The following is a 143827-nucleotide window of genomic DNA, read 5'->3' on the forward strand; positions in this document are numbered from 1 at the left end:
ATCCTGGTGTCGAATAAGATCAATTATCTAACAGGTCATCATGCTGGAGTAAGTTTTACAAGATCTTTACAGTTTCCTTAGCTTGTAGATGCTTTCTGAGTATTTAGTTTACCTATGTCACAAAACAAACTGCAGAAAATGATAACCGAAGATTAAATCAGACATATGCGTACTCCACTGGCACCCTTTCTCGTTCCTCCTCTGAGTACCCTCTAGCTGTGAAACATTAGACATGAAAACCCACGTCACTTATTTAAAAGCGCTAATTATACTAATCATGGGCATGCCCTACTCTGCTAAAAGGAATTAGGCTATAGCAGCAAATCTCTGTGGCTGCTTGTTCTTTAAGCACTTGTGTGGGTGGACTCAGAGTTTGCTGCTCACATTTTCTATTACAGGTTGCAGTGCAGCTGTTTTATGAGTACCATGACTGTTATTTCTGAAGGTAATTTTATTGGCCAGATGCAGGAAGAAAGCTGCATGAAGCCAGTCTCTAAGTGTCGCATGAAAATAAATATTGTTAATGGATAAATGTTTAACTATCTGGATTGCAGGCAAAAACAAAAACAAAAAAAACAAAACAAAAAAAAAAAAAAAACCCCTTGGAAATGCTTTAAAATGGGAGGTTTTTAAAGCACTCACTTTTTTGGCAACAAACCACTAGTGCAATTATCTTTTCTCCTGAAAACACTTTTGATCTGACATTCTCTAGTTTAGTATGCTTATTTTTCAACCTGTTTCATATGGTTCAGCTGCGAAGTGTTTTCTAAACATTTTTAAAATGGTTGTAAGGGCTCTGAGGCAGTAGAGAGTAACATTTGGCGTGTGTTTTAACATACTCTGAGACTCTCCTTTGCTTCCTCTCCTCCTGAGAAATCTGTCATGTACACTTGCTGCTTTCTTTTGCAGTATTCTATATGGAGGGTGAATACACCCTTCCCCCATGCTGCAGTGACTTTATGCCAGTGCCACCACTGTAAGTGGCAGCAAAGCAATTGAGGGTCCCTGCACTGAGTTCTCCTTTTGAGCAAGGGTGGCATAGCTGAGGGATAGCCAAGGTATTTCTTCACCTGCTGCAGTGCCCAAAGGAGCTATGGCAGTGACAGACTCAAGCTGCTCTAACCTGATCCAGCAGCTGATCCGGCCTCACCCAGTCCTAGCTATATCTGTCAGCCCTATGGTGCTGCAGAGCATGACTGGACTATGAAAGGCTCTGCAGAGAGGTCGCCTGCATCCTTCATGGAGACAGCAACCCTGCATCACTGCTCGCTGCTCATGTGCTTTTCAGTTTGCTGCTAACCAGATTTTGAGAGGAGGTTCCAAGTTCCACTATAGTTACTTCCCAGACTGAATTCAAAATTATAATTCACCTCCATGATAGGAATGGTGCTTTGCCCGGAGCTGCTGCTGCTGCTCCTATCCTCCACTCTGACTGATGTTGCATCCACTTTCCTCCGCTGGCTGCTAGTTTGGGCGGAAATAGATGAACAGCATAATAACAGATGACTCCAACCAGCAGCACGTTCCTTTCACTGATGACACTGCAGGAACTAGCAGACACAGGAGCTGTGCTGTCTAGCCCTTGCTCTGCTACGAGCCATGTGAGCTCGGGCATGCCACTTTACTGATGGGGTTTCCCCAAAGGTTTAGGGGTGGTAATATAATTTATCTTGCTCACAAAGGTGTTGAGAGGCAAACCTTCATGAAGTGCTTTGAGAACCATAGATGGAAGAGGCTGGTTAAGTATAAGATGTTATTTTCAGTGAGACTGCCTTCATCCAATCATTGGCACAAATGTCACTTCATCCAGTATATTGAACTACACATGGAAACTACACTTCAGTGTGTGCAACTCTTGGTCCTGGAAAGAAGCATTCTGAACAAGTAAATAGCAATTCCCCGACCTATCAGAGCTTCTTCCCTAACCCCATCTCCTCATGATGCACATACTTCAGAAGCAGCGTATGAGTTCTGAGACATGTTGGGCAACTGCTAAGGAAAGTGCATCAGCTTGAGAAACAACACATGCCATTGTTGACAGATAATAAGAATGAAGAGAAGTGACGCAGCAAAAGCAGAGAGTGCATGTTTCAGAAATATGTGGGAGTTAATAGAATGTATAAATATCTCCACAGAGAATGTGTCACTGTTACCTCACAAAGCCCAGCTGCTTCTGACATTCCTACTGCACCATTTACATCATAGGACCCAGGAATACACTAATTTAGTGTGAATGGGAATGCTAGGTATAACAAAACTGCATATGCACTCCAGACCTGGCTGAAAGTTTTCAATATTTTGATAAAAAGGCAAAGATTCTTTGCCCAATTCTGTTAACTTATAATCGTATTTACCTCCCAATTCAGCGAAGTAAATATATTGTGAGCTATACTGAATTCCATTTTTTTACATTAATCCATACAAAAACCCTATTTTTATATTAATAGATAGATCAGTATAAATCAAACAAAATGTTGATCAGAGAAAATGTTGTGTTTGTTTTTTCCCCTTTCTGTTTACAAGGACACTGACGATATAAAGCAGATAGACTGCTGGTAATAGGAGAGGCAGGGATTATGTTAAAACACTTACAGATTAAAGATGTTTTTCAAAAACTAAACGTTCTTGTCACTATTTATACTGTTCACTTTTTATGCTTCACTCAGCTTGGACAATGAAAATAGACTGGTGTGTTTTTCATTTATTGTGCAGCCCTTTTCTAGTCAGTTTTGCTCACTGTAACGTTGTCATGCCCTAACAATATATTGTTGATTAAATCCAAAACTGCAATGGAATTTTTAAATCCTGACACTCTCCCTTTTAGCTAACAACTTTTGTAGCATCAGCCTCAATTCTGGGCAGTTCACAAAATGCAAGACCAGTAGTTATTTTATTCAGAAATTTAGGATCTCATCCAACGCCCATTGAAGTCAACAGAAAAAATCCCTTTAACTTCAACAGGCTTTGAGTAAGGCGCTTAACCTGTAACATCAACAGTTTACTGATAGAGCCCTTACAATTCAGAATGAAATAATTTGCCAATTATCAATAATATAGTATCTCAACCCAGCTGCTGTACAAATGCATGAGGAAAAAATGGCAGGCTTTGTCACGGGTTCAGAAGATGAAACTGTTAATTACTGTTTTCCGTAAAACCCATGAAGACATTTCAAATTCTATTAGGCTGTCCATTCATGAATTTGGGATCTTAAACTAGTACATACAAAAAGTAACATGTTGATATCTGTACTATACATTAGTAATGGACACAACATGATTTAACCTCATGCTCATTAAAATACCTTTCCTGATTCGCAGACAACTTGCCAAGTTACAGGATGCAATGAAAATGAGTATTGTTGGCAAGAAAAAAGCCCAGCAAACTAATTACATGCAGGAATAGCTTTAATAATTCACATAGCTGTAAAATATCAGTAGCTGCATAACAATACACAAATTTAATTTTTATTATGAAACAACAAGCATGTCTTTGGTAAGCCAGTCACAGTCTCTCCCCAAATACATACATATCTGAAAAATCATGTGTGTGTTCCTTAGCTCTAACTTTGTGAAAGATTTGCTGGGGTCAATATATTTCTGAAAACATTTTTTCTTAAGGTATATACCCACTGTAGGCAAAATAGGATTTTTGTTTCAGGCTATTACATAATCTGAGAATTTAAAAAAAAATGTATTCAGGGATAACAAAGATGATTTCTGCCTCTATTAAACACATTCTGGTATTTTGATCTCACTGGTAAACTTTTTTGTTCATAACCTGTACCACTGTGTAATGGCGAACACTGGACATTCTGTTTGCTTAAAAAGACACATCCAAAAAATCTTCGTCTTCCAGGTCAATGATTAAAATGACCCAATTGAGTTTTGAGAGAGAAACTATGGCCTTAAACCCTTCAGGACGTTTTTTCTTCTTGGATTTCTAGCGAATATTTATGAGCAGACCGTTTCCACTTTACATGAGAATATTCTGTGAGATAAAGTCCATGCTCTTATTACATCATGCAATGATGTGAGTCCAGCAAGCCAAGGTATACTCACATAACAGAACATTTGCCTTTCAGTTTATCCTTCTTTTTCTGCTGTTTAGATTTCTTTCCATCCACCTGGAGACTGACAGCTCTTCTCTTCTCCAGATTCAAGAGTTCTTGGAAGAGCTCCTGAACATTGTAGTTCATTTTAGCTGATGTCTCCATGAAGGAACACTTCCACTTGCTGGCTAAGGCTTCCCCTTCACTGGCATCCAGTTCCCTCTGGGTCTCATCTCTCTTGTTACCAACCAACATTATCGGAATCTTTTGGATATCCCCTTTGATCTGACAAATCTGCTCGTAGATTGGCTGAAGTTCTTCCATGGATTGCCGGCTGGTGACAGAGTACACCAGGATAAAAGCATGACCTTTGGATATAGACAACCTCTGCATAGCAGGGAACTGATGGCTGCCAGTGGTGTCTGTAATCTGAAGAGTGCAGATGTTCTTATCACAGCTGATCACCTGTCTGTAAGTGTCTTCGATAGTAGGGATGTAGGTTTCCCTGAAAGTTCCCCTTACAAAACGAAGGACCAAGGAGCTTTTACCAACCCCTGCAGCTCCAAACACAACCACCCTGTAATCATTGCTTTGTTCTGGCATTTTTGCTCTGATGAGACCCAAGAAGTGATGAAGGTCTGAATTGCAAATACCCCAGTTTCTTGAGCTTACATGCCCTTATGCAGAGATGGCCTGCAGAGAGGAAAAACAAAGGAACAAAAAAAGCCCCATCATTCACAGTACACAAGTGGCTTTGCTATGCCGATAAATACAACCCCTCCTCCCATCCTTCATCTCTCTCCTGTGTTACAAAGCCAAACCAAATCCCCTGGGCACAGTCCCATACACAGAATCACATTGAAAGTGAAAACTGTAATTCACCTGTAGCCACCAGCTCCAATATCCGGAGAAAGGAGATTAAAAATCACCCATCAGAGCTGAGATCAGGCAGCGTCTCTCATTAAAGTTCTTCTGTCCCCAAGCAACAGAGCCCAGCAGCACTTAGCTTCCTTGCAGCTGGTGCAGAGACTCTGCTCAGCATCCCCCTTGGGATCACCTCCTCCCAGCTGCAGGGACCTCCTGCTGCCTACACCAAGCCCAGCAACACGCTCCCTCACTCTCTACCTTTTGTCGGATGCTAATCCCGCGAGGGAGGGTTGCCTCTCTATTTTTGGTGCACTCTCCCACACTGGTTCTGGCAGAGTAACAGGCAGTGCAACCTGGCCATCACGAAAGGGGCATTCCCTCTAATGACAGATCCAAACTAATATACTGGGCTGTGATATTTCAGCTGCTGGTACAGTCCGTGAGGCACGCAGGCATGAAAGCCACGCTGCACTAGGGTCATCTACAACCAGGAGAGGCAGCACTATCAGTCCCCTTCAGAGAAAGGGATAAGGTGGATCCTGGATCCTGCTTATTATCGCACCAAAGCCCCCTCAATTGGGCCATCAGAATAAAAAAAAAAAAAAAAAAAATCTGCCCCAGAAAGCCTGCACCCCTATGCATCCTGGCACAACAGACTCCCAAAGCCCAGATCCAGTACCGGGACTCTGCTGAAGACAGCCACATTTTGGCTCCCACCTTCAAATTCTGCTGCATAAACAGAGAACGAGGGTAAATGTTCCTCTTACACAAAAAGAAAATCCAGACCCTGATACACCACAAAGCAATACCAGAACAGATACCTAAACCTGGCGCCTAGTTCCTGTTGGATCTTACCAATTTTTGCCCCCAGCCATGAAAATTCCACTGGCCAAGTATATCAGCAGAACTTCTGTATGGGTTTTATTCTGACCAAATAATTTAAGACTACAGGAGGTGAATTGTGATATTAAAAGGAAAAAAATACAGCTTCACCCAGTCAAGCCATCAAGCCTTGATATTTTCCAGTTTGGGCGCTGGTACTTTGATTTTGTTGCTGATAAGTAAAGAGTGCTGATTATTTAGGGGGCATTGAAGGATGTTTCCAGCACTATTTATTTAGAATACATATGCCTAACTGTATTGCTGTTTCAATGGAGTGTTTACAGTGTTCTACAGAGTTGTGAAATGTGCATCTCCACCTTTTTGGCACTGCTGTTGCACTAGCATAGGTAAGGCTCCAGATTATTCTGGTGATCTAGGGGAAGGTGCATATATATAAGTGTAAATCGAAAGACTGGGGAGTATGCAGATTAATTAAAAATTAGACAGATTTAGAATGTCATCAGTGCCAAATTAGAGAATTGCCGTTTTCTTGAACGAGGATATTGTGGGAGGAAGAGAGAGCAGGTGTTGCTTTTACTGTTTTGGTGGTACAATTTCTGGGTTTGTGGCTAAAAGTTGGCAGGATATGATGGCTGGATCCAGATGCTGGATCCAAGTTTTGCATCAAGGTCTGGATTTTTTACAGGTACAGAAGAAGCAGTGATAGATGTTCTCTATTTACATGAGAGGGATTGGGGTGGGGGGGATGACAAAAATTGGCAGGAACCAGGTGGGTTTTGCAGAGCAGTTGCCCCGGGATGTGTCACTGTCGGGGTGTTTTGGTGGCAATAGGAAAGTAGCTATTTTTGCAATACATTTGGGGGTGTGGCTGCAAATGTCAGCAGAACCAGCCAGCTCCATCACTTACCCACATTGGAGCCCCAAACATGTCCCACCTCCAACCCCCCAACAGTAAAGCAGACACAGCAAGTGCTCCCAGCTTCAGACAGGCTGGTCCCTCCCATGCAAGTCACTCCTGTACTGTTCAGCTATCAAGCTCCTTATGCAGGAGAAAGTGGTAGCCCCAGGCCCGCCCAAAGCCAGGAGGCAGCAAGCAACAGCACGACTGCTGGCTTTTTGATGAGTAATAAGATTATTACAGAGCAGCTGAAGACAGCACAGGGCTTTAGCAACAGCCAATGAAAGCAGCCCCCACTCCCCATCCGATCCTCAACACAGAATAAATATGTATATGAATCTTTACCTCATTCTTTTGCACTTCCCAAAAGCAGGCTAGGGTGGGGGCAGCCCACGTCCACAGGCAACCTGGCGTGGAGCTGGCACTCAATGGAAATACAAATTCCACTGTTGTATTTGTGCCTGATGGAAAGCAGAGGCTGGGAAGCACCACTGCACCGAGGGAGAGGGCAGGCTTGGCTCCCCCGGCTGCAGCAGCCCTAAAGCCAGCCTCCAAATCTGTCCTCACTGGAAGCCCTGATCTGCCCTGGCCACAGGGCTGCTCTGGCATGCTTGGCCCAGCAGCTACCTGGCTGTATTTCCAAGGCGATGGAGTGGCGAAGATTCGCCCCTGCGGGCAGTCACCCTATCTTTCATTCAGTTTTTCGAGGAGTGGAACATCCCATTCATGCTGCTGGAGTGGAATAATAGTTAAAGGAGCAGAGTCTTCCACGGGAGGGTTATCATCGTGTCTGGGGAAAACAGCCTGGGCTTGTCAGAGCACTTTCCAAAAGCCAATCAAGGTGTTTAGTGCTGGAAGGAGCAGCTCTGTATAATGCGAGTGCTAGCAGGGTTTTCCGGAGGGATGCTATTGGCTCTGACGAGGCTCAAGTCTGGTGTTTTGACACTAATGTGTTTTTCGACCAAAACCAATAATGTTATTCATGTCTTATTTGCACCCAAGTACTTATCCTAGGGGTGGTTCAATCTTTCCCAGATTCTCTTCACACTTTTTAACCACCCCTGGGAAGAGGGGGGAGGAAATCAGTATACTACCAAGTAAGTAAAAATCATGGGGGGAAAATGAAGCCTACACTGGAACTGTAGGTACAAGTGTTACATTGCTAACTGTGAGTGCTTCGGTCAGGGATCCTGCCCCATCAGTGAGCAGAAATCATCTATTAAGACTGGAGCGGCCCTTCTCTTTTAGAAGAGGGCAGTGTCCTTCTTGGAGGGCACCATAAGTAATGTTCAGCCAGAAACTTCTGCACAGATACATTATTCAGGACAAGCAGTCCAGGACTGTCTCTAGTAGATCAGCATTTGGGGCTAGATCCACAAAGGGGATGTAGGGTGAGCGCTGGAATGCCCAGCCTCCCAGTGGAATTCAAAGCCCCATGTTACTACACAATACATGAGACGAGTTAAGTGCCTAAGAATGGGATGTGCAAAAGCCAGCACACTGAGCCACCTAAGCCAGCCAGTAGGACATGCCAAAGAGAGGGATGAGGCCTAAGTCATGCTACTCTGATTTTGTGGGAGACCCAGGTTCAAATCCCCACTTTGCCTGATATAGAGCAGTGACTTAAAACCAGGTCTCTCATCAACTAGGTAAGTGCGCTAACTACTGGACTGCGGGTGTTCTGGGGTAGGCTTTTGCAGGCCTGAGTCCACACTACAGAATTAGGGCAACATACGGCAGCTCATGTCAACTTAATTATGTCAGTGTCTGCACTACAGCCTTTCTCCTGCTGATGTTAAGTGCCCTATTACACCGACATCATAACTCCACCTCCAGGGGAGTGCACTAACCACTAGGCTACAGAGTCACTCTCACACACTCTCCAGTCCAATGTCTGTTTAAGTATTTATACACAGTGGAACAGCTTCAACAGGAGAAAGAGAAAAACCCAGCCCTATAGTCCAGTGGCTTGGGCATTTGGAAGGGAGCCAGGACACCAGAGTTCAAGTTCCTGATTCAAATCAGGCAGTGGAGACTTGAACCTCAGTCTCCTACATGCTGGGTGAGTGTTCTAGCTAGGGAGAGGTACCACCATCTGTCTTTTGTGCACGTCAGGCATGCTCAGAGCACACCTATCAGAGCAGGCCCCAGAGGCAAGATAAGCACCATCAGGATTCACAAACTAGGTACCTATGCATGAGCTAGTTGCTGAGGTGCTTGGTAACATCAGGGCTTGGGTGGCTTGTACATGCACAAAGGCAGACATTTAGGGACCTGGAGATTTTACTGGCAGAAACCTAGGTGCCTACAGGCTTAGACAGCAAATGAGCTAGAGTTTTGGGGGAATCTAAATTTTGGATTTAGGCACCTAAAGTAGCAGTTAGGCACCTAAGTCCTTTTGTGCATCGAGTCCTTTGTCCGATATAACTGTGTCTGTGTAATGGTGAGACAGGTCAATCCATGCTGCCCTGTTCTCTCCCTGAAAAAAGGACCTTTCTCCAAAGGGGTTTCAGCCCAATAAGAAGTTACAGCTTATGCTAAACGAGAACCCAGAAGGGAAATGCAAGACTTGCTTCATCCATTGTGAATAAAGACACAGCTGAATTTCACTACAGTTTCGGAAAACAAAGTTACCACCAGCCTAACAAAATCTCAGTCAAGACTGTAAAGGGGTAGGTTGGTGGGTTTGGGGTTTTTTGTTTTTTTTTACTGTCACATTCTGAAAAGCAGAAAAGGTTCAAGATTTCCACAAAGCTCAGAGTCTAGGTAGTAAATAGATTCAGGGGGCTTGTAATTTGCAAACAGGAGCAAGCCCATCTAGCCTCTTGACCTTTCCCTGCTGCTGATTTACAGTTTCCACAATCAGGGATCTGCTGCCAACTGGGTATCTTCACATCCGTCCAAGGAAGCTCTGCTGTCTTATTAGGGGAGCTCAGATGCTCTTTCCCTTTAGAGTCCCAGGCTCATTGCCTGAGACAGGGTGTTTTAACCTTCTGTTACCCAGCCAGGACCAGGTTTCCCACCCATCACATGCAGCTGTGCTAATCTTCACTCTAAAAAGGCTTTCTGATCACTTCTTTATATTAACAAACAACAACAGTGGGAGAAGATTTTCCTACATTTAGTAGTGCCACGTGGCACTGCTTTTTCTTTCTTATATTCTGACCTATAGTTGTTTATTTGTGTTTAAATTAGAAATTAATTGCATGTCTTTGTCTTGGCTATTTCTAAAATCGCTGAGCATGTATTGTATAGGGCAGGTGTATGTTTGCTTTAGCTAAAAATAGGATTTTTATGTTAGCATCTATTGTATTGTCCCCAAGTGAATGGCGTTTTCCTAGAACTATTTCAATATTTAATATAGTCTTCTTCCTCGTAGGTGTAAGAGAAAGGAAATTCCTAATTTGGCTTCAGGCTAAGTTTCCACATAGAGTTTTACTTATTTAGATTAGCAGAAGGGCCTATCAAAGCACTAGGTGCCTCGTTACATGTTCTAAAAACCAAGCCTATGCTTTATCATTGTTAGTGGAGGCATTTCCTGTTGCAACAATGAAAACTGATCTGAGTGCATGTATCCACTCTGACAGTTTGGGGAATATGTCTGTGGCCAATTACGAATTCCTCTCTGTTTTAGAACAGCCATGTAACATTTGACTTCTAACAACTTTCTGCAAGCAATCACACCTGAGGCTACAGCATGGAGAATCTGCGCAGGGGAGGGCAGGAACAAAAAAGAGGTGTCACAGATTATTTTATAAAAGGTGCAGCCATTTCATCACCAGAACCAGAGGACTCAGCAGGAGGCGTGAAGGCAGGAAGGACCTGGTCTCCCTGAAGGACCTGGACCAAACCCCAAGATTCACAAAATGGAGGGTGGTCAGACTACATGGGGATCGTGTTAAGGAGTTTGTTGTTTTACCTAGGTCTGTAACTCTCTGGTGCTGTCTAACAGTAAAGCATGAATGTGTTTAAAAAGTTCCTTTGCAAAGCCTGTGTTCCTCGCTTTAACTGTCACGTGGTCTCCACTTAAGACTATAAACCAGCATGCTCGCGAGGGTGGATCGCTAAAGGGAGCAAGTATAACTACGGGGGGGCAGGGGGACTCAGAAGGGCTGAGACACTGGTTCCAGGGTGTAATTGCCCGGATGGCCGGGGCCTACTGCTAAGACACAAGGCCTAGAGATGGTGCTGAGTAACCCAGCACTACAAGCAGCAACCAGCCGCTACCCAGGGCGGGCCGGGGTGTTAGGAGCACATTGTTCCAAAGGTTAGGTCCAACACAGCAGACTGGTGACCACCCACAAGAGGAGATCCAGACTGGGCTGTTACCCAGTTTTGACTGGAGGTCTGTGGTTTCTATTCGCATGTGAGTAATGTTACTAGACTTGACTCTGCCATACCTATTGCAATGTGTATGTGCACGTCTAATCCACAGTGGACGTTCCGAGCCTGCCAGGCTGCAGTTTGTTTTTGGAGGGGGTTCCTTGTGGATTAAAGCAATCTGAAGGGAACAGGGGTGATGGCGGTGCAGTGGGCACTGCCAAAACCCATCGTTAATACTCGACTCTTATTTAGCAGCTTTTCATCCAAAGGTCTCAAAGCACGTCACAAAGGAAAGCAAGGGTCATTAGCCTTTTTTACAGGTGGGGAAATTAAAACACAAGGGGGGGGGGGAAGCGACTTGCCCCAAGTCACACAGCAGAACAGTGGCAGAGCTGGGAATGAACCTAAGCCTGCTGAGTCCCCGGCCATGGGAGTCTAGAATTTCCATCAGACGAGTCATTTCTGCTATGCATGCTGGGGTTGGGATCTGCTGCCATAGATACAGTACACATGCAGCGTATACGTTGAACTGGGAAACTACAATGTCTTCTAAAGAGCCAGTCTGACCCTTGAACTGTCAATGGAAAAGTTTTCTTAAAACAAGGTTATTTACCAGTAACCGCTGTTCTTCGAGATATGTTGCTCATGTCCAGTCCACTATAGATGTGTGCACGCCTCTGTGCACGGTTACCGGAACCTTTTCCCCCCAGCAGATCCCGTAGGGCCGGATCCAGGGCCCTCTGGAGCCCTGCACACATGCTGCGGTATATGAGGCGCTGCTGGCCCCTCAGTCCCTTCTTTCCGCCAACTCCGGCGGCAGGGGGGGGGGGACGACACGACGGGACGGGGACACGGGGGGTTGTGGAATGGACATGAGCAACACATCTCAAAGAACATCAGTTACTGGTAAGTAACCTTGTTTTCTTCTTCGAGTGCTTGCTCATGCCCATTCCACTATAGGTGACTAACAAGCAGTACCTTGGAGGTGGGCCGGAGTTCGTGGTGAGCTGCCTACAGCCCAGCTCTGCTGAAGCTGACTTCTTCCCGTGCCTTGGACAGAGGCTTGGTGGGACGTGACGGTATGTACCGCCAGTCTGGTAGCTGCTTTACAGATGTCCCGCCCTAGCATTTCCGCTAGGAAGGCTGTGGATGGAGCTTGAGCTCTGTTGGGTGAGCTGTGGCGTCCGGAAGCGGCACCTTCACCTGCTTGTGGCCGAACGCAATGCAGGAAATTATTCACAAGGAATTTGCGGTGGCAGGAGACCAGTGAAGCTTTCATCCGGTCGGAAGCTGCGAGGAAGAGCTGCGTCGCTCTCTGGAACGGCCTCATACATCTGATGTAGAAGCCAGGGCCCCAATCGCGTTTTAGCAAGCGCTGCCTTCTCCTCTCCTCCAAACTGTGTGGTTCGGGGAGACCTGGGGAGAATATATGATTGGTCCAATGAGACTGGGCGACCAGTTTGGGCCGGGAGGCCTGGTGCGGTCTCACTGAATCTTTTCTTATAGACTATAGAGGGAGGAGCTCTGGGGTCAGAGCCCTGATCCCGGAGACCTTTCTTGCTGAGGTAAATACCCCCAGGGAGGCCACCTTTCCAGAGGGTGAGGGGGGGGAGCTGTGGGCCGTGACGGACCAGGTTGAGATCCCAGGGAAGCACTGGGCTGCGGGCCTACGGATAGAGCCTCCCATCCCCTTCAGGGTCTGAACTGCCATCTGATGGGTGGACTGCAATCTCCCTTCCAGTGGCCGATGGGCGGCTGATATGGCTGCTAGGTGGGGCTTCAGGGAGGCCACAGTCGGTCCCTAGAGCTTTAGCTGCGGCAAGTATTTCCCAATCGCCTCCCCTGGTGAGAAGCTAGGCAGAGTATCTCAGGACTGCTCCCAGCAGGCAACAGCCACTTCCACTGGTACACGGCCTGCGTAGAGGGTTTCCTGCTACCCATCAGTACACACTGGGCTTGTTCTGAGCAACTCGCTCATCGCCTCTCGGCCACCGATCTATCACTCCCCAAGGTGTCGGGGATCCAGGTCTGGGCCCCACAGGTTACCGTGATTCTGGTAGCTGGAGTTGCGCTGGTTCAGAGGCTCCCGAGGTGGGCGATCAAGAAATCCAGCAGCATGCTGCACCCGTGCTGATGTGGCCAGCTAGAACAATTGGGGTGGCATCTGATTAGCCCCTCCTAGTTGAGCAGGACTGTATGCAGGAGGGGAGGGTGGGAGAGCGAATATAAAGGTCTCTGATTGCTATGGACTAATGGCGTTGGCGAGCGCCCATGCCCCTTGACCATGGAGGGAGCAGCACCGTGGACACCTTGTGCTGCAGACCGATACAGATGGATTTCCTTTGGAGAAACCCCCCTCCAGACGGTCATAGACACCCTTAGTAGGAGCAGCGACCCCTCGTGGTGAGGAAGAGCGATCCCTTGACGTGGTCCACCTTGCCATTCCTCACCCCTGGGAGGTGATCACCGCCAGGTCCCAAGGACCGATAGGTTCCCTTCATAAGGCTAATGAATGGGCTCCCGCCGCCTATCGGTGTAGTATGTGGTCGCTACACTGACTGACAGCACCTGTAGCTCCCTGCTTTTGATAAAGCAGGGGGACCTTCCTCAAGCCCTGTGAGCGTTTCGTGGGTTTTCTCATCGGTGTGCCGACACCTCTCCTTCCTTGGCCAGACGCCTTGTGAGCCGAGGTGAGCGCTGATACGGCACTGTACCCTCTGCTCGAAATGGTCGCTATCAGGGTAACTCAAGGAGCCTGTTCCTTGAACGGAACGCCCCTTCACACATCCCGAGGAGTCGTTCATCAGACTCGGGAGGCTAGGCCTTGCTGCTGTTAGGTTATTTGGGGGGGGGAAGGGGGAATGTAGCCCCTCAGTATATGAGCTGCCTGCTCGGACTGTATCCCGGGGCTGTGACTGAAGCGGCCTAAGCATCAGGCTAGCTATCTTCACCCCATAGGTGCAGGCCACCCTGTGCCCTATCTGCTGTCACCAACCTTTGGCTGTTGTCGTAGGGCATTTGTGCATGTTGCCCATCCTGAGGAAGCCTGTCTCACAGCAGGGCTGGGGCAAGAAGATCTGGTCCAGGAAGCAACCGGTCACGCCAGTGCATTCCGTAGGCTGCACCTGAGTTAACTCGAGCTTTGTGCGTTTACTAACAGGACCCCGCCAGTCGCACGAGACGCCTGACCGACTCACATTGCTCAGGCCCAGGTCCCAAGCCCAGTCTGGGCAGACCAAGCACAGTCAAGCACGCAGCTACCTCTGCCAGGCCTTCAGTAAACACCGTCAGCCAAGTAACAGACTGCAGGGTAAGCCGTAAAGCGTTATAGGGAGTCAACCCCTATGAAGTGGAGGGACCTTTGAGGATGTGCGCCCCTAATATTCAGGGCAGCATACTGGGCTCCTGTTCCCACTACTGGAGCTGGGGGGACCATGTGAGACTTGAGCCCCTTGTTCGGTATTTGTGCGATGACATAGGTCTGCCACCATCCTCAAATCTGCCTGCTGCGAGGGGGTCACTTCAGCTCAACCAAACAATGTATTTCCAGAAGTCTACAAGGACATTCTTTATGATCATGCCCTATAAACAACTGATGGTGGCCTGACTGTCCATTTCTCACCTCACCCGAACTACACAAATGGCTCTTACTTCTCTCTGACACCACACCAGCATGTCCAGATTTCTCCATTTTAAAATATATTGAGAGAGAGAGTGTCGCGCGCGCCACTTCCATCTACGCCTCCCAGCACATCTAGTCTAGGGCTCTCTGCAATTGTCAGCTCTCCAAGGAAGGGACTGTCTTAACATGTGTCTTGTGCATAGCTGAGTCTAATGACGATGCTTAACAAATAATGAAGCCTCTATCACATACAGTGTACAGGATGTCAAATAGCCTGTGGTTTAAAAAAGGCCAGTAATTACTTATTTACAGTCTAATCTTATAAGGCAGACATTATTGAGCACTGATGAAGTATGACTAATACATAGCCTGCCAGCTGGTACAAGTAGCCCTCTTGATGAGTTGGGGAGAAGAAAACATCCTTTGGTTTACCTGGTGCTCCTTGCAGGCCACAGAGGTGCTAGCTGCTGAAAGAGTTGGATACCCTCACAAATCCCTCTACCAGCTGCAGGACTCTGGTAGTTAGTTAAATTAACAGAGTGAGGGCCTCATTACTGCTCCAGCCCTTGTAAACTTGTAAAATGCTATGAAGCAGCCTGGGCTGCTCCTTTATAAGCCTGTGAAGCCAGCAACCAGCAGGCCTGGCCCAAGGAGAGGCCCAGCAGGCAGGTGTTGGGAATCAGTGGAGCCAGCTAAGCAGCAGCTAATGATTGGCTCTGATTCCAAGCTAGAAGATAGAAGTAAGGACCTAGCCCCCATAAGATAGACAGAGCTCCCTAAGCAGTAGAAGGTTATAAGAGAGTAGGTAGCCCTGTCCCACCAGTTAAGGGACAACTGAGACCTAAGGGCTACTGGAAGCTCCCTCCAGTATCATCCCAGCTCAAGACTCTCATTTTTGTTACTTTTCCCTGGGGTTTTTTGTGGGGTCTTTATGTAGGAGAAGAATAAAGACTCTGTGTTGAAGACTAAACAGCGTTGGGGGTGGCTAATTTGTATCCTCAGCTGGTGGACAGACCCACCACCCTACAGGTGCTATCTGTAAAGCCCCAGTTCTAGGTAGGAGAGGATTCCCCCAGTGCAGGCACTGCTAAGCACTCTACACTAGCACTTATGCTAGCAAAAAGTTTGTTGCTCAGGGGTGTGAAAAACACACACCCCCCAAGCGACAAATTTTGCCAGCGTAAGCGCTTGTGTGGACAGCGCTATGTTGGCAGGAGATGCTCTCTCGCTGACATAGCTACCACCACTCGTTTAGGTGGTTTTATTATGTCAATGGGAGAGCTCCCTCCCAATGTTGGTATATGTACCAATACAGCTGTGCTGCTTTAAGTGTCGATTAGCTCTTGGTGTAAAGCTGTTCTCTGCACTACCTTTCAAACTCTGATGTAAAGCGTGTGCCAGAGGAGGGGGTGCTGTAATAATTGGGCCTGTACATTTATCCTAATTGGGAGTTCAATTATGAAAAGTGAGTGAAGTCCATAAAATAATAGCCTATAATGAGATCTTTGATCAGAAAAAATGCAAAAGGGGAGATGAAAGAAGTAGGTGAGTCCAGACAAAAAGGCCTATTAATATAATGGGCCACTTGACCCTGAATGGTCCTTTGAAATGTGCTAAACAATCTTTTCCACCTTCTATTAAGCTGTGACACTCAGAGTACATTTCCCAGAGCTGAAGAAGAGCTCTGTGTAACTCAAAAGCTTGTCATCAAAGCCATGCTGATTCCAGGATGTTAGTTTCACCCCTTGTCTCTCTCTCGCTTATTGGACCAGAGAAGATATACTCACCCCTCTTGTCTCTTTCATACCCTGGGATCAACATGGCTGTGATGACACTGCATGAGGTATAAGTGGAAGCATAACCGTGAAAGTGTGAAGAGAATGACTTTTAAATAGGGATTATTGCAAAAAAGAGCAGGCTGGCTACCTACATGTCTAAGGAGCATGCAGAATGCCCAGCACCACCAGGTTCATAGATTGATAGTTGGACATGGCTGAAGAAGGCATGTGAGTGATTAAGGGTACAGATACAGATCTGGCACAGAAATCCCCTTTGAAGGGGAATTAGATCCTGTGCCATGGCGATAGACATTTGACTTCAGTAACGCTCGAGACAGGCAGACTATTGTTAATGTATTAAAGTTCTACAGAATACAGATATTTTAATGCTATGGAATAGCGAGAGGAGATGAGACCCCTTTGGTTGTTTGAATCTCGCTGATGGAATCATTCAGTTGTTCAACATGTATAGGGCAGGCTTCTATGAAAGACTCTTCTTTTGAGTGAGATTGTCAGTGTAGTAGATGAAAAATGAGGTTCAACCCTGCAGATTCTTTCCCAGAGGCCACATGGCTGGATGGAGCGAGGAGGGTGCCACATGGGTCCCAGTGGCCCCAGATATTATGAATGTTCCACTCTGGTACAAAGTCACACCAATTGACACTCATTGACTTCAGTGAGAGCCGAACGGGGCACCTATTTGTGCTTACCACAGAGGGATTCCTTGATGGGCGCAGCCTGTTTGCCTATGACACAGAGACTCCCCAGCAGCTCCTGTCCCCATGTTGTCTAGGATCTGGAAAAAGAGTTCATTTCTAGCCACTGTGGAGGAGGAGATTTTGCCACCAACTGTGCCTGACTAATTCAAACAAACACCAAGCCTCTTTTTGTGGCAAACAGGGCTGAATCAGCCAGTGACTCAGAGCTGGGAGGAGTGGATGCAGCGGATCTGCCTCCAGCCTCATTATCTGAGCTAGTTATGTAGGAGGAGGGTTGTTATTAGTGCTACAGAATGTCTGACTCTTTCTGTGCAGCTACTGTTGGGGTTCCCCTCACCATGCAGGTGCTGCTGACTAACTAGTGTAACCCTTCTGCCAGGTGGTGTAGGCAGCAACAAGGGCTGGGCTTTTTGAAGGATCAGAATTCTGTATTTAGCCTTCTACAGGAGTGACAGCACCCACCAAAAACGAGTGTTTCCCCTCATATCCAAGCTTTCATTTGATTATATCAGATAATACTGTATGTGTTGTAAACAGCGGTGTCTATTTGACTTCTACAGCTGTGATTCAGGCTGCACAATGATTTCCTATGTAACGACAGTAAGGATACTGACAATAAGGGCCAAATTGTGCCTTGATTTGCATCAGGAATTGCACCTGATACAGAAGTTAGTCCTGGAAGGTTGTTTGTATAAATAGAGACCAGCAGCTGATAGGCCCAGTCTTGCCTTCTTCCACCGGAGGCAATGTTTATCTCACTTCCGGGAGCTTTTGCATGAAAGTCCTTGCACAATCCTGAAGGTATTTTCAAAATGCTCTATAAATTTCCATTGCCAAAATGGCAGCTGGACGTAAGAAGAGACGAACAGAAACACAGCATTAAACAAACGCTGTGTTCTAAGAGCCTGATTCTGCCATTGACTAAACGGGACCCCTAGCATGAGTAACTGCTATTCAGTGTGAGTAGAGGTGAACAGCGTGGGCACCCAGCACATTCACAGACTATGGCGATGTACATTGCAAACAGCTACCAGGAGATCCATAGGTTAAATTATGACTATGGGAGCATGTAACAATCACCCATATGTATTTGAAAGATATAAAAAGAGGTAAATATTGCCAGGCGCAAGGCTCATGCACTAAGGTAGGTGAAAGGAAAGCCTCCTCTTCCCACAAACATCAGGGCAGTCCCTTCTCAGTACTCAAGGGAGAGCTGGCTCATCTGCTGGTCTATACTCCATAAGCCTGAGAGGGCACAGTCTGTGTTCTAGGGGGGATATGGCTAGCACTTATTTTATGCTCAATCACAAGCACTATCTTGCTCCCCTTCATGGAGGAACAAAATGCTGTGTTCTGGTTCGCCTTGTGGAATCCCCCCTGAATGGAATGATTCCTGGAGCAGAGGATGTACCTGGCTGCTGGGGTCAAGATGAGCTCTGAGGATTGAAAGCCATTATTTAGGGTCCTATAAGTATGTACAGCTAGGAGAAATGGGGTGACTTTAGGCATGGAACAATCCTGCACCGAAAGGGCATGAACGAGGTGACCTAGTGGGTCTTTTCTAGAACTAAGTGAAATGTGGGATTTCTGTCCCATGGGAAATTCCAACGCTTAACATTTATTTTCATCCTAAATCGGGACAAAAGTTGAAATTTTTCACTGAATGGAAATGCTGAAAAAAAAATTAATTCAGAAATTTGTTTAGGGATTTTTTCAATTGAAACTAAACATTTTGACATTCTCAACATCAAAATGTTTAGTTTTGGTTTATTGATCCGACCTGAAACACTTTGTTTTGAGTCAGTTCAACATTAATCTGCATTTTCCCATAGTGTGAATTGCCGTTTGAGAGCCTGATTCCACCATTATCCCCAATAGGCCAGGCTCTTTAGCTGTCCTATATCTCCTGTAATGCACCCAAAGTCATGTGACTCCATGATGCACCATCCCCTTAGTCAGGGAGAAAAATCTACAGTGCATTAGGGGAGATGTAGTCCTCTCCAGGGAGTCCAATCCATTTGAGAAGGGCCCAAATGATAGAGGAATACAGTTCAATGTTTTGTTGAACTGATTCAAATTAAAATCATTCAGATAGTTCAAAAAATAGCCCAATTTGGGTCGAACAAACCTGAAATGAAGTTTTTCCTGACCTAATCAATTTTCCAGACAGAAAAATATCAGCAAAATCAAAATTGTCCTGTGCAAAAAACTTTGATTTTGCAGAAATTGCATTTTCATGGAAAATTCCCGACTGGCTTTCATGTCTGTAATTCTAGGGTAGAAGATTTAAAATGAGCATATGGAGGGAATAGATTTGGAGGAAATGCTCTGCCCAATGGGAGAAAGCAACCCGGAGCGCTCGGCCCAACCTGTGATCAAGCAGTATTGGGGCAGTTTAGTAAAAGATATAGGGCTTATAGGGAAGTTGTGCTTGCAGATCAAGGGTAATATAGCACTTACAGAGGGCAAAATGGCCTGCAGCTGGTGCATAAGAAAAGGTTACGGAAGAGGGGAATTATTCACTGATAACCAGCTGAAACCATGTGTTTCAGAGCTTGGATGATAGTCGCTGCCTGCCTCTGAGGAAAAAATGGCCTGGGGGGGAGGGGATCCCACTTCTTAAACAGCCCCAAAGGAGGTAAAATATGGATATAGCCACCAACTCAGTTCCTGTAAAAATATACACAAATAAAAGGCATTCACGCTGACCGTCAACCTTCTAGAGGGGTTTGGGGACGATCAGCGAGACGGCTCTTACTCAAAACAGCCAGGAGCCACCACTGTTGGAAAATATATACTCTCCCTTGATGCATTGGGTTGCTGGGGGTGCTATTTGGCAGACATATTGTAGCCTTCTCCTACAGGCACCTCGGCACTTCCAGCTAAGCTGCCCTGGTCCTTGTAATGTCTTCTCTAATACCTTAGCCACACAACCTTCAACTACGCCCTCAAAACCCACTTCAAAAATCCCTCCAGCAATGATCCTCAGCCTCATCAAAGCTACATAAATTAAAATAAGATATCCCAAGATCAAAGGGAATCAAGAGGATGCTTAACAAGGAACCTTATTTTGTGCGGTGCTGGTTAACCTGAACTGTAAGCTCCCTGAGGGAGTGACCATAGGCCTGATTCTGGATTCTCACCAGGGAGAATTTGAGTAATTTGACTAAGGTCCATGGGAGCTGCATATTTCTGAAACACTAGCCTCTTACAGGTACCTAGATATGGAATGAGATTCCATGCTGCACCTCTAACAGACACAGCACAAGAGAAGGGGCTATGGGGACTTTGAACCACGTTCACACTTTCTGGATATTGGGCTGGAGGGACCCTTATCATAATTTAGACAGCCATGAGGGCCTAAGTTACAGCATCCACCTCCCAGGGCTGCCTTGAATCTCTGCTCCCCTAGACTGGGGCTTGTGAGGGGGGCTTCAGGGGAAAGCCTTACTCCTGTCATCTGCAGTACCTGTGCTGGGGGAATCCTCCTCCAGTTTGAACCAGGGCTTTTGAGACCTCTTTATGCAACTCTGGCCCTCTTATTCAGTGTAAAAAGGCCAGACGGGGGGTGGGAATCTTACCTGTGTGTGGAGAAGGAGGGAGTTGCATAGTTTTTGGGTTTTTCTAAATAAGCAGCATATGCCACCCCTTTATGTTACCTGTGTGATATGCTCCTGGCTGAACATATAGAGCAGGGGGTCAGCAACCTTTGGGAAGTGGCGTGCCAAGTCTTCCCCCAGCCCCTCTCACGTGCCGTGGGCCCAGCGCTCTGGCCAGGAGCTGCTTCTGGCCCCAAGCAGTGCTGCACGGCAGCCGCTCCTCCCTCCCGGCCCTCCCCTTCCCCACACCCTTCTCCCATGTGACCTGGGCCCAGCGCCACCAAAATTATACAACCCTGTTGTGTGCCACTCAAAATCATATCGCGTGCCACATTTGGCACGCGTGCCACAGGTTGCCGACCCCTGGCATAGAGTGAAATCAAAGAGGCTGTTAAAGAACCCACGCAGGAAAGGCAAAACAGTGACACAGAGGAAAGTCCTTCAGGAAACAACAGGGAAGCTGTTGATCGGGAAATGCCCCCTCCCTGCCTCCATTCAGGCTAAGAATTGTTTACTCTTCCCATGACTAAACCTAATGCCAAAGGGAATCCTAAACTGTGGAGATGCTGGCCCCAGGAAGGGGCAGGGACAATCCTGAGAGTGTCAGTGAGAGAGGCCAGGCATGCAAAGCAACACAGACAGAAATATGCTGTGAGCAGGCCAGTCTGCAGGAGAGAAAATGTACCAGAGCTTGTGTATGGGGGAAACATGTATATAGATCTCTCTTGTTTTTACCCTTTGCTAGGCTGTGCTATGTGTGGGCGGGTGAAAGAATGCTTAGTTTTGAAGATGCTGTTGCTGTTTCGTTGCAAATTTATTCTAGTCACAGGCTCCCAAAGGGAAACTCTTACAGCCGCCAAACACAGCTGAGCCTCTCAGGTTCTCTTGATTGGTAAACTGGGGACTATGGGCCAGAGATTGAGTCTGAACGTTGCTGGACCTTTTTGCACCACCCAGAGTGAGGTGCTAGCAGCCAGGCCTGTCACTTGAGGGGTGCACCCAAGAGGGACAAAGGTGTGTGTGGGGACGGGGTGGGGGGGGTCGTCTACAGCGCAGCTTGCCCAGTAATCTTGACATCATGGATTTCCAATCCTAATTTTAGTCTCCTAGTTAGTAAACTCCTGGCCTTTGTTAAGCACTTGCTATGCTGATAATAAAATGGCGGTACACTTTAAAGCCAGCTGGGTCACATTTTAAAAGCACTATGGTACAAAGTCAGTTACTAATAAAGATTGGGGCTGATTTTGAGCTCAGCTGCGCAGCATGTTCCCAGCCCACCAGATCTTTACTAGATACTTAGCCCCATTTATCTGTATTGCCAAGATAAGAATCCAGCCAAAAATCTGAGGAATCACGACAGGTATATGCAAAGGGGGCTCAGGTAGTTAGATGCCTAATTCCTCTGGTTACTTTGAAAATCCCAGCCTGCAAAATAACTAATAAATAAATAACCAGAGGGTAAAAGAATGTTTTATCAATACAACAATCAATACTAAAACCCAAGTTATTGCTCTGTATTAAATACAAAAGAATGGGCATTAGTTCTGTTAAACTCTCGACCTCTCTTACAATAATACAGTTGAAGCACTTTAATCACGCTGAATGAATCACAGCTCTCTGGAGATTGTGTGTCGGTCAGGACGTTTTCCTCCTGTTATTAGCCATTGCTGAAAAGAAATTGTTCTCAGTGCACTGGGAGTTAACATGAGCATATTACACACAGGATAACCACACAATGTGTAGGCGGGTTAGACTGGGAACAAATAAAATGCCTCACCCATTGCAAATGTCGGGGGTGGGGGCACTGCTTTTGTAATAAGGTTCCCTGCAGAGTTGCAGGATGAAATGTAAGCAGTGTTAGTAGCATTAGAGAGGCTGACGCCCTATTTATTCCATTCAGATCTGTGCTGGGACATCAGCTGAGATCATTTTTCGTGTGTCAGTGTGCAGCTCACAGCATTAACGAAGGTGTATTTCAAACCAGAAGCTCACTGAGTCTGGGATAGTCTGGTACTGGAAGATATGCTTTAGTCAAAACCAAGTTTTTGGGCTCGATACAGGAACGACTGGCCTGTGTTACGCAGGAGGTCAGGCAAGATGATCATAATGGTCCCTTCTGGCCTAAGAATCTATGGATTTCCCACCCTAAGGGGACATGGAAATCTGTAGGTAGGATGGATATTTTGCTGTCTGCAGAAGGCACCACTGCCTGTGTTAACTGCCCATGCAGGGAGTACTGCAGCATGATACCAGTGGCTTAGCTGCCTCCTGGAGGCTGCTGCTGGAAAAACCACTTTTGTCCTTGCCTGTCTCAAACTGTGCTAACACAGACGCAGGGTGCAAAGGGGTTCTCTGGTGCAGTAGTCTGAGAGAGACTACGTATTAAAACACTGGATGTCAAGGCTGTGCTCCCCAGGCTCCCACTTTGACAAACCAGTCTGGGGAGGTGCCTAGGCAAAATATTCACTGACACGGGGACTGGGCCCTTGACCTTGTTATGTCACATTCCTGCATCATAATCTGAGCAGGAATACAGCACACTGCTGTTCCCATCCTCTGCCACACTTCAGAGCTGAAGGAGTTTAGGGGCAGACAAAATGCTCTTTGTCCTATATCATGGCCTGAAAGTCAATAGATTTAGGACCTCTAGAAGCACCAGGAGAGCAGAGAATTCCCTGCTTTGAAAACTCTGCCCCCTCTCCCACTGACATTCAAATCAAGGAAATGCCACCAAGGGCACCCTACTGATCTCAGCTGACCTGGGAGTGTGCAAAGAGAGGGGAGAGGGATGCGCAAGGGAAAATATGATTAATGATTCTATGCTGTTTGCACGCTTCTACCATGCCCATCACCACCACCATGTCTGATTGACTGAGCCCCCACATATGCCCATGCTCAGCATCCAGTACAATGCAGTGTCTGTGCTCTCTACCAGTGCTTTCTGTGTACAGAGACCCCACCCTCCCGCCCCACCCCAAGGGAGGGGGGAGAAAGTGGCCCATGCAGCCTTTTCCCCTGTGCACTGGGCCAACTGGACACTCACAGCAAAACACACTAGACCTCCCGCCCCTGATGACACAATTCCACTCACAGCCAGGAGTCAGACATAGAGGCCTTTCTAATTCAAACTGCTGTAAATTGCTCCAAAAGCACTATATATCGGTTCAGTGAAATACTTCCACATCACACAAAGCTCATTTCTGCAACCAGTGCTCAGGTAAGTGTAACTGAGTCTCCATACACATGAATCTGTTTGCTCTTGCTCTTGTATGGCTTATTAATTTTTATTAAAATTGTCTAACTTTATTCTGGGCTCGATTCTGACACACACTATCTCCTCTCAGTCATTACAACATCATAGTAACTGAGCTAATTTATCAGAGGGGAAAGGGTGGGAGCAGGCAATCCCCAGCTAACTAGTGTTTACTGCTTGGAAAGAGAACAGAGGAGGAAATGAAAGCGTACATACTTTAGGCACTTTGGACTTCCGTTCCTTGGATGGGATGGGCCAATCAAGAAAGGACTTCTCATTGAGATGCTGGCTCCATCTGCAAACTGCCATTCAGACTACCTCGGAGGAAGGGTTTGCTTAACTTGTTGTTGACAATGAGTGGACTAATATGGGGAAAGTAATTTTAAATGGAAGATGCTGTTTATAAAAGGTCTTTTTTTCTAGAGAAGAGGAGCCCAAATCCACTGCTGGTCATTCTCTCTCCTCACTGGCTCAGGAAAAGAGTCAGGAGGATTTTTGAACATTATTGACAAAAAACTTGCAGGCTAACTGGATTCCATTGTGTGCAGTGACTTTGCTGATGCCTGTTGCACATAGTTTGAAATCCCCAGCCAGAGACTTGCACAGATTTCTCAGCACAGAATCACAGGCCCCCTCACAGCTCACCAAACCCAGGAAGTGCTCCTTGTTCTTTTCATTAATATTCTGGTTAGCGAATGTTGTTGGATTCCACTTTCCCATTGCTTGGCATTTTTACAGGGGGTGAATGCAGACCTTGCTGCTCCTTTCTTCACCATAGAACTCCATCAGGAAGTCTTTGGAAAGAAACAACGAGTTTAGAGATTAAAGCAAGGAATTTGAAATCCGCACTCCTGAGTTCTGTTCCTGTGTTTGCCCGTGGGCTCACTGTATGACCCTCGTCAAGTCACTTAAGCTAACGTTTTTAAGCCTAAATTCAAGCACCTAAATAAACAAAGAGGGCCTTTTTCCAGCAGTGCAGAGCCCCATAATTCCCACTGGGGCCAGTGGGAACTGTGTTTGCTCAGCACCTCTACAAAGCTGGCATATTTTGACTTGTCCTTACCTCAGATTTTCCATCTAGAACGTGAAATAAAATCTTCCTCACAAGGATTTGTGAGATTGTGGGAATGGTTGTGAAGCCCCTTAAAATTCTTGAATTAAAGCTGGATTATTTTCAGTGTACCAGGGAGCATCAGGAAGATTTTTGGGAGGGGAGTAAGGAACATCGGACTCTTCACACTCCCTCCCCTAAGAGCTAGTCAGAGGTGGGGAGGAATAGGGACATTCTGCACATACTCTCTCCATCTAGAGTTTCATGTTGGCTGTGCAGTTAATCTGCAATATTTTCTCCCTTTCTGTTCTTAGGCCCTCAACATGGAATCAGGATTTCCCAGCACAGACTCTGTTTCAGTTTCTGGTGTGGGATAAGTCCAAAAACTCAGACGTAGAATAGGGAATCCCAACTCAGTTCCAGCCCATAGTTCTGAGTGACTGAAAGCAGTTACCATCCATTGGCTCTTGGTATCCTAGGTGAAGGGAGCTAGTTGCCTCAGCACATCTCATTGTGACTGTCACTAATTAGCACTCCGGTTAGCATCTCCACAGAGAAACCAAGGATTAAGTAAAGCTGGAGAGTGAACTCCCCTCTCATTCTGCAAGATGATCCTTTCAGCTCAGGGGGAGGCACTTTGGCAGGAGACAGTGGGGGACGCTTGCACCAGTACTGCACCTGCAATAATTATTCTGCAGATAAGCAGCATCCTGCACTATGGAAAAATGGAAGGTCATGAGCACCTCAGTCCATGGTGAGAGATTAACTATTTCTTCCCCATGCTCATACCCTGTGTTGAATAGGGTTAACTCACATTAAGCAGCAGCATTTTCCTCTCTAGGTAAGAGAAAACAAACCCTAAAGCCATTGCCAGCCTTCCTAGTTCACATACTAAAGGTGAGTGCTTGGACTGTCTCCTTATGCACTAGTCTACATGTCAACTTGTACATAATGCTTGGGGCTCTATGGGGAGGTTCAGCAGGTACATTTGCATCCACTCCTGGAAGGGAACATATTTCCACTTTGTCCTCAGCCCTCTCCTATAGGAGCCAAACATTCGCCAGACAAACTCGTTCTGTGGAAGTAGAGGTTCTCTCTCATTCATGGAAGCTGAGACACCAGACTGCCACCCAGCTTGTGGTGGGTCATCTTAAAGCCTGAAGAGGTAATCCTTGTTTTACACGGATTTGATCTTGAGTTCTACCAGTGTGCCAGGTCATAATTCCACTGTATAAGACTGAATTATGCAGGAGGCAGATCTGCCTAGCGTGCCCAACTTCAGACTAGAAATAAGGCACAATTTAACAGTGATGGGAATTAACCACTGAAACAACTTACTAATGGTCAGGTGGCTTCTCCACCACTGGCAATTTTTAAATAAAGACTGGAATTTTTTTTTTAAATACATGGTCTAATTCAAACAGGAACTAACTCAGAGAAGTCCTGTAACCTGCTTTATACAGAGAGGTCAGATTGGGTAATCAATCACAGTGGTGCCTTTTGTCCTTAGAATCTATACTGTGCAGGGCCTACTGGCCATATTGACATCATGAGGAACAGGCAGGGAAAGGTACTAACTTTGTTCTTGATCTGAACACTAAAAGGGAAGAGATGTATACACACACATTCTCTCTCTCACACACCCCCACACACCCTTGTAAGTTACAGATGTACCAGATCAAGATTTAGTGGTGAAACTTACCTCTGTCTTCCAGCAGATGGCAGCAAATAGCTGCCACACAAACCAGTCAATCACTTAAGCTACATGTGTGGGAAGGGGGGAGAGACAGAGATGTGTGCAAGTAGCTCCAGCCTGTGAATTTGAAGAATCCTTTGTTTTTCGAAGTACAAACCCCCCCTGGGAGCTGGGTTTTCGGGACCACAAGTCCACGTTAAAGAACCTCAAATCAAGTTGGAAGCTAATGAACCCCATCCTACAAACAATTCCACATGCACAGAGGCCTACAGACATCAGTGGAGCTACTAACATATGCATCTGCTTAAGCTTATGTAAGTGTTTGCAGGATCAAAGCCTAATATATGAACTAACTGTCAAAGGCATGATGGTCCCTTCAGTTCCCTGCCCATCCATTCACTGTGAGGGAGACTCAGATAGGCTCAGTATACCGGACACGTACCTGACATAAGCAAGTCTTAATTTTTCCAGGTGGATTAAAGTGTGAGTATATTCTAAACAAAAAAGGATAAATCCTTTAATGATACCCAAAGGCTGTTGTGGATACCATAGTTCTTAGTTTGACACACAAAGTTGTGCTTTAAAATGTCAATGCCACATATGTAATAAATACTTAGATTCTTGGGGGAAAAAAACAACAACAGAGAAGCATTTATATGCTAAAGTGCCTAAATATTTATTGAATAAGCCACTTGTGATGTAAGCCAAAAACAGAAATGATCCTGAACTAGGCATTAGGACTGAGGAATAAATCTGAAATTTGGACTTAACGCCAAGAACACCAACAGCAGAGGAAAAAAGAGTTACAGGCTCACAGTTCATGTAATAAGATTTTCATTTGGTTAAGATATTTATAATATACAGATTCCTGCACATGTGAGGTTCACTAGCTGACCAATTCCTGGTGCAGATATTATATTATAGAATATTCAACATCTATCACAGAAAATAAATGTAGTAAAAAAGGAAGGGTTTCTTTGTACCTATGTATAATATGCTTAAAGGACACACTTCTAACACTCCTGCTCTGCCCACCCACAAAAAATTAAGCTACCACATTAAAGAAAGTTCACAAATGTTGGGCCAACTTGTCTCCTCCTGCAATAAAATCTGCAGGAGGCTTTGGGCTGGAAATCTCTGCAGCAGTCTCCTCAGAGATCTTTCCAGGGTTGAGATTTGTCCACCATTATGGAAAAGTCTGCAGGGTCCCCACCCTTAAAGCTGGCTGATTCAGCCTAGGATCCTGAGGCACCAACAATGGACACAGCTAGTGTCCAGATCTCTGAGCATGTGAGGGGACTTTAAGATGTATTATCTTTGGCAGGTATTTCCATAGAGTGAGGGAAAGAATGACGGACAAGGGATTATCCAGTTCCCCTACACAGAGGAGACCCATTGTAAACACTGATCATTTGTAAAGTGAGCTGTTTAAGATGCAGCTTCTCATGGAAATTGCTGAGTATTCCTGTAATTTGTATTTCATGTCAGGTTTGTGCTAAAGATGATGCCACAGTAGTTACTCCTAGCAGGTTACAAACTTCTGTTGGCCCAACCAACCTGGTGGTTTGAGCTGAACTGAAGTTTCTCCCCACTTTTCATCCTAAATCACAAACAAACAAACAAGTGTTGAGACATTTACTTTGATTTTAAAAAGGGAACTGAAAGACTTGGTGATTGATGAGACACTGCCAGGTCAAATTTGGCCCCAAATGTTAAGTATTGTTTAAAGATCCTTTTCCAAACCCCAAGACCAAGCTAAAGGTCACCTTCTTTTTGCAATGGATGCTTTTTAAAAAGAACAAAGATTCCCCATTGGTGTTTTAAACCTGAGCACCATTCCACCAGAGTGGAAGAGACCTGGGTCTAGTGCATGAAAAAGTGAAGGTGAAGCTGACTATATAACAAGAAAGGGTGATAAAACTTTGCGACAGATAGCTTTGTTCAGCTGACCTTTCCAAAGCAATTCACAAAGGCGGGTAAATTTACCTTCCCGTGCTTCAGTTTCTAACCCAATAAAACAGAGCTAAATGACATGCCAGCAGGCAGCAGTACAGTAAAGAAGAAAACCTAGGCTTCTCAGTTGCTCTGTCCATTAGAGACTTTGCTTTCCCAGTTAGTGAACCCAACTAGTTTATTTTCATTGTCCATGCTGGGAGAAATGCAGAAAGTCAACAAACAGAATTAGATTTTTAAAAGCCTTCCCATTTTAATAATCCAAGATGTTATTTGTAATATAGGTCGGGACATTTACTTTAAAAAACCACGAGTAACTTTACTGGGTTCCTTGAAAAGAAAAAGTATCTTTATATAGAATCAAAGAAGTTAGAGAAATAAAATACCTATTCGATGATCCAGTCAATCATTCCCTAAAGCACATTTTTAGTGGTTTATTACCAGTGGCTAAAAATGTCAGCTGCACCTCGGCTCCAAAGTCACTGATGTCCCATTGAAAGTCAAGGGGCATTTGAAATTTTTACTTTTCAGATCTGTTCTTTGTTTGCTGCCGTGGACTGAGAGCTCTAAATCCAGCCAATAACAATGAGAATTTCCCTTGGAGAAACAGATGGTCCCTAGACATTTCACCACCTCTAGGATTCTCTCACAGGGCCTCTTACTGGTACAGTTCTGCTGGATGTGCAAACAACAGTAACAACCACATTACTTTAATGTGCAACAGACTTAGAGCAGCTCCACAGCCCAGCTTACTGTTAGTTGCTGATCTTCACCAAATTTCTCATGTGAAGGCACATACAGGAACAGAAGAACGAAGATGTAAAGGTTCCACATCCCATAGACTCCTGTGAAGAAGGCACCATTCATGTATCTTGTGAAGTCCCCCCATTTCCAGTGTCCTTCAGCAACCTGTCCATGAGAAAGCAGAGATTCAATAGGGCCAGGCAGATAAAGAAGAGTCTCAAATATATTGAAGGACACCTAGATATAATCAAGGTCTCTACATAGGAGTGTAGGGTTGGGCTTAAATAAAAAGTCCACAAATTGCTTTGTGGATGGATAATAGACCAAATGCCTGGCTTACCACCAAGGATAGATAACACATGCACACGATCAAAAGAATGGGCTGGTAATAAAATATAGGACAATGGACAGAGTGAGTGGTGGAATTGCTCAAGCAAATTCCTGCAAATCTATTAGGCAAATAGAAACCCACTGCTACATTTTTAGAACTAAGATATAACCATGCAGCTCACAGTGGTGCATTATTTTCTATAAACATTTCAAAGAGCTCTACATTAAGACATCACATATCTCCACATCGTCACTGCAGCCCATGAGAAGACACTTATGCACAGAAAACCAGAGTTGTAGGACTTATAAGAACATAAAAACGTAAGAACGGTCATACTGGGTCAAACCAATGGCCCATCTAGCCCAGTATCCTGTCTTCTGACAATGGCCAATGCCAGGTGCTTCAGAGGGAATGAATAGAACAGGTAATCATCAAGTGATCCATCCTGTCTCTTCCATTTCTTCTTGAAGGTGTCCCCCCACCCTTTCTACCCAATGTGCTGCCTTGTAATTTCTAGAACAGAACCCCCTCCAAGTGCAACACTGAAAGACATGAGTTTTTCAAGGGCATTGTTCCCAGAGGAAAAGTCTGGGCTAAGACTTCAAAAAGCTGTGTAGTGTTTGAGCTGCACAATTCCTGATGAAAATCCATGGCACTGAATGGCCTTTTTGACTATGCTCCCTTCTCACTCCAGCCTGTGCTAGGATGTACCTGAGGTATCACAACACAACACAACACAGGAATGCTTTCATGCTGGATTACCTTTCAGCATACTCCCTAGCCTGGCAATGAAGAAGAGGATAGTCATGGCTGCACAGACCAAGATGATGACCATCAAGAATTTGAACCTGATATTCAGCTCCTAGGTACATAGACAGCATTTAAAAAAAAAAAAAAAACCAACCACACAACCCTACAAACAAACAAACAAAAAGACTCACACATATCCTGTAGGAGTGACAGCTAACGTTCTCCATTCTCCCACACATCTGAATTCCTCCCAGATGCACTGAGAGGTAGTTTAAATGACTGAGATTGTTACTGCTTTCCATTACATTTCCTCTTGTGAAATTATACAGGATGGAGTGAAGCTGATGTACTAAGTGACTATGAAAGAGGAAGCACTTTAGCTTAATCAAAGGGTTTCATTAAGACAGCAGCAAATTTGATAGCCTCAAGTTTCCATGCTAAACTAAGCTGGTTACACTCCCACCCTGCTTACATCTAGAATGTAAGCTGGACAGAATTCTAACTTACTTGGTCAGGGATAAAGGAGGTACTTTAGGAATAAGGAGTGAAATTTTCAAGTGTGCCTAGTGACTTAGGAACCAGATAGACACCTAAATCATTGAATTGCTTTTGAAATTTTTAGCTCAAATGATGATGTATTGCTAAATGGGGAATTAGACTAACCTAACATTTGCCCTCTTTTTTAATATAGACTTTCCACCATATCTTCCTAAAACCAAAGAATGGCAAGACACAGAATCCTCTATGACATCCTCAATGGACCTTGCTATGATAATTGACTTTACCAGTGAGATACTATTGAGAAAGGCACTATAGAAAACCTAACACTAGATTACAATTGGACAGAAGGTAGTATTTGGCTTGTTGTCCATACACTATACCCTGGCTCCATTAGTTTCCCCCTCTTTAGTTAACAAAGAGCCTGATCAGACCTTCTGTACCTATACCATTGAGGGCCAGATTTTAATATTCGGTGCAGGTGAGAGCAGTACATTGTGTTTTGAGTAGTTCCCCCGGATTGCAATGACTCCCATTGAAAAGACGCAAATAACTGAAGGTGGAAGGATCCCGTCACATAAGTAAAAGCATCCGTCTGGCCCTGTGCAATTAAATAAGATTATTCTTCAACACTGGGGAGCTATCATATTAATTTTGTTGGAATAAAGGATCCAAAGAGTCAAAGGTGTTAACATAACCCAGTTACTGTTCAAGATGAAACAGTTTTAAATATTGTCAGAAGTTTGGTAAAAAGAGACCTCAACCTTTTTAGCACCATGGCAAATATACCATTATTTTAACCTTTTATTAAGGATACAGCTAAGAAAGAAAAACTAAGCTGTTAAAGTTCGATCCCATTTCCTAAAAGACAAAATAAGACAAACAAACACAAAAGGGGCAAAGGAAAGAACAGCAAAGATAGAAAATGCAACTTCTGTGTCTCGTGTTGACTCTCACTGGCAACTTCACTGCTGGAAAACTACTGGCACAACACATGGTCTTATCAGCTACTCCAAGACTTGGCAAACTTGTACCAGCACTGGGCTGTTAGGATATTGATTTAAGCCATTTTTTTGGTCCCAAGCTTACAGCAGTGTTGCAAAATATATAGTCTTTACTGGCTAAGCCAGACTCTTATTAGACAGAAGGAAAAGGAGAGAGAGAGGAAAGAGAAGAAATAAGGTGGGGAAGATAAAAGGACACACTGGGGAAGAGGGGAGATGAAATCTCAGCTCCCAAGTGGTGTCATGGATTTAGCCAGGGCCAGTGGAAGTTATGATGTTGTCAACTGGATCCCTCTTTCTGGCCTGCTTTGGTTAGGACACCTTGCAAGGTCAGATGACAAAGGCATCCCAAAAGCCAATTTTTTCTTCCAAAGTCTCTTTCTTTAAGGACCCCAAAAGGGAGCGATGAGTAGAGTAGCCCATGCCCTCATTGTTTTGTCTGTCAATAAGGCCTAATTTTTGACACACCCATTTGTTTCACTGATTTCCAATCGTATACTCTTTTTGTTTACCTAGGCATGTTCTCAACATAGGCCTACTGATATAACTCAAGAACTTTTTGTTTGGACTCATTTCAGGTTTGTCTCACTTTTGCATCTTTTCCCATCATGTTATAGGTTATTATGACATTTTATAAACTTTCATTCACTTTTTTTTTATTAACAGTTGAGCTCACAATTAGAGGAAAGTGTAGACCCAATTATCACATGTGCTGCATATTATATATATTTTTGTTGGAGTAAAAAACATATTCCTAGTGCGACAGTCACCTAAGACCAAGATTCAACCTGTGATAATATCTACTAGGAAATGTTCAATAGAGGCTTAAATAGTTTTGGAAAAAAGCCATCACCAGTAATAGCACAACGGATCTTTTGAGCTTGCTCAGAAATCTAGAGGAGAGAGTCCCTTTCTCCTCTACAGCAGAGACCAACTGGAAGCAGACTTGCAATCATAATGGTGCTATGCTGATTTACACCAGCTTAGGATCTGGTCCAGTCTCCCTAAGAAAAGGTATTATCACAACCAAACCACACCCACCCTGCACTAGCTACAGGTAGTTGATTTTCTAACCTGATATTGAATCCTGCAGGTTTTGTTCACAGGTAGGAGACTGAACGGCTTCTCGTGGAAGTTCTGAAACACTTCAAACACCTGGAAGCACAGAAACAAGAAATAGAGGTAGACACAGATGCCTGCCACTGTAATGAATGTCATTAGCTGAGCATATCAGTTAAAGGAAATGGCTACTTGACAAAGTGGTATTTCCAGAAACCATCATCCAGGTAATTAGTCTGCTTTCAGCTATTCTAATTCAGGCTTCTGGTCTGTATTAAATGGAAGCTTCAGGCTGCAGCTTCCATCTGAGTGAGGGTGTACGCGTCACGGTCCCTTCCCCAGCTCAGTCCCAGAGCTGATGCTTTGTTGTTCCCCCCAAGCACTTGACATAGTGTTAATGAGGGATAAAATATTAAAACTCCTGCAAGCTAAAGAGGCTAAGCTGGAATTGTCACTTCTGCTCCACTGGTACAAAAAGACAGGGCTTAGCTGAGAAGTAATCGCCAACCACCGTGCAATCTTAGGCAATTCCTGCAAGAGGACTGGGATGCTGGAAGTGGAATTAATCATGTTACCTTAGCTCAGCCTAGTAATAAAAATTAAGGCAGTTGAAAACACTTCTAGCGTGACCAGGCAACTTTACAAAGCAAATCGTATAAATGCTGTAGGACCACACTTCCAAGCATCAGCAATGAAATGAACTGCCACAGAGAATAAACGGTTACAGTTCAGATCAGGAAAGGGAACAGCATAATGGGTGACATTTAGACAGGGTTCAAAGAGAACAGGCTTTGCTCTAGAATCACTATAATACCCAAATCCTAACTCCAAATGTGCCATTTTCCAGATTTCCTACAGCTTGAAGCAGGTGCTAATTTTTCTAATTACTTTTCTTATATAAAATACCAATCTCAGAATTCATCCTTGCAGCAAAATCTACATGCTGCACTAATATTTGATAAAAGCTCATCCTACAGAGCCATAAAATTGTTCATACAAAGGACACTCTGGATCCTCCACAATATTAGAGTCATTAGAAACCAACTATCAGTCCCATTTTACCAAAGATACGAAGCTTTTCACCAGTGAAATAAAAACGTGGAGAAAAATAAATCGTTACTTAAACATTTCTAGAAACTCTTGGTACTAATAGATGGAAGGATACAGCTAGTTCTGTGCCAACATCTGTGGTCCAGATACCGTAGAACGAATTTTTCAGTTGTACCCCTCTGAAAACAGGAGAGAATCCATGGTAGTCATAGATCACATCCATACAGAGTTGAAAATACAGCAAGATGCAAGTTATTTAACGCTTTTTTTTTTTTGCCCCCTGGAAAAACCTGAGTAATGTTATTTTCAACTAGGCAGGGAGAAGGATAGGAAATGGGAAGGAGGGAAATGCTTGTCCATGTTTCCAAATAATTTCCATTTTTGAAAGAGCAAAGTATTTTCCATCCAAGCACGATCCCATTAGCATGACAGAGGCCAGCTGGAAGACAGTGTCATTTACTGCTCACAAATGTCAAAGATGAAGAGGCAGAAGGAGCCAACAGCTATTGGTCCAATGCAGTTCTAGTACACAGAGAGCAGAGTTTGGTCATTTTGATTCCAAACAAGTATGGGGAAAAATAATCAAAGGAACTCTTTCCATGCTAGGTAGAGCCAAGAAGCTAATTTAGAGGCATACCTTCATTACAACAACAAAGAGAAATTGCACAGGGCAGAGAAGTCTGGTTTTTTCTTTTTCTTTTAAACTGAAACAGAAGAATGACACTGAAATGACATGTAGCAGGATGGTAGGTTCTAGGCTACTGCACAGGATGCAGGATGACACAGGCCTGATTTAGATTTTCCCAATCTGTTGTAACACATTCGCACCTCCTTCTCTTGCTTTATTAAGCTCTGTCCAAGTATGGCTAGCTGCCAGATTGCAGTAGAATCACTTTCATGTACTTCTAGATGTATCAGTTTCAAATCCTCCCCAAATGGAAGGCAAGTTTTGGAATAACTTCACCTTGGATGTTGCAAGAAACACACAAACAGAAGTTTGACTGACAGCAAAGCTGGTCTAAGTTCAAGTCTGCACAATTTCTCTCTATAAAAGGCTCACTACTCTAGTCCCACCTACCTTCACATGCCCTCCACAAAAGATTATCCAAAATGAGAGGACCATGGCATAGAAGATTCCTTATCGAATATCTTCAAAGAGCAGTCCAAATCCAAATCCAGCCAAATCCAATGGAAAACCACTCCACTGGGATGTTTATGAATGTCATGGAGATCCCAAGAGCAAAGATGACTCTGGAGAAGCAGAAACAGAGTTAACAGAATCCTTTTCCAGTTCAAAGAAAAAAAGCCCATCTACACTTGAAGAGGCTTGTGTGGACATACAGTAGCATGTCTGAGCAGCAGCTTCACATTTCTGTGCCAGCCACAAACTCCACTATCACCCAATTCTTAGATTTTTGTTGTTGTTAAGAAGTCACTTGTCTCCATAGTTATCTTTATCATAAACCAGGCTTTCCAAATCAAGTCCAAACCTATGTTTAAACATAACCCTGTATAGGTATATATCCTTTTACTAAAGCTCACACCCCTACCTATATCAAGTGAGAAGTATCAACTAGTTACTAAGAGGCTTGTCAAGACGGCCAATTACTTTAGTGACTCTGATGCAGGGCTGGGAGTAGGGTGACTAGATAGCAAGTGTGAAAAATCGGGGCAGACTGTCTCTGTGCCGTTTCCTTTGAAGGCCTGGTAAAGAATTGCCCAATGCTCTAAAGTTTAAACAAGAGCTATTTATGTTTATACATTTTAAAGCAAACAGTGCTTGTAAAATACACTGTCTATTTAATGGCAGAAAGCTACAACCCAGGCAGTAGCGCAGCGAACTTCACCACACAGCCCTAGCAATGAGCCTCAGCCCCAATCTTGAGGAAAGTTTTTAATTCCTGCCCTCTGTCAGGAGAGAATGACAACAAGGATGTCAATCAGGGCCAGCCACAGTGGTGTTTTTGTGATGTGAACCTTAGGAACTGGATGGAAACTAACTCATTTCATATGAGCATTGCAGCTGTGAACTGGGTTCAACTGGTGACATAAAAGCTTTTTTAAGGGCCCCCTATCAGTTTCCCAATCCAATGTAAATTCTTAGGAGGTAGCAGCGGTGCAGACTTGTGGCGTCTATCAGATTTTTCCTTTGTAAAACTCATTCAGAGTGAGCGCTAGCACATTTTAAACAAAATCTCTTCTGGTTCTGTGTACCACAAAGGTGGAGGCTAGATGGCTCAATGGACTAGGAATAGGAAGTAGGGTATTTTACTTCTAAATCATCAATTCAATTTTGTCCAGATTGGCAATGACCAGAAGTTGCCCTGTGAAGTACAGATGAAATAAAATTGGTTGCCTCAATCCACTTATGACAGTAGTTACGATACTTGATGTAGTTGACTGGTGACAGCTGACAATAAGCTCGCTCGCTCGCTCGCTCACACACACACACACACACACACACACACACACACACACACACACACACACACACACACACACACACACACACACACACCCCCCCCCCCCCCCCCGGAAAACGTTCCTTATTTCTCCAACGCCCACGTTCATTCCCTGACTTTCACTCACAGGGAGTCGAATGTTGACGAGGTAGAATGTGCGAGCCACAGTTCCAATGTTCATGAAAGCAGCACATTACAGTCATGTCGACCTTCATGCACTCTAGTCTGGTGGAATGGTATAGAGAGGAAAAATACAAGAGTCAGCTTTGGTCATACTTAATTGGACCTTGCCATGGTTAGGATCTTACCATGGTTTCACCAAAACAGTCAGTTACTGCTTTGAAATGTGGAGCTGCCCAGCATTGAGTCCCCATATCCTGACGAATTCCCTTTTAAGGGAAAGTAGGACTGTGGAATAAGTATTGACGTGTTTAAAAAAAAGACAGGCAATCACATGACTATATTGCCTTTCATTTGTGAGATGGGACAGTTGGTTGAGCAGATATCTGGAGCTGAAACACGTCGCTGAACGCGGTCATTTATTTTATGGTAGTTACAGGAAATGGCACTTTTATAAAAAACAAAACAAGGATAACTAAGGCAAATTGACTTTCTTTTTTCTCTTCTCATCTTATTTGTGCTCCGTGGCGGGACTGATAAGGGGAGAAGGTGGGGAAAAGGCTGCGAGTTTACGCCTGCTCCGCTGGATTCACTTCCGGGACAGCAGCAGGGCAGTTCTCATCACTGGGACCACTCTTTTGTCCGGGTAGTGAGGCCTAGCGGTCCGAGTCAGCAAAGCAACCTCCTCTAGTGGGACAGCAGGGCCTAATGGCCAGAGTCAATGAAGCGGCCCCCTCTGTCAGGACAACACAGCCTAACATCCTGTTGAGGTAGTGGGGTGTCACCTACAGGGTTGTAGCACCCAGGGTAGGGGGGCTCAGCCCAGGGCCTTGCTGGTGTCGGGGTCATTGGCCACTGAGTCAGCAGGGCTCCACCCGAAACACCCTGACAGTGACTCTGCTGCTCCCCCTTTTACACCCCTCGGGCCCCCTGGGCTACTTCCTACCCTGTTGTCGTTGGTGGCGTTCCACAATCCCCCAAGGTCCTTTGTCCAGGCAATCTCTGACAGCTCGGTCCCACTTCGGAGTTTGCCTGGCAGCGGCTCGGCAGAGGTTGCATCTGCCAGGGGCACCTGGAGAGAGCTGGCGGCATGCTTTCTCCCGAGTCAGAAGTTTGCCCCTACTGAGCTGAGTCGCTGCCTTTTATATCCCCTTCCTGGCTGAGCATGCCCAGCAAAGGTGAGGTGGCATGGCTTCTTCAGCCTGCAAGGAGTCCTTAACCCTTGCTGATACGCCCCGTCACACGCTCCAATTACATGGGAATACTTTGCATAATGCATATACCTTGCAACGCTATAATGTCTTCTCAGATATTACAAACATTAGTGGATTAACCCTCCCAACTCCACAGTGATGACAGGCATTATTTCCCCCCCGCCCCTTTTTAACAACAACAGGAGAAACTGAGCAACAAGGATTTGCCCAATATCATGCAAGAAGGTCTGTTCAAGTGGGGATGGAACCCTAGATCTCTTGCCTCCTGCCTCAGTGTCTTACCACAAGGCAATCTTTCTACTCCAAAACTGCACTCCCTCCTAGGTCTAGTCTACTTCCCTCTAGCTAAGGCTTTGATCACAGGGCAGTGTCCAAGTAGGGTCATCAAACACCCAATCAGGGCACATGGATGCTGCAGCTCACTGTGGGAATACTGAAGTAGTAGTGGAACTCTGACTAAATTTGTGGGCAAAGTCCCGTAACCTACATTTGGAGATGCAAAGGAGCATTTTAGCTTTCGAGTCTCTACTGCATGTTCCATTTCTGTCCATTCAGTGACCACATCATCACGATAAGCCAATGACATGTCAAATGTAATCTCTGTGTTGTCTTCTCCAAGAGTAACAAACAACCAAAATAATTATAATGAGAACAGTAGGCAACGTCAGCCCAGGGAAGGAAGAGAGATTATGCGATAGACATCCTTGAATTCTAACTCAGGTGGTGATTTAGCGAGGGATTTTCAAAAGCACTCGGCAATGGCCTACCTCTGCACCCAATGAAGTCAATGGGAATAAAGAGAGGCCAATACGGATTGCTTTTGAAAATCCACCCTTAGCCTATCCAGGGGGTTTAGATGTTTACAGCTTTACTCGAGAACAGGTCGAAGAGCCAGCTGCTCAATCATTATGGTACCCTTCTCTAGGCATACCAGAGTTCACTGACTTGTAGCATTACCATCAAATCCTATTCTTCAAAGATGGGATTTCCAAAGGGCCCTATGTGCACTCCCCTTCGAATTGGCTTAGGCCTCTGTAGTGGAAGGAGGGGTGCTCTGTAACAATTATTGATCTGGTTCCAAAATGCGATTTATGTGCCGCGTGAGTTGAAGCGAAGGCAGCAGTTTCAGCACCCTCACCCACAGATAGATACCATCACAAGACCAGGGATGGCAAGCCTTTGAAACTGAATGAATCTAACTACCCAAACAATGGAAGAGCCATCATGGGGACACTCTGGCTGGATAACTGGGCAGAAGGAAGACTTCATTATCTTTGCCCTACAACAAAGGCCCGGTTTTCACAGGGGAATTGACTGGTAGAAATACAGCAGTATAATTATATTGCTATAGCTGTGCCAGTATAACTCCCCTGACAGATGCTTTATTCCAGTGTAGTTTCCCCACTTAGGCAAGTTCAAAGACACCACTGGACAATATGGTAATTGGGCTGAGAGGCGCACAGGAATGGTGGGGGCTTCCAGAAAACCTCATTTTCCCTGGGAGTGGTGAGAGAGACTCAGACAAAAAGAGCCTGCGCTGTCTCTCAGGAGTTTCTTGGCTTCCCAAGAGCATGTGAGTTGGTTCACGTCTCATCCTTACTGGGTGAGTTTTTATGTCTGACCAAAGAGGTCAGACCAGATGATCATGGTCCCTTCTGGCCTGAAAATCTATGCAAAGCAAGTTCTGTGTGAAATCTACTGGCCAGCTCCAAGCTGCAGTGGCACAGAGAAGTTAGGTGACTTACCAATAGTCAAACAGGAGGTCTGTGGCAAAGCCAGGCATTGAACTCAGACACCCTAAATCCTAGTGCAGGGCCTTAATCACAAGCCTACCTTCCTATACTAATAAAGAGTTCACACTGGAATGAGAGTTATTACTTCCAGCTCTGCGGAAGCAAACTGCACAGTACATGCTGCTTGCCTCTGAACAACAGCACTTTGCATTCTTACAGAGCTCTTCAAATGAAAAGTGCAAGTCACGTTATATGCGTAGATTAACTTGGTCTCTCGGTCTCCTGATGAGGCGGATATTACATTCATTCAACAAATGTATAGATTTATACCCATTTTTACAGATTAGAATCATGGCTAGACACGAGCTTCCCTTTTTGGTGCCTGACAAGTAAAATGGAAGAGCAGGAACTGCCACCGACTGCAATTTTGAGACTCATTGTCTGCAATTGCCCCATGCCAGCATGGCACTACTGAGAGAAGATGGCATGTCACGTTTCCCCTGATCTCCCAGCTTTCTGAATACTTGTATTGGAGGCTAAGATGTCCATTGTAACATTTTACATTCATACCGCACCAGTGAGCCTGAAGGAACCCAAAACACTTTACACAGAGCACCATTGAAGCAATGCAACCGCTGGAGTGGAGAGCATGGAGACAGCTGACACACACCCCACCACAGAACACAAAGGAGTTGAGGCTGTGGTCTCTTCAGAGCGGAGACCGTTTCATGCTATAGGTTCGTGCAAGGACTAGCACCATGAGGCTGCTAGCACTACTGTAATCCAAGTAGTAATAATCAAGCACATCGAGCGGTAATCGCTCTCCCAGGCTGTCTACTTTTCTCCCCTACAATCATTCCAAAATTCTGAACTGCACCAGCTCTTGTGTTCAGGACGCTTCTAGCTTTATTGTGACTTGGAACAGGAACTTTTTTTTGCCTAGTTTAAAGAAGAGACCCATTAAAAAATGCTACAACAAGCAACCTGCCCAGGGTTGATATTTTGTTGCACAGATCATGCAGTGACAGGGAATTAGTAAGGGACTTACTAATGCCATTATCCATCTTGAATGCGATGTTCAACTGCATGACCTGGAGCCAAGGGCTCATGTCCTTGGTGGAGAGGGGAATGTGAACAGCAAACACAGCCTCACCGATACCTATCTGTCTGCTCATTTCCTCATCAAAGTGTCTGATCTTCTCTCACCGGTTGGGTACGGATGCAGCTGTGCCACTCAGGGTGTCTGGTGAAGACGCTCTATGCCGATGGGAGAGCGCTCTCCTGTTGGAAATAAAAAACCCACGTCCATGAGTGGCATAAGTTACGTCGGCAGAAGCTCTCCCGCCGACATAGCACTGTGCACACGAACGCTTATGTCAGTGTAACTTATGTTGCTCAGGGGGTAGAATAGTCACACTCCTGAGCAATACAGGCTATGCCTACGCTACAGCCTATGTCAAAAAGGCCTCATGGGGCCTGATTTTGACCTCACCTCAGTGTAGATCAGGAGTCGCTCCCATGAAGTCAAGGAAATGAAAACAGGTATAAGCTAGATCAGAATCAGGTCCAGGTGCATTTATGATGAAACACCTAAAACATGTATTTTTCATGGCTCCCAGATGTGTAGAACAATAGACAAGGCTCACTCTAGAAAACACTACAGGCAGAGGCAGTGCTAGCCCATTGGGGGCCTGTCACAGGCATATTCCCCCTCCCCCCCCCAATAAAATGAAAAAAAAAAGTGAGTAGGGGGCCCATTTGAGCTGCATGGGGCCCTAAGCAATTGCTTAGTCTGCGTATGCCTAGCACTGATTCTGATTACAGTATGCCCATTCAGCAAGCTATGTAAGCACCTGCAGTTGATCAACTTGGTCCTCCAGTTACAAGTGGAGATCGTGCATTTGCTGCTGTTCTTGTCCTTTAAGCATCCACCCAAGCAGTGAGTCCCCCCTCAAAATATTACATATAAGGACATCAGCAACCTGCAATTGGCAGGGTAGAGATGAGAGGGCTGAATGTATAATGTCCATGTCACTTCAGCCCCTTTCTTAGAGCTAAAAAGGAACTACTGCATTCCCAGCAACACATTGTTCCCAATCAAGGAGGTTGCACAAGCTGCATGTAACAGACTTAGAACCAAGGAAGCTTTGAGCAACTTATTGAGCAACATTCTAGTTGGAAAAGTGCCAGGGTTTGCAACCGTTAGTGGAACATGAGTAAAAAGATTTCATCTGAGATCCATCAAGTGTGGAACCAAACATCACAGTGATATTCCCCCCACTCTCTCCCACTACTTATAAAGACTTGAGACAGAACATTGGTGTCTGCTATATTTACTATTAAGTAACTACATCAAGAGGCTTTAGCTCAATAACCTGAAAACCTTCGTTGAGGCAGAGAGAGACAAAGCCAACAGAACAGCTTGTAACAACCAACTGCTCAGAGCTGGGGTGTGCATTGCAGTGAGGGAGCTAGAGGAAAAGGAGGGGGGAGCTCTTATTAGGATGGAAGAAGTTATGGTTTTTTAAAGGGACGTATATCCTGATTCACCCAGGTGCTTACCCAGAGCCCTCAGCATGCAGCTACTCCATACTATGAAGCAATGGCACATGAGCCATAACCACCCCCACCAGGATTTCCCCCTCGAGCGGGTGAAGCAGATCAGCTAGGAGCAGGCTGTGTATTTGGCAGCATTGTATAAACTGGCCCTGCATGGAGCTGACACTCAGCAAGCAGTTTATGAATCAAAAAACAAATGCCCCAATTTTTATGATAATCTATGAATAATGTAACAAATGGCAGTCATTTAAAGACCTAGACAGTAAGTGGAAAGTGCCATAAGTAAATGTTACCTCCACTCTTTGAGAGCACAATGTCAGCACAAAGGCTACCCCGCTGTCAATTAATCACTGTCACTCCCTGTAGTACATCTGATAGGGCCAATTTACCAGGTTATTAAAATCATGCAGGGTGATACCACTTAGTGTAGGTGTTCCCTCTCAAGGTAAAATAACACCGCTAGGCAGGAAGGATGAGCACCTCGTGAAGGAACGGGGCCAGGAGATCTAAGTGTCATTACTTCCTCTGCAATCTTGGGCAAGTCAATCAGATTGGTTTAAGGAAGTGATTTTTCTCCATGTCTCCTGCTGTGTGAAAATCTGCTTGGCAGCTTCCCTAACCTGGGAAAGAAGCACTTCAAAAATCCCTGAGGGAAAAACACCATCACAAGACATGCAGAACCCAGAGTGTCACGCTACCAAAATGCCTCCTCAATCTCTTCCATTCTCCTCCCACTCTGCCAAGAGCCCAGTTCAGGAAGCAGATCCCCACCTCTGCTGTAACTTGTACTGAGCTTCCTCTTGGCAGAGTTCCTGCTGAAATGAAATCTAAAAGAAAAAGAGACACCCCAGCACAATTACAGATAAATAAGATTCTTCGGCTGGTGCAGTTCCCGCAGGTTTTTATTATTATTATTATTATTTGTTTAATAGCAGATTAGGTTACTTCCTATAACTGCTCAAAGAAGTTATTTTTAGTTTCAAAGTTCTTCTTTGTGCAAATTTTCCCTTCCTCTCCAAGTAGATACTGAAACTAGGCAGCACTACCTTTTTCTCCTTTGCCCCTTCTTTCCTGGTAGCCAATGCAGTGAAGTGTCCACAAAGAGGACTGGGGAAGATGCACTTTCATAGATGCAATTCAGCAACACATAACTAAACAGTAAAGAGGGAAGAAGAAAGGGAGAAAGTTTGCACCTTGAACACCTACCAATCGGACCTCCCACTAGCAAGGTGATGACTCAGGAAAACAGCAAGATCCTTCCAACAATGCAGAGCTTTCTAGTGCTCATATTTTCTATAACTGCCCCAGCCATACTTGGCTCCCTTCCTCAGCAAAACTGAGGGTTCTGAAAGTGCTGTGAGGACAGGAAGGAGGCAGTTTCAGCACGGGCCGCTGAGGCAAGGACTGGATCTCCCTCCTCCTCTACTGAGAGTTGTGATTTTGGCTGGTGCTTGGCTGCTTTGAAAAGGAGCAGGAAAGCAAAAGTGAAGCTCATGATACTACCTTCCTCTCCTCCTTCCAATTCATGGAGCAGCTCTTTGTGTCAGTCGCATACAGCCTCTTCAGCTGTGGGGAGACCCAGAAGTACCCATTCAGCTGTCGCTTCTTTTTGTTCTTTAATCACAGAACCATAGACTAGCTCTGTGCTTCCAACTTCTGCTGGCATAGCTAGGTGGGCCAGGAGTGTGAGACGGTGTGATCCCTCACCAACATAGCTGTGCTGGCAAAAGCCGCAGCGTAGATGCAGCTGGGCTGGTAAATGCTGGATCCACGCTTAAAGTGCTTTGCCAGCACAGCCTCCTGGGTTAGCTATAGAGGCAATGTGCCCTTAGTGTACATTTGGCATAGAAGCTGGGGATGGAAGGGCTAGACAGAGCCATAAGCTGGGGTTAGTGTAGGATTGTCTCCTACCAGGTTGTCTTCAGGGGACAGGTGAGTGCCCTCACCCCTCAGGGAATTTTAAAGTGACATTGAACCTGGAAGAACAGGCAAGCAAACCTACAGCCAACTCTAAGGACATGAGGACAGGGGCCCTGTAGAAGGCATTTAGGACTGTACTATATTTAGCCTTTCAAGGGTCACATCTGTTATAGGACTGCTTTGTATCCATATTAGGACGTCTGCCCTACAATCTTAAGTCAACCTATGTTCGGTTGATTTACAGCCACACCAGTAATTACTGCGGTGGTTGATGTCCCTACTACTCTCTTTCTGTCAGTGGTGCGCATTCTCATCAAGAGTGCTTCCACCGACTGAAGAGGGACAATGTAAAGTCGTCGGTGTAGTAGGGCCCTTATATCAGCGGGAGCAAGGCTGCAGTGTGGACACTGACACAGCTAGATCTCGACCTACCTCTGTACTGCAGACCAAGCATTAGAGCTGTGAGATTTTGAAAACATGTCCTGTTGCACATCTGGAAGGACCCATCAGCATTCAAAAGATTTGGTGAAAACCACGAGAGCACAAGACCATGCCCAGAATAGCCAATAGCCTGGTGGTCAGGGCACGTTCCTCAGACAGTGGAAATCCAGGCTCAAGTTCCTGCTCTGCCTAATTCATAGCAGGGACTTGAACTTGGGTCTCCCCCATCCCAAGTGAGTGCTCTAAGCAGTGGGGTACAGTCAGTCCTTAGCACTCACTATTTAATTCTTTATACCACGTGGAACAGCTTTAACAGGCGAGACAGAGATCCACCCCAGAGTACCCAGCTGCCTGGAGGTCAGGGCGTTCACTTCCACTGTGGGAGAACGGCAGTGTACGGACACACACTTGGTTCTCCCACAGGACAGGTGAGTGCCTTCACCCCCAGGCTGCTGGCTATTCTGGAGTCTCTGTTTCTGGTTTCGTTCAGAAATTCCTAGGCCTGAGAAACCTTCCTGATGACAGTTTAATGCAAACTGATATGCTACCACCAACTTCCATTTTGATTAAACAGTTCTGACAAAAAAAACATTTTATTGAAAAACTGACTACCTAGGGTACCAGTAGGTGCATGCAAGAACATGCCACACAGATTCTGGGATTTGTAGATCCAATAAAAATGTCTTGTGCACTGCAAATCGCTTCCTCTACCTGCTCTTTACATCAGTTTAAAACTCTAGGCAGTTTCAAGCCCCAGACCTATCCTAGGCCCATTTGTGTGGTTCTACTGTCACCTTTTCCTATTCAAAAAAAGGGTTTCTCTGTCCTTCTGCTGTGTGTAAGAACCACACAAACAGGGGAAATAGACTATATGGGGGAGGGGGAAGAGGAAGTAAACAAGCAGACATGGCTATAATAAAATTGATACTCCCTCTCTAACCCTCTCTGCTTTTCTAGAACTTTTCATCTCGGCATTGTCAATAACCAATCTAAATGCTTGTTCCCTAATCTCCAGAGAAGGGAAGCAAATGCAAACGGCATCAGTTTCTAGTGGAACCAAGCCAGCAGTTTAAACCAGCTTCACAAACGGCTGTAAGGGACCTTTTAGTTTTGAATGTTAATTGCCGACATTTGTTAGATGAATGATGTGGCCTATGATAAGCCAAGAATCTAGAACTTTGTTCCACAGTTAACACTCCCTCTCCTCTCTCACTATCTCCAATGTGCTCAGTCTTTCTAGCTGGATAAATGTATATTCTCAACTTCTTCCACATCTGTCACTCTTATTAAATACATCTTAAATACCTACATGAAACATCAAGCCATTAAAAACAGTCTATCTAATCCATTGTCAGTGAGTTTTCCATATAACCCTAATGCATAAATCAAGTCACACAACACCTTTTATTGCACTATAAACACAACAGTAGCATTTTCCAGTCAACAAATGTCCTCCCTTGGTGGGAGTTTAAATAGCAAGCAGAGATTGTTAGGTGTGTTATGGACACCAGCTTAATATTGTTTCATCAACGAAGTACAGAAGTTACAATAAAGGGGATTCGATTAGAGGTCGCCAAGAAGCAATCCCTGTAATTTCACACTGCATCACAGGCAGTAGTGCAGAGGGAGAGCTCGGCCTAGCCCTAACTTTCCGGAGCACCCAGTATTTCCACTGAAGCCCAGGGGAAGCCGGATGCACAAGAAATGCAGGGTTGGGTCCCTATAATGAATGTTGGTCAGATACAGGGTGCTCCAGATGCCTGCAACTCATTGTAGTGGTGCATCCGTGTACAGATAGTTTTGTAAATTAAGTCACAATACAAATGTGGTGAACTGCACCTAAAACTCAAAGTCCACCGGATTTAGACAGACAAGTAAAATGTACAAAGCCTGCCTCAAAGCATAAGGGCCACTCCTCCAGTTACAAGAGCAAACAAGCCTCCACCTCCTTTCCAGAAGCACAAGTCTCAAAGCACAGTTCATGCCGCCTATCTTGCCTGTACTGAACAAACTACAGTCTTATGTCGGAGGCTAGGTTTACACTTAAAGTACTACTGTAGCACAACTGCCATGCTGCAGCTGCGCCACTGTAGCGCTTTAGGATAGAGACCCTCACTACGGCAAGGGGAGGGATTCTCCTGTTGCTGTAGTTAATTCACCTCCCCGAGAGGTGGTAGCAAAGTTGACAGATTTCTTCTGTCGAGAAATCTTGTCAACCTATTGCAGTCTACACTGGGGTTAGGTCGGCTTAACAGTGTCTCAGGGGTGTGGATTTTTCATACCCTGGAGAGATGTAGTGAAGCCATGTAAGTTTCCAGCATAAACCACTCCTGACATCAGATCTTGAAGTTCCCAGAGAAAGCACAGCAATTTGTATCCTGGTGCCAGTCATTCCTATTTCCCCTGTTAACTAGGATGGGGTGAAAATAAAACTTGTTCTGTTTAATAAAGTTACCAGCATGTCCTCAGAAAGCTCCGCAGGTCTGCTTACTTTTTTGAAGTGGTCACAGAACAGCACCCTTCTTTGTGCTCCGTGCAGTTCGATGGTGTAGTAAGGATTCAGAACAACGTATGCGAGATTGAAACGGTGCCTCCTCTGTTTGAAATGCCCCCCCAGCACAATCACTGTAACAGCCAAGTGCCTCCCCAGTAATACTGCCAACGGCACCTCATGCTTCATTTCCTGCTGGCAAGGAGAAGGCATGGGAGTGACTGGTGACACTACTATGAAAGGGAGAATACTACTGCAGGAAAGCCTAATCAGAGAGGTGGATTTTGGTTTTGGATTTGAATGCTTTCTGATCAAGGGAACTCATGCTGGCAGTTTTCTAGTTCTCAAAAAACATCATGCAAAGTTCTACCTTGTAGCTCAAGCTGCCGGCAATGGGCTCCCATAAGCTTAACTGTCAATTCAAATTATTTCACTTACTTCATTAGCTTTTCCTTTACAAGAACAGCCCTTGGTAGAAGTACCTGCCAAACTCGTTAGGAAAGTCGGTTTGAAGTGCAAGGAAATAGAACGGGGATTCCAGTTAGCTGTAGGGGTCAATGCCAAATACCTGTGAGATTGAGACCAGCCCTGCTTCAGTTCCCATGGGCTTCAGAAGGCATTGGATCTGGCTCTGTGTAAGCAAGACTTAAATTACTTTGATAATATAACTACTTCTGAAGTAAGGGATAAAAGAAAGAAGGCATTCAGTCATTGAAGTACTGCTGTTTAGCACCTCATCACATTTAAAGTGATAAGTTCTTTACATTAGTCAGCTTGTCCCCTAACAAGTTACGCAAGAATTCCAGTTCCCGCAAAAAAGCGTTTTGCATTTTCATAAGACATACACTGATTAGAAGAATTTGTTGTCTTTTTGGCCTAAAAATAGATCACCGAGTGAGAACTGTGTCAGTGGATTGGTGGAAAATTCAGGTCTCCAGTATAGTGCCGTTCTGCCACTGCTTTATCCACTGCAGTTCTGCAGATTAAACCAAAAAAGGCTACAAGTTCTTCTCGCTCAATGAACCAGGACAATAACAAAATCACAATATTGTATATTTTATTTAAATTAACAAATCTACTTTTTTCCTGGTTGCTTAAAGCATTTTGTAAAAAGTGAACACACAGCAACAAAAAACAATTTAATAAAGACCCATGGACTGTTTCCGGTACAAAAGTGGGGCTTAGTAGTTTAGCGAATATTTAAAAAATATATATATATATCTACAACGTAACAGACTTGTTAGTGCTTGACACACAAGATTTGATTTTAAAGCTGCAATGACTCTTGTAAATCAATCTTTACAACATGCAATGTTACACTAAACTATCAAAGAAATCAGGATGAATTCATTCAAAGTACATAGATATTACATAAAAAACTAATGTTAAAGTAACATTAAGATCGCAGAGTCAAGCTCTCAAAAGGTGTGACGGCACCAGGGCACCCTCAGCTCTGTCCCCTCGGGCATATATGTATTATGTTTCACTCTTTAATTATATGCTTATCTCGGTTTTTCTCCAGAGGACCCCTGCATCATTATGTGAGCACACATTTGTTCAATACCTCTTTTTATTCTCCTCAATGTGGAATCCAGCTTTATTTGACAAAGCCCAACCAAACTCTCCACTGGATATAAAATTAATAATGCCCTCCTAGAGCTCTCACTGTATTATGAGTGCTTCAAACACTAATAAATTAATCTGAACACACACCTCTAAATAGAGGTGGCATTAACTCATTTACAGATGGGGAACTAAGGCACAGAAGTTATGGCCAAGATTGCAAAAAAGAGTGTACATTAATTTTGGGTGCCCAACCAGAGAAGCCTCAAGCCTTGTTTTTAGCATTCTGACAGCACTTTATAATCTGTGGTCAAAGCACAGCACTCCTTGACTTCAGCTGGAGCGAGAAGTGCTTAGCACTTCTACAAGTTTGGTCCCAGGTACCTCCATGTGAGCAGCCAGAAAATGAAGCGCACACATTTAGTGGTGGGGAGTCTACAGACAGCGAAGTCCTTCGCAACACATCCATGATTTATCCCCACAGTAGGTCCACCCCATGCACTGGCTAAGGCAGGGGGCCTATGGGGTCAGGAATAGTGCAAGATCATGTAATCAAAAACTGTATCATAATGTGTATGCACAAGGGGGTCAAATTAGGAAATGCCAGTATTCAACTTGCCTGTGTAACCTTAATTTCTGAGTGCCTGACTTTGCTGCCTTAGCACTAAGGTAGTTTATTGTGTGTAACTTCCTAGGCTTTAAAAAATAGGCAACTGAAAAATGATTGTGTAGGAATCATCAGCTAATTCGGAACCTTTAGATTCACAGCACAAACCTCGACTCTTGAGCAACTGATAGCAGTAGAGACGGTCCTACCCTGCATGGGCCAGGCTCTGGGGGAGGGTTTGGTGGTGGGAATGAGATGCACACTTTGCCAGCTGTTTCAAAGGTATTTGCTGACAGCAGGAATGAGACACCCAGGAATCCATTCCAGGCTCTGAAAGAGCATGCACTCTAGTGTGCAGACCATGGCCCTAAACTGTCCATGTCCCTCAAACTCCTGCATCCTCTCCAGGGTCTGCCCAAGTCCCTTCCAACCTAGGTCTGTCCTAGTATTCTCTCTCCCTCTCGGCACAGCTCTAGCTCTCTGTCCAGCCAGCCAGAGTCCCCCCTACTCCACACACATCCTACTTTACTCCCTCTGCCACTACCCCTCCTTGTCTCACTCCAGGTCTGAATCATTTCCTCTGCATTTGAAATAAGGTTGTTTCCTTCTCCACACTTCGAGTGCTAGCAGGGAGAGCATTGAGAGCCCAGGAGCGAGAGACAGGTTCTCTGCTCTAATTCCTGCTTACAGCAGCCCAGAGCAGCAATTGCAGGGAAAGTCCTGCTTATTTCTGCAGGACATTCCCAGACTCTGGGGAATTTAGCTACCAACCTAAGAACTGGTCAGGAAGTTTGGCCAAGTTATGAGACTCTGAAAAATATCTGTTTGCACATGCTCAGTAGAGATGTGGCAGCTAAGTTATCCAGATATTCTGTCCCCTCTGAGTATGCTCCACGCTAGTGCTGCAGGGGCTGGGCAGAATTTGCTCTGCAATTGCTCCTCCCAGCTGCTTCAGGATGTTGTAGCAGGTAGCACCGGGCCCAGGAACTGAGGAGGGAGACCATCTCTTGTGTCCTCAATGCTCGATATCCTGGCATCTAGGCATCATGGATGAGAAGGAGCCACACTGGAATGCAGAGGAATGAGAAATGGGGGGCAGGGAGAGAACGGGTTTCAGGAGCCAAATGAGAGTTGGGTTAGCAGTAGGGGGAGAGGGCAGATAGGAGGATGAGGGCAAGTTGGGGGCACAAGGGCAGAAAGGTCTGTAACCACTAGTGTATACTCCCCTCCAGAACGTGGAATAGAATCCAGGAGCCCAGAGTTTCTACATTCCTCTGTCAGCAAATAGCTGTGAAACCCATTAGTAAATACTGTCCATTTTGTGCATTGAATGAGGCAGGGGTCCTGTGGAAAAACCCCATTAATTAAAGACTATCATCCTGCATTCACACAATTAGGGTTCCACAGGTAACATTAATTCTAGTTTTCACTCTTGAATGTTTCACTTTGCACCCTTAGTGTTCTTTTAGCATAGCTGTGTGCGCGTGCGTTAATACGTAGCCCTCCCTCCCCCAAATATAACTACACCATATTAAAAGGGAGTTTGCAAAGGTTCTATATTTAGTGCCACCGCTCAGTGAACACACACTTTAAATACTGGGCATCTGTAGAGTGAGTTACATCCTCCTTGAGGAGATACGTCAGCAGTTGTCTCATTCGGTGTATTGTACTTCATTGTGTTTGTCCCAAGTGAGGTATTCCAGCAGTTACTCCTGAGCCTCCTTGCGAGCTAGCTTGTAAACCTCGGTTGGCCCATCCACATGGGTGATGGTGGTGGTGAGCTGAAGCTCCTCCCCACTATTTACTCCCAGGTCACCTGAAATACAAAGCGATGTTTTAGCCTGATACACAAAGAAGGATCTGGGAACTCAAGTGACTATCAGGTTAAGACTCCCCAAGGTTTTGGCAGGGATAAGCTTTTCTAAAATGGAGGATGAAGAAGGGTTTCCACGATCCCTTGTATTCAAATTCACTTGCAGAAGAATCTTCCATTGCAGTGGTTTTTCAGCCCAAACACTTATGTGAGCGAAAGCTGGAGAGCCACTGAAGGATGTTCCAAGGGAAACCAACTGAAGGCTTAGTAAATGGACTATTTAGTTCTATTCCTCAGTCTAGTCTTTTCCTCATTCATCCACCCACAGCTACGCAATGCTCTCCCCATGCTATTTCAAGTTATTATTTATATGCAATTAATTTAGAGCTGCACCAAAGCCCAGTTTACCATTTGACTGATCTTCACCATAATTCTTGTGTGATGGAGCATATAGGAACATAAGAGCAAAGACGTAGAGGTTCCACATCCCGTAGATGCCTGTGAAGAAGGCACTGTTCACTTGCACTGTGAAATCCCCCCATTTCCAGTGGCCTTCAGTCACCTGTCCATGAGAAAGCAAAGATTCAATAGCGACAGATAGGTAAGGAGGATTCTCATATGTGGAGCAAGCACCTAGAAAGCAAATGTGTGTTTCTAAAAGCAGCTACAGATAGATCTGAAGTTAAGACAGAATGAAGTACATGAAAAATTCATGTCCAGATATCAAACACGTGAAAGTAAAGCCAACACTAAAAGTCTCTTCCACTGCCACCAATCTGTAAGGATTGGCACATGCAACAAGATTCATATGAGACATTTTATTCCTCTTTGGTTTGTTTTTAAAAAACAAACAAAATTTCTCTCAGAACATTCAATGTTATATCATTCCAGTCATACAAGATTTTAGTCAGAAGATTAATATTAGAGCAGTATCTGGGAGACAACTAGCTACGTCTAAAAACTTTAGAGGATCTATAAATAAACCTTTTATAGAAGAAAAACAGCATGAATAATGCAAAAGGCTAATGGCATCCAGCATATCTCACTGCTTCTGTCTTACGGCAGAGACCTATGACTGATCACATTATCTCCCGATATAAAGAAAGAGACAGGAGACGATGGAGAGTCCAGAAAACAGGAAATTGGGTACTGCACTCTCTCGTACCAAGTTTGGTTTCAGCATGCTCACCTGACTGACGATGAAGAAGATGATAGTCATTGCTGCACAGGCCAGAGTGATGAGCATCAAAAACTTGAACCTAAAAATCAGCCCCTATGTAGAGACAGAGGACACTGGTCATCGTAACAGAACAGACAAAAATCCCGTTTCAATTTTTAGCTTCTACAAGATGGGAGTTGGAAAAAAATAAAATTAGTCCAAAACCCCAAGACGCACAACCAACGCCACCCACTTGCTCATTTGTCCTTCCTCTAGTGACAGCCAATATTCTGTTCCCCACGTCTGCATTCCTCCCCATTACATCGAGTGAGGTGTAGAGGTCTTGGCTGCTATTGCTTTCCACTACATTTGCTCCTGTGAAATTAAACTGATTTACTAAGAGCTAATGTGAAGGAGACACTTCAGTTTACACAAAAGGTTTCATTAAATTAACAGCACATTTGATAGTCTGTGGCTTCCTTGGTAAATCAATTCTGCTTTCTATCTAGAATATAGATCTTTGATGAGGGTTTGTTGGGTTACATCAGGACCGATCTACTTTACACACGTTTTCTGTTTCTATAAGAGTAATGAGTTCATGTGAGGATGCCATCTTCACAGCCAAAGAAAATCTGATAGGGAAATTTAAGGAGACTACATGAATGTTGGACTGTAGATGAAGGACATCAAACAAATGACAAGTTTTGGTGGCTTATCACAGATTTCATTTGCTTTTTTAAAATCTGTTTTCAATTTAATGAAGATGGATTTTAGTTATGTTAGTTTTGAATCACCTGGAGTCCGGCATCTTGAGAGAGTGAGGACATTTTATAAATGAGTATGGGCACAGCTGCCAGTGTGCAGCAGATGGGCTGAGGGCAGCAAGACTGAAGTCCTCAGGGCGAGGACTGTCTTTTTGTTAGGTGTTTGCAAAGCACATAGAACAATGGAGCCCTAAGCTCTACTGCAACTCAAATTCATAAATATCTATGCTGTGCTTTTAACTCCAGGAAAAAGGAAGAGCTAAGATTTCAGGGAAGTGTCTGCAAAATGCATATTTTCTTATTGGAATAAGAGATGTATCTTTTTAATGAGACACAAACGACCTGTTTAGACACAGAATAACTCGTTAGAACATTTTCTACCAAAGTCTTAAGGATATTAAATCTTCATCACCAAGAAAATAATGGGTATTCTTGGCTTGACTACAACTCTACATGGGCTCCTTCTTCTGCTGTGCAACAGCAGTTAAACAGGGATGAGTACAGCTTTGATCAAAAGCAAATGGGGTCTAAGAAGAGGAAGGCAAACCAGAAACTCCTGATTTTCATCCTGTTCTGATGCAGACGCCCTTGAGTGGTTTGGGGAAGTCACGTAAGCACTTTGCATCAGTTTTCTTATCTGTAATAATAATAATGGTGTTTTACATCAGTAGATCTCAGAGTGCTTTACCAAGGAGGTCTGTATCATTATCCCTATTTTACAGATGGGATAACTGAGACGTAGGGTGATGAACTGACTTGCCCAAGGTTTCTTGAGTCCCAGGTCCAATGTTCTATCCACTGGGCCACACTGCTCTGAAGAGAAATCAGAGTAGATTGGGAGTAAAGGCCTACAAATACATTGTGCGGGTTAGTGTCTGTAAAGTACTTTGAAGATTGAAAGTGTTAGGTGGAGGCTAAATATCAGAATGAAGAAAGGCTGATGTCAGTTCACAAAAGAAGAAAAAGACAGTAATGATGGTTTTGGAAGCATGAGTAAGTTGGTAAAATACAAAGTGTTCTAAATTATGGAAAAAAACGAATGAGGATAGATACGTTTTTTGCTGGTATTAGCTCAGTAGTCTTTTTGGAATACTAAAGCAATGAGCGCATGCACATGCACATCTTTAATCCAACAAGGGTTTTCTAACCTCATAATGAAGCCTGCGAGCCTTGGTCATTGCTGGGAGGCTGGATTGTTTCCCACTAATGTTTCTGAACACTTGAAACACCATGAAACACAAAAACAGGAAGTAGAGACAAAGGCAGATTCCTGCCACTATAATAAATGCCATCTGAGCAGTGAAGTTAAAGGGAACAGCTACTTGACAAAGCAGGAGAGGGAAGAAAATATTATCCAGGTAATTAGTTTACTTCTGTAAAGTTCTATTGCAATGATCCTAATTCAGGCTTCTAGTGTGTATTAAATGGAAGCTTCAGGCTGCAGCTTCCATCTGAGTGAGGGTGTACGCGTCACGGTCCCTTCCCCAGTTCAGTACCAGAGCTCATGCTCTGTTCCCCCAAGCATTTGACATGGTGTTAATGAGGGATAAAATATTAAAACACCTGCAGGCTAAAAAGGCTAAGATGGAATTGTCACTTCTGCTCCACTAGTATGGAGAGATGGGGATTAGCTGAGAAGCCGAGAAGTAATCGCCAACCAACATGCAAGCTTAGGCATCTCCTGCAAGAGGACTGGGATGCTGGGGAAGTGAAACTAATCACATTAATTTTTATTACCAGGCTGAGATAAGGTAAAGGCGCTGAAAGTGCTTTCAGCCTGACCAGGCAACTTTAAAAAGCAATTTGTATAAATGCTGTTGGACCACGCTCCCAAGGATCAGCAATAAATGAACTGCCCCAGTGAATAAACTGTTACAGTTTAGACCAGGAAAGGGAACAGCATAACAGGTGCCATTTAGACAGGGTTCAGAGAGAATGGGATTTGCTTTCGAATCACTGTAATACCCAAATCCTAACTCCAGATGTGCTATTTTCTGCAGCTTGAGGCAAGTGCTAATTTTTCTAATCACTTTCCTCATCTCAAACTAATCTCAGAATTCATCCTTGCAGCAAAATCTACATGCTAGACTAACATTTGATAGAAGTGTCTCCCTATAGAGCCATAAAGTTGTTCAAAGATACTCTGGATCCTCCACCATATTAGAGTTAGAAACACATTTCCTAGTCCCGTCTTATCAAAACAAACAGGCTTTTCACCAGGTTCAATAAGTAGTTTGAGAAAGAAATTTTTAGTGATTAAAATGTATTTCTCATTCCAAAAAACCAAAACCAAATAAATACTACTGCATAAAAACAGACAGAAGGATACAGCCAGCTCCGTGCCAACATCTGTGGTCCAGATACTGTAGAATGGATTTTTCAGCTGTACCCCTCTAAAAATAAGAGAGAATTCAGGGCAATCAGAATGCATGTACAAAAAAAAAAAAAAAAAAAAAAAAAAAAAAAAAAAAAAAAAAACTCAAGACAGTGAAATACGCATGCCTGTACATTTTACTTAGCTGTTTGGAAAGATAGGAGTAATGTTATGGGCAGACAGACTTCAGTTTACATTCCAATGGACACGTAATCTTATAAACTGTTCTACTACATAACTTCACAGTACTATAAAAACCAAAAGGAAAAATCTTCTTGTCTCTTTGCAAGAAAAATGGTGAAGGAAATGGTTGGACAGCTGCTGTCAGCATTGGGGCAGACAGTACCTTGCTTGTCCAGAATAACTTGTATCAGCTATGCAAATTGTGGCATTTTAAAAATAATTTATTGTTTACGGTGTCAAGCATGTTAGCTGAGAAGGAATTCTTGTCACTTGCACGTACTAAAACTTCCTCTCCAATGATGCAGAATTAGAATGGCTCCACACTGCTTCCAAAAATAAATAAATAAATAAATAAATAAATAAATATATATATTTTTTTTTAATTACATACATACCTCTACCCATGTAAATGTTAAGATAGGAAAAAGGGATGAATCTTTCATATAAACCAACATAAGAGATTGGACTAATTTTTAATGTCTCGATACACATACCAATGAAGCTATATGGTAAGGAATTTTATTTTAGCCCACAATGGGTACAGAGTTGGGTAAAATCCTCATTTAAAAAAGGAGAGAGAGGACCATTTCTACTGCATTTTCATCCTGAAACTTATTCATCTGTTCCAAGACAGCTTTCTGAGACTGCTCAATATACCCTTTGAACTACAAGTCAAAAAAAAAAAATTCTTTTTGTCTTGTGATTGGTAATATTTCCATGTTTTGTGAACTTGTATTGCTAGGCAGGTAAAGAGCTACCTTTCATCTTAACCCTCCCCGCCCTTCAGTCATTTTCCAGTAAGAAGTCTGCTTCTAAGTAATACATTTTGAATTGGAAGGGAAAACTTAAATTGAGGAAATTGCTTCAGAGATGTCAAAGAAAATGAACCCTGTGCTTGGAGGAAATGGAATGATAAACAGGCTAATGACTTGAATACCTAGTTTGAGGAAAAGGGACTTGCCATTCCCTTCCTCAAAGAGCACAGAAAGGTGCTGATTGTAGGCCCCAGCACTGTGATGTAGGCCAGAACCAGAGCAGGCCCGGACCATGGATACGTATTTAAAGCTTAAGGGTTAATCCTCCCACTGAGAAAGAGCAAAACTAGGCATTATAGATAAGGATGTTCCGGACACATTGATTGTTTGTTCATACCACCCCAGGCTCCACTATGATAATTAACAGCTTGAACACATGAGTGGGAACATCCTGCCTAAACACTTTGGGGCCCTGTTTGTGAACATCCTGAAATCTAATTGTAATAATTACAAGTGAAGTAAAGTGCCCAATGCATATCAGGAATGTGGTTAATGTGTAAATCATGGGGTAATAAAAGGGCAAATAAGATTTCTTTTATTCCCTTGGGAGTTAACACCCAAAAAAAAAAAAAAAAACACATGTAAAACAAAAATAAAAAAAGATAATGGGAAAGCTGTCATACTTGCAATATTAAACGCAATTGACAATCACATCAAACAAAAGAACTATCTGACATGATGAAATCCATAAACCCAAATAAAAATAAATAAGTATGAAAACAATAATAATAAAAAAAAACCCTGGACTTTGGGCTAGTTCTGCAAACTAGCGACTGACAGAGCCTGGCTCCATCCTCGTGTCTGAGTCACCTGGCCAGTGATTCAGCTCGAGCAACACAGAGACTGATAATTATATCCCTCCTGCAGAACTGTGTGCATGTGTGTGTGTTTTAGGCAATGGCTTTTTCAAATATTTTCTGTATTCATAATAAACACGGCATACTGCCTTGTCCCCTGAATAAGATCCTGCTGTTTAGTTCATAAGTGTAACATGGTTAGTGCCAGCGTTGGCATGGGGAGAGCCAAATGACCTGAAGACTGCTAAACCTTCGTTCAAACTTTTCAAATTCTTGTCTCAAAGCTACTAGAAAAGGACAAACCAACACGGACCCATGAATTGTATCCAATAATTCCCCCTGTAAGAAGGGCAGCTTCTCAGACCAGAGCACAATCATATTAGCACTACAGAGATTAAGAGGGGAAAAAAAGTGTCTCCGTTACCTCTCACACATGTCAAAGATGAAAAGGCAGAAGGCACCAACAGCTATTGGCCCAACCTGTTTCCAGTACCCAGAGAGATGATTTCGTTCATTTTGATCCTAATGAAATCAAGCCATGGAAAAAGAGAAGTTAATTTATGAAAGGGGGGGGGGGAGGGGGAGAGAGAAAGTGTCTGAATTATGCAGCCAATGAGACTGATAGCAAAGAACATTCTTAAGTCAAGAAAGGGGTTATTTATACCCATTGCTGTTTTGAGTCACATTTGTACATTTCCACTTGTGAGATATGGCGTCCCAGTTTTGGAGCAGCATAAATACCTTGGGAAGCCATGTCCATTGGGGATACACGAGAGAACTTGTGTGAGGGTGACATCATTGCCCTACTCTATATATGGAAGCACACTCCTTACCCCCATCCCACCCCAACTGCCTCAGTTCCTTCTCCCAAACCACACAGTCCAGTTGTTATACAGAATTCCGAGTTAGAGGGGAAGGTGAGCAGGTAGCATGAACACACAGAGGTGACTCTCAAAGAACATTTACTGGTAAATAACCTCTCAGCTTCAAATGCCTCGCGTGTTTCAATTTGTGGGAGATTAGAAAGCAGCGTGTCCATCTGGAGGACAGTAGATAAGGAGTTTGCCTTAAACATAGGGCTTGTCTATGCGGTACATTAACAGGCAGTAGGGAACTTCAAGTGCACACCAGCAGGGTCCACATGGACCAGTTAGTGTGTGACACGCTGGTGCAATATAAAATGGACACCCCACTAGTACAGACTAAAGCACCAGGTAGCCAAGCCCATAGACTGTTGCACTGTTCTGCCATCAGAGCACTATGCTAACTCCAAGGAATTTGGAGACAATGTGCACAATACTCCAAGTTGTTGCTTTGCAAATATCCAGTATCCATCAGGGAAGCTTTGTCTAAGGCAAGCCACTGCTGCTGCAATTGCTCCTGGGAGAGGTTTTGAATCAGGAGATGCTTGTTTCCTAGCTAAAATATACACATCTTCTAAACTAGTAAGAAAGTCTGGTTAATAATGGGTTCGCCCTGGTGTTTCTTCCCATATGCTACAAACAGCTTATCAGATTTCTAAAGGGAATGAGATACTCTTTGCTCTATAGTCACACCTACCATCATATGCTCTCCACAAAAGATTATCCAAAATGAGAGAAGCATGGCATAGAAGATCCCTTGACGGATATCTCCGAAGAGCAACATCCAAGTCCAATCAAATCCAATGGAAAACCACTCTACTGGGATGTTTATGAACGTCATGGAGATCCCAAGAGCAAAGATGACCCTGGAGATGCAGAAATGGAACTAAGAATCCCTTTCTATCTCAAAGAAAGGACCAAGAGGACTAGGCTAAAATAAGCTCAAACTTCATGAAGACACAGAGGTTAATAGTGAGGCAGGCAGATGGTGTTCGGGATTCATGGCGAAGGGCTGGACACTGCCCCCTTTTTGCCAAGACACCTTCCTGTTGGCCCACCCACACAGTAGCACTGTTCTCCTGCCTCACCAAAGACATTAAGGAAGGGTGACTAGGCAATTGGCAAGTCGTGTATCATTTCAAACAAAGCCCATGGTTAGAAGTTAAATGGAAAACCAGTTGCTGTTTTCAGATGATTGATTGGGCAGTCAAATTCTTACGGGGCTAATCCTATACACACACCCACAGGCACGGGGGACCCTGATGTAGCAGCCTTGTGTATTTCTGCCACATTAGGGGATAGGGATCAGAATTTGGGGAGTTGACACAGAGGGTGTAGATATTGTCTGCTACACAATCCTGTAGGGGCTTCCTGTGCACCACCAAAAAGTTTTGGGAGGCAAGTTTTATGGCTCCGTGACTGCTGTGAGAGAATGGCAAAGGGTCCAGTCACACACACAGGGGGAAATGTACCAACTCTGGAGACTAATGCAGAACAAAGCCTGAAGCAAAGGTTGAAGAGCATCTCTTCTGCCACGTTGGCTTGGCAAAGAGTAAGGAGGGAAGGAAAAATGGATCCACAGGGTTGGGGAGGGCAATGTAGCACATGGCCAGTTTACCCGGGCTTTGCATGAGGCATACACTTTGGCCTAAATCTTATGCATTCTCTGGATCAGAGTGAGTTACTTCTCTACTCACTTTTCCAGCAGGACAGGAGCGCGTGTCATCATCGTGATCCGTCTCCAATACCAAACCATGATAATGAAGATGCTGGGAGTGAGGAAGGTTTTCATTGCAAACCACACCTTTGTAAAACCTCCGTTTTGATGGATACCCTGAGGGAATAAAATATTGTACAGCCCCCATGTTTCAACTGTTATTTTCCTTATTACAATATCAGATTTGCATTATCCACGCTGTTATAGTCAGTCACAGGGCCTGACAGAGAAGTCGCAATACTCCAACCACTGAACATTAACGAGCATTGCTTGTGAAATGATAGCTGAACTGTTTGTCAAAATGGAAAGAGCTGTAAACAGCTGTTCAATGAGTGTCCTGACCATTCAGTCCAAGTAGAATTTAAGACTCTTGATAATTAATGCAAACATTGCAACATTTCACTTTCCAAATAACCAGAAATTGATGGAAAAACAGACTGGTTTTTTTTAAACATTCAATTTAATCAATAAAAAGTTGTCATTAATTTAACAAAATTCATTTATTCAAACATGAAAATTAGTCAACTTGATATTAAACTGATCATTGCTCCAGAAATAGTTCCAATCTAAAGGCAAAACAGTAAGTGAGAAATGAGTGACTAGTTCTCCTGCGTTAAACGGTGGTAGAGGAGAGAAACATTTAGGCTCGCTATACCTTGGTGGACAATATTATCTAGGATCGAAATGAGGTAGAGACAAGGACACTTTGTTGAAATAAGAAAGGTGACATCAATAAAGTGTTTCCTCTTCAAGGCCTATTATTCCATTTCTCCTATTTCCTCTCAACTCTTATTTTAGTTATTTGCTTAAAGAGGCCATGTAACTGGAGGCATATGCCTCCAGTTAAACTCTGATCCAAAACCGGACTGCATGTAATAGAAAAATTTTAGTCAGGCATAATAAAATTTCACGCTTCTGGAGTCAGTCAAGGAAGAGATTGCCAGCAGAGCAGAATAGCAGTGAGTTATCCCACAAAGGAAAAATTAGTGTGGTGGGGAAGGAGAAGGATAATAGCTACAGAATAGTCAAAGAAAAGATCTATTGGGAAAAAGGGCTGCATTGACTATGGGAGTTTACTGACCTTAGAAAGTAAAGTCTCTATACTCTTACTAGGGAATAGAGCAATTGTGGTTTTATACAGAACAGAGAAATAGCCAAATTCCTTCCCATCAGTCACAGGTTACTTTACCACAGCAAAATCATGAGCCCAATAAAGGATTCTACAAATATCTTCCCGTCTGACACAGCAGTGAGTCTACATTAAACACAAGGGAGACCAGAGTAAAGACGGAAATGAGACATGCACACTTACCACTAGGCGAACATCCTTTATTTCCCCAATTCCCACATTAATTAGTTTCCTTTCATTCACAGGGAGTCGAATGTTGATGAGATAGAACTTGTGTGCCACCGTTCCAATTTCCATGAAAGGGAGCACATCGCAGTCATAATGTCGGCCTTCATGCTCTATGGTCTAGTGGAATAGCGTAGAGAGGGAAATGCAAAGGGGTCAGCTTTGTTCACTTATATTTGGACTTCAAAGATGACAAAACAGATCATAAAAAACAGTAACTAGTCCTTCTGGGGGATTTAAGTTGGAGATGTACAGCAGAGACTTCTTGTTTCTAACATCCCAACCGTTCCCCTTTTAGGGAACCAGGAAGTAAGTATTGATCAATATAAAAAGAAAGCCAATCCACTTCTTCGTGCATATTCTTCAAGTCCACAGGGAGAAGCAATTCACTGTGTGTTAACTAGTTTTCTCTGATAATATAAAAATTGATGAAAAACATATTTGAGCCCTTTTCTTCCTGAACAGTGACAATTTGCCTCAATACTATAGCTACCGTCTATTTTAATCCATGGCCAAATGGAAGCTCATGGATGTCACTATGCTATAGGCCATGGCTACTTGGAACTTCTTAGGGTAGAAAGGGTAGGTTACAAATCCTCTTGGTCTGGCCTTTCCTAACTGAGTTAAAGGAGGTTCTCAGCAGAACAGGGCCTGACACATGGTTGAGCAGTTCCAGTTCCACCCAGTAAAGCTGAATGGCACAGAGTGACTAGCCAGTTAAATTGCAGCATTAGTCAGTAATATAGGTACTGTTAAATTATTCAGATTGGATTGTACTGATCTGCGCTGTGAAACCATCAAGCATACTTAGGCATGTTCATTTTAAAAGTGATTTTATTGCCTAGATGTTTTAGAACACAAGTCATGCATTTTTTTCTGTTCAATTTTCACAAAGAATGACTTACAAAATAAATACAGGAGTGAATGTAGTAATTAAGAGAAATTTTATTTAGATCCCTGGACCTAAAGTCTGTAATTGATATGGACTGCATTAAGCATTTAGACAAAAAAATGTAAACACTAAGCCGTTATGCAGCATCTAACATCAAATATCAGATGCTAAGCAAGGATAATAGGTCTGTAATCAATTAACCAGTATTGTTTGTCAAGTTGCCAGCAAAACCCTATTAATAGATCAATTGCTGCTTAATATTTATCATGATAGATCGATTTTTAAGATGGATGCTTTTCATTTGGTCACTTAAATCATGATTTAAATTAGCTTCTGCATTTGTACTTCAGTTATTTTCTAAAGAAAGATGCACTCAATGGTTGATAACACCGTTAAAATGTGTTTATGTACAATTAGATAGAGCCTTTACATTAGACTTTGGGTGGGGTTTTTTTTGCTACCTAGAAAGATCATTATAACTATATACAGTGGCTTAAGCAGTTATATAGTTTAATATTTTCAGATTTTTAGTACGTTAAATAATGGTGAAGGATAGATTCCTTATTTATTAGATAATTAAATTTTTACTCATTCTGTATGTGGAGCTACATTAGGATGTCAATTGGAATTTCATTAAAACAACTGCATAAAATGTGTTTTTATTAAACAAAACAACCTTAGATGTTTGGGATACATAATCTTCTCTTATCACAAGATGTTTCACATTGACAACTAAATGATGTATTAAAAGGAACAGAGGGGTTAACTGCAGCAAGTGAATTAAACTATTTCAGGTCAGCCTGGGAAAATTTTCAACTATGCATCAGCGAAAGTGACTGGAGTTTAACTTCTTACTCACCTGAGGGCTGCTCGACACGAGAAAGTTAGGTCAGACTAGATACATTGCTTTGCGGTGTGAAGGGGAAAAAAAAAAATACCTGAGAGACAGGCAGACAAACTGAACTAAGCCCCAATAGGACAGCACTAGATAGAGGAAGAATTCTTCAGATGACCAAATCACTAGCGCGCGAGCGCGAGAGAGAGAGAGAGAGAGAGAGAGAGAGATTTACTTCAGCAACAGAAGAACCTTTTCCATCACTACAGTTTCTACACTGCAGCAATGCAGTGTTTCTAGTGCAGACAGATCCTTTTGTCTCATTTTCAAGAGACTGTCTCCAAAGTTACTTAGGCTGTTCTTCAAACTTAAAACTAGGAGATCTGATCTCCTCCCTCTGTTTTTATTCATAGACTGGAAGAGAGAGAGAGACAAGTTTTCCTGTAAAACTCCCAATTGATTTTTCAATCTCACATGAATAAGTTCAAATGAAGAAAATACTTTGTGCCTGCTGAAGAGGCTACTGGTTTCAAAAGCTGGTACAGAACTTCAATAAACTGGTTCCTGGTGCTTAGATAGTGACTTAAATCAGTTAAGTGGTGTGACTTTCTTTAAAACATTAGCAGCAAACATGTAATGCTTAAATGGTTCACATCCAGCCGCAAACTTTATTATGGTTGGTATGATTGATGGGTGATTATTTAGATACCCATACCATAGAAGCTGCATCTTCAGCAGTTAGGCATCTACTCTAGTACTTTGGGTTGAAAATACTGGTAAGAAAAATGAGGTGGAGTAAGTGCTTGATCCATCCACTTCTTTATTGCTTGCAATGTAACTTTGAAAAAAGAGACTCAACAACGTCTTGAAGTTCTTTCCAAATTTCAACAGCATCAGCAGTGAAGCAGTTTGAGTGCAGCATTCTTTCTGCCATTTGTGGAAGGCTATGGAAATAAACTGAATACACCGAAACTATCTTCTATATTTTCCCTTTAGTCCAATGTTGCCTACTTTGGCTGCGACCATAGCATTTATTTTGTCATGATTTTCTTCACAAATTGTTATCAGAATGGGCCAGCGGTTATCAGAATGGGGGGCGCGGAGCGGGCACGTCCCACAGGATTTTTTCCATGGTCCCCATGTCCTCTCCCTCTACATCTGGCTTCTGGGCAATCTCATTCATTCACAAACACAAGTTCTGTGATCATTTCTTTGCCAATCTACCTCTCTATTTTAAAGAGATTAAAATCTTAGCCTGCCTTTCAGACGTTTCCTCATGGACTTTCAACTGTTAGTTTAAACTCAACATGACCAACACAGAGGTAAGCACTCTAGATCATTACAACCAGGCTGCATCTAAGTTTTGTCAGTGCTTCCTGTGTAATATCTTGAAGGCACAGCCTCTCCATCTGCACATCTAAGACTCTTGTCCAGGTCCTCTCCCGCACATCTGCCAAGGCCAATCTTGCCCCACTTACATCCATTCAAGGCATTGCTGCAAAGGTCATTTTCCTGACTCATCACTTTGGCCAAGTCACCCAGTATTTGCATCCCTTGCTGGATCCTGCTCTTCCAAGCATCAAACACAAGAGTACTTGTCTTCACCCTCAAAGGCTACCCCACATTCCCATGGTGCTGAAATACTGATTTCCCTAGTCAGTTCTGCCAATGGCCAGTTTTCATTGCCCACTTGTTCAGTTTTCGAATGAGCACCTGCATGCTTTCTCCCACATTGCCCCTCACTCCTGGAAATAGCTCCCTATAAACATCTGCAAAGCTACTTCATTGACCTCCTTCAAATCCTTTGTTAAAGTTCTCCTTTGCCATCATACAGAGAACCTCCAACACCACCACTCAACTTGACAATGGACAGTCAGCTGGTTCGCTGACACCATTGCTGATCATGCTGACTAATACAGTCTCATTGTTTCCTGGGGCTCCATCTGTCTATCTACCAATCGTTTCTCGTCTTACATGGCTGTGAACTCTGAGGCTGGGGTCCTCTTTCTGTTCTGTGTTTGCACAGCACCCAGAACAGTGAGGTCTGGTCCTTAATAGGACTCTCGGATACTACTGCAACCCATCATCACTACGGACGTGATTTGCTGCAGGAAATGACATCTTGGACTCCTCACCAGTGGCATAAGAACTGTAGTCAGAGTTATCTTTAGCCAAATACTAGAATTACGAAGCAGAAAGTTACCTTCTGCTATCTTTACCCCTTCCCTTACTACTACTTTTACTCAACCTCAGGAACCCACTCAAGCAACCCACCAAGTCACAATTGCTAGCCCAGCAGTGGTGTATCCTGCACAACTCCTAAACACCTTATTATAGTAGGGATACAAATTAAAAAAAAAAAAAAAAAAAAAAAAAAGGTTTAATGAAGTCGACTGCAATGCTTTTAAAAATCATTGTAGATTCCCTTGATTAATGACTACTTGGGATCCCAATTTCATTCCTTAGAGAGAAAAAACACACTCTTGCACTGGCATTTTTGAATTCCTGTTTTATTGGCAGCATTCCCTTCTGCAACTCACATCCACTTACGTGCACCCAACAGAAATCCGATAATGCTGAAAGCTGCAATTCAACCAAGAGCTCATAGAAACCAGCAATACCTACTTTTGGAGATGCAAATGAGCATTTTAGCTTTCGGGTCTCTATTGCATGCGCCATTTCTTTCCATTCACTGAACAGGTCATCACGATAGGCCAGGGACACATCAAGCGTAACTTCTGCGTTGTCTTCTGCAAGTGTAACAACCAAGCTTATTATGAAAGGAACAGTATGTAACAAAAGTACTGAGAGAGAGTAAATATACCAGAACATATAAAGGACAGACACTGATTTACACATGGTGATGGAAATCCCTGCATTCCAATTCATATGGCGATTTACCCTATATAGAAGGCTTATCTATTCTCCAATAGGAGCTGTAGAAGTCCTAGGGCAGGGGTGGGGAACCTTTTTTCTATCAAGGGCCTGATGGTGGCCCTGGCGGCGGGGGAGAATTCGGCGGCGGGGGAGAATTCGGCGGCGGTCACTACCCCCCCCCCACACGGAACACCGCCGCCGCGAAACCGCGCCGCCTCCGAATTCCCCGCCGCCACCACGGGCCGGACCAAATGATTTCGCGGGCCGGACGTTCCCCACCCCTGTCCTAGGGGATAGACCCTTATTGGTCATGAGTGCTGGGTATTATCTTCTATGCTTGCTAACTTGTCACCGTATGTAACAGGGCACTAGTTCTAGGGCACATGCACATGATTCAGCATCCAATGTCGAGGCTCTGCTGTCTCATGACCCGTTCGCTGGTCACCCACTTCACCATAACTACAAATTAATTTGTATTTAAATTATATCTATCACTGAAAGCAGAATTCTCACTCAGTAACTAGCCCTAACCTACTTCATGTGCGTATAGGAGCTCATATTAAGTATAGCAAGATAGAACACCTTAATGGGACATTCTCTTCTGCTTTTCTCCCATCTTATTCCTTGAATGCCCATTTTCACCATTTCTAATGTCTTTCTCAGAAGATCATCTTCTTCATTGCAGATTTTGAAGCAGATGGAAAATGATGGACAGGCCTGTAGCAGTAGTTGTTCAAAGTACAAGTAACCACAAACAGCACCTGCTTTGAGGTTCCCTAGAAGTGGAAGGTAGCATAGTTGCTAACAGACCAGATCAGGAATCACACCATGTGCGAAATTGTCACATATATTCCATCTAGTCTGCTCCACTGAAGATGTTTAGAAAGGCCATTTATATACAAACCATGAACAGAGATATTAGGAGATCCCTTTTGCACAAACAAAATCCATTTAATCCCATCCCAGTTATACAGCTTACATAGGAGCAGACTAAAGGAATTCCACACTCAACATACACTTTTGAATCTCTGATCCCAACCATTGATGCTGTGCTCTTTTGAGAAGCTGGCCTCTACTGTTCACAAAGGATGATATTTCAAATCTACAATCGAGTAAGAACAGATTCTTGAAGCTCTGCTTAGCCTACGTATTTGTCATCTTTTTCAGAGTTATGTTTTTGTTGGGATTATGTAATAGTACACTCATACAGAATGCTGGGAAGGGGTGTGGATGGGTTTGTGGTTTAGACTTGCTATTTATAGCCTGTTTGGAGGTGGCTCTCTAAAGCTTTAATGTGGATGGCAACATGGTTTTTCTGAGCTGTTTTTGTAGCATGTGTGATCTGTCTCTTCCAGGTTGAGCATGAGTTCTGATGCCCCAAGGGCTATCTTTGCCTTAGTAAGGCTTCCTTGAAATATGAATACATGAGCTCAAGTCCACAATTTAGAGGACTCACAAATAATGGATAAATAGTCTGCTCAAACTTGGCCCCAAAAGCTGACCCAACACACCCCATTTTACATACCATAAACCAGGACTAGTTAGGACTTCATTTCCAATGGGAACAGTTTTTTTTTAAAACACTTCATTTTTGCCATCTAAACACTGCTGCATTATCATTGGGCATGAAAACCACAAAACAAAAAGTTAACTAGTATATTTTTGTCAAAGCCAAGAGAAATGCAAAAACAGACAGCATACATTTGATTTTTCAAGTTTTCAGAGTTATATTAAGCTATAGAATAGGATACCCCACCCATCAGAGATGCAACCTTAACAAATTGTCCCTTCAAATTGACAAGAACAGAATGGTTTTTGCATACCAATGCACTATAAAGAGACTTGGGTTCCCCATCTGGGTGCACTAATGACTACTTACATTGAAACCAGCTATTGTTTTTGGGAGAAAAAAAATGTAGTAGCAATTATATTTTAACTGTGAAGGTTTGTAACTCCCACTTCATTGGCTATACCAAACCCCTCAGACAGGTAACTGTTCTTTAATATTTTTTGTTCAACTGGATAACATTGCAGATATTCTTGCAAATTAAAAAAACAAAACAAACAAACAAACAAAAAACAGGGAGCATGTATATAGTTAATATACCATAGCATGGTGTGGAAATGGAAGCAAAAGCAAAACCCCCGCTATGTTTGACTGAAAGACAAGGGAGGGGCTTTTAAACTAGATCATCAACTACAGGTCTCAAGAGTCAACAGGACATGTCTTCAGTGGAATGAACAAAAGAGTCTCACCATCATCATATTACACATTTTTTGTAGCACCCAATACATAGTATGTGCTTTCCAAACAGAAGTAAGGCACAATATAGGTCTTTAAGTTAGACGGGTGAACTGAGAAACGGATATGGGGATGGGGTACAACCTATAAATGAAGTAGTCAAAGTTTGCTTCATAGTCCAGTTGGTGTAAGTTAGCTGCCTATGAGGAATTTAGCATGGCAAAATATTGGGTCCTCAAGGAGGGATTTAAATATCGAGGGTAGGGACCTTGCAGATGAAGTCACAAGAAAAATGAAATGAAGGTCTGAGTCTACTGGTTCACTCATATTCCATGAAGGGCTCATCTTCTGGTGGTCTTTTATCATCTCTATTCCTGGCTTTTGGGTGCTCCCACTCCAGATCCACCTGGAGTGCTCTTCAGGCTCATAGGCAGCTGCAGTATGGGAACACAGCCAATTCAGGATCGTGCCAGGTACTTTTGGGGATGAGATTAAGGACCCCACTCCCCAAAAAACAACCAACCAACTAGAATAATTGGCAACACTTTCAAGGCCTTGGAGAGTAGTCACATCCTTCCTATAAATTAAAGAGTCATACATGGGGCAGGGTAAGATAGAGAGAAGTGAGAAGGGCATAATATCTTCTCCATACTTGAGGTACGGGGAGAGTGGGTTAGGAAGTGAGACAAGTGAGGTGCTGCTGAATATATTCAGCCTGGCAAATATCAATGTTCAGGCAATTAGTTATTCAGTTCTTCCACGTTGCATAGAATTCTCCAGTTTTCAGAACAATGAATAGCTAAAAAAAAATAATCCAAAAAACCTCTGAAGTGGGTGGGGCTATGCACAAACAAGGTATTCGCCACCTCCTTTAGTGTCAAAAGATGAAATTGGCCAGGTACATATATGACAGGCTACAGTACCTAGCTAAGATTCAGATTAAGTATATATAGTTGCGATGGTTTCCCTTTTACTTCCCCCACTATATATTCAGACTAGATGAACCTTCCATAGATGTAGCGGACACTTATACACAGAAAAGGTGATGATGTAACTCCATTGTAAATGTAACAGGATGCTGCTTGGCTAATGGATCCATGTCTGGAGAAACAATTCCAGATTTCACATTCTCAAAGCACTTCAGTTGTCAACACCAAGCGGTGGTGAAAAATGAACTTGTTAGATAGTAAGGAGTTTGCCACAGATGATTGGGTACCAGGAGACGTTCTCCTAGGGCTTCCATCCAGTCACCAGACTTCTCCATGATACATAGTTTTATGGACATCCATAAAACAACTCATGTCACAACTACAAGAGCTCTAAAATAAGACACAATTTAGTTCCCTCTCACATTCTCCATGTCACATCTCAGTATGTTTGGGATTTTGAGGCTAGAGATTCAGCTACTAAGAGCTTTCACCTGCTTCCCTTTAAACTGTTATTAGTGCAGATATCTTCACTCACACAACAGTCTAAAAATAGAGAAGTCGTTTCACAGAATGACAGGTCTCTGCCAGCCGCATACTAATAGAGCAACTGGAAAGACACTTGCAACAAGGAAAAATTGCCAGTTTTCGCATTAGCTGACAGCTAGCAAAGGATGGAAGTACAAGCCAGCCAACCTAGGAAAAGAAAAAGGCCAGCTCATACAAATCTGAGTAGGAGCATGCAGTGCTATACAGACCATGGTGGGATTACCATCACCGCTTTCTTTTTTCTGAATTTTCTTGCTCCACGCTGACAGCACTGGAAACTGAAGTAATTTACATCATCTATTAGGATTTTTAAATTCACTTAGAAAAGAAAAGCAAACACATTTTCTTAGACTGAAAGCGTTTTATATCCTTCACAAGACAATTAGGGAATTTGATACGGAAAGTCATGCCATTGATTTACTGTGTATTAAATTGCTGCCACACCCTCACACTCAAAGCACATTTCATATACTGATGTCACTGTAACATACAAAGCTGGACAAATCTTTTCCTCATTTTATGCATGGTGAAATGGAAGTGGTGATGTCAAGTAACCTGCCCAAGTTTACAAATCTGCGTCAGGAAGAAAACAGAGTCCAAGTTAACTAAGTGTGATCAGAAATAAATCAGTTCCCTGCATGTAAAAGGTTAAATAGTAAGGTAGTCTGAGGAGGAGATCTGGAAGAATGGGCCAATGTACACTGGCAATCAAGAAGGTCTTACATTCAAAAAGGCACAGCTGACAAAAAACAATTATACAGCACATTATCTCACTTCCATGAAGCATTCAGTTATAACCAAAATGGGCAGATAGTTATTACTTAAGACGAGGGAAGACTGAGGATTGGAAATTAAAGTTGAAGGCCTTCAAGCTGAGAATAACTAACAGAATCTAGTGCAAACCAATTAAGCAAGTGAAAGAGGATTTAAACACAACTTGGAATGTTACCTGCTGAATGCAAAGTTACTCTCCCACCCTGAAAAGGATCAAAAGACCAGAATGCATGAAAATTTAGAAGAGCATTAGTGCACGCAATGGCCTGCTAGGGTAAGTTGTTGAGGCATGTATACTATGGGTCAGTCAAGAAACGGTTTGAAACCAGGTGTTGTCTGGTGGAATGAGCACTGATGAGCTGAATGGCATTTTACCCATTCCCAAAAAGTTTCCAGTGTTCCTCTAACTCAATGACAGGAATAAGATCTAATTGCACAGTAATAGAGTAACACTTCAGGTTTCAAAAGAAGCCTTTTGTGCTGATTCTAAACAAGGGATTTTTTGTGGTCAGAAACCAGATTACCACCACCACTCCCCCCCTAATTCTACTTCACTTTCAAGGTTGCTGCCAGCTAGCTAAATGTCAGATTACTGCATGCAAACATTCTTCAGAGCGCCATCCATTGCCCTGGTAACTAAGCTCTTTCAACAGCTGTGTTATTGATGGAAATTGGCCAATGTTATTCACACAGAGCATTTGTTTCCTACAGTTTATGTGAATAAGACTTATTGCATTGAGATAAGATTGGAATTTGTAGACGTTACCTGCTTGATTAGATAAAATCTCCATGGCACATTTCAACGTGCAAATACAGAACATTTTAATCACTGCCACAATTCAGACTTTTGGCAGATTTCTCCCTGCTTCGCGGAACAGTCAAACTGAGCATGAGCATTGGTTTCCAGCATTTGACTAAACATTGCATTAAAAGAGGATATAGTCTGTTTAAACCTAGAAATCAGCCTGCCTCGGAGAAAAGCCAGAACTCATGCAGCTTTCCATGTGGGCTGACAGACATAGAAAAAGCAGTTTGCTTTTAAAATATTTGGATCCTTATCAAAGGCCTAAACACATCTCTAAAGACGCACATGGTGAAGGCCTTCCTTTCTTCCAAAGGGTGTAATACCATTCAGCATTCTTGAAGGTGCAGTTGGGCTACCCAGCTTGTGTTGCCTTCGAGAAAAATAGACCATCTTACAGAGTCCACCTGGGGTGCTCTGCCAAGTTTAGCATTTCATTCTACCACAGAAAAAGCCCTTGTTTAGTCAATGACTGAATTCTAAAGATGTTGGACCGACATACATGCCTGACTTGACATTCTGAATAGTCAGTGATGACCAGTGAGCAAGCAGAGTAATACTAACTAAATTGTGGTACAGCTATGACAGACTCCCATTATCCTCACCCTGTGGCTCACGTGGCAAAGTTTAGAACTCAAACTGGTCAGAGGAAAAGCCTACGTCAAACATAACAACAGGAGTCACTGCAACCATATGAATTTCACTGGAGGTCCCCGCTCCCTCAACCAGGCAAATATTGTATGCATACCTCCTCTCAGAACCCTAATATCAGATTCCTCAAAATAATCCAACTCAGCTGGAAAATTCAAATACAAGGAGTTTCTGCAAATACACTTTTGAGCTGAGCCAAAGTATGGAACAAAACAGCTTGCAGACCAGACCCTAGTGAACAGAGATCCTGGCTTTTGCAGTGAAAACTGAAAACCAATCCAAGGGCATCCATTAGAAGCATTAAGAAGTTAGAGGATCACTGTTGAGTACACACAAACATCCCCCTTATCTTTCTGGGGTTTTCTGACTGTACCCATGCAGGTTTCAGTAGCCATGGAAAGCTAATTTATAAATGCAAGTGATATGTACTCAACAGAAGGAAAAAAAAAAAAGCATAGCTTTAATACAGTTGATTTTAGTGTGGTTAGAAGTACTACTGATTAATTTGCAATAACACTATGTAATAATTTGGGATGTGGATCTTAAAGGAGTGACTTCCAAACGTTGTCATAATGGAGATAGAGCATGCATTTTACCATTGTGAAGTCTTTCAAATGAACGCTTGCAGGTGGGGCCAGCCCATGTTGTCATTCCAAAGTGCAAGGCTATTACATCCAGTAACAGAAAGGAGAGGACAGATTACCGTTGACTCAACAAAACTAAAAATAGGAATGATTTCAATGTCATGTGCTATCGTATGAAAGAGTCCACTCCATATTTGTGCTCTCAAAACAGGTTCAGAGGATAGGGGTAAAGAAAAATGGCTATTTCTGATCTCAGATCAGAATTATGCTTCACTTTCTTTGTCGGGAGGAACAGGAGGAAGAGAAAAGTTCCTTATGTTAGCTCTCCTTCCTCCAACATGTTGGAACTGTCCCTCCACACAATTTCTTTTTCAATGAGACAGGTTTCTCTAGCTCTCACAAAATTTAAAAACGGACTATTCTTTCCACTGACCATTCCAGCACTAGCAGGCTGCTTAACGGCCCATCCAGTAAAATGCTGCATGTCAGATTAAAACAGCACCACCTCATAGCTTCACTACCCTATTCTAGTTTCTGGAACTTTTTACTCTCCAATGCAGGAGGAGGTAATGGACCCCAACTAATGACCTTTGTTTTATGATTCAAATCCTAGGTCTACTAAGTCAGTGGATTGTTGCCACTGCATTTCAGCAGGAGCAGTATCAAGGCAGGTTTGTTAATGTAGTAGGATCTGGTAAAAGCGGATTTGCAGAAGACATTGCTCTTACCAAGGTCACTCCCTTGTGTGTGGTTTCTGGGGGGCGGAGGAGAGATTTTGGTTTTTCCATGATTAAATAAATTTTATACAAGATAAAATAATCCATAAATTGACAGAGCCCCAGGACATTAAAATTCTCCTTAAGATGATGGTTTCAAAAGGGACCAGTGTTTAGCTAGAATAATTGTCAGACATGAACATTCCTTTCCAGTCCTTGACATATCAACTGAAAGATCATCATCATCCATTTGCTAAGCAGTCTGTGAAAAAGCTAATTGTCTGGAATTGGCCAGTTGTGTTGAGAGTGGAACACGTTAAAAGCTATTTTAATAAATAAATCAATGTTACATTTAACATTATATTTGAATGTTTGCACTGGAGGTTAAGTTTAAAGAAAGTTTTGGCCAAGGACATTTACAAGCAGCACCATGGAATTTTCATCTCCACACAGAGTTTACAGGACCAAAGTCTACCCCCCACATCTTCCCCCAAAAGGCCCCACACAGCAGTCAATCCCAGTTTATCTAACACTGACAGATGTAGGTCTGAGTGATTAGTTACTAGCAATTCTAGATACTTCAAATCTTGGACAACTAACCCCTTCAATTCTAGCTTTCCACAGCCTACTGAGCATATGAACAATGACTTTTTATTCTTCTGAATCCAACAACACCTCAAAAGGCAATTTTATTTAGGCAGTCAGCTGGTAACTATTACTTGGGAGTATAAAAATAACTTCAAATTTAAGGGGAAAAAAGGCAATTTGGATAATCAAATAAATAGAAGTACCATTCTGATCACTTTTTTAGTTACTAGTAATCCCACAGAATCAATAATATGGCAAAAAACTCTAATACAAGATATGTGGTACATACACACTATATGTTCCCACTGTTAGTATGTGCCCCATGTAGCTCAACTCTGTCTATATAGACAATTAAAATACATTTTATTTACACCTTGTTTTAATAGTTTTAAGAGAGATTTAAAAACCACTATGGTCAACATTTTTCTTGTTCTGATCAAGCACTTTGAGGATACAGTGAGTGACTTACTTATTTCATTATTTTTCTTGAATGCAATGTCCAGCTGCAAGATAACAAGTATGAACTGGAACCAGGGGCTCATCTCCTTGGTAGGGAGGGGAATGTGAACAGCAAACACAATATCATTGGCTTCAATTTGTCTGCTCATTGCCTCGTCAAGATCTCGGATCTTCTCACACTGGTTGGGGCCCCAGGGCATTAGCCATTTGGTTTTGTGGTGGTTTTTCCATACATCTACACATTTTACTGACACGTAGGGCACAGCTGTAGTGGGACTTGGAGCTGAAATTGAAACAAGACACATTTTTAGAATCTTTAACATGGTACATGAGTAACGGTTTATGAAAACAGATCCCCCTGACCCTTCCCCCCCTCCCCCCCAAAAGTACAGGAGACCAGTTATATCAAGAGCAGTCATTGCTGCTAGCCCTTTAAAAATACTTGAGGAATCATTTCAACGTATGCAAGAAGCAACACAGTAGTTAAGTAAAGAACAGTTTTGAGCTGAGAAAGCTTTAGCCTTGTTCTACTTGCTAGTTATGCCAGTGGCACTTTACATCACATGCTGGAGTAGCTGCTGTGACCATGAGGTCCACTTTTAAAGGAGTCCAACCAGAAGGGAGGTGCAGAACATGGAGTGTCTATCCACTGGGGAGGGAAGCGTTGTCAAATTCATGGCCCTTGAGAATGACTAAAGAAAATGTGGACTGCAAATGTATTCTATAAGCTGTGCACTGTGTTGTTACTGTATCAGTGGGCACATGGCATAGTGGAAGAATTTACAGATGTGAATGGGCCACTTACTTTTACACATTTCCAACTTCAGCACAAAGGGGCAATTAAAGATTTTCAAAAACCTAGCCTCCTTTCTCGTGCTTGTAATTATTTGTGAAACAAAAATACTAAGTGTCATACTGATGTCTAATATCTAACATTGTGTCACTTGCACATCTAGGTACTTGTCCAAGAAGATTGCAGTGGGCGCACGCATACAGACACACACACTTTCCTTATCTAGCTGGAATGCATATTCCTCCTAGCTCTTCCTTGCTTTTAGCTTTATTTCTGCAAAGACATTTGAATGCAAGTTGTTTTTAAATTGCATTTAGCCAGCTGAATGCATGGAACTTGACACCAGACACTATTTGGCTTTATCCACACCAGTTGGTTAACACATTTTAATCTGAATTAGTTTTAAAAGCGCTTACGGTAACATTACTACTGCTGAGATAACTAAGAACTTCCATTCATGGCAGCAGGTCTCTAGTAGACTTCATCACTCACAGGGAATTTTGATAGATGGGCTTTACAAGCCAGGAGCAAGAGGCTTTACTGCACTTTTTGTAGCTTGTTAGAAATGCCACTTTAAAAGTCTCTGGGCTGTGAGACTCCTAATCTTTGCGGTCATTAATTAAGGTATCTGCAGTTGTAGCAGTCCCTTTTACTCTCCATACTTTTGCTCTGTGCTGCTGGGGCCAGAGATCACAACCAGAAGCAAGATCTCACAACGGTCTTTTCACAGTAATTAGCAGAACATTGTCCCTGCATGGCCACTCAGACATTTTCATTTAGCACTACAGAGTTGTGTAGCAACAATGGAGGAGGCTTCCCTTCAGCTTTGACTGCCTGTAGGGTCAAACTTTGAGGAACAGCAGCAAAGTGGTAGAGGAAGGAGTGTGCAGGACTCCCAACATTGACCCCACCTTCCTGCTCCACCCCCATATGAGCAATTTATAAAGTGATCCTGTAGGACACAACTGGTTCAGATAAATGCACGACCCCATGCTCATGATGTGCATTTAGGGGGGAGAATTCTCTTCCCAGAGAGAGTTACCAGAGGAAATGGCCAGTGCATTAGAGAGATCTGCAAACACGGAGGTAGAGCTGACATGAATCATTTCAGTCTACAAAGCTACACTACACCTTATGCAACTTTAGGCTTGTAGTGGACATCCATCAATCTCTGCTGGATATTCTCTTACACACTGTGGGGCAAGGTGGCATGGAAATCTACATATCTGGATGATCAATCTGAAGACACGTTTCTACAGTGCCAGAAAAACTCCATGCAGAGTTGTGCTTTTTGGATTTTGATATGAACTCCTGCCAGACCAAGGCAGCAGTACCACATTAGGTCTGTAGCATTCAAGACCTGATATGCCCAAGAAAATGGAGGTCAGAAGAACATAGCTTTGCTTCACCTTTGTGAAAAGGTTTGGAGGAAGATTAGTTGAATGGAGCAAAGAGGGCATAGAAATTGCTTCCATGTTCAGTTGGTATGAGACACAGAGCCCTATCAAATGAACATCAGCATATTGACGATAAAAAAAACAAACAAACACACCACACATTGTTTCCTTAAAAGATTTATTATGAGGAGTTTCTCAAAATGTATAGTCCCCATGTTAAGTTACCAAAGAGGCTTACATTCCAACAAACATTTATCCTTCATGGCCCAGTTCCTGCTTCATCTTGCAGTGAAGTTAATAAATTGAGTTTTTTTTTGTTTTTTTTAAATGTAAGCAGACATAGGAGTGTGACTTCACAGTGGAATCAAAATAAGATTAGCTGGTGGAAAGGGAATAAATTGATTCAGCTCCAGATACCTTCAAAAACAACAGAGAGGAACTGAAAGTTATTGGTAGTGGTGATTTACTTTGCATATATTCCCTTTCAGTATGTCCCAATGAGCAAGTCCTTCTTTAAAGCATGTACTCATATCAGTAACTCTGATAAATAAGATGGTCATGAACCTAATCATGCAGATCAGACAATGACCTGCTCGGATCAACTGAGTCAAAGCATGCTCTTAATCCTTCTACCAGAGTAAAAGTGTATTTCACTTGCTTTAATAAAAAAAAAAATGATCCAGCAGCAAGTTGGGCGGTACAATGAGTGTCTGAAGCTACCATACCATCTGGAAGACAGCCATGAATTTCAGTTTCTCAGCACTGACAAATTCAATGCTGCTGCATTTGTTTTCTTCCCCCTTGCTCTAGCCCCCAGAATTGATCTGATTTGTGTGCGAGTGTGAGAGACACAGAGCTATAACCTGTTCAGAGGGCACACAATTATAACTTGGATAAGAGCTTTAGTGTAGATGGGAACTAACCCTGTTACACAGGCAGGGCTATGTTCGGTCTACATCACAAGATTTAGCTGTGTTGCAGTCAGATTCTCTTATATAATTAGTATAGATAAGGTTTATTTGGCCAAAGCAAAGAAACCCAGTTAGGTTGGATTGCCATTGTGTTCACACCCAATCCCAATGGCCTTGTCTACACTAGGCTATTTTCCAGCTCAAGTTTCCAGCGTTGCTATCAGCATAGTGGTTGCAATGGTGGGAAACACTAATGTAGACACGTTTAGGCCACTGTGTGGTCTAAAACTGGTCTAAACGTGCTCTGAACAACAGTGATTAAAACATTTTATCACTAGTGCTTTCCCCATTGTCTGGGTTCTGCAGCCCACGTGAAACCTAATACCATCCATTGGCTCCTCAAAGGAAGCAGAAGTTGGTGCAATAGGATTCTCTAAAGTTCCTTGCTCTTCCAATTAGATTGGTAATGGTTGAGGAGAAATGTTTTGGATGGTGACAGTTTTATTTTATTTTGTTAAGTCAGATAACCACCAGGACATTTGGGATTCATAGCAGTTTTAGAAGCCTTCTCTTTGAATGCTTCAAGGATACGCTGTATTGTTCTCTGTACCCACACTGCTCATCTTTCGAGGGTGTGTGGAGAAGAAAACGGAAGTTAATGAGAAGTCTGAACTCTGAAGCAGTCTGGCCGCACTTCAGAGATCAGCATGTTTTACTCCATACACAAACCAGGTTTTATCTCAGTGGAATGACTGACTGTCTAATCTAGACTGCTACCTAATTCAAAGCAACAGTGGGGTCTTATTCTCCTCTCACTTAAACTGGTTTTGCAGAAGTGACGCTCTAATGACTTTTAACAGAGTTACTCCTGATTTACACTAATGTGAGAGAAAACTCAGACCCTTTGGCTTTAAGGTAAATATGCTAAAAAAGGGAAATAAAAAGATGAAACCCCAAGCAAATACTTCAGTGTTGGATGTAGGAATCAAAGGATGTGGTGATGTTTGGGGTTTTTAAAAGCTTTTCTTGCTCTTAAAACAAAAGCTGTATTTCTAACATAGCTTCTGCTATGCAAACAAACAAGAATAGTTCTTGTGTGAAAGCAGTTCTGCCCTGTTTCTAGTGTCACCTGGGAAATAAATATTTTAAAGCTACACATATGCATCAGAAAACTCACAAACCCTGGAGCTAAGTGGAACAGGAATCATTCTGATTCTAGATCTAGCATTCAGGATTTCGAAAGGGTTCTAAAAAACAAAGTTCTCCCATTCCTTACTGGGGTGTTCAAATCCCTGCAGTCTTGTGTGTTCCACAGTAGGAATTATTTTCCAGAGTGGGAAGTGGTAGAAAAAAAACTGAGCCAGGATAAAAAGTTTTGTGCTTTTCACAGCATTTGGACATTTCATGAAGCATACAATCACTTCCAGATTGTCTTTAGAAACACCAAGAAACAAATATTCTCTACACATACAAACCAGCAAACATCTAAGGGGAAACGATCCCATCTGTGGCATTTAAAAATAAGGATAGAGGACTAGCAAACATTAAATGAAAACATTCCTACTACTTCTGCTTAGACCAAGCCTAAAAAGGTCATAGCTCTGGTATAAATTGGTTATGGAAATTGTGGCATCCCAAAAATGGACTATTATTTTGTTAAAATGAAAACAATCTTTTTCTTCTTTACACCCAACTGCCTTTAGTGTAAAACAAAACAGAGAAAACCCCAAAGAATCTTACAATATATGCCACACTGTCTCTAGACACAGGAAGATTTGAGTACATCAGGTTATTATGACCAGAAGGGAAAGTGGCTGCATTGGCCCCAATCCAGGAAAGCATCTGAAACATTCTTACTTTAAGTCTGATTTCAGTGGAATGTCTTGAATAGAGATGCTTATCTAAATCAGGGTTATGGATTCGGAGATGCAAAACATCTTTGCTGAATAAATGCTTGCCCCAATATACAAAGAAATAAGAAACGTGTGCATATCTATCTTGTGCCCCACAGTTCACTTCTAATGGACATTTCAGTTAGTAACTGAGCTGCAACGACTAGCCTTTCAGAAAAGTGAGATCATCAAGAGACATTCCTTAAATATTATACTCCTTTCCCCACTAACCACACCCATTAAAAAACCCACAACAAATATTTTTTAAAATGTAGTGACACCAGCTTGCATTCTGGTTCATCCAGTAGAGCTCTCAGGCATTTTCTCAAATATTGCTACACTTGGAAGTGCTGGAAGTCATAATAGGTCTCAAATATTATGCCAAGTATTTATAAGGCTGTATCTAGATATGCATTATGCCAAATAAACTAAAATAAAGAGTAAGTCACTAAAAAAGGGAACACACATTCCATGATTCTTCACAGCAGTCAATGCAATACAGTTTGATCTCACAATAACGTCCACTACATCAAACATTGCTACTACAGTGCTATTTTAACAACTGATATCCAGCTTTCTGAAGCATTGCTAGTGATGTAACATCAATATAAGATACTATGCATTGCATTTGTTTCAGTTATCCAGTTTTCTGAACTCTGAGCTAGAGCTTTTCAGAGAAGTATTTTCTGAAAAATAAGAAAAAAGTCTTTTGATTGGTTTCCATTGAAACATCGGAATGTTTTGAAAAGTGAAAAAAATTTACACAAAAATATCATTAAAAATCCCCCAAGCTAATTTTTTTTTGTATAAAAACACTGACCAGCTTTACTCGGAATCATTATAGAGGACATCAATCAATGCCTTTGTGACATAAATATAAATGGAAACCTCATCTAAAATAGCAAGACTCAAAAAACATCTTCTAACCATTTACATATTTTCACTCTACCACCCACACAGAAGGCGGGCGGGGGGGAAAAAAAGCACACAGAATGCAAATGATCAATGCCACGACTTCTACAGGAAGAAAATGACTTAGTAAATGTGGTCATTTTAAATATGAAAGAAGTGGGCCAGACTCACTACAGACTCTGGGCTCCTACAGAATTCTATCTTCAAGCTATCACCATTAGCACTCAACAACCAGGGGAAAACTTCCTGAGTAAATCAACATACCAAAAAGCATTACCAGCAAGTAATAAAACCCACATGCAAAATGCAGCAGTTTCAATTACACAGCAAGGTGCAGGAATTCACAGGACAAAATCCTAATCAGTTGGTCTGATTTTTGTAATTATTTGGAACACACATGCCAGCAAGCAAGCCCCAACAGATAAAATGGTTCAAGAATCAGAGACGTCGCATGTATACATATTACGCACAGGTCTACTTTAACATTTTTAAAAAGTTTGTACTGCCCCTTTGATCTATTTTATTGAGCTGGTTTGTAAAACTGGGGTTTAAGTTTAATATAAAGTTGTTGTAACTGCCAATATCAAGACCTGGTCTACACTAGAAAAATCAGGTCAACCCATCTACATCACTCAGAGGTGTGAAAAACCCACACTGAGCAGGGTAGTTAAGCAGAGCTTCATCCCCGTGCAGACAGCACTAGGTCCATGGAAGAATTTTCCCTCAACCTAGCTACTGCTTCTTGTCCCGACAGGAGAACTCTTCCCTCATCAGCACTGGCAGTACCTACACTGAAGCACTACAGCAATGCAGCTGTAGCATTTTAAATGTAGACAAGCCCCAAGTTGCTCATTAGATCAAACAGTTTTGGTTATTCCAAGAGCAGGATAGGGACAGTTGAAGTTCAAAGAGAAGTTTGCTGTGGGTGGGGGGTCTACTACTGTCACAATTTCATTTCAAAGCCTTATTTGCATGTACTGGGGTGAAGCAGATCAACATAACAGATACCAATATGTGCAGGGTGGGGCAAGCAAGGCAGCTGCCCAGGACACAAAGCTGCAGGGGCAGAAAAATAGGGCAGAGAAATGCCAGGAAAAAAAAAAAAAACAGCAAGGGGCACAAATATGCTTGCTCACCCTGCATGCTAAAGGTCTAGTTATTGCTCAGAATACATGATTGGCTAGAGAAGGTTGTTAAAGGCAGTTGCCTACAGGACAGATCACATAACTTTTGATCTTTTTGTCACAATGATCCCTTTCTTCGTCTTTGCTTTTAGAGTGGAGGACATACAGGCCTGACTATATCATGCCCCATTATGCCTTGTAGGGAATACCACCAGATACATATTGCCCCTTTCCAACAGTCCCTGCACTGCATTCCATCTCTTCACTGCTTCCACAGGCCCCCAGGGAGCCATGAGAAGCAAAGTGTAAGTTACCACAGCCCCAGCAAAAACAAATTCTGGATAACTCTATGGTTAAAAACCAAGAAGAAATAACGTGTTTTTAAAAAGCCAACTTTGTGTCCATGATTATGTAACAGATTTGTGCCCATCGGGTTTATTCCATTCCCTCACTTCCCCTTTAACCATCCACCTTAGCACGCAAGTGTTAAATTCCTTTAGCCCCATGACAAGACAGTATCTAGCATGGATGACTAACAAAAACAAGAGCCTTGCATGAATATAGTTTGAATTCAAGGTATATTCTTTATAAAAAAAAAAAAAAAAAAAAAAAGACAGATGTTTCAGACAAGCTCTCCTGGAGCTTTTACACACTGTGAGGTCTTTGTGTTTGATTTAAAGCAGGCATTTCTGAATTGAGAGAGATCATGATTTCTACAGAGAACACTTTAATGTTTCTTGCTTTGATGCAACTCATTATGTCTTTGAATATATGTTTTTATTGCTGGCTAATTATGATTTTAGATACTTGGCCTGCAATCTCATATCTCCCCAGCCAAAGTTATAGCTTTGAAAAGGAAAAGACAATTACTATATATTTCTTGTCAGGAACTGCACACCAAACAAGTATTGCCACTTGGCTTACATTACTTGTTTGGCTCAGATCCCATTAAATTGGAGAAAGCGTTGAACCAAGTGGAATAAAATGCTTTGTGAAACTGCAGCCAAGTCAACTAACAGTATTACAAAGTGCTATGCTAAACAACGCTAGCATCAAGGGATTTCAGTTAAATATTGGTGCCAAGCATGCTGTTTTTAACCATGCAATTTATGTGCTTGCATTTGGTTCAGTTGTACATGTTATATGGTATATTTCAGTAGGAAGGTAATTAAATGACATTTCTGAGCATAATCCAGTGTAGTCTTAGCCCGAGTTCTACAACTGTTGTTGTAATGAAAAACAAATGCAGTAAATTCTATTTAGATAATTTACTACAGGTCAAAGGGCAGTGTCACAGAACAGGGATTTTTTCAGAAATCTAGCCTACACTAAAGAATTTAACAGAAAATCTCTCTAATACTACCACTAGTTCACCTCCAGAGTTAGCTACATTGAGATCCCAACTGAAAAAGGCTATCAGGTGCCTGCAAATGTAAGCAGCCACTGTGCTAAACACACTTGCTCCCAGCCATCTAATCAACACAATGCTGAAAACAGCTGCTGTAGCCAGAGAGAGGCAGCTAGAATTCCCACCGTAGCTAACAGTAGTCGACGTGAACTGTGTCAATGGAATTTTTGGATGAAAAATCCTCCCTGGAGCCAAGTTGAGACAGCAATTCACAGCATTCACTTTGTAGGTGGTGAGGCTGAATCTCCAAGGATTGAGTGTGCATGCAATATTGGTGGTGCATTGAGAATAACTTGGAGGTGACCATTAGTTACCTTACCAACAAGGTTTATCCAGAATTTTTCCTTTTGTGATGGTGTGACAGAGACCTGTTGGCAAAAGATCCCCTGGTTCTTTGTAAATAGCTTTCACCTCAGACCGGGCAAACTCATTACACCAAACACACATCTTGCAGGCATTTATCCATAAGGAATATCACATGAGGTGTCTACAGAAAGCTTGTAACTAATCAAGACTCAATCATTACAAGAGGAACAACAGGTGATAAAGAAACAATGTATTTATATTGAAATTATGTTTTATGGCTGTAGTTCTCAACCTTTCCAGAGTACTGTACCCCTTTCAGGAGTCTGATTTGTCTTATGTACACCAAGTTTCACCTCACTTTAAAGCTACTTGCTTACAAAAATCAGACAAAAATACAAAAAGTGTCACAACACACTATTACTGAAAAAGGGCTTACTTTCTCATTTTTACTCTACAATTATAAAATAAATTGATTGGAATATAAATATTGTATTCACATCTCGGTGTATTATAGAGCAAGTCTTTGTCTGTATGAAATTTTAGTTTGTACAGGACTTCACCCACCTTGTCTCTAATATTCTGGGACCAACATGACTACAGCACTGTTCAAAGCTTACAATATCCATATCGTAACAAGTTTGTCTGGAAGTTTATTTGCGGACAAACTCTTCACATCTGTCTGACAAAGTAGGGGGTCAGCCCATTCCATCTCTGCAACAGGCAACTGCAAAGACTCCTTACTCCCCAAAAAAGTTGTATGTTTTGGGTAAGTATATTCCTTATGTGGAGTGAGCCAGACTGCAGCAGCCTACACAACAGCCTGCTACGAAAGCACTGTACCCCTTTGATATTTTTTAGGCAATTTATCCTAACTAGACCAGCAATGCTCAAACTAGGGGTTGTGACCCCCTCAGGGGGTCATGAGGTTATTATGGGGGGGGATTGTGAGCTATCAACCCCGGCATATGCCAGTAAAGATAATATGGCATGCGGGAGAGGAGGAGATCATCTCTTTTGGGAGGGGAGGGGGATCGTCACAGCCTGAAATATTTTCAAAGGGGGTCCCAGCAAAAAACGTTTGAGAACCCCTGAACTAGACTGAGGTCTTTCAAACAACATTGCTCCCTCTTGCATAAACAGTGAGAACTACTAGATAAGAGGTTGAATTATCAAGCTAAAGTTTCCTTTACGGTTGCTGCATTACTCCAAGCTACACTCTGTGGTACCACCCTCATTCATATTATATATTTTCTAGGTGATTTTTCCAACTTTTTATATTAAAAAAAATTCTGTAGCTAATGATATATGGGTCTTCCACTCAAGTCATATTCATGAAACAAGACATCACTTAAAATGAAATACCCCCTAATCATAATAAGTATTCATATAACTTCAAGAACCAAGTTGGAACTTAAGGTTCAAGTATTATTTATCATAGATGAGCCAGTTCTAGGAAGCTAGAAGACTGCACTGTTCTCAGGACTATTTTTTTTAAAATGCTACAACCTTGAATTCTTGCTAATGAGATAGCTAGCTATTTAAATAAAGTAATGGAGATTATTGCCAGTTTGATACTCTGTACATACTACAGCCACTTTTTTGATCCTAATGCTCCATTCCTATTTTTTGGACTCTAATCTTCCCTCCTCCAGAGAAGTCAGATTCAATCCTTACCCCAAAATCTAGGGCCACATTACTATCTACCAAAAATAGTTTCTTATATTGTTCGGGTTCGTCTAAATGGGGGGGAAAAAAAAAAAAAAGCAGCCCATAATAGCGAATTCATCTATTGTGTACTGCTGCGAACACCCTTACTCTGCAGAGACCGTACGTCTACATTGCACTCAGGAAGTGTGATTGCAGCACATATAGACATCTGAGCTAGCTTTGATGTAACCAGGTCAGAGCTAGTTCAAGTAACAAATGCAGCAATGAAGCTGCAACAATATGGGCTATGGCCGCTGGAACATGTACCCAAGATCCCAGGTAGGTGAGACTAACCCATACATCTGCAGCTTCACTGCTATTTTTAATTGAGGTAGCTTTGATCTAGTTTGATCACAGCTAGCTCAAGTATGTTTACACCTACTGCAGTCACAACACCCAACTGCACTGCAGACATGCCTTACAAGTGCCTTTTTGTGGTTTAGGAATGGTTAACCTACACCACAAAGAGGCACTCAATGCAAAATGAGGCCTGGTCTACATTAGAGAGTTTTGTCGACCAAAGTCAGATTTGGTTGACAAAACAGAAGTAGTGTACACACTGCAACCAACTCCCACCGACAAAACTGCCCTATTTTTCAACAAAATAAAGCCACCTTGGCGAGAGGTACAGGGCTTTTGTTGACATAGTCGGGGCGATGCAGTGTCAATGTAGACGCTGTGTCCCCTTACAATCAATCAGTTGTGGGGCTGTAAACTCCTGTCAGTTTCCCAGCCTGAAAGCCCAAGCCCAGGCTGGTGGCTGGAAGGGGCAGCCATGTCAGTTACAGGGCTCAGCTGTGTAATTGACAAGGCTGCTCCCTGGGGAGCAGATGGAGACACCTGGGATTCTTGCTAGGCTCCTAGCAGGCTGCTGGTCTCCGCTCTGGGTTGGGAGCCCAGGCCAGAAGTCCCTGTGTTTCTGGGGCAGCCTTGTCAATTACATGGCTGAGCCCTGAAGCTGACATGGTTGCCTGTTCCAGAGAACAGCAGGCAACAGAGAAGCCTGGCACAGCTTCCCCCAGCTCCCAGCAGGGAAAGGGAAAGTCCCCGACGGCTTCCCCTGACTCCCAGCAGAGACTGGGGAGCGGGACAGCCCCCAGGGAGCCCAGGAACCTGTGGACTTCCGTCAGGGAGTTGAGAGATGGGGCTCTCAGCTTCTCACCCTGCCTTTTAGGTTGGTAGAATTATCTTAGGCTGACTTTCTTTTTTTAAAGTATAGAAAAAAAGGCCTAAGAGTGTCCACATGGGAAGTTAAAACACAATCATAACTATACTGCACTAAATTCCCCATGTAGACAAGCCCACACTGCAAAATCTCAAGTTCAGCAGTTTCAGTACTTGATGAGAAACAACCACACCAGCCCGCAAAAGTCTACATAGGGTGCTGCAAATGTTTGATGCCAGGACCTTAATAAAGGAATATCCTAGCATGACCTCCAATCGTTAGTTTTTTTAAGACTACTTACAGACCACTCTCCCATCAGAGATGGAAGTTTGTTACATGTTGATAGTTAATTTGATGATGCCTTTAACAGTCACATGGGAGTATACTTGCCTCCTCTGGCACAAAACTTGTGGAGTTATAGGACTGAGATGACAGAAGAGGTGTTACTTACCTTGCACAGTAACTGGAGTTCAAGATGTGTCCCCCTATGGGTGCTCCACCACAAAATGTGTGCACCACCCAGGCACTCTTGATGGGAGATTCTCTATGTGCCTGTGCCATAGATATCCTTGTGTTTCGATAGGAGAGCATATGGTGAGGAGGAGAGGGAGAGGTGGATCTGCCCCCATTCTAGTTCCAAAGGTCCAGCACAAAGGCTCTGAGGCAGAGGGGAAGAAGGGCAGGTAGTGGAGAAGCCATAGAGACACGCATCTCAAAGAACTCCAGTTACTGTACAAGGTAAGAAAGCTCTTCTCCGAGCAGCTTCCCGATGGGTTCTCCATCACAGATTCCCAAACAATGCCTCACTTACGGAAGTGGGTGCAAAGAAGGTGGATTCACTAGACTGAACAGCATCATCAAAAACCACATCAACTCTGGAAGCAGGCACGATACCTTTGTGCCGGGAAAACGTACATCCAAGACCAGGTGGCTGCTCTGCAGATGTCTGAGATAAGTGTGCTTTTCATTAGGGCCAGAGAGGTAGACTGAACCCTAGTAGAACAGGCAATCACTCTAGGAGGGGGAGGAGTCCCTGAAGTTTCATAACAGGTTGTGACAGGATGCTGGGAGAAAGCAGGCTGAGTCAGCCCTCTGCCCCTGCAGCCCTAATTGAAGTGAATTGGAATGGGCTGAGTAAACCTGCAGAGTGGACTGATGAGGAACCACAGCCAGGTTCATTAGCCAGGCACTATAAAGACTCCCAGGAAGGACACGCAGTGGAGGCAAACAGCCAGAGGGGTGGCAGCGGCAGTGGCAGTTTCTCTAGAACAGTAGCTGAAACAGTGAGCCCTTGGGGCTGTTAGGCCAAACTGTGTGTTGATAGATGGTGCTGGGTAACAACCTGTAAATAAAGAGCACTGGTGGGAGCACGAAGCGGAAGTCTGCGAGTGGTTTTTGGGAGCAGAGGACCTGTGCTGCAGAGGTGCCTGCATGAACCTGTTACACAGGTTAAAACGCATCCCAAAACCCACTTGGGCAGCCTTTGGGTAGAGATCAGATGCCCTTTCATTCATTCTGTGATTAAAATGAAAAAGCTATGGGGAAGTCCTAAGGGAGTAGTTCCGCTGAGGTAAAAGGTGAGAATCCTTTTTACGTCCGGTACATGGAAACTTGCTTCTTCTGTGGAAGAACGTGGCTTAGGATAAGGCAACAATAGGTGAATTTCCTGATTAATGCAGAACTCTAAAGAAATGTTAGATAGGAAGTGAGGGTGTGGCTGTAGTGTCATGATAGAACACTATGTGCAGGGATCAATCATCAGAGTTCCTAGCTCCCCTACCCTCCTGGCTGAGGTGATGGCTACGAGGAACAAAGTCTTGAGGGGCAAATGAAGGCAGGAACAGTTCCTCACAGGTTCAAATGGGGTTACATCAGTGCACTGTAATCTCCTGAGCAGGAGGAAAGGTTGAATAGGCCTTTAATAAATATTGTAGCAAACAGGTGAGTGAAGACTGAAAACTCTTGATGGTGGAGTTGGAGGGGTGTAAAGGCTGTGAGGGCAGGTAGGTAAACTTGACTGGAGCTCAGTGATAATCCTGCGGTCTTTAAATTTAGCAGGTAATCAAGCACGTGTGTCAGGAAGAACTCGAGGAGGAGGTATAGATTAGTGGCTGCAAAAAGTTTGGAAAACTTTCTACTTCCGCAGATCAGTATTCCTTGTTGTGGTATTCTACTATTAAGCACTACTGTTTGTACCTCTGTGGAGCAATCTTCTTCCATACAAGAGCCATCTAGTAGCCTTAGGGGAAGCACAGAGACTCGGGAGGGTGATGGGTTCCCGACTCCTGAGTGAGGAGACCAGGAAAGTAGTGAGGTTGTTGCTGAGATATGCACACCAACTCTGGAAATCACACCAGTCTCAACCACAATGGTGCTTCAAGGATGGCTACTAATTTTTCTTTCCATTTGTTCAGGACCTTAAGCTGAACCAGAATGAGTAAGCTGTAGAAATCACCTCCAGGATCCATCTGGCCAAGGGGATGGGCTCCCACGAAGGTAGAAAATGGGAGAGACTATCCCATAAGGGTGGAAGGGGGATAGGTGCAGTGCAAGATCCAGGGTAGGAAAGCATTTATGACTTTCGACCAATGGATCAAAACACAGTCCTTTTGAGGATGTTACTATAGAGGATGGCCCTCTGTTGGTAAGCTTAGTTTTCTTTTTGGGAGATTCAGCTGGTCATGGACTGGGCGAGAGCATTGAGCTGGCTGTGATCTATTGCATTTTCTATCTGGAGGTCATAGTGTCACTGGAGAGTACTTACATGAACAAAAGGGATCCATCTGTGGCATCACGGAACAATTTGGGACCCAACAGCATTTTGCACATCCCAGAGAACTTCAGCCAAGAAGCTTGGCGCATGACTACTGCCATAGCCATGGAATTTGCAGCTGTATTAGCAGCATAGAGCGAGGTTCGGAGAGGCATTTTGGCAACTGTCTGGCTTTCTGTTACAAGGGCTTGAAGTTCTTCCCTCTGGTCTGGGGCAGATGTTCAATACGAGATGGAAACTTCAGATATAATTTGTAAAAGTCATATTTTGCCATCAGGGCTTGGTAACTGGTGACTCTGAACTGCAAAGAGGCCAAGGAGTAGTTCTTGCGACCCAGAAGGTCTAGCCATTTAAGTTCCTTGTCTGATAGGGTTGAATGGGATCAGTTGTTGCCCATTTCCCTCAATGGCCCAAATAACCAGATTAAGGGTAGGTTGGTGGTGTGGAACCTGAGAGAAATATAAATATTTTTTGTCTGCCTGTTTACAGATAGACAACATGGTGGCTGGCGTTTGCCATGCCACAGGTACTAGGGCCAGTACAGCATCATTGATGGACAAGGCGATTTTGCCCTGAGTGATGTATGGAGGATGTCCAGCAAGGAATATTTGTTCCTCTAGCGCCTCTAATGGAATTCGCAAGGTTTCTGGCTATAATGTTTTATAAGGTCATGAAAGGCCTTGAAATCATCAGCTTGCCAGCTGTATGTGCTGGAAGGGTTTTCTTCCTTAGGGTACACCTCAAGGGAGGGAGGCTGGAATAAGAAAGTACAAGAGCCTTTAATGGACACCTCAGAATGAGATCAGTTGCTAGGTACTGATAGTCAAGTGGGTGCCAGGGGCTGGAGAGGATCCCGTCATCGCTTCAGTACTGAGGTCAAGTCTTGATTAGTTGGTGAGATGGCACCAGCTGGAATGAGGAACGGGTGACTGCTTTGGTACTCGAGGGTAGGTCAATTCTGGAAGGTAAGTTGGTAGCGGCAGGGAGCATCTCTCAGTACCCCACAGCAAAGGTGACTCATTCTTCCAGGATCCAAAAATCCTCAGAGCAAAAAAGAGTCTTGATGGTACTGGGTACTCTGGATAAATACTCTCAGGAGTTAGTATGTCGGGTGGTAACAAAGACCACCCAAGTGCGATCTGTGTGCCCTTTTCTGCTGGCAGCAGAAGATGATACCAACATGGATTTCAGCTTAACCTTGGAGCCCTGGTGTTTTGGAGTTACTGAATCTGGTGCCGGCTTTAGTGCTGCTGTAAATGGTTTAATAGATGGCTTCTCCGTACACAGGTGGTTTTTTCTAGCCGGTGCTAAGGTCTCTGTATCTGAGGAGATGGGTCCTCAGCAGTACCCTTGTGGGGATGCCACGTCTCCTGAAATCCAGACCAAGAGGGTGACTTTTTCCTTCTCTTATTCTGTTCTGGGGAATGGAATCTCTTCTGTGGTAGTCGGGGGGATCCCCAGGGTCTTTACTGACTGCAGCAGCAGTGACAGTCAGCAGGGCTCTCTGGGCAACTGAATCAGGTGTAAAGGGCGTGACTCAAACACTGCAGTTTCAGGGAATGTTCCATTAACAGGAGGTTTAGCCTGTTCTCCCTCCATTTTTTCAGATCTGCTTTTAAACCATGAACAGATCTTATACTTGGAAGGGATAAAAGTCTCTCCCAAGCAATGGAGGCAGCTCGAGTGCCCAGCACTGTGGGGAAAAGAGCTATGGCAAGGTTTTAAGCCCATAGTTTTGGGCATAACCTGTTATTCAAGGCAGAGGACTGAAGCCCAAGAAAAATCCAAAGGCCCTGATCAGGCATACCAATGAAGATAAGGAGGATACACACTCCACACCATAAACTGCAAACTGTGCTAAATAACAGAAAACAAAGAACTGAAATAATAAGAAAAACCAGAGAGAGGTAGCAACCCACATGGCTAGCTAACGGACATTGATGCTCCCCTCTCAAGCCACAGATGATTGAGAAGGAACTGGAGTGGCAGTGGGTCTGCGTCCCCACCCCGCAATATACCCTCAATTCCAGAGAATGAGAATATCTAGGGTGCGGTGGCGGATGCACAGACACTGCTGACGGAACATCTCCAATCAAGAACACAAAGAGACTCACCCACAGAGACAGTACTCAAAGAAGAAATTAAGTCTGTTCTTTCAGTGGCCCCTCATGGCTAGAATATACCTTCTGTACCTCAGGTCTTGCCTTCACCTTTAAGGCCACGTATAACCCTGTCCAGTTTGCATCTCTGCTCTCATCCTGTTATCTGCATTCTTCAGAAGAAAGAACTGTAAGTGAAAAGAGAAGGCAGTGGGCCAGAAACCAGGCTTTAAAAAAAAAAAAAAAAAAAAAACACTCCTCAGGAGTTAATCTTACATCATAAAGCAGCAAAAAATAGCATAAGCCTGAAGTTGGTTGTTGGTTTTAATATACACATTCACTCTTCAGCTCCTGTGCAAGCTAGAAGACCGACTTGAAAACTAGTGAGAGGACATCTCAAGGATGTGAAAGTTAAGTAGTTGAGAAGGGAAGGGATTTTTTTGGGCTGTTTTACACACTTAACTTGCACCAGTTTAACTAAATTGATTTAAAAATATTTGGTTAAACACAGATGCAAATCCCTGTATGGTTGTGCCCAGTTTGTGCCCAAGTCAACATAAGCCAGTTGTAAACCAATTTGAAGTGTCACAGAGGGGTTCCCTACCATGGAAAATTCCTAAAGTTACATAAAAACATAATTCCATTTCAGAACAGAAAGTAGAAATTTCTAAAGTCTTCCACAGAAGGGAAAGTCCAGAAAAAAAGTTAGTTTCATTGAGAACATTTCAAAACGAAATTCCACCTGGCAGGCAGATGTGGAGAGAGGGGCTCTGGAGCATGGCTTCCAGCGTTCTTGGGATTCTGGGAGTCCAGGGAGGCAGCTGACTCAAGAGCCTAGCATCTCTGGGAGTTCCAGCTCCATGACAGCCTGGTTAGCTTGCAGTTTCCCATTGGATACCTAACGGGAGTCCGATGAAAAAATTCATCGCAACAGACCCATTTCTATGGAACACCTCACTTCTGACCAGCTCCACTGCCGATACAAGACCTTAGCTTTCAAACTCTGAAGTGAAGTAGGTGTTAAGAAACAACGACTAATAGTGGAGAAAGGAAACTTTTTGCTGAGGTTCAATCACCTCCAACTCTTCAAATAAGAATGGAGGGAACACCACAGTCCAAGAACCTCAGCCAGTTCTTCAGCAAGACCAGGAGAGACCACACTTACCACTCGCCACATTCCTAAAAGTAAAAACCAAGCAGAAAATTAGGACACCCCAACACATGCCTTTCAGGTCTTTATATATCATAAAGCAAAATAAGGTGCAAACCACATTTTCCTCAAAATTATTTGTGTAATATTTAAATGCCCCTTTCATTTTCTCTGTTCCACTATTTTTTAAAAACGTTTTATGTCTCCCTTTGAACGTAAAAATCTTCCTTGAAATCATTTCTACTGCAAAGCCTCCACAAAGCACATCAGTATTAGAGTCCTCAGTTCAGCTCTGAAGGTCCTGAGGTCAATCTCTGGTGTTGGCAGAGATGGTGGCTGTCACACAAACATCTTTGCTGTAGCAAGTACAAAGAATTAGCTATAGACAAATAAGTTTATCTGAAACAATCTTCCCCATTAACATTCACCAAGTACTCTCCCATTTCTTCTCCAATGGGAAGCAGAGAGTCCCATGGTCCCTGATGGTCTACCTGTCCCAAGAAGTATTCTTCAGAGACCAAGAGATCATACTCTCACCCTGTTTGTTCTGTACTGTACTCTGCTATAGTCAGGGAGTTGTTCTGTTTAGTTTTTTAAGTGTCTCATGTTCTTTGGGGCAAAAGATTGTTAAATGCATTTTATAGAACTAGGTATATCTATGGCATTACATAAATTTCCTCTAAACTACTGTTAATCTAAGACACCCTTAAAAAAAAAACCAAAAAAAAAAACCACACACACCCATAAGAAACTCACACCTCATACAGAGGTTCAGCTCAAATTTTAAGTCACATCTATCCCATCCTACTGTTAGAGATATATTTTCTGTTCCTTCTTTTCTGAAGCACCTACAACATTTCAAATTAACTATTAACCCTTGATCTCATACTATAAACAAGCCTTTTAGAAAAATCTCAATTGCATTGTGTCTACACTGATTAAAGCTTGAAGCCTAGTGACCTCATGTGGTGTTAACTTCTCCCCTGCACCAAAAACATACTGCTTTTCTACTCAATTATCCCCTTCTGCGAGAGCCACCACTACCCAATGAGCATGTACAAAGGACTTCTGCTTCATTACACTAACCAGCGGCAGGGTTGGAATAAACAAGCTAATTTATCAGGATCCAGCTAGCTTTCACTATCCCTGTTCCAAAAGGTTTGTTGGGGTTTTTTCTGTGAAGTTATTCAGGGCAATAGCAAAGTTATGATTTTTACCTCACTTCAGACACCCAAAGTGTTGCCTACTGACATAAACGTGTATTATATTGATCAGACTCCTGGGGTGATTTTTCAGTACAGTGACAATTTCCCTAGAGTAAATGAAAAATCCCCTTCCAATCACCAAGCATAAGCATAAGCAGCACTTATTTGGACAGAGGTTCTATAGTACAAAAGTGACTCTATAACAGACCCATTCCCTGACAGTATAGGAAAGGTATTATTTATTTTTGCACTATGGTAGGGCCTAGAGCCTCCTCTCTGCCTCCCCAACAGAGATCGGGGTCCTTTTGTGCTGGGGATAGTACAAAAATTTAGGAAGAAATAATCTCTGTTCTGAAGAGATTACAATCTAAATAGACAATACAATGAGTAGGAGGGACACAGATGAGCTGTCTTGCCCAAGACTGTATAAAAATAAAAAAAAATCAGTGGCATCAAGTAACAGAACCCAGATGCCCTGCCTGATGTCTAGGTCAGTGCCATCTCTGTTGGACAACACTGCTTCTAATTATAACAGTAAGTTCTTACCACTTTTTACTCCTATTAGCACCACACGGTTAAGTGAGTAGGCTAATTCCATTCTCGCTCATAGATCAGAATTGTTAATTAAGTTCCATCTGTTTTTAATGCTTTAACCATCCAAGACCAGTGCAATTATATGGCCCACACGTTAAGACTATGCAGGAAAAAGGCACACTCCTGTGCCGGAAACATTTGAATGTCATGGTGACATTTTGATAGCAACTCAGTGCTGCAGTAGTAACTCCATAATTACAACTGTAACTAGTTTTCCATTATAAACCTGAGTTGGGCCTTTCTGCTAAATATTTCATATATCTCATCCATATCCAGGGGACTCTTTGGCAAGATATAAAATAGAGCTATTTGGGCACTGGTGCACTAGTTGAACATCATTATTCCCCAGGGATTTCTACAATATAATAGGATACATCAGTCTTCCAGCATGGACCAGCTGAATGAGTCTGTCACCTAAAACAGGAGATCTGCTTATGAGATTCTTCTCCCTTCACCATCTATCATAGGCTCCTCTTCAAAACATTGTCCATTGGATGTAGAGAATGCACTTACTGTTGGCTTTATACATTGGTATGCTTCTTCAGTTTCAAATAGTTATATAAACAGCACCAGCACTGTCCAAAGAAAAGTAACTAGAATACATCATTCAAGATTCGTAAAAAGTGCCTGGGGGAAATAAATAAATTAGGGGCATATGCTCCTGTTGAGTGCTGCGGAAAGGAATCCATGCAAGCAGAAAAGAGTGGCATGGGCAGAGGGAAAACAGCTCTATGCGATCATTGCCCTGTGGAAACTGGAGGTAGTTATGCAAAAGCGCAGCTGTATACAACTGGGGCAATAGCGGGTAAAAAGTAGAAGTTGTCTAGGAAATCAGCCATTCTGCACAGCATGCTCCCTTCAGAGGAGTATATGTTCAGAGGCTTTTTTGGTATCCTAAATTACTGTTCACAGATCAGCAGTAATCACTATTCCAGTGTTCACAAACCAAAACAAAGGATATGGACTGGGTGGGGTTCCCAGTCAGTGGCAACACAAAGGTACAAGAGCCCTTTGCCAGGTTTCTGACAGAAGGTGTGTCAAAGGGCCTTTTACAGGAAGTACAGAAGGGCCAACAGCATCTTTTGGAAAGGATACTTGGAAGTACTACCCATGTCATTACAGGAACTACCACCGCCAGTCCCAAATCCCAGAGTGAGCACAGAGTGGCACCACAAGAAGAGCATGGGTGTACTTATCCATAGTAGAGTACTACATGGAAGAGGGAGCAGACATGTGTCTCACTGCTCCACTTCCATAGTTTCACAACGTACTGAATTCTTACTGTTCACTCCTAGAAACTATATTAATAAACCCAAAATATGAGAACACTTTCCACAGAATGTGAAGACATGGTGAGCTTTTAAAGCATTAAGAATCACCTGTGCAAATTAGAATGTGGATTCACAATGAAATTTAAACAGTGTGTTTAGACACTGCATTTAAGTATATGGATAATCATCGTACAGGTGAAGAACCACAATTTGAATTCTATAAGCACAAAAACATACAACCCAAGGTATTTTATTAACTTTAAAATAGTAGAATTGATTTTCTCATTACTACAAAGCATGTTTAATCTTCATCCAAGCTCTCATTGGTCAGTTTTCCAGTCAAATCAATCAAGTGTTTCCAGCTACACCCAGTCAAGCTCTTATAAACTGTGGAAATGGAGATCTGTAATAGCAGTGGTGACCCACCTATCCTATGCTGCAAGCAATGCTGCTTTAACAGATATTTCCTAGAAGCTTCTCTGAGTGGCAATTTGTTGTTCTATAAGTCACTCATTATAGGTAACAGAGTACCTTGAAAGCTCTAATACATAGATACTTACATTAAAGACAATACTTCCGCATTTTTAAATCAAGAGCTTAGATTTTCCCAGACATGCGCCTGGTAGCCTGTATGAGTATTTCACACATGCCTGAACTAGTGCTAAGGAAACACTGGAATGCATATGTACATGCCTTACCCTCTTCAAAAGGCATTCCTGGGTTAACAGGAGAGACTTATAATTTAACTTCAAGACGTCAACTACTATTTACCAGGGAAAGATTTCCTGTTTAGCTTGATAGGGAGAGAGACTTCGATAGAGGCAGGACCACTACCGCTTGCTAAATCTTCAGATCAAGTTTAGAAATAAAAAGATAGCTGTGTCTGGTTTTAAGTATCACAACAGCAACAATTAGATAAAAAACTATGTAAAATTAAAACAACTTGCACAAGCTCTGAAGCGCAGAATTTCTATCACCCAGCCCTTTCAAGCCAGCTGCCACTGCAGCTCTTTCAAGCCACAAGAGGATCTAAAATATTACCTCATAGGGTTTACTGCATGCTCCTTGAAACCCGCAAGCACAGAAGTTTGTGTCTGGGAACAGACAATTTTTGGCACCTTTGCCCATTCAGCTACAGTTACAGCTCCTAAAAGAAGAACTGAGTAGACCTAAACTAAATAGACATGACCTTTCATTCTGTTTTTTCATCAGCTCCCAGAATCCCTGCCAAGATTTCAGGCTGAAGGAATCTTTCAATACACAACAGAGTCTATCAGCATTCATGTCCACAGTATAGCATGGACCTATTCAGCACAACTTGTCCATAGTTTTGGAGTGTCCAACAATAAAAGAAATTCAGGAATATAAAAAAAATGTTCTTTGTACCAAAATTCACAGCCATTTTACTTTGGGGTCTGTGCCCATGTATCCACACAAATAAGCACGGTGTTCTCTCAGAAGCAACAATTCAGTCCTAAAAATGTAATAAACCAGAGCAAAACAAAATGAAACCCTAGAAACTCACTGTTAAGTAACAGCAGCAGATACTTAGATACTGAACTGGAATTGTTGATTACTGCTCGACCACTTACAGAAGTGACTCATTATCTAACTGGTTAAGATCTGCAAGTAATTGTTTTGACTGGAGCACATGGACTTTTCAAAGTTTGCTCAGCCTTGACCACGTGCCAGCAAGCAGGGATGCTTGGTGTTTTTCAGTGAATCTTTCTCCTCCCAGCAACTTTGAACGCTAGAAGGAAAACCTCAATTTTTCCTGTATAAAAATAGTCACCTGCAAAACCAGAGGATGGAAGTTGTGCTTTCAGGCCTCAGCAGTACTCCCACTCTTTGGCCACATTTTTACTACCAAAAAAAGTAAAACGTGTTCTTAAGTTAACGAAAATCCTTGTGACAAGACAGTTCGTAGTTTTCACGTTAATTAGCATGACTATTAGGAAGCCTAAATCTTGTGACAACTTCCCAATAACTCTTGCACATCCTGCGCCCTTCGTTGCAGCCACACATTGGCCTTCTACGTGACTGGGGAAAAAAATACTGAGGTACAGGTCGTATAATACTGGTGCATGTGAAGTGTAGAGTTACAGCATATGCCAAGCCAAAGAGCCACGGGTGAGCCATGATGGTGGGAGGATTTCCTTACCCCAATATTTAAAATAGAGCGATCCAGACTGAATTAAGCAAGAGCACAGAGTCCGAAATTACATATCTCCACAGACTTTCACAATCATGTTGCAATGCACAAGTATATACTAACTAAGCCCACATGCATAATATGCTGCTACAGCACTGCAGGGACACCACCAGTGTCCTAGCTGTCCATAAAGATGAAAAGTATTTTTATAAAGGTGCCTATCACCTTGGTATCTAAAATTTAAACAAATACAACTCATTGTAAAATAGTAATATTCAGACACCAAGAAAAAGCATGACTAAGAAACAGGCAAAGGAGGAGTTTTGCATTGGTTTTTGTTTTTTAAAGAGACGTTTACTGCATATATAAACTTACCCTCTCCCCCAGGTGTGTTTCTTTAAGATGGAGGATTGCTGACAGTCAAAGATTGCTTGAGATTAGAAATTGGCTGTTTTCTTGGGGGTTTTTTTATTTATTTTTTTTATTTGGAAAACTCCTCAATCCTGAATTGGCTTTTAAGTAAAGACACAGCAAGCCTCAAATGACCCAATTTCAATTACTCCTGGGAATCCCAGTGGTTGTTTGAGTTGCTGCGGGGCGGGAAAGGCACACCAACACTTTGCTGCATAACACCATATCTGAATTGGGGGGTTTGAGAGAGTTTCTGTGAAGAAAAAAACAAACACTCTGAATGAGACCAATGCTGGAATTCAAGGCTCACCCTGGAAGATACACATGGGCAGATTTATGGTTGTGCAGAACCTAGAGCAAAGACAGGAGAGAAAGGGGTGGCTTACACTAACCATGGAGCTGCTAAGAGCCACTTTGGACCTCTATGGCTTGGTAATTGCTATAGGGACAGATCATCCAGGCCACATGTCATCTAAATCCTGAATGCCCCCCGTGCCAAAAGGCAGAGTAAACTCAGTGTTAGTAGGCAGGGGTTAGAGATCCTGGGGTTGGGTTTTTTTGCCTTCCTGCAGCATGGGGCACAGGTCACTTGCAGGTTTCAACTAGTGTAAATGGTAGATTCTCTGTAACTCAAAGTCTTTAAATCATGATTTGAGAACTCCAGTAACTCAGTCAGAGGTTAGGGGTCTATTACAGGAGGGGGTGGGTGAGCTTCTGTGGTCTGCCATGTGTAGCAGGTCAGACTAGAATCTGATGATCATAATGGTCCTTTCTGGCCTTAAAGGCTATGAGGGCATCCTGCTCCAGTGGGGACTTGATTCCACAACCCTAGTTCTGCATACTCAATCATTGCTGCTGACCTCAGTGGTTGACCGGCTTCACAAAATGTCCTTGTTTGTTAACACTGACTGGGGCATGAGGTCTGGCATACTGCACACCCAGTCTTCACTTCTACTGTGTGAACAGCCGTCTGCTTATTTATAGCCAGTGTCTTCTCCTAATCTCTATTACACCCCACGCTCTCAATTACAAATACACGTGTACAATATTTACATCAATGAACGGCTGCCACAAAACTTAGCAGAAGTCAATGGGGAGATGCTGCCTGTCTGCAGAGCAGTTATTGGTACAAAGTTTTCACATAACCTCAGTTGTCTGGAGTCAACATTTCCTACCAGAGGTAGGATGAAAAAATACAATTAAATCCCCCTTTCCAGGATGCTTACTCACTCCCTACTTCAGGCAAAGATCCCATTGACTTCAGCAGGAACTTAACCCTGGTAGGGATGTTGCTCCTTATTTCAGTCACACTTACAGTTCCATGTGAATACTGATTTAAAAGCCCTGCTTCCTAAAGAGCACATCTGTAAGCCTTATGAAATGTTAGATATTGATACCATATAGTGTCCAAAACTAAATGGAGAGCCAGCACTGGCAGAATCCACAATCTGAGGACATGCAGTTTTATTGAAGTTGCCAAATCAGACACCAGTGCGACATTTGTGCATCCTGGATTTGCAGAGTAATCTGCTGACACAGAACATCACGTAGTCATTGTTTTGAAAGATAAGCTAATTTCCTCTTAACAGAAGAGGTGTTTTAGCTTCGTAGCCATGCTCCAGTTGTATATGTATCTAGGCCTGACAGACTAAATAAAGAATAATAATAAATTAAGGGGGGGTATGTATGCTAGACTTAATCAAAACAGACTAAAGTCACCATTTCAGATACATCTCCAGCTCCCACCCTTGCTTGTACTATAGTAATTTCATGTAAAAGACCAAGGCTCTGATGTGTGAAGTTACCATTCCTGTCACAGCCATGACTACTTTACTGATTAATCTATGGCAGTGGTTAGCCTTTTTAAGTTCCAGGCCACTCTGCAAGAGAAAGATCCTGCTGTGGACACACCTTTCCCCCCAAATGTCACTCAGAGAATTTCCATTCTATGAGTGAAGTAGGAAGGGCTGTATGGATCACTGATGCTGCAGTGACCATCGTTTGAAAGATGAGGTGGGGGAAGGAGAGCTCAGAAGATTTCTTGCTGAATATTGAAATAAGATTTTAGTGCAGGTGGTCCAGTGTAAAAATCTTTGCACCATACGTACATCATCAACATGCCAGATATGGAGGACCACACCTAGTTTACACATACAAACATACCTTTTTCTGTTTTTTTTTTTTTTAAAATAGCACATACCGTATTTGTTTATACTTGCAACTGTCTTGCTAACTGTTAGTAACTGACTTCACCAGCATAGCTACCCAGACAATGACTAAACTGGAGGGAAAGAGAACCTTTTAACTCTTTACATGTATCCAAAGGTTGTAAACACCACAGAGTGAAGGAATTGTTCTGGGTGGTCCAAACTCACTTGTATTTGTAGCTTCTTTGATAAAGGATTAAAAGCTCACTAGCAATAAATACCTAGGGCTTGTTCCCACACAGAAGGTACACTGGTTTAATAACTAAAGGAATTATGTGGCACTGAGGTAATTTAAACTTTGTTTAAAGCTTTGTTTTTAGAGCAGTCCCTGATAAATTGCATCCTCAGTTAGGAGAAGAAGGCTGCTGTGCAATGCCCTTTAGGATTTGTTGTGCCATCTTTGATCACCACCACTTTACCACCTCATCTCAGCAGGATTTCTTTTTCAAAGAAATAACAGTGCTCACAACCTGCAAGCGGCGTGGTAGATATAAAAGTGAAGGCTGAACTTGTAGGATCCAAGTCATTTCAGTTCTAAATGAGTATTCTCATGTTTTTCACATCTGTTTACAACTAAAATGAGGAATGCCACCAACCAATCACCATATTCCCCAAATAAAAGTTGAGCAAATTGCCTATAATAAACTTGGAAATAGGGATGTTAATGGATTCATATATTTTTAAGACCAAAAAGGACCATTAGGAGCATCAAGTCTGACCTTCTTGCATGACACAGGCCATAGAATTTCACCTAGTGATAATTAAGGCATCCTGCCCAATAACTTATGCTTGAACCAGAGCACATCTTTTAAAAGGTATGCCAATCTTGATCTTTAGCCCTTTCTTTCCAATGTTACCCTTTTGTGGTTCAAGTACACAGGACTGGAATAATACGGAGCTCTTCCCAGGTCTGCCACAGACTTCCTATATGACTGACCTTGCCCAAGTCAGTTAGCTTTTATGCCTTACTTCTGCACAAACTGTAAAATCCCCATGGGGTGCTGCAGGTTAAGTCTGTAAGGATTCTCAATTATAAGGTGCTCTAGAAATTCAAAGTGTTATTGCATACCAAGACAACAGATCTGCTCACAGGGATGTAGATATATCATTTGTTTGCGGTCTATAAAAACAAATCAGAAGGAGTGGTAAAGGTCAGGTAGTATAATAGCCCGGCTTCATTACTAAAATAAAAAGTGTAAGAATTTTAATTATGGCTGGTCACAAATCCAATTGCAACCACTCATCGGCAAATTGTATCTGTTGGATAACCTTAGTCAGTACCATCACTCATCTAAGAGTCCTGTATAACCTACACAGAGATGTGATGGATACATGTCTGGTTTGTGAGGGATAATTTCCACCTCACGGAAAGGGACAAAATGGGAAGGATTTTAGGGGACTCTATAGTTCACGTGGCATGAGGTAAAGTATCTCCTAGGAAATGCCACCATCATCGCCACCTCTTCCTTCTCCTCCATTTATCAAGACACAGGGATAAGATTTGTCTGGATGCTGTAGTAGTTTTGCAAGGAACTGACACTGTAGGTAGTAAAACCTGCCACCAAACTGGTTTCTGGCACTACTCCTATTTACAGTCTCCAGGTCTGTCCCAACACTGGGATGCCCCTTAGCTCCTCTCCCTCCCTCCAAGAAAATAACAGCCCTCACAGACAGACAGAATAGGCTAGACAATAGGCACTGAATGAGAATATGATGGGGAGGGGAAGGAAAAAGGATTACAAGTTATGTCAACACTTCCATAAAGATTTTGCAGTGAAACAATAAACTTCAAGGCAAAAAGTATCTGTGGCTAAACAGGAGAGTTTGCACAGGTCAGGAAAGCTTGCTGCTGCTGAAAAACATGGACCAGCTAGCTACCACCAGAAAGTGAATTTTGGGAAGTGGCTATGCGCTGGGAAGCTGCAGCCACAAGCAAGAAAAAGACCCAGTTAATGGGACTTCTGCTGGGGCACCATCACAGCAGCTTCCCCGATTCTGGAAGATGAAAATAAGGAGGCATTGGCCAAGACAGCATCTCCTACACACCAGCTATCAACAAAGGGGTAACCTGGAGGCAGTGGTCACAATACACATTGGGGAAAGGGAGTTTTCAAAGCCCACGAGCAATAAACAGAGAACTTTTGACAAACAAACAGTTTCAACTTCATGAAGCAGGATTAGAGTAGGTTTTTCTTCCCCCCCCCTTCTGGGTAGGAAAGGGGATGGGTGAGACAAGCCTCCAAGCACAAAGCCAGGAGCAGAACTATCCGTGCCCAGCCAAAAGTCTCTCTCTCACTCCAGCTTTGCTGAAAGCTCACATCACCCCCTCCCATTATATTAGGAACACCGCCCAACTCCCCCCAAAAAACCCCACACGGGCTGAAATACAACCTAAAGGAGGAGATCGCTGAAGAATACAGCAAATAGTGATCTAAATACAAAACCCCGCAAATGAGAGACAATAAAGACATTCCTTTCCTCTGCTAGAGCAGCTCGCATTGATTTTTTTTTATTATTGAATATTAGATTTCCTCCTGCAGCCGACTCAAAGAGAGAAAAAAAAGGGTTGAAAAGTAAGGGGGAAAAACACAACAAAACTTTGTAACCCAACACTTCCAGGAACGATCAGTCGCCATGCTTAAGATTTTCTCCCCCTTCCTCGTTCTTTAAGCAGACACTGAAACTAGGCCAAAAAAACTTTTCTCTGCCCCTTCTTTTCTTGTAGCCACTAGAGTGAAATGTGCACAAAGAGACCCGTGGAGCTGTGTTTTCTTAACTACAATAGCAGGGCTAATTAGATCATAGAAGCAAGTCAGTGATACAGTAACAAGTAGCTAAACAACACGACAGAGCGAAGGAGAAAGTTTGCACCTTTAACACTTACCAATCAGACCTCCCACTAGAAAGGCGATGACTTGGAAAATCAGTAAGATCCCTCCAACAATGCACAGCTTTTTAGTGCTCATGTTTTCTATAATTGCCCCAGCCATTTTTGCAGAGATTTCCCTCCCCCCTTCTCTCTCGCTGCAAAACTTAAGGCTCTAAAAGTGCTGCAGGGATGGAAAGGCAGCAGCCTAGCACTGATTGCCCAGGCTAGCCCGGATCTGGCTCCCCCTCTGCTGAGAGCTGTGATTGTGGCCGGTGCTCAGCTCGGCTGCATGCGGCTGCTTTAAAGAAGCAGGAAAGCGAATCACATGATACCTACCTCCTCCTCTCTCCCCCCCTCCCACCCTGATCCATTCAACAGCAGCAGATATTGGTGTCAGTCTCATACAGCAGTGGCAGCCTCTTCAGCTGGGGGAAGAGCCAGAGCTGCCCCTTCAGGGGTTGCTTGTTTTCTATTTTTAATAATACAAACATAGAAGTTGGAGATGGAAGGGCTAGTCCAGTTCAGGATTGTCCCCTTGAGTGCGTTCTCCAGGGCCTGGCCCAGTGCAGTTTTAAGAGTGAGTTTCCACTAGCCTAATAGGTTTTTTTCAAAATGCATTACAAACACTACGTGCTTTCAGTGCTAAGCGTAATTCATCATGTTATGGTTAATACAATTATGTTTTATCTTAGCATCTTTCAAAGGAGGATTTCAAAGCACAATGTAGGGTAAACAAAGAAAGCCCCAGTGAATAAGGACTTTAACACATGACTGAAATGCAGGTAAAGCTAAGGGCCCTAATGTACTGCTGAAGACAGAGTCAGGCTAGGCAGACATTAACACTACAAATGAATACTCTGTGCATCTGATACAGCAGAAAGAGTTTAGATGAGTCATAATGTGACTTCTTAAATTGAAAGGTAGCTGGGACACCAAAGATCATACACGGACACAAAACAAGACCTTTAGTATCCACAAGTGGTCAGGACAGTTGCTGCTCCAGCTGAAAGACAGCAGGAAGTTTTCCAGGATACTCAGTTGCTTTCCAGTTATATCACATTAAATAAGGCTCTCCCTTTTTAGTGTTCAGGTCCTTTAGATGCTATAAGGCTATGTCTCGTCCTCCATGTAGTGATACTTTACCCAAAGTACTTTCCTTAGTTCAATTCCTCCAACCATTTAATCATTTTTGTCGCTGTCCTTTGAATTCCCTCCAATTTATAGACAAAGTTTGGAGGTGCCAGAACTGAATGCAGCATTCTAGCTGCAATCTCACTGGGTTTATTACTAGCGGGTCTATGACAGTATGTTTGCTCACATGTTGTCATATCTAGAATTAATTCACTCTGTTCACCCCTGCCCTCTACAGTGGTGTCTGCTTTTCACTTATTTATAGGATACCACAGGGACCATCCTTAACCTTGTTTATTTAACATCTTGATTCTTCTGAGATCTTTAATAAACAGAACATTACCATTACTGATTAAACTAGATTGGGAACTGTTGAAAACACTTATGAGAACATAAACAATACAAAGGGAACCAGAAAAGATAAGACTATGGGCAAGACATATGAAAATGGGAGCCAGCCGGGCAAATATGCAAACAGCAAAAATAATCCTGCAAGAATAATCGTGAAACATATATATTCAATTAAATGGAGATAGCTGGAAAGCAGTAATAGCAGAAGAGACCTTTGGAGGTGATAGACAGTAAAATTAGATAAGTGTTTGCACTACAATGTGGTAACAAAAACCCCCAAACACCTGTATTCAGTTTTCTTTGGGACAAATATGTATGTGAGTCTGAACAATGGGGCCTTTGGTCATTCAATAATACAAATAATAAACACCTCAGTACCAGATAGACAAGAAATTAGTGAGAATTCAGAAAACGGCAATAAAACTGATGAAGGGTCTGGTGGGACTGACTTGTGAGGGAAGATTACAATAAACTACATAGCTCTTGGCCAGACTAAATTAATGAATTCTTGGCCAGTTAGTAGGAGGCAATCAGGGGGCACATGTTAACTTTCTGTAAGTAGAAGGTATAAAAAATCAAGGCGGGGAAAGAATAGTTTTGGGTGGTCTAACCAGAGGTAATTTTGCATGTACTTTGTTTCCTTAACAGAGGTTTAGAAATAGTCCATCCACATGTACGAATGTGTCCTCCCATTCAGATGTAGTTGCAGGATCAAGGCATACATCACTTCGGCTAAATCCCACTCTTTGTACTGTTTTCTGTAACTAATGAGGGAATGTTGCTTTCCAATCAACATATTCTCTCATTAAAGGAGCACTGGCAAATTGCACATAATGAACTTGGAACTTAACTTCCTTAATTCCAGGTTCATTATATGCAAGGTGGTATTGATACAGATTATATCAGAAAACCTTATGGTAGCACATACAAGTGAAAAAAATAGAAAGCTGACACTGGAGACCAGTGAATAGTGTAGTGTGGAACTCTGGATTCACTGAGCATTGGATTGCCTTCTGCAGTGTCCCCTTGGTAAGGGTTGTGAGTCAGGCTAACAACCTGTCCTCGCAAAAATGCTTTCTGTTATGGAAACAAGTCAGAGACAAGACAAGTCTATCCCAAGTTTACAAATACAATCATCAACTGTGGAGAATCACGATCTGCTTATTCTGCTGGATGTAACAAAATAGTACTGGCCAACCAGCAAATCCAGTCGATGCTATGATGATGGAGAATCAAAGCTGCAAGGAAGTTCTCCATCTGAAACAGGATAGCTTCACAACTAAGGTTAAGACAAGAATTAGGTGTTGGAACGTTAGGTCACTTTGATGCACAGATGGACTGACACAAGTTATCAGAGAAATGAAAATCTTTGGCCTAAGTATATTGGACTGATTGAGATGAGGTGGACTGGACAAGGAAAATTATTGTCAGAAGGTGTGATGGTTTTATATTCTGGAAGACAGGATGACAAACACTGGGAAGGTATAGCCTTATTATTTAGCAAGGAAGCTGCTAAAGAACTGAAGGAATGGGAACTTGTAAAGTCAAGAATATTGACTGCTTCCTTTGTGATGACCCATGCAACTCACAATTGTTTAGTGTCATGTGCCAACAAACGATAGTAATGAACAGGCCAAAGACTATTTTTATGAAAGATTGCAAAGCATTATTGGAAGATCAATAAATATGACATTGTTTCCTCCTGGGAGATCTAAATGCACAAGTTGGTGATGATAATACTGGATATGAAAGCATTATGGGCAGACATGACATCCCAGGACTAACTGACAATGGAGAAAATGTTCATAGAATCATAGAATATTAGAGTTGGAAGGGACCTCACGAAGTCATCAAGTACAACCCCCTGCTCAAAGCAGGACTAACCTCAGCTAAATAATCCCAGCCAGAGCTTTGTCAAGCCGCAGTTTAAAAACCTCTAAAGATGGAGATTCCACCACCTCCCTAGGTAACCCATTCCAGTGCTTCACCACCCTCCCAGGGAAAAAGTTTTCCCTAATATCCAACCTAGACCTCCCACATTGCCACTTGAGACTATTGCTCCTAGTTCTGTCATCTACTCCATTGAGAACAGCCTAGCTCCATCCTCCCTGGAACCTCCTTTCAGGTAGTTAAAGGCTGCTATTAAACCCCCCCTCATTCTTCTCTTTTGCAGACTAAACAAGTCTAGTTCCCTCAGCCTCTCCTCATAAGTCTTGTGCTCCAGCCCCCTAATCATTTTTGTTGCCCTCCACTGGACTCTCTCCAACTTGTCCACATCCTTTTTGTAGTGGGGGGCCCAAAGCTGGACACAATACTCCAAATGTGGCCTCACCAATGCCAAATAGAGGGGAATAATCACTTCCCTCGATCTGCTGGCAATGCTCCTACTAATGCAGCCCAATATGCTATTAGCCTTCTTGGCAACCAGGGCACACTGCTGATTCATATCCAGCTTCTTATCCACTGTAACCCCCAGGTCCTTTTCTGCAGAACTGCTGCCTAACCCGTCGGTCCTCAGCTGTGCAATTGTTGTTGAATTCTGTGACCTCTGCAAACTTTGCACTGGGGGTACACTTTTCACACAAGGACAGACATAAACTGACATGGATATCAAATGATGGCTTCACCCAGAAACAGCTTGACCACATTGCTGCTGTTAGATGCTGGAGAAGATCACTGTTGAACGCTAGGGTGTATATTAGTGCTGACGTCGGACATGACCACCATCTTGTTATTAACACAATCAAAATAAAGCTAAAGAAGGCAACATCATGCAAGGCAGAGGGAATGCATGATACTGGAAAGTTAGCAGATTCAGCAGTGAAGGCATATTTCAAACTGCAGCTTAGCAATAGATCTGAAGAGTTAATGAACTGATGGAAGACACAAAAGAACAATGCAAGATTTTCAGAAAGTAAGTGTGGATGCAGCCAGGACTACAGTGGGTGTGAGGAGGTCTAAAAGAAGAATGGCTCCAACTAAATACATGGAGGCTTGTTGAAGAGATGAAAGAATTAAAGAAAAGAATTCAACAAGAACAAGACAGCAGTAAGAGCTATTGTACCACAAGAATATGTGGACAAAGGCAAGGATGTTAAATGATCAGCCAGAAAAGAATGAATGCAAAATTAATCAAGGGAAGCTGAGGAAGCATACAAGAGAGGGGCTTCTAAAAAGCTTTTTCTAGCATCTAAACAACTCACATCACAACTTTTGAACCTTGTGGTGGCATTGCAAAGGCTCAGGATGGTACAACTTTAACCCCAGAGGAAGGATGGAGAGCCCTGTTGGATGGAACATTTCCAGGTTATGCTTAACCAGCCAGAACCACTAACACACACTGAGAGATCTGAACAAATAGCGGATTTACCTGTATCACTAGAAGTAATCACCTCTGAGGCAGTAACTGAGATCATAAACCAACTGAAGAGTGGAAAAGCACCAGATAGATGCTGAAAAATTAAAAGCTGGAGAGGAAAGGATGGTGATTCACATGTCCAGGTTGTAAAGAATGGTTTGGGAAAAGGAGATTTGTCCTAAGATTGGAGAAGAGGTGTCATCTGTAAAATCCCTGAAAGGGGAGACCAGCTTATTTGTGAAAACAGGAGAGGAGTGACACTCCTATCTGTACATGGAAAAGTGTTTATATTATTATTTTGAATAGTATGAAAACTGCCGTTGACAAAGTACTTAGGGAAGAACTGCCAGGTTTCTGTCTGGTAGGTTGTGTTCAAACCAGATTTCACCTTGAGAGGACTTATTGAGAAAGAATCCTAGCAGAAGAGGTTTTCAACTTCCTCCATGTTATAAAAGTGTTTGATAGTGCCCACAGCTGGATGTGGAGCAACCCATTCTTGTAGAATATATAAATAGATCTTGACAGAAAAGTCTCCAATTACTTTTGGGGAGAGGGAGTCTGAAGGGAATGGTCAGGTGACTATGGCTCTGATCCTAAAAGTGGATTTCATTAGCAGTCCCTTGTACCCAGGCAGGTGTGACTGGGAGCAAGGTGTCTACTTCCCAGCATTCAATATCTCCATCCCATAATGTCATCTATAGCCCATAATTTTCGTTCCTTTTTTAAAAACCCATGAATCTGCATGGCCTGCCTCCACTGTATGTCATCTCTGACAGAAGCATGGAGCCTGCACAACTCTACGCTATTGTTATAAGCATTGCAAGCACAGGATGCACGGTCCTTTGCTATTTATAGATCTGTAAGAAGAACTGACTCAGCAGGGGAAATGGCAAACCCATTGCTGTGGGACATAGTGAGAACCAATTCAAGGTTGTTGGTGGTATTTACGGAGGAGCTGCAGATGGTGGAGACCACTTCTGGGCCCAAGAAACAAGCACTGACTGGTTGGATTGCTTCATAATGCAGGTTTGGGATGATGAACAGTAGCTGCAGAACTTCTGAATGAACAAGGCCACATTTCTGGATCCGTGTGCAGTGCTCATCCCGGCCTTGCAGCGGAGGGACAACAAAATGAGAGCTGCTCTGACCGTGGAGAAGTGAATGGTGAAGATCACACTGTGGAAACTTGCAATGCCAGATTACTACTGGTCAGTGGAAAATAATTGTGGAGTTAGAAAATCCACTGTGGGAGCTGTTGTCATGCACGTGTGTAGGGCCATTAACCAATCCCTACTACACAAAGAGGACTTTGGTTCTCGACAATGAGAAGGACATAATGGATGGATCTGCAGCAATGACGTTCCCGAATTGAAGTGAAACAATAGATGGCACACATATCCCTATTTTGGCACCAGACCATCTTGCCACATAGTATAGAAAGGGCTACTTTTCTCTGGGTATGAGAAGCTGTACACAAGCCAACTTGTCAGGCCCAAGGAAAGAGTCAGCTATAGGCTCAGTGGGTGTAGAATGACAGTTGAATGTGCTTTTGGTAGATAGAAGGGGCCCTGGCGTTGTTCACTCACAAGAAATGGATCTCAGTGAAAAAAACATCTCAATGGTTATAGCTGCCTAGATAATATCTGTGAAGCAAAGGGGGAAATGTTGCTACCGGAGTAGAGGGTGGGGTGGAGTGCCTGTCTGATGAGTTTGACAAACACAAGGCCTATTAGAAGAGCTCAACATGGAGCTATACGGCTCAGGGAGGCTTTGAAAGAACACTTTAACAGTGAGCCACTTTAATACATTGTGGTGTACTGTGCTCTACCTGGCCCTGTTGTATTGGGATCTGTTGGGAATTGTGTGATGCTGGGTGTACGTCTATGGATATAACACTGGGGATGCACCTATTAATTTTGTGGCACTTGCTGTACATTTATGATTATTACAGTGTGTTATTGATCCTATGATTTTTGTCCCACTTTACAGTAACAAGTGGGTGCTTTCAGAACTGCGAGGCATTCTGCAGCATATTTTGTGAACTAATAAAGAGGAATTTTTCAAAACAAATTTTGTTCAGTAACAAAACCAGTGCAAAGAAAAAACTGTGCAGTTTAAAAGTAAATACATTAAAAACTTAGTAAAGGGAAAGAACATTCTTGTCTATTTTATCTACACATACAGCAACCGCAGCTTTCACAGATCAGTGTATGTGAAGCTGTAGTTGTCCTTAATGTCCCTCAGTGTGGAGGGGTAGGAGTAGGCATGTGGCCCCTGGTGCCAGGAGGAATGTTGAGGAGGGTGTAGGGAGGTGTTGCAATGGAGTCCTCTATGGACTGCAAAGGGAGGCAAGCCTGTGATTGTTAAAGCTGTAGATACACAAGAGTTTACAGGGGCTGTGTTTGCTGCTGAAGAAGGCCCTGGTGCATCTCCCTCCCTTTTTTCTGCTGGGACTCCCGGGCCTTTCTCCTGTCCACTCTTTCCTTCTTTAGGCTGTCTGCAGAGTTCACCTTCCAGGTCTTTGCCATGGTCTAATGAAACACTGGCTTGCTGGGTCTCATTGAACATGTCGTCCAAGTCTTCTTATTTCTCCCTTTATCTGGCTCAGGTGTTCCACAGGTGTGGAGAGGGAACACCCCTCAAGGCCGCAATGGTAGCAGGTACAGATAAAACACACAAATGTACCATTGTCAGTATAGTTGCAACGGACAGTGAAAGTTCAGAACGCCTTTCCCTTGCTCTCCTAAAATTTTAAACGAGACTTGCTTATGCATACTTCTGCTTTGATGTGCTTGTACACAGCGCCACTCACAGCATCAGCCATGGTGAGTATAGCCCTCCAGATATGAGGAGGGAATTAGTCAGTTGCATGAACCTATGAGTATTGGGCAATGGCACTGAATATTGGCACCATTTTCCACAGCTGGTGGTGATTTTAGCAGATATCTCACTCCTGAAGGTCACAAAGACATAGGGAGCACAGCTGCGAAAGCTGCCTGTGCCCCTATGCCGCTAGCCCGTTTACTGAAATGTTGCCTGACAGAATTATTGCCAACTGGCATGGGGAAGTGCCCTCCCACAGGGGAAGAAATAAGGCAGCCATCCCTAGAAACCTTTCGGAGAGGATTGCTGCTACCTCCATGGAAGTTTCACTGAGATCTCTCAGGAGCACTCAAGAGACATCCCTGTGTACGTAAACAAACTGCTCCACATGGCCCATGCTGCCTAGCTCTAAAGGGGAATGAAAGCAGATGAATCTCTGCCTCTCTTTGTTGTACTGCTACCTCTTCTAGTTCGAGTAAATTAATGAAAAGTCGATAGCTGCACAACACGTGGGCTTGATGCAGGAATTACTGGATAAAATTCTATGGCCTGTGTTAGGCAGGAGGTCAGACTACATAATTGTGATGGTCTGTTCTGGCCTTGAAATCTAGGAATCTGTGACATTCTAGCAGTCTCACAAGTCTCCAAAGTCATTTTGATTTATTTTCGTGTGTGTGGGCCTGATATCGACCACCCTTATTCTTGATTTATAATGGTATAATTCCATGACCTTCAATACTTACTCCTGATTTACACCAGTCTGAGACCAGAATCAGGCTCTGAGTATAAATAACATAAAACACGAGCATACAAAGGGTTGGACAAATGAAGCTCTAACTATCACCAAATAATTGCTTCTAAACACTTGTTTGAGACTATGACTGTGTCTAGAATTAGGCTTGAAATGTAGGTGGGGATTTTCAAAGAAAACTATAAAAATTAGGTATCCAACTCCAGAAATTCTATAGAAATTTGCCACTGACTGCCTTCAGCTCTTTTGAATGTCCCAGCCATATAGTGTGTCAACTTTTTTTTTTTTTTAGCATTTATATTTGAGTTCTTTTATGTTTGGAATACACCTCACACATCGTGGGTGCTAAAGAAAACACAATTACTCTGCAATAAAGAATGTGTATTTTGGTGCTGAAGCATTAAACACATGCTGTGGGTGAAAGGTGCTATACAGGTTCAAGTGTTTTAAATCTACTGGTCAGGGATGCTCCCAAATACTTTTGCATTTAGCTTCAACATGTTTTTGTTGCTTTACAGAATACTGATAGCATGGGATTATCTCACAGGAGAGGAAATGGGTGGTTCTTGCTATTCCTAGTGCACAGAAGTTGGGAAAATTCTTGCTTTATAAACTAATTCTTTTTTACTGGTTTGTAAAGATGCCCAGCTGTAAAACTTTTTGTAAAACTTCCAGAGGAATGGCCTTCCCATGATAGTCCTTCAAAGAGGTATCAAACACCTTTCCCAGATAGGGAAGCTGTCTGGAATGCATTACACTGGGCTGCCCTCAGGCAAGTTTAGACACGTTAAACAAAATGGAGTTCATAATCTGATAAAGACATATGCTATTTTTTCATGGTGAGCATATAGACTCCTGTGATTCCCTGAAGGAGACAACCTAATATTTTATTTAATATTATTTTATTTTTACTTTTTCTTTCTGCCTACCACAGGCTCAAGGGTCCCAAACCCTTACAATCACTGCTACCTGGATACTCCATATCCCCAGCATGTTTCAGTGTTGTTCAACCAGAGTTGCTGCAGCAGGGCATCTAAAGGAACCAAGAGGGCAGAACACAAAGTCCACACTAACCAAAACCCACCACCAATATCCAAGCACTTCTGTCCAACCTCTCCCACAACATAAAAATCAGTTTTCAGTTTACCTCCGCTTCACTCTCTCTGTATAACTAATGAACACATCCACTCAAACCACATCCAACCAACCTCATGAGTCTCCCAACACAGCACTCTTTTCCCTTTCCTAAGCCATATATTACTTCTTCTTATTACTGAGCACAGAACCCCAAACCCCATTTGAAAAGCTAGGTGATGGGCCAGATCTTCATTTGGAAAGCTTTGTTGATATAGCCATACCAGTTATACTATCCTGGGAAAGCACTCCTAGTGTGGATGCAGCTTATATCAGGAAAACTGTAATTTTGCTAATACAGGTTATTCCAGCGGTCGCAAGTGAAAAATGCACATTTTTGCCAGTATAAACGGCTTCTATACTAGGGGCTTTTTGCCAGCACAGCTATGTCTGTCACAAATCACACTTCATAACACCCCTGACTGATAAAGGTTCCTAATGCAGACCTAATCTCCAGCTTTAAAGGTTCATAGCGTAGACCTGGTCTCTGGCTTCTTGACAAAGCCCTGGCTGGGATGATTTAGTTGGGGTTGATTCTGCTTTGAGCAGGGGGTTGGACTAGATGACTTCCTGAGATCCCTTCCACCCTAATCTTCCATGATTCTATGATTTAAATCTGTGATATTTTCAGGCATAGAGCTGTTGCAGGCCCAGGGCTGAAGCTTGTTGAAAATGGGCCTCAGACTGGGGGCACATTTGGGAAAGGTGGAGGAAACAGTTCTTTGGAAAGTCAATTTTTTTTAAGTGAGTTGTTTGGAGCGTCTCAGATGTCTTCAATGTGATAATATGTTCTGGGGAAATGCACTAGTAGGCAAAGAGCAGGTGAGGAGATTGAAGTGAGCGATACATTCATTTATTACATGGATATTACCAATACATATGTAGTGCACACGTGTAGAGGTAAAATAATAATTTATGTGTGGATAAAATGATGATACTGTACATAGTGTATATACATCACCACCAATATAGCACTATTCAGTTTGTAACACCCCCACCCCCACCTCAAAAAAAAAAAAAAAAAAAAAAAACCAACAAAAACCCAAGCTAGGGAAGTTGTCCTAATTACTAGCTGTGTGGGCAGTTTCCATATTAAATAATATACAGTATGCTGTCTTAGGACAGCAAGATCACCTTTTTACTCATGGTTCCAACCATTTTCAGATTAGCTTGGAAGATTCAGTTAATAGATGCTGCTAGAGTTAAGCCAAACTATAATTTTTCAGAGCCTACTAGAGGTGAATGAAAATGCACTCAGGCTGAGCACTTGAGATGCTGGTACCTGCTTCAGAGTTATTGCATCGAAGATGTAGTTTTAATCCAATTTCATAAAAGGCCGATGACGTACATTAGTTAAGTGAGAGGACTTAGGCAGCTTGCCAAAAGAGAGAGATTTCATCAAGGACTTCCAGCATTAATAGTATTGTAGCATTAGATGACAAAAAGGACAACAGATATGTACCAGTTTTGGCATTTCATACTCTTTTGGTGCTTTATAAGGTAGCAAGGTTATGCAGCTTGGCCATTCTGGTTATTGTAACAGGAGAGCCACCAGTCTCCATATTCAGATTGTATGTATATACAAATATATCAGTCAATAGAAGATTTTGAGGATCTGGAAGATTAACATATTATTGAAGGCAATAAGCCTTGATACTGCTTAAAAGAAGAAGGTTGAGATTTTCAGAGTAGTTTTAGGGGATTTAGACACAGCTTGCATTAATTTTAATGGAAGATGCGAATAACCCCCCTAAGATTGCTCTGAAAATCTCACCTGAAAATAAATACAGGCATGCATTGGGATAAAAGATTTCCTAAAAAGAGACACCTCTTTTGGAGCAACCAGAGAGGATTATTGCCAAGCCTATGATCTAATAGATACTTTGATATGTCTTTTTAGACATATTTCCTCTTGCCAGTTATTATTTTATTTTCATTTTTGGCAGAAAGCAAAGAAAAAAGGACTGCATCAAGTACCTAGTATACCAACCCCAGGGATTGAACTAACAGGGAAACAAAAAAGCTCTGTTCTCCTCTTAAAATAAAATAATGTGTAATATTTAGGGAAAAAGCAAAAGGAAATCCCCCATTAAATGTTTCCCATTTGAATCCCAACTATATGCCTATGCACTCAACCTCCTCCTATCTAGTGTACTAACTCAGATTGACCCTGTCTTGTCCTGCTGACTGTGTTCTGGTTTCATTTCATTGTGCTAAATAATAATAATAAAAATACTTCACACATATATAGCATCTTGTCTAAGAAACTCAACACACCCCATAAAGTTGATTGTTACTATCCTCATTTTACAGAGGATAAAGTGGTTAAACGAAACACACAGCGGTTAAATGGCAGATCTGAGAACAGAGCTTGAGTTGCCAGACATACAGTCCTCCGCTCTAACTTTAAGATAATTTTAAAATATATTTCTCTTCTCTCTAAAATTGGTTCAATTTTGTGCAAAATGTAATAATCTCGCAGAAATGTCATAATCTCACAGAGATCAAGCCTTCTTTCAATTTCTCATTATATTCAAAAGCGTTGTTGCATGCTATGTCACCAAGAAGGACGAAGACACCCCCAGCACACATGCTTTCAAACTGATGCACAAAGGGGTCCACACTCTTATCTTTCCTGGCACTGCCCATGGAGCCATTCCAGAGATTTGTGGATTCACAGAACTGAGCCAGATCTGTGAACTTCACTACATGATATCTGGTGTGACCTTGGTCATTCTGGCTGGTGCAATGGTCCTCAGTAGACTACGTGTGTTGGATGACAATGACCTCTAAAATTCATGGGGTTTTTTTTAATTCAATTGTTATTTCCTTAGCCTTCTAAGAAGCTTTTATTGTCTTAGATAAGAATAGTCCATTTCAGGTGCATATCTTCCTTCAGGGAATAGGAATTTTTATATTTCAATCATTGTCCTATTGTCTATGCTTTCTAGTCTAAGCCGTGAGGAAGATTTCTTGCATTTCCCTGAGGCAGCCATTTTTCTAATGCAGCACAATTAGCTTTGATGTACGTCAGAGCTCTAAAGACCATATCCCATTGATGTCTGATATTGGGTGAAGATATGACAGTTATGAAGGCCTGACCCTTTTATAGACATTTACATCAGTGCAAAGTGAGTATAAAACACTATCATTCTGAGCTGGTACCATCCTACACTTGCAACGTGCTTGGCAGTGGAGAATCAGGGCTCATGTCTTTTGAAGGATACAAAGAAAGTCAATGCCTATCAAGGAAGGAAGGATTTGGATTGTTGCTGATTCAGTTTCTCTCCCACACTTCTGACCTATGGGAATAGAGATAGATCTGACCGGCAATGTTTAGATCTGGATCCAAACTTCACCACAGTTCGATGGTGTTTGAAACTGGAATTTCAGTTCAGGCCCATCTCTAATTGGGACCATGTCCCACAGGCTGCAGAACTTGTAGTGGACAGGCAAGAGGGAATAGACAGACGTAGCCCTCTAGAAGAAAGACTTCAAACTTCCATGTAAGATTGCCAGCATTCTTAAACAATACTTTGCAACTAAACTTAGAACCCAATAGTAATGGCTTTCGTAGTATTGAGTCAGCCATGTTAATTTTTAACCCAATTTTATTGTATGCTTTATCTCGGTTTCTATAGTCTGTACTTTTATTTTAAGACAATTGGAATTGGATCTTGGATATTATTAGGGACAGTCACTGACAGGTGCTTTCAGGAGAAACTGGAGTCTGACACTGAGCAACACAGAGTTAGAAATGGGTTGGTAACTGCTCGAGTACAAGGTCTCAAGAATGTTGTAGGGTGCCATCTCCTTCCCTAAACAGTGACATAGGAGGCTGGAGAAGGCCAGAGGGGGTACAAAGAAAGCCAGGTGACTGGACAGATCCTAAGGTAGAGTTATTGTTTTCAGCTTGTAGCTCCATACATGCAAGTATTCTTGGAATGAAATACAGTCCTACACTAGAGATGCGCATTCCTCCCAGTCTCTGTCACCCAGTACATTGGTGTGTACCTTAGTCCTATATTTCCTGGTTTTCAGACATTTAAGTTTGAAATATCTTAACTCTTGATGTTTTGCTTTTCAGAGGTTTGAGTTTTGCTTGTGAAGGGGTCATCTTACCGCTGATGCCTCCTCATGGTCAGGTATGGTGTAGCAGCTTGCTCTCCACTGGGGTCTACTGCCGCTGGCTCTTCCGCCTCTGCAGTGGCCTGCATCTTCCTGTGATTTGGCCCTCCGGCCAGGTCCCTTCAAAGTCTCTCCCCTGCTGGGGTAGTCTGTGAACAAAAAGCAACTGGAATTAACACAAAGAAACTGAGTTTGTGAGAGAGGGTAATGCCTCCCTCTAAGGGTGTTTCAGGATCAGCCCCTCCTTTGTCTCCACCGAGGGCCTTCTGGCCATTGCTATTGGCACAATTCCTGCCTTCAGTCATCCCTTTCCTCAGGGGCCACTCAGCACCCTCTAGGATTTAGCCCTTATTCACTGTCCAATTATCTCAAATGTAATCTATGAAAACAATGTATCTATAATAGCATGACCACTGGCAATGGTTAATAATTTGGAGATACCATAAAAAGTTGGCTTTTTTTTTTTCTTTTATTCCTAAGATACTATAATAATGCTGAACTTTCATAGGAACTAGGCTTCCAGTACCCTCAAAGAAGACCTGTTTAAAGGGAAGGATAGAAGGCAAGTAACTGTCTGTCCAGACCCATTTTCATCATAGTCAATGAGTCTTTGATGTTGGCTGGGTGCTCCCCTCCTCTTGCACCAACCTCTAAAGTTGAAAGCCCATCCAGACTCTGTGGACTGTGGTGTATTTAAATTCAGCGCATGGGAGAAAGTTCTAGCTTTGTAAATCTGTAATCAGTGGAAAACGTTGAGAGAGGAATCTAATAATAAACATAATCCAGTTCTCAAGCCTCCAACAAACAGTTATTTTGACACTTAGGAATTCTGTGAGTGCAGTCAGGGGATAATAATAATAATATCCTGAATCCAAAGTGCTTTATAAATGAGTGGCCAAATGTTGACTTTGGAGTTTAGTAATGCCAAGATCAGCCAAAGCTCAGTAACTAGGACGTGCGAGTCACATCCTGACAACACCAGGATGACCCTGGAGCTGCTCCAGGCCCACTTTGCTGTGCTTTTCCTCAGACATAGAGTCTGAAGGCCTATTCTCAGCTATTCTGTTCCCATGCTTGGGAGGAGGACAGGACAGGGGTAGTTGTATTAGGGTAGCTTTAAAATGTCAATATTCTGGGTCATTACAGGGCCTGCCTGGCCACAGGTGTATATTACAGCAGCCCAGAGATTGCTCTAATTACAATCTGCTTCCTATGGACCTCAAACGCAAGAATAGCTATAGTGCAGTGCACCCTAACCATGTCCCTGTCTTCTCCCAATTCACCTCCTGCACCAGGAGCTGAGAGGAGAGCTGGTGTGAAACCCTACTACCAATTCTACACTAGCTGAAGAGGCCTCCTGTGTAGTTAATATTCTCCGATGACTGTTTCCACTCCCCTTTATATTGCCAGAGTGGCACAAAAGGATGTTAGTGTAACTGTGACATCAACTTCCACTGCCCTTACAGAGTGCAAGGAGGAGAGGCAGTAGCTGCCTCAGAACCCCAGCATGGAGCAAATTCTCCAAGCTGACTGACAGCCACAGAGATGGTGCAGTGACTGAGCAGCTCGCTGGCCCACAGCACCAGAGCTGACTGATAAATCACAACAAGACTATCCACTTGGCAATAGGGATCCATGGAACAAACTGAGGACAAAGAAACAGCAGAGGAAGCTGCGGAACCTCCACTCCACTGTCTCCCACCACTTGAACAATTTGGTGATCTCTGTGTGAGCCCTAGCCTATTCTCACAACAGGCAGCTCTGAAGGCTACTGCCATGATCCACAGCGGCCCAGTGGCATGGTCAGGGAGCTCATGACTGTCTGCAACATGACTGAGCAGCCATACCACATTGTCCACCTCACTATACTGATTTTCCTTAGCAGTTTCCTATCCAAGTGCTGACCTGTTCCAGCTTTATAAGATTTCTCCTGATCATAGCCAAGGCACTGTAGCTGCTGGTTACACTTTATTTTTCCACAATGATGAAAGACTAGATTGTGTTTTTAGACACAGCCCAGAGCAAGGAGTGGTGCATAAACTGCACCACCCAAGGAGTAACCCAGAAAGGCTGTGTGACTCAGAGATATGCATCTGAATCACAATTACTTCCCTGCTTCCTCTTGGCTCTTGGGGGTGTAGTAGTTTACTGCTGACTTGTATCAGCAGCAAATTATTACCCCACCTCAATTACTCTGAATGTGGAGAATAGAGACCCCAGGGAAGAAGGTGAGCAGGTTCACTTACTCCTGCACACTCAGACCCAAGGTCTCAGTGGCCTGCATAGATATATACGAATGGGGAAAGAGGTGTCTGGTTCTTACTTCTTTGCATAGGTACATTATCCAAGTTACAATCTAGCTCCAAATGATTTGATTGTTAATGTGATACCGAAGCAATCTCGGTAATCTATATAATAAAATTCTAGGACTGTCACTGTGAAGCCTAGATTGTCTTTGGGACGCAATGGAACCAGCTACAAGCATGGCTGAGAACTCTTTTTGTTTAGATTATCATCATGTTCAATCACCACTAGGATTCATGATCTGTTACCATACAATTTTTAAGTTCTCAGCCATTTTCCGCTTTTTTATACTTTATGAATTACACCGGTATGACAGCATGAGCTTTCACCTAGTGTAACTATAAGTTAAATGACTCAGTGGGTCACCATTAATGGCTTGGTATATACATCAGTCTTAGATTAGATGGTGTAAATCAAGCAACAGTGAACATTTATTTATGTCACAATTCTGCTAGAGAATGTAATGTAATGTAAGACACAATTACTCTGAAAAACCCCAACAATGGAACAATTCTATTTTGCAAAAGAAGATTGAAATACATTGGCAGACCTCGACAGCATGTTTTTAAATAATATCCGCCTAATCCCAGACCTGACTTTAGCAAAGGCTGTTAGTCTTCATTTTCAGGAACACAACAGATTATCTTTGAAAGGAGAGGAAAGCAAAATAAACCAAAATAAAACACTGTGACATACAAATGTGCAGAACACAAAGAGCCAGACAAAAAAAAAGGGGATCCTGCTTAAGTCTGTAGTTGGCGGTCATTATTTGAAAGAGAAAAGTTGCTTACCTTACAGTAGCTAGAGTTCTTTGAGACATATTGTCCAAATGTATTCTATACTTGGTGCGCATGTGTCCCATGCACTTGAGATCAGAATCTTTTGGCCAACAGTGTCTTTTGGGGCCACGTGTGCGCCCTAAGTGTCCTCGAGTGCCAAAAGGGCAGAGCAGGTCCAACTACAACTCCGTTCCTTTGCCATTGCAGAATCCTGATGTTAAAAGACTCTGTAGTAGTAAAGAAGGTTGTCAAGTCATGGAATACATATGGACAAGAAACTTGAAGAACTCCAATTACTGTAAGATAAGTAAGTTTCTTTCTTCATTGACTGCTTGTTCATATGTATTGTGCACTGGGTGACTCATAGATAGTGACTTGACATGAAGGCAGTAGGTGCTTGGCGCCTACTTAAAGACTGTAGTACAGTTTTGCCAAAAAACCCATCAGAGCTCGATGCTTGTTCCAAGAAGCAATGTTTAGTGAAAAGAAAGTGATTAGTGTTGAAGAGAGTGGTATCCATGAGGCTTGTACCATAATGACTGGTGCTGAAGTGCTTGGTGCTGAGGTAATCAATCCATGATGCCCTCGCCTCAGTACCAAAGGCAGCTGATTTCGATTTTCAAGGCAGTACTGGAGCCCTAGTACCGTGCTCCCTCAGAGATCCAGTGGTACCCATATTGGGCCACGGAGTCTCCTTCAAAAAGGATTGATGAAGTGATTTAGGCTCTTTTTACCAAGCATTCCCATTGAGGATCTGCTCCCTGCTCTTCCCAGAGGAGTGATGTGCCTTTTTATCTGAGGACTTAGATTTAATGGTCTTACCCAAATCTGAAGTAGGAATGATCTTTGAAGATGGAGCCTGGAAGCTAGAGGTTCCAGAACATACAGGGGCCCTACTGGACATAGGTGCAATTTGTTCAAGGGGTTCTGCCCTGCCTGGAACGGAGGCTGGTTGCATGGAGCAGTCCAACAAAACATTGCCAAATATGCCTCCCTTGCTTTTAAGGTCCTTTTAGAAATAGACTTGTACCCCCACTGATCATTTATTAGCATTGTCACCTAGCAAGAGGGGCCATAATTAAAGCCAGGAGACTTAGATATGTAATTATCAGCAGCAAAATGTGTAGCAAATTTAAAAATCTGCAATGGAATTAACATATCCCTGCTGGAAAATTTGGTCTTGCTGTAGAATTACAGATATGTTTAATATTTACATATTAGATGATCTAGATAAATATCTGAGTCCAAATTATCTAGATATAGACATTTAACACAGTTGTAGCTCTGATATTTAAAAACAAATTTATGTATGGGCTGAAAAAAAGTATAAAAAAAGGTTTCAATACAGATCAAGGAATAACCTTTCAAGCTCCTTGATTCTTCATTACTATAAAAGCAAACTTGATTTTAGTCAGTGAAGAGTAAATCAACAGCCACTGTATTTGTAGGTATATTTTAGACCTTCATTGACTGGGCAAAGGCTAGTCCTTGAACTTGTTGTCTTAAAGGACAGAAAAATTGGAAGAATTTGGTTTCAATGAAGTTGTGTTATAGTGCCAACATGTGCCCTATAGTAGGATTGCTATTAAAAGGGGTCTGCTATGAGATTGCTTCTTACAATACTGTTCTAAATTCCATTGATGATAACATCTCTGAAGCAGAAGAGATAAACATCCATTTTTGTTGATGTGATTGTACAGCATTGTGTGAAAAATATGATATATACAGTATCTGGCACAATGGAGTGCTGGTCTGTGACAGCAGCTCCTAAACACACTATTGCAATACAAATAATAACCAATAAATAATAAAACAACAATAATACTAATAATATATACAGACAGCAGAACCTACTCACTACATATAGCGGAACTCTGTGAGGAAGAATGAAAGACCCAGATTGTTCCAGAGCATTTCAACAAGTCAAGAATTGCACAAATGAACCTCCATTTATAAGAAAGTCATCCTGTAGAAAACACTTAATTTCCCAGGTTCCCACCATATTATATTAATGGAACTGCACCAATTAGCTTTTTCTTGTATATTATCAATCTAAATAAACGTCCTATTTGAAAATATATAAAGAAGCACTTGGGGAAAAGCTTCACAAGGGAAGCAGTGGCAGCCCCATTGTTTAGAAGATGTGAAACTAGAATGAAAACAATCCAGCAGTGGCAAGAAGACGGACTGCATGCTCTAATATGTCTTTGCCATTTCTAGTTTCCACAAAACTGTGATTCACATACAGAATTAGAATTGGAGAGTGATGTATTTCTGAGGTGGGGGATGTTGTAGTAATTCCCAGAGCCTGACTGACAATTTGCAAATTCAATGTGTTTGAATTTGGATTCTTTGTGAGTATAACACAGCAGAGGGGAACAGCAGCACGGGAGTTACCAAATGAGGCCAATTCATTCTCTGGAATGCAGCAGCCCTAGTAATGAAGATTGATACTGACAGGGCTGCTTTCATGTAGCAATATGCCCTGCCACCAGCTGTGCAACAGAAAGAAAGAACTCTCTGGAATTCACAACATTCCCCCTCTGATTAATCCCTAGCTTTCCTGCTGTGAGTGAATGAATGGTGCTAGGTATTCCTAGCTCTGATGTGGGAGATTTGCTGATTTCTTTGAACCCCTGGGGGGGAAGTGATAAAGAGAGCAAATAACCAGCCTGCAGTATTGAAGTGACGTAATGAACAGGGGTATGCAGAACCCTTACCTATGCTATCCCAATATTCACTATCCTTGCCTCTGAAAGCCATTAGAACTGGGTGTGGTGACAGAAACTCACTGCCCCATTTACCATTTATAACCAAGTTTAAAACTATGTTTCAACTTGGAAGATCTTAACTGAATTTAACATAGTTTAGCCAACACACCTGGATAGGCACAGCCTGTTTGAAAAGGGGGGGATAAGGGAAAGCATGCTTTAAGAGCCAAAGGACACTACAAAGACAATATAGTTGCCACCTGAAAATGTTAAAGCATGATGAATTAAAAAAAGAAGTTAGGCAGAAACATGTAAAATACTGGACAGGGTATCACCACTGCCCTCTACTGGAATGTCAAAACCAGCTCTAGCCACATACAGTATTTGAGATTCTCTATTAATCCAAGTGGGAGAAGCCTATGTTTTTCTAGCAGAAGGACCAAAATTGTACCCTGGGTTGTGGCTGTGACGTTCTCGGTGACCACAGACCTTTAGAACATATCAAGATTTTGTGCCATCACTTCACTTCTGAACCGAAATGGTAAGAAAATAATAGTGGGCAATTTAGAAGGACTGAGCCAAAAAATGATTAAATGTCTCTCTTTCAGTGACTAAATATTACTTAATTAGTTGTCAAATCACAATGCATCTTAAACAGCATTTTAAATACACAATCCAATAATATTAGCAGAATGGGAGAAACCCTCGAGGAACACTGTTCCAGTTTGGCAACTAAAAACAAGTTCTAGCATTCTTAGAACAGAACCCAAAAGAGAATTTAGTAACAGAACAAAGAAAATAGTTAGGGACTGCATGAATGTGTATAATTCTAAGCACACCATTAAGGCACAACCCAACTGGAAAATGCAGGCAGACACGTTTTATGCCCCATCGACATTTGCATTCTTTGCAGCTCTAACACTTTGCTTAAGTATACCAGCCCTGTTTTTACAGCAAAATTGAACATAAAATAACATTACCCATATTCTTACAACCCTCCAAAAATTATAAGATTACACATACTCTTAATAAAGAGCTGGCTGTAGATGCTGAGAAACCTCCAGGGCCAGTTCCTCCACAAAAAGTCTTTCTCTCGGACCTCAAATATGCTCTAACTTGCATCCCTAGAAACAAGCGGGTAGAAAAGCAGCAGAAGGTCCTCTATCTGTGATTCACAGGAGAAAATATCAAAGCCAGGAGGAATCTCTGTTAGCTAGAGAGAAGTGACTATTGCAAGTTGTTTTCTGGGAATTTTTACTCTGATTTTGAAATGAATTTTCTTAGGACATGTTCATGCCCCTTTTGTGATAATTTTCTGAGGACATTCAAGCAACTGAGTTTTAATGGAATAGATGTTGGTAAAAAGCCAATGTCAAAGATGCACGTAAGAATATTCACAGTAACAGAATTTTAAATTCATGCACAGAAGCACTTATGCTGAAAGAACTTGTGTGCTCACTCAATAGCAGAACACAAACCAGACTATGATTTATGTGGCCAATCACAGCTCTCTGCAGCACAGCTGGCATTTTCAATAGGGAATAAAAAACTTAACAGAAAACTATCTGTGATCAAATCTTAGTGGGGAGAAAAAATATGCTGAATGTATTTCAAATTCTGTTGTTGAACTTACAGTTTGCTCATGGATACACTACAGAGACTAAATTAACGGGATTATATATCATTTACTGTGGTTTATTTGCTCAGATCTAATGGCAGTTTGCCTCTTTGCCTTGATCCTTTTCTGGAAGTGGTCCACATTGTGAACCCTTTATTCACACTCGTGAGCATAGGTGCTGGAACAAGAGGTGCTGGGATTGCTGCCACATCCCTGGGCTTGAAGTGATTTCCATCATATATAGGGTTTACAGTTTGATTCAATGGCTCTCAGCACCCCACTATAAAAACTGTTCCAGCACCCCTACTGGTGAGCAGTTACTCACATTAGTAATCTCGTTGATGTCAGTGGGATTGATTGTGTAAATAGCTGCTCAGCAATCTGAGTAAGGAGTTCACAAATGAGCTCAGTGTTTTGTGGTTTTTAAATATTTATATTCCTTTAGATTCAGGCCACAGCAACTGTGTTTCATTAATTCTGTACTTTAATGTCTGTTACAGCCCAGAAAAATCATTTAAGTCTTCCTGGAAATTTGATGTATCATAGAGCAATCATGGTTCTTGTATAACATTCCCAGTGTGATAATCACTATCTATATAGGACACAATTACAGCATTATTAACAATGAAGAGGCAAAATATGTTACTCTGATAGTCTACTGAGATCAAGAGAGTGACGGTCACAGACATGTATTTAAAAAGAACAATAAAAATGAATGGGAGCAGCTGGAGAATATATTCAAAACTATAAATAGTAAAATTGAAAAGCTCCATTTGGGTATGTAAAGAAATTAATTTTGCTACACATTATATGTACCTTAATTATAATTCCTTTCACTTCTGTTGTTCTTGACAGCCAAAGATCTCAAAGTTAATTAATCTCAAATTAATTCTTGAGACGCATAGTACCCCAATATTACAAATGGGGAAACTGAGGCAGCTAGGTTAAATGATTTACCAAGGCCACACTGAAGGTCAGTGTCAGAGCCAGGACTGGAATACAGGAGCTCCTGGCTACCACTCCCATGCTCAGACCATTATACCATGCCCCCTTAATTATTAGTATTAAGTATCTCCTTTTAATTATTAGTATTCCTATAAAGGTTGGATTACAAGGACAAAGTTTACATGGTGAAGATCATTTCCTTCATTCTCTAATGCCATTTGTTGTCCAGGATACCCTCTTGTTGAGTTCCAATTAGCTTTTAGTGTGAATGTTTGTGTTCTTATTATTAATTATGTGTCTTGTGGTGGCGCCTGAAAGAATTGGGTTCCCATTGTGTGAGATGCTCTTAATATCTTGAATGATTAAATCACAGTCCAGAAGTACAGACACTGAAAAAGCAGCTTATTTTTAGCAGATACATTGGGTGAAACTTTGAGGACTCCTTTATACAACAGAAATGTCTGAGAGCTGCAGAGGAACCAAAGGTGAACCTTGTTAAAAGAGATTTAAAATCGACACATCTATCCTATGTCTTATCTGGTGTCTTCAAGAGAGCGCTTTATCCTTCACTGTTTGTAACGGCTGTACTGAACAATCCATGTGATTCCTACATCCTCTCACATGCCAATTCAACTGAAGAGGTCCCCTGCAGAGTTGGTGTTTGCAAATGTGGAATAAAAGTTTCTCACACTGCAACTCCATTATATCAGCATATCAGGGGAAGATGAGCCAAGTAATTCAAAAACCTTTACATCAAAGATAACCCACATGGGGTGGATCTGTTCAGAATCTCTCAAATCTTTTAAAATGCATTCTGTGATTTTTTACAGCATAGTTTGTGCATTTTATTTTTATCCCTTCCAGTCAGAAGTTGGTTTCTCAGTAGCTCCAGTTGCATGGAGATTATTATTTATAATTTATATTGCACAAATACTGTGTTAAACATGTTATAAACAGATAAAGCTTTAAGAGTTAACCAACTGTATGCCAATGCCCAGACCTGAAGAAGAGCTCTTTGCAAAATCTTGTCTCTTTCACCAACAGGTGTTAGTCCAGTAAAAGATAATCTTGCCCACCTTGTCCCTAACATCTTGGGACCAATATGGGCATAACAACACTGCAGACAAAAATGCCCAGGTACACATTCAATTCAAGTGTGAAGCAGTTTCTTCCAATCTAAACAGACAGTTAAAGAACTTTAAAAAAATAGCTTATTTTTCATCGTTTCCATTTTAGGTGTAAACATTTACTTAAAGCGATTTGTCAGTAGAAATGCAAACTATTTTAATATGCAGGCTCTTCCCTGTTTAAAGATTGTGGTTTTCTAGCCTAATGGATTACGTAGACATAAATGTATAGAATCACTGCAGTGACTTTTCAGAACACTGTAGGCACGCACCGTAGACTCAGCCTGTCCTTCCTGTGCCCTGTGCCCAGCCCAGTAAAAAAATCGCTATTGCAAAATGTTGCCAATTAATTACTGGGATCTTTAACAAAACAAGTAACAGCCACCAGAAACCCCTGTAGTTAATCCAGATTTAATGCCAGAGGTAGTGGTGGCATTTAGTACTGAATGGATTGTGAACACACGAAGGAAGAAGGTATTATGGTAGGTCACTCCACCATGAAGACTGAAGATACCTTCTCCAGCTTTATATACCCAATTTTCAATTTCCCCTGCAATATCCCCCAAATTTAGCCTGAAATCTTGCATGCCATATTTCATTGCAGGGTAGAGATTTCCTGGGAAGTTTAGTAAAAATCAGAAAAGTTACAATATTTTGAAAATGCATCTGTCTATCACTTATTGGAAAAAAATCCAGCTTTGTTTTGTTAGCCTTGCTGAGGAAGAATGGCCTTTTCGTGTTTTGGAAGAGTAGGTAAAGAGTTACTTTTTAGTGTATAAAGACCCACTTTGACATTTGCAAACTGCAGAGGGCAACATTGGTTGGTTGGACAGTGTCAGTCAAGCGTGGTTATAACAAGTGATGGAGGCTATACAGCATTAGAACTGGCTGGATCCCTGAACTGTTCATTTCCAACCTTAACATTTTTGAGTGAAGGGGGTTTGAAAAGAAATTGTATATTTGAGGATGTGGTAGCTGCACTCTTAAGAAATATTTTCAACATTACCTCTTTTTGAACAAAGTTTTTGTTTAGGAATGTAATATATATGAAGTAAGGAAATAGAGAATACATTAGAGCACATAACCACAGTGAATATACCAAGATGTATTGAAAATGTATATGATTTAAACATGATGTTATGGGTAGAGTTAAACTTTTTTGTTATTGGTCAAGCGGGCTGCCATCTTACATTCAGCATAAATGTAAAGAAGCCATTGTAATCAATGGGCTGAAACAATAACAGTAGCATCCAAAACACAGGATCATGCAAAAGCTGAGTGGAAGCTGAAGCTATGGCTCAAGGATTTTCAAATGCAGGAACTAGGGCTTTGTTTGGTGGAACTGTTGATGGTGTCTGTGTCTGTTTGTGACAGAGAAAGAGTGAGAGAGAGCGCACGCATAAGCTGAAGCACCAAAGGACAGACAGAAGCAGCATGAGAAATCCAAGCAGACAGTAAGAGAAGTCTGATAATGTGGCCCTAAGAGAAAACTAAGAAAAAAAGCTTTTTGGGTACAGAGTGCCAGCTGGGAAGACAAGTTTAGAACAGTGAACACAGAAACTGTCTCCTGCTGTTTGTTACTGTTTGCTGTTTGTCTCCTGCTGTTTTGTTCAGAGAAACAGGACTTTGTACATTCTTTGCAAATAAAGAAATACCTCTTACCAATTTTCCCTCCTAAGTGGAATAACTTACAAGACCCGAAATTTTTGGTTAGCTGCTCAGTTGAGAGAGGTAACAATAAAGAGCCAAATTCATCTCATAACTTCTATGATTTTCATAGTTTCCAGGAATGAATTTGGCCAAATATTAATAAAATGTTTAAAAAAACCCTCAGTTGCTCTTGCAAATGTATTTTCCCATTGGTTCCAATTAATCTCAGTAATACTTGTTATTTATGGCAACCGCAATTTATAGTATTCAATTTTCATCACTACGCAGTCTGTAAAAATAACATTAAAGGACCAATCAGTTGAAAAATCATATTAAAAAATACACTTCCTTACCTGTGTTATTAACATCTTGGATTATGACATCTGAAAGAATTTTTAAAAGGTGATTATTTTTCACCATTCATTCTGTTTTTCTCCTTTTTGCATTTCACTCAGCTTTGATAATGAAAACAGACAAACCAGTTTCACCTTCTGGCTTCTATGCACTAGCACAATGCTGCAGTATGAATGAGTGGGGAATGTCTTATCCAGCCAAGAAACTATTTTAGTTGGCATTTGAAAAATACTGATGGGTATATTTATATTGATCTTATAGGGCATGACCCTGCAAGGAGCTGAATGCCTCCAGGGAGATATTAAGCACCCTTAATTCCCATTTAAATTACCAGGAGCTGATGGTACTTAGCACCTTGCAGGACTGGGACAATATTTTGCAACATTTTAGCCCTAAATTATCTAATAATGAAATTATTTCTACACTGAAATTCTTAAAAATACTTAAGCCTAAAGCCTCAAAAGATCTAACCTGAACAATTTAATCTTGTTAATTTCTGCACTAATTATTTTTCAACTGGAAAAAAATTCTTTATGATTTAAACTTGGCTAAATATCTGGACACAGATTAAACACCTTGAGTGTTTTGAGTTGTGATTATTTTTAAGGAGCATGTTGTCAAGATAAGTATGGGTCAGGGTATGTAATAAGTATGTATCCTAATTACAATTCACAAAACTGTTGTCTGTAAGATTATTTGACTAGAAAGACATGAACTTCTCTGTTCTACAGCTTTGTTTTTCTCTTATATGTCTCATTTGTAACACTGTATAGAAAATATATTATGTCAAAGCACACACCCACTCTTAGTTATTCTCAGTGAGTATTAGTTATCTGGGGACTGCACATTTTATAGAAACTATCAGTTACTTATAAGAAACTGAACAGAGTTGTATTTTGTCTGGGAAGTATATTATTGACTCCACTCTGCGATAGCACAGGCAGAACTGTGGTTATGCTCCTCACCACAACTGTTTATACACTAACACCAAGTACTCCTTTCCAGCTTGATATCATCCTGCCTATTTATACAAGATTTGTCTTTATATTTAAAACTCGTGTGTGTGTGTGTATGAGAGAGAGTGAGAGAGAGAGAGAAGACGAATGAAAAAATTCTGTTCTTCCTTTTAATCCCACTGACTTCAGCGAGTTGCATAGATCAGTGGTTCTGAACCTTTGCAGATTATTGTATCCCTTTCAGGAGTCTGTTTTGTCTTGGGTACTCCAAGTTTCACCTCACTTAAAAATTATTTGCTTACAAAATCAGACATAAAAATACAGACATAAAAGTGTCACAGCACACTGTTACTGAAAAATTGCTTAGTTTTTCATTTTTACCACATAATTATAAAATAAATCGATTGGAATATAAATATTGTACTTACATTTCAGTGTATAACATATAGAACAGTATAAACAAATTATTGTTTATAAAATGTTAGTTTGTACTGACTTCACTAGTGTTTTTTATTTATCTATTGTAAAACTAGGCAAATATCTAGATGATGTACCCCCTGGAAGACCTTTGTGTACCCCCAGGGGTACGCGTACCCCTGGTTGAGAAACACTGACACAGATATAAGTAACAAACATTTCCCCCTAAGTAGTCGGGTTTTTAAAAAAATAAAATAAAAATGGCTAAATACTCACTGTTGTAAACAAGACGGAATCAAAATCTTGGGCTAGCTGCTCAGGAATATCCGTTGGAGCATCTTTGTACATCCTTGCTCAAGCCTTCTGGAACCGGCCTAGATCAAATGAGCAATTCAGAGCAGCCTCAGGACTGCTCTAAGTCATTCTGGCTACTATGGCTCCTAAGGGTCTTTTCAGCAAGTGAGAGGAGGAGTGCTCTGGCCACAGCCTCTACACAGGGCACTGCAAGGTGAAAGGTTAGTTAAATCAACTGTATACCATTGGAGGGATTCCCACAAACAAGTGGGATTATCAGTTGGCTATTTGAGCCTGTTTTACACATTTGGTGGCGCAAAGCAAAGTTTATGGGGCTGAGGACCTGAACCCTGAATTTTATTCATACCATATACATTTTTACTTAAATTATTTCAGCAAAAAATAGAAGGATCCCTCAGTGGGAAGCAGTCCAGAGAGTGAAGGGAGCCAGGGACCAGACCAAGTCTGGGAAGGAACAGGCATCTGGGTAGTGTCAGGTTCAAACTAGAGACTCAAGGTCAGTGATCACATCTAAGATTTTAGGAAGGCAGCAGACGTGAGTTGTGGTTCTGATCAAGCTTCCTAATTTTCTTCTCCCCAACAAAAATTCTAAGGGATTTCACACTGGCAAGTTCTGTTCAGCAAATCAAATTAAACAATGTCACCTCCATTTCCAAGAATGTGAAGGGTCCTGGTCTCTGAGAATTATGCTGCAAAAATACACACCCCATTGGGGTGAATGCCACAAATTACACATCTTATGGGTGCTGTTTGGCTGGTTTCACACTCATGAAAAAATTGTCTATTTTTTTTTAAATAGGAAAAAACATTAAGTTTATAGGATACAACAAAATCTGCATGGATGCCCTGATTTTGCAATTTTGTCCATGCCTCCATGAATAGGGAAGTCCATCGCTACTGCAAATTGTCACTAGCTGACAAATGGTTCACAAATGGGCAGAAAATTACACTTTGGTCCTTATAATAGATACTAGGTTTGGAAAGCAGATTTTTGAGCAGGCTAAGAAATTATATGCTAAGAGTAGTTCTAGCTTGGGAATAGTCAATATGTTATTTTAAAATATGTTCCCAGTTTATGAGTCTAGGGAGAGATTAATTCATGCCAATAGACAAAACCTCATGATAAAAACAAATTATGCATGTACAGGTGCTGTTTTTAACTTGATTTTCAAAATAAAACCAAACACTTGGCCAGATCCTCAGTTCTGCTACAGCTGTTTCGCAGGATTCTGACTTCATAAAAAGCAGCCAAAATGATGGATTAACCAGCTGGTGGAGGATTCCTCCAGCTTTTAGGGAATCCCCAAGTATTGCAGAGCAGCCATAGTGACTGATACACCACTCCTTCTTCCACCCCATGCCCACCTGGCCATTTGTGCAGGAGATATTGCCTAGGGAAAGAGGACAAGGCCACAATATCATAGTGATGCCTAGTAAAGGGAAAAGACAGTTTGGGCTACAAAGGGCTAGGTGTATGTCACACGAGCTTTTAGACTGCTCTAACTTGTGCTGGGGACCAATTTGGTCCCTGGCTGGACCTAAAATGGAGGTAGGGCATAAAGGTGACATAACCCCCCCCACCTGAGCTGAACTGAGCGTACTCGTTATTCTGACCTGCACTTGTGATTTATGAACGAAATAGGTGCAATAAGGACACTGGCAACACTAATTTATTTAGATTGTTCCAATTATGTGGCATGACTCTGACCTGAAGCGACTACCTCTACGGATTAAATTCTTCATTGGTCTCTTGGTCTCTCTTTGACCTTTGTGCTGAGACTTGATCATCTTAGCAAAGGTGGTATTTAGTGCCAGCTGTGGTAGTGGTGATTGTTTTAGTAACATGGACATCTGATCCGTAGGAGCTGGACTGATACCAACAAACTAACATCCCACTGATCAGATGGCAACAAATTTGTCACTGCACTGTCAAGATACCCAATTGCTTCATTTCAAACAAGGGTCCCAGCAGACAGCCCTCCTCTTTGCCGTTTTTGAAATATTCATCCTATCCTTTACTTGAAGTCTTACTGGAACTTCTCTGTCCCATTCCTTCACTACGGCCATTAAGTCATTGTTTGAAATGTGGCAACTGTCAATATAATATTGATATTCCAGGGCCAACATTTGTTATAAGGAACCTTATGATCATTTGAATTCTACATATGGAATCATTTATTATGTGGTATATGAACCATTAAGATTACAAGCACTAGCATAGTGATATACAGAAGACTTATGTCTGGATGATATTCACGCAGGTACTTGTCATTTGTTTTTCAGAGGAGGACATTAGCACAGCAAAATGTGCTACAGACATAAGTACCATAGCCAAGTCCTTCAACATGTTTGGTGGAGGTATGTTTTAATGAAGAAGGAATGAGAGGAGCTACATAATTCCCTGACCAAAGGTAAAGGAGACTAATGGATTTAAAGTTAGATTCCTCTGCTCTTATCCTGAAATGAGAACAAGAAAACTCCATTAGTGTCATGTTTTTATTTCTTCACGACTTATACTGGTTTGGAGCCTTGGGAGTCAGAGGCCAACAATTTCCTGTCCACAGAGCACTGACACATTAGTGTCAGACTGTACTCTGCTCAAGGAGTGAAGGGAAAAATATAAGTACAGGAAATTGTGGGTCTACCAGGAAACATCCACCCCTCCCCAGAATCAGACATGTCCAAAATGCCTTCCATGCTATTTGATTGCCAGATAAGGGATTTTCAGGCTGGAATCCTATTGCTCCCACCTCCAACCAAAGGGATATTTTGAAATGTGACTCCCTGCTTCTAGTAGGGGAGAGTCTGTGACTGATTATTCTCATCCACTGAAGGGATTGGGCACTGATATATCTGTTCATAAACGGCATGTATCAACACAAGTGCGTGCTCCAAGTTAAGGTCTCCTCTGTCATTCCCAGAATTTGACCCTCTCTCAGGGATCTCCAATGAAGACTCAGGATCAATGGCACAGAAGAGTGGCTGGACAGTGTGACGCTGACGGCCAGCTGGACGGTGTTTGGCAGAGGGGCAAGGAGTCCTATTGCATTGGGAGAAGCCAAAATGGGAATGATCAGAAGCTGAGAGAGTGCAAGAGGGAGAAATGCTGAGGAATACAGTATGCGCCTTTTCTGGACAACTTGAAGTATAGCTACTTTGGTAGTCCTCTGCCTTTCTCTTACATTCAAATGCTGAGTGCGTAACACTTTGAAAAACTGCCAGGCAGTTCCGGTGACAGCTTCCTATTTAATTATTGCTGCAAAATTAAATTTCTTTTGGTAATGAGAATGTTTTATATATTCCACTGTCATGTGTGTGCAATGTGAAGAAAGAACCACAGCGATACTACTGCAAAAAAACACTGTGGTTAAATATAGACACATAATAACCATGTTGCACTCTAAGTCAAAACTAAGCATGCCAGGGCTCAAATAAAAAACTTCTGCTTTACCATGCTATATACAGAGATCCAAGGTTGCTGCAAATGGCTTTCATCAGACAAGCTTTACTACTTTCTACACTTATATACAATTGCAAACTGGACTCCAAGAGCCAGATTTTGAGGTTCTGATGAGCTGCACACAGCATAAGTCAGGGGTGCATGAATAAAGTTGTTTTAAATTTTCTGCAGCTCTGTGCAGGGCTAATCATCCTGCATCATTTTAGAGTAGCAGGAGGGATGTCCTATCTTACATTGTGCTGTAATATGGTTGAGGACTGGTGTCCTGGCCAGGTGCCCTTTTTTCCAGTTACACTTCCCCCCTCCTTCCCCCAGATATACTGACAGCCAGGTGAAGGCCAGAATAAAAACTCCTACATAGGCTACATGCAATTGGAGGGTTCTCCTTAAATCGTTATCTCCCCTTGACCAGTTAAACCATCTTTAAAGTCAGATTACACACTGCACTACACTGCTGGAGAATATTGCCCTGTATCAATATCAATAAGGTAACTATTAATCACATCCCATGTAGCTCCAATTACGCACTAACCATAATGGGCAAGATTCTGGCACCCCACTCAGTCCCTACTTGCTGGCCCAACCTAACTCCCTTACATACTCTATTTACACCCACTTAATGATACAAAAGGAAGTTTATACTGGTTTAGTTTACACTCCAATTTACATCCGTATAGCTACATCTTTCAGAGATGTGGATTTTTCACAGATTCTTCTGTGAACCTAGCTACAGAGGAAGGTGGTTTGCCTATGCCAACAGGAGAAGCCCTCCTGTTGGCGTAAGTAGTATCTGTGCTGAAGTACTACAACAGTGCAGCTGCAGCAGCTCAGCTGTGCCTCTTTGGCATTTTAAGTGTAGACAGGCCCTTAGTAAAAGAAATGTATTTGTCACATCTGCCCAACAGTATTACATATAATGGCAGTTCCCAAAGCATCAACTATTTATTTACTTAATGATTCATCCTCTTCTCCATATGTTTATTTAACTAGCCTAACCACATCCATTGTTGCTGATTACAAGCTGGAAATGACCTTACAATGTCATGTTCAATCCACTCTAATCATTCCCACATGGTCTAAGACTACAGAGTCACCTCTCATCAGTAAACATTTGCAGAAGAAGAGAATAAATCAGCATTTCACCTGGGATAAAATACTAATGGGAGAAATATGTATTTAGAGTTCAGTCCAGCACCCACTGAAATCAGTTAAAAGACTCCTGGTGACGTCAACAGGCATTGGCTCAGGCCCATAGAACAAACAATGCCATAACTCTTCGAGCACCTTCCGTATGTTGAAATAGTGAAATAACCTTTCAGATGCAAATCTACTCTGAAAACTTACTGTGTAAAAAGGGCATTATGGGTCCCCATGCTTATTGCCTCTCAGGCTTGGCCTATACTAGGAATTTACTTCAGCACAGCTATGTCTCCCTGGGGTGTAAAAAATCCACACCCTGAGAGATGTAGCTATACCGACCTAACCCCAGTGTAGCCAGCGCTATGTTGACGCAATAATTCTTCTGTCAACCGAGCTACTGCCTCTTGGGGAGGTGGATTACCTACATCAATGGGAGAAGCCCTCCTGGTGGCATATATAGTGACTACACTGAAGCACTGCAGGGACACCACTGCAGCATTTTAAGTGTAGATATACCCTCAGTGATTCCAGATCAATTGTGTTCAGTTTACAAATAAAAAGATGGGAGGAGTTTAACTGCCAGCCCTGCACATTCAACCTGCAGTTCAGAAGTTCACGTTTGGTTTTTTCTGGCTTGTGCATTATCACCAATAATAAAGATTCTGAGGGCCAAATTCTGTTCTCATTGTTTTCAGTGGGGTTGCATTGGTGTAACTGAGATCAGAATTTGGCCCTGCAGTGGAAACTAGGTAACAATTCTGTTAACAGTTCATGAACCAGAATAGAATCCAGCTCTTTCCCATAACTCCGCAGGGCTAATGGGAGTAAAAAGTAATAAAAACATACTTTTGTCAGTGAGCAGATGTGGCACTGGGTACACAGAGGCAGCTAATATTTTGAGTCAGAAGGAGCCCTTTTTACGTGATTAATTTTTGCCCCACAGCCACATTAACTATCCATGCTTTTGTAAGCCCTTTGTGATGTGGGCAGATGCCAGATCCAGCAGACAAGTTGATCTCCTACTTAAGGCCCTAGCGGCCCACAGCCATGCCAGTGGGAAGGCAGGGCTCCTGACAGAACAGACTCTAGGCACATGCTGAGCCACACAGAAATCTCTAGGGAGCCCCTTCTCTTCAGTACTCTCTTACAACACACACACACACACAGCAATCTAATGGCCTGTTGAGACATTCTTTCACCTACACATCCGGAAAGATGAACTACAAGATTCCAAATCCTCTCTCGGTTGTTGAAAACCTGTTCCTGATCTAGCTGATACAAACATTCTGGCCTCTCCACCACCCACCTCCTTCAGTTATGGCAAGCTTTTTAAATGTAAAGGGATATTATTTATTCACTTTTCTATACCACTGAGATGCTGGTAAACCAACTGCCAGCTCCGGCCAAGGCCGTAGGCATTAGGTAAGAACTGAAAAATTCACAGTTGGAAACCAAACTATCTCACCTGTATGTTTGTTCAAAAAAGTATTAGTCTTATAAGAACGTATTTAGTGTTTAGACTCTATGAAATGCTTGCTATATGCATTAATCTGACTTGTAATGTCTATATTCCATGCTATCAGGAAATATGTAAATTTTGCTTTATAACTTTGAAAATGTTTGTTCTGAACTTGTGAACCCAGGCATGGGAAACATCCTGCCCACTTCCCGCCCATCCAAGAGGACTATCAATAATTAAGTGGGCCATTATAAGACAAAAGCCTTGTTAACTGCCCTATCCACCCATGGAGAAGTATGTGCAGAAGGCCTTGTCCCATTGGTTTGAATGCTGGAAGAGGGGGAAAAATAGTTCACATGAAGATTTTTCTTTTCTTTGCTGTTTGAACTCTCACAGGGCCTGAGACAATAAACTGAAGCCAGAGATCCCCAGAGGTTACCTCTGGGTGTGCCCTGAAATACATTTTGAATTGACAGATCTCTAGAATTCTGTCATTTTTAGGATTTAGATTGCAACTCATTTGTGTGTATAGATTTGCTTCCTTTAACCTGTAAATAATATTCTTATTTCTGTTTCCTAGTTAATTTAGCTGGTTTGTTACAGAATTGGCTATAGGTATTGTCTTTGGTGTAAGATTTACAGTACCAGTTGATCTGGGGTAAGTGACTGGTCTCTTGGGACTAGAAGCAACCTGAATATTTTGTGATTTTTGGTGTAAGTGACCATTTATCACTAAGTACAGCTTGCCTGCATGACAAGATAGATTGGAGAGTCTCAGGGGACTGTCTGTGACTCCATGGTAAGACTTATAGTGATCCAGGAGTTCACATTTGTCACTGGCTTGGTCAAATCTAATTATAGAATATATCACTAGTTTGGGGTGTCTGCCCTGTTTTTGACATTCTGCCCTGAGGTAGGCACTCATGGTCATGAGCAACTTCAGACAGCGTGCCACTACATTCCAACAATGAGACCAACTCTTTGTGTTTCTGTGACAACTGAGATCATGTGAGGCACCTGAGCTAACAGTCCCTTCCTAGTATAAGCAGGGGTGGGCTACCAACAGGGCATTCTCAGTGAGAGGTCCTTAGCAATCCAATTTGCTCCCTCTCCTGCCTAAAGCCCAGACATACTTCTAGATCAACCTGTTTGCCCATGCTTTTCCTGGAGAGGGATGGCATGATTAGATACTGACTGAGGAGCTGTGGAGATTGGTTTGGGAGAAGTCAGCTAGGGTTTGGAAGATGTTATAGGAGTTCTCTGTTTCTTTCTCTTGTATGATTTACAGGCCAGTTGAGTGCCCTGTGTTAATATTTTATTGTAAGTTTCATATAAATGTTGTAATGCACCTACAGGTTAGGATAGATGCAGTGAAAAATTAAGAATAAAAAATAATTCATCCACCCACCCAGATGTCACATCCTGCGATCCTTAGATGGTTCGTGGACCTGGACCTGACACTCCCTGGTCTTATTTCACAAAGGGCTCCACAAAACCTAGAGCCAGTCTGGACTAAGGAACATGTGATATGGGACCAGATCGTCAAATGGTATAAACCACTGCAGCTCAACTGACTCCAATCGCACTACATCAAATTACACAAGCTAAGGATCTGGCTTTTAATTTTTCACACAACTACTTTCATATCTTCAGGCCAATTCAGTGAACTCCCTATGGTCTCTCATATCTTTTGGCTCTACAATAAGCTTCCTAGCATCTCTTATCAATTCAAGCCACTTCATTGAGCTCCTCTGGGACATCTCAGACTTTAAGGCAGTTTAGCTTCCTTTGCTCTTCTCTCAGTATTTTGAGCATTTAGGTGGCCAAAAGCAAATATTTTTGCCAAATTTGTCTGGAATTGGTTGAGCCTGATTTGGAATTACAGAAGCCCCCAAAAATGTTGTGGTTTTGGATGAGCTTTTTAGCTCTTTTAAGTAAACAAACAAAACCATAGTTTAATTTAGGCACAATTTCCAGGCCATTGTTATCAGAATATGCATGAAAGGCTTTGGAGTATTAAAAAATAAAATCTAAATAAGAAGCAGCAGTATTAAGAGTGGGGCTGTGCCAGCGTTTGATATGACATTCGAACAGTTTACTGGTTTCTCCCAGCATCCAGTGCACATGAGCAGGTTTCTAAATAAAGTGGAGAAAAAATTCCACTCACCCATCTGACTGTTCTTTAAATGGCAAGTTGGTTTTTTTGAAAACTCTGTGAACGAATTTGAAATCCATGTTAAAGTGAGCAACTGCATAAAACTCTTCCTCGGTGCTGGTACAGTCCATTGCACATACTTTGATATCACTAGCCCATCTGTTCTAAATACTCAAAGTAAAGGTAGAAAGGTTTCAAAATAAATGCATTAGGGTAACAAATGCAAACTCTGCATCCTTCCTGAAAATCTGTTTACTCTTGCTTCAGCCAGCTTCCTTTCAGTATTCAAGGATACTCTATGCCAGTGGCTCTCAACCTTTCCAGACTACTGTACCCTTTTCAGGAATCTGATTTATCTTGCGTATCCCCAAGTTTCACCTCATTTAAAAAGTATTTGCTCACAAAATCAGACATAAAAATACATGTGTCACAGCACACTATTACTGAAAAATTGCTTACTTTCTCATTTTTACCATATAATTATAAAATAAATTAACTGGAATATAAATATTGTACTTACATTTCAGTGTATAGTACATAGAGCAGTATAAGCAAATCATTGTATGAAATTTTCGTTTGTACTGACTTCGCTAGTGCTTCTTATGAAGTCTGTTGTAAAACTAGGCAAATATCTAGATGAGTGGATGAACCCCCTTGAAGACCTCTGCATACCCTTGGTTGAGAACCTCTGCTCTATGCTATTTCTTCAGTATATACAGAAAGTCTAGATTTCAGCTGAAGGAGTAACATAAATCCACTTGAATCTACTTGCTTTTAATTAAGATATTTGCCATCCACACCTGGTTGCCTTTTGGAACAGTGAATTAATAACAAATGTTTATCAAGAGAATACAAACATTCCCTTAAACACTTTCTCTTTGCTTTTGTTGCACTTCATCTTTCACAATGTAGTTATTTAACCTTTAGTTTGAACACACTGTGTTGTTTTCAGCAGCAGAAAACCAGTCTAACATCAACTTAAGCATGTGAAAAAGTAATCTATATTACCGTGACTGTATTCTGATTATGAATATGAAATGTGTATAGTGGTCAAAATAAATGTATACAAAATTAGGCAGGCCAGTGCACACTATAATACTAAAAAGTATACTCAAAAACTAAATCTCAACAACCTCTCAATTCAAACAGAACAATCTGCCAGTGAACTCAAATGCACTGTTACAATTTTATGGACAGTATGGCTTTCAAAAAGGAAGCCTAAGGCTTAATTATGGAGGATGAAAACATAGTTTATGCATGTGAATTATGATAAAATAGTCAGTACAGGCAAATGCACAAATATATCAGGACAAACTAAAGTACTATAGAATTTATGTCTATAGGAAAGGGACGTTAGCCAATAATTCAAAAAAGGGTACCTAAAGTTTGGCTCCCAAATACATATTTAGGCAGCTAAATCAGTGGCCTGATTTTCAAAAGTGCTGAACACTCAGGAGCTCCCACTGACTTCAAGGTATTTTGGTGTTTTTAGCCTCCTTAAAATACATTCTGCTCACTTCGAGTGAATTTCTGGTCACTGCTCCTTCCCACCTCCCATCATCTGAGCCAAAGAAGGACCAAAAAGACACTGGAATTGCTGCAGTTCTGCTGTGCAGTGAGCCAGAAAATGGAGAGGCCATACCAGGGGTTACAGAGTATGTTGTAGACCATGGAGTTGAATGCCATAGCAGCCTACTCTGTTGTAACACATACGAAGGAGAAAGGGTTGTGGCTGGACCAGGGTAGAAGTAAATAGTAGGTCTGCAAAATGTCTACAGCTATTGACCACTGATTCCATCCTGCATGGAGGATGCAGTGGATCACTAATACAATCCCATGGGCTGTTCTAGCGGATGTCTAGTACCCTGCTGCCAAGCTGGGTAGGAAAATTTCATCCCACAGTTGAGTTCCCATAGTGGTAATATAAACCTATCACTTGCATTGGTGTGGATGGCCTAGATGAAATCTTGGGACTCTGGGACAGTGCATGCCAGGGTGGGGACTCTGCTACTTTTACAAGATACAGTTCACACTGCCCAGGTCTTCTGCCTGGTGCAGAAAGGCCCCTCCTTCTCCTGGCCCTCCAGCTTTGAGGAGTCTAACTCCTAAAGTGCTAAACTCTCCTGGCCTTTTCACACAGGGTACATCTATACCACAAATGAAGGTGTGATTGCAGCACTGGTAGGCATACCTGGGCAAGCTTCAATCTAGCTGGCATGGTTAATAGTGGTAGCAAGGACGTAGCTGTACAGGCTATCCAGTCCAATATAAGCCCACCGTGGACTCAGATATGCACTCAGGTTGCTGGCCCTCACCAGGATCTGCGCTGCTATGTTGTCACTGCTACTGTTAGCCATGCTTACTAGGTTAAACTAGCATGACAATGTAAATCTATGTTGCAATCTCACCTCCATTTGCAGTGTAGATGTATCTATGAGAAGCACAAATGTAACATCTACTCCCTCAGACGTCAGTGGGAATAAAACCTTCAGCACAGGTCTCTCTACCTCTTGAGCTATTATTAGCTGGTGGCAGCAGCAGGATTTTATATTCTATATATTCTATATGGGCCAGCCACTAGAGGGAGATATGATCTCATCTATTTAGATGAGGATTGTGGCTGGATCCTTCAGATTGCCACCAGGGCGGTTTCAAAAACGTCCATAAGCATTTCTCCCCTTAATAAAATCAATAGCACACACTATTGCATTCATTTGCAATGTAAAAAAAAGACTATAGAGCTATAATAATTTAAAATAACCAGTCTTCAAAAATTATTGTTATTGCTAATAATTTTTAATATCATATAAAAATCCTTTTACTCACAGTTTCCACCACCTATTCTGGGAAAGTTATGTTCAGCAATGTATTAGTCATTGCTTAATTATCCTCAAGAAGTCTTATTAATATGTATGTATAAAGATATATCTGGCAGGAATGCATTTTAATGATATCGCTGAAAGGCAACAAGCTGTAATTTCTAGAAGAGGGTTATGTCATGACTAAACAATAGCAAACTCATTAAAGCAGCCCAGAAATAGTGTGCTGAGTGGAAGTAAAAATTCAAATCAATTTTAATATTTTAATTACATTCTTAATTAGAAAAATGTTTAGACATCCTGCCTGCATAGTTAAAGCATCAAATGATTTAGAAATATCCCTGCTGGTAAAAGTATTTTAAAATGTAATCTACAGCTTCCAGTCCATTTGCAGCCTGTGTAAAACCCAAATATGAAAGGAACAGTTGGAAACCAAATGTTTTGTGGCCCGTTCATTAGTCTCCCTCAAAACTGGAATTTTTAAGTAATTAAAACACGAGGCCTAAAATTTCAGCAGAAAATAACTAGAGGCTACAATGCATAGACTGTGATATTCCTTATAAGTAAGAAAGAATCTACACTTTAAAATCAAGGACAATACACAGCACTGGATTACAAACTTTTTTCATTTGCAGAACCCTAAAAATTTTCACACAGAGATGCAGATCCAGACCCCCTTGGAAATCTTAGACATAGTCTGTGGACCCTCAGGACTCTGCGGACCACAGGCTGAAAACCACCATTTTACGATAATGACCTTTCACAGACCCCTTAGACATAATCTGCAGATCCCCAGAGGTCCATGGGCCACAAGTTGAAAACCAATGATATACAACTGTCATGCTGGGTAGATTGGGGGAGTGGGGGGAGAGCATTTGTTATATTGTTTGACATCAATATGTCAAAATCATAATAATTCATGTGAGATATACCATATCAGGTACTGTTAGAAAGGTTATAATATGCTAAGTCAGATGATGATACTTATGTTCATGTGTAATATGTGAAATGGAAGTTATAGATATATTTGAGATATCTGTATTTCAAATTGTGCTGCCTGGGCAACACCCCAGATAGGATGGTGGCAAGACAATAGCCTGCTTAATGGCCCATTAAGACACTCATGGATGCCAGGGGCCAGGAAGAAACTAAAGACATACCTGAAGAGTTACCAGGATTGGCCCGTGTGACTCTGGACTCCATTTTAGTTCTTGTAATATTCCATAAGACCGCATGGCCAGGGCCAGAGAGTATATAAGGCCAAGCCACAGAAACCATTTTGTCATTATACCTGTTCAGCTACAGCCATATACCTGCCTCTGGATCAATTCATTTTGCAACTGAACGGAAGGACTTAGACCCATCCAGGTGTTGGATGTATACCAGAGGAACTGTACAAGCCTGCAACTCCACAATTCCTCTAGAAACCTGATGTATATAGACTTTCAATCATTTGTATCTGATTTGCTTTAATTCTTTAACATTTCTCTTATGGTTTATTTCTTTGTTTTTACAATAAATCTTTAGTTTTAGTTACTAAAGGATTGGCTGGCAGCGTGGTATTTTAGGTAAGATCCAAACTTATATTGAGCTGGTACTGTGGCTGACCCCTTGGAGTCAGAGGGAACCTTTTTAGTAAAGAGCATAGAGTTTAAATAACTGGTCTCTTTACTGGACCCAGTGCTGATTTGGGAGCCAGAAGCTGAAATGCAGTAAAGGGCTCTCTGTGTATTTGTATACTGGCTTCTGTGGGGATTCAAAAGTGCAGTTTGTGGCTGGTTGGGAAGCCTGACTTCAGTGTCACCCACCAGTTGGGAGAATCTGCTCTCTTTTTACAGCCTGCTCTGACCTTGGCATTATCAGATGGCTGCCCTAGGCACTGCACGGGTCACAACATATGTAACTGTATCTATTTTCTGTGGCACCTGTGTGAGTGCTTTATCTTTTTTGTATTTTTTGTGATGGATATTGGCTTCTTCTCCTAAGGTAGATCATCAATACTTTAACATAACTCTACCAGTGCTTTCCGAACAACCCAAATCTAAGAAAGCAACATGCCTAAATACAAACATGAAAGAGCAAGAAGAAAGGATGAAATAGAACAAGAGAGCGAATAAAGGGAGAGGAGTTGGGGAGAGACTGAGAAGGAAAGCAGGGAATGGAGAAAAACATAGAAAACCAGGAGAGGAGAAAACAAGACCCTGGGATTCACATAGAGAGAGTGATTACCAAACTGTCAAGTTGTAACTCTATGAATAGTGCAGTGGCCTACCGAGGAGAGGGCGAGGGGGGGGCCATGCCCCTGGATGCCGGCCTGGGGGGGAGGAGCCGGCCCCTGTCACAGGCAGCCAGGGCATACTCCTGGCCCCTCCACTGGACGCAAAGAGGGAGCCATGGGGACCAGAGCCTGTCACGCCTCCCTCCCCCCACCACCGGGCAGCCCCTACCACCCTCACAGCAGGGGGAAAGCAGAAAACCGGCCCGCAGACCTCCCCCCCACCCCACCATGGGGTGCTGCCGCCAACAAAGACACCAATGTAAGCATGGCCCCCTGGCGCCAGAGACCCACAGCACGGCACGCCACTGGAATAGTGGGAGAGATCACAGAAATATGGATGAGTTCAAGTGTGTCACTGAAACACGGTGAAATCCTTCATGTAACAGAACGCATTAAGAACTGCCTTGCACTGAATACAAAACAATGAGTTAACCTCCAAATAAACTGCAATTTCGCTCGTCTGTACTTGAGTTGGCAAAGGATGAAAATGGAAAAAGGCAGAGAGGAAAGGCGGGGAGTCAGAATTAGAGAGGGATAGGAAGGGAGAGAAATAAGGCAAGAAGGTTTTGAAGAGGGGGGAATAAGAGAACAGAGGGCGAAAAAAAATAAAGAGCCAGGAAGACAAAGACTTGATAGGAGAACAGATCAAGAGAAAAAGCAGGTGGAGATGGAGGTAGAAGGAAAAAGAGAAAACATTTTAATAGCCCATCCCAAGAACTCCGCAGGACAGGACAGCAAAGGCTGGATGCGTCCTGTGGTGCTTGTGCCCCGGTGCCACACACCTGCCACATGCTTTGCTGGGATGAGCGGGCAGTTTGTGCCGTGCAGGATGGAGGTTGGAAGTAAAGGTTGCAGGCAGGGGAGCCGGGCATGGCACCTGCTCCCTCAGACTCTATGGATGGCATCGTGCTGCCCCTCACAGCTGATTGCCCCAGAGGGGCAGAGCTCACATCCTCTAGCTCCCAGCATAGGCCCCTGCCCTACAGCCGGGCTCCAGGAGAACCCCCTCAGCTGGGAAGAATACAGGACCTATGCCCCACAGCTGCCGGCTTTGACTCCCCGCCTCGGGCCGCGCAGACAGACAGACAGACAGACAGACACACACAGGGGCGGGCTCCTGGCGGCGTGTGCACGGCCCGGGCAGATCCCGGACTCGAAGGCGGTGCTCAGCGGGCTGCTGAGCCAGGCAGCAGGTCTCCCCTCTCCTCGCGGGGCGGGCAGCTCTAGGGGACAAGCCCTGCGCGGGGCCGGGCTCTGGGGTGCTGTGCTGAGCTGAGGCGGGGGAGGCCGGGAGTCCCCCGCCCCCCCGGTACAAGCGCCAGGAAGAAGGCGGCGCGGCGCCGGGCCGGGCCGGGCCTCGCGCGAAAGCCCAGCTCTGCCCGGGGCC

The 143827-nt window shown here is 42.5% G+C and overlaps 2 protein-coding genes and 1 pseudogene across 8 annotated transcripts; all 3 read right to left on the reverse strand.

Moving 5' to 3' along the window:
* Window positions 1–2454: 2454 nt before the first annotated feature.
* On the reverse strand, window positions 2455–29523 carry DIRAS3 (DIRAS family GTPase 3). 4 transcript variants are annotated; one of them, XM_067563352.1, is made up of 2 exons: window positions 29405–29523; window positions 2455–4742 (listed from the first exon to the last, which is right to left on the reverse strand). In XM_067563352.1, exon 2 carries the CDS (start codon window positions 4650–4652, stop codon window positions 4056–4058), a length of 597 nt encoding a protein of 198 aa, XP_067419453.1. In that variant the 5' UTR covers window positions 4653–4742; window positions 29405–29523; the 3' UTR covers window positions 2455–4055. The 4 variants fall into 4 exon arrangements, with proteins under 4 accessions (XP_067419453.1, XP_067419452.1, XP_067419455.1 ...); XM_067563351.1 differs by lacking the exon at window positions 29405–29523 and adding an exon at window positions 15035–15171; XM_067563354.1 differs by lacking the exon at window positions 29405–29523 and adding an exon at window positions 7003–7074.
* LOC137163202 (protein wntless homolog) lies at window positions 4700–43841 on the reverse strand (annotated as a pseudogene).
* Window positions 43842–48067: 4226 nt separating this feature from the next.
* On the reverse strand, window positions 48068–102537 carry WLS (Wnt ligand secretion mediator). 4 transcript variants are annotated; one of them, XM_067563356.1, is made up of 12 exons: window positions 102293–102537; window positions 73942–74214; window positions 65389–65513; window positions 60995–61156; window positions 59663–59799; window positions 58663–58831; window positions 57527–57624; window positions 55263–55326; window positions 54082–54225; window positions 52200–52283; window positions 51419–51572; window positions 48068–51013 (listed from the first exon to the last, which is right to left on the reverse strand). In XM_067563356.1, the coding sequence occupies exons 1-12, from the start codon at window positions 102396–102398 to the stop codon at window positions 50904–50906; spliced, it is 1626 nt and encodes a 541-aa protein (XP_067419457.1). In that variant the 5' UTR covers window positions 102399–102537; the 3' UTR covers window positions 48068–50903. The 4 variants fall into 4 exon arrangements, 3 of the variants coding, with proteins under 3 accessions (XP_067419457.1, XP_067419459.1, XP_067419458.1); XR_010922662.1 differs by lacking the exon at window positions 48068–51013 and adding an exon at window positions 52738–53570 and having other exon boundaries at window positions 51545–51572; XM_067563358.1 differs by lacking the exons at window positions 54082–54225; window positions 55263–55326 and having other exon boundaries at window positions 57583–57624.
* Between the last annotated feature and the right edge of the window lie 41290 nt (window positions 102538–143827).

The sequence above is a fragment of the Emydura macquarii genome, unplaced genomic scaffold (assembly GCF_026122565.2).
Source record: "Emydura macquarii macquarii isolate MOO-44397 ecotype Brisbane River unplaced genomic scaffold, CSIRO-AGI_Emac_v2 contig_2481, whole genome shotgun sequence".
NCBI lineage: Eukaryota > Metazoa > Chordata > Testudines > Chelidae > Emydura > Emydura macquarii.

Excerpts from the sequence above, each read along its gene's own strand:
- DIRAS3 (XM_067563352.1), bottom strand. The coding sequence starts at position 4,652 with ATGCCAGAACAAAGCAATGATTACAGGGTGGTTGTGTTTGGAGCTGCA.
- WLS (XM_067563356.1), bottom strand. The coding sequence starts at position 102,398 with ATGGCTGGGGCAATTATAGAAAACATGAGCACTAAAAAGCTGTGCATT. Across the intron at positions 59,800-60,994 it reads TAAAGGATGTTCGCCTAGTG|GGTATCCATCAAAACGGAGG; the intron begins GTAAGTGTGCAT and ends TTATTCCCTCAG. Across the intron at positions 54,226-55,262 it reads ATGTTGGCACGGAGCTGGCT|ATGGCATTTATTATAGTGGC; the intron begins GTATCCTTCTGT and ends TTCACTGCTCAG.